Below are 104,022 nucleotides of genomic sequence, written 5' to 3'. Positions count from 1 at the left end.
TAAAATTTTCTACAAATATTCAAAATTTTCTAAAATTAACCGAAAGTTTTCTTCCTGGTGGGTTCACTGTTTTTTCAGTGTATATGTAGGTTTTTTTCTAATATTTAGAGTCTTGTAGGGACGTAGGGTCACAATGTAGGGACATTTTTACTCAACACAATTTGTAATATTTTTTACATTTTGGTGGCTCTAGAGGAGGAAATTAGAAGCCGGCTAGGCTTGATCTTTAACAATGTGTGGTAACAACAGTTACCACTAGTGCCAAAAAAAACAAACAAAATTTCAAGATTACCACAAATCTACCAAACAAATATTTCTATAGAAATTTTTGTCAAAACTTTATTCCTGTAGGAAATTTTGTCAACATTTTAATTCTATAGAAAATTTTGTCAAAATTGTATTTCTATAGAATTTTTTTTCAAAATATTTCTATAAAAAAATTTTCTCAAAACTTTATTTCTATGGAATTTTTTCTCAAAGTTTTATTTATATAGAATTTATTATCAAAATCTTATTTCTATAAAAAATTTCTCAAAAAAATTTGTTTATAGAAACTTTTTCAAAAATTGTATTTCTATAGAGATTTAACAAAAAAAAATACTATTTTTGGTAGAATTCTACCAACGTTATATATTTACGTTGCATTTTCAAGTTTTAAGATAATAATCCCAACATTTACCCTGACAGCACTGACCATGAGTTATAGTCAGATTGAGACAAAGCACCCATAAACATGTACCCCTTAATTTTCGTAAATATGCAACTGCGGTTTATCTCCCAGACCTATATCAATGTTACCCCACAAATGCTTACGATTACTAATTCAGTAAGGGTGGTTTAGGGTATGATATAGTCGGCCCCGCCCGACTTTCTACTTTACTTACTTGTTTTTTAGTTAATTTAACTAACGTACGCAAACAATTATTAGAGTAAAGGACACTTTCTCCAAACATAATAATTCCTCGAACTAAAATAAAGTAAAATGGGCTTTAGTGAACAAGAGTATTAACTTTTTTGAGTGCACAACCTTTAATCTAAAGCACATAGGTACACAATTTTTATACCCTCCACCATAGGATGGGGTATATTAACTTTGTTATTCCGTTTGTAACACATCGAAATATAGCTCTAAGACCCCATAAAGTATATATATTCTGGGTCGTGGTGAAATTCTCAGTCGATCTCAGCATGTCCGTCCGTCTGTTGAAATCACGCTAACTTCCGAACGAAACATGCTATCCACTTGAAACTTGGCATAAGTAGTTGTTATTGATATATAGCCCCCATATAAACCGACGTCCTGATTTGGTTTACGGACCCTCTTGGAGGAAATTTGGTACGTGGTGTTAGTATATGATCTCTAACAACTATGCAAAAATTGGTCCATATCGGTCCATAATTATATATAGCCCCCATATAAACCGATCACCAGATTTGACCTTCGGAGCCTCTTGACGTGGTGTAGTATATGGTCTCTAACGACCATGCAAAAATTGGTCTATATCGGTCTATAATTATATATAGCACCCGATCCCGAGATTTGAACTCCGAAGCCTCGTGGAGGAGCAAAATTCATCAAATCCGGTTGAAATTTTGTACGTGGTGTTAGTATGTGGTCTCTAACAACAATGTCAAAATTAGTCCATATCGGTCCATAAATATATATAGCCCCCATATAAACCGATCCTCAGATTTGGTTTTGGAGACTCTTGGAGAAGCAAACTTCATCCGATTCGGTTGAAATTTGGTACATTGTTTTAGTATTTGGCCACTAAGTACCATGCCTAACATAGTCATTATCGGTCTATAGTTATATATAGCCCTCCGATAAACCGATCCCCAATCACACAAAAATTGGTCCATATCAGTTCATAATTGCATATAGCCCCCATATAAAGCGACCTCCATATTTCAATTCTGTCTCTCTAATTACCGCGTTCATATCGGCTCGTAATTATTTGTAAACTTCCCTATAACATATATACCTTTTTTGTCTAATATATACCACGTATGGACTAACTTACAGTATGTCAAGAAAGTCTTTTGACATTGCCAAACATTTCAAATTCTAGAAATAATTGAAATATTAAATATTTTATTAAATTTTTAATTCTGTGTACGTATGTATACTTTGCAAAATACATAATAAAATATTTTTTTAAAAATATTTTTTTAAAATTTCATTATATTTAATTTTGGAACAAAACATAATTTTTATCCCATTGTCAAAACACTTTCTTGACAAACTGTACATTTTAAAAGACGGTGTTAAGAAGTTTAAGATACCTGGCTATCAGTATTACCACAATCTTTAGTAGAAGTTTCTACGCAATCTATGGTTGAACTTGTTTCTTCTAAAAGGCGTAGAATTTTGTAGGGAATATACAGTTAAGAAAAGAAAATAAGGATCCGTTTTCTAGGTTCAAAATTATGACTCCACTTTGTTAAAGTTTTGCAAAAAAAAACTTGAGGGGCCCATATCTCCCAAACTATAAAAGATATTCGTACACGCACGCAAACTATTTTGGAGCGTTTTACAAGTTCTATCCAGCAACAAATAATCGAAATCTGTTCACAATTGGGGATTTGACAGCTGAAACAAAATTACACACCTTCGAGGTGACCAACTTTCAACGGCTAGGTCAGCCCGTGGACCCACTAGCGACAAATTTGCAAACTTAGAGGGAAACACTCGGCTTTCACACAAAGAAAAAATTATGTTGATGTCTTTATCCGTTCAAAAGTTGCAGAATTATTTCTAAAAGAGCGATTTGGAACCACTGAGCAACGCCAGAGTTGCCAATATTTTTGTAACTCTTGTCCCTAAATTACAACGCTTTCGTCACCAAAAATCCCCAACAGATTGTTGCCAAGTTTTTATGAAAAAAAAAAAAGAATTAGGTTAAGCTGTAGAAAATCAGTAATAATTTAAAAATTGAAAAAATAAGATTTTTGTCATATTTCGAAACACAACACCAGAAGACCGGTGATCGTCTTCCAAATGATCGAGAAATGAAAATTGATATTCGGTCCCCATCAGCGTTGCCAATTTGGTTTTTGATCTGCCCATAAATACTCGTGTAGCCCTTGGTGTCCGTCCGTCCGTATGTCCATGTATTTGTTGTTCGCAGGATTCCGGTCGCAATTGTTAACCGATTTTGATGAAATTGGGAATAGAGTGTTTTTGAAACAAGGACGAATGCTATTGAATTTGGAAAAAATCGAATCAAATCATGCGTGTCATGATAATTTTGTGTCACGCGCATACATAGAATCGGGCAGTACTCATTGTTTAGAGAGAAGTTCATTACTATGCCGTTATACCTAACCTAACCTAACCTAACCATGGTAGGTGTTTTGTTTTGCAAGAGGGAATTTTTTTTCTAAAATTACATTAATTTCTACCTTTTATTCGTTTGCAGTCAATTTATTTTAGGAATGATGGCATCATTGTACACGACTCAAAAGATGCCTAAACAGCCAAAGAGGAATTTCTTCAAAGGTTTGTTTAGTGGCAGCACCAAAAATCTGGACAGAGAGGAACTATGTAAGTACCCTCGATCGTTTTAATTTGAGGACAATACTTTGAAGGTAATACACTTCCCATAATCTTGGGGTTCGTCTTTTTGTAACACAGTTGGAGAGCAAAGTGGGAAGGCATATCGTTATATTGCAAAGCATATTCCAGCTGCAACACATGATCAATTGAATCAGGGGGCCTCAACAGCCGCATCCGAAATCAACCGAGCCCATAAGTTGGCAATGGAACGAGGCGACAAACTAAATATGCTGGAAGAGAATGCCGAACGCATGTCAAATCAAGCTCGTGAATTCCGTGACACAGCAACAAAATTAAAGCGTAAATACAGGGATAAAAAGTGGTATCAGTTTTAAAATATTTAATAGTACCACAGTTATTAAAATAATCTTTTTAAAGGTTGAGTTACATTCTATGCGTTAATGCGTCCGTTGATTGAAGAGTTGAATTTTGTCTTTGACAGCAACAGTTTTGTTAGGGTGCGGATTAACGCATGATATGTAACTCAACCTTAACACTTTTATAAAAAAAAACGACAAACTTACACATGAACAAAAACTTTTTATACATATTTAATTTCTATTTTCAAATCGTCATGTTATTTATATATTCACAACAAAAGCAAAATAAATTATATTAAACTACACCAAACATTTTTAAAATAAAATATATACCAATAAAGCATGTTAAAGATTTACAATGCCTGACTTTTATTCCAAAAGCATATTTTTATACGGATTGTGAAGAAACCGTCAGGTAAACTATGTCCCTAAATTTAAATAATGGCTTTCTAAGGTCCCAGATTATTTATTTATTTATTACAATTCTAAAAACTATAATAAACATTAAATCACTAGCTACGAAGGCTATCGGCTTAGGCCCGAGATATTCAGTGCCCAGAGTGTTCGTGTGTAATAAAAATAAACCAGGCGTCCCCAATATTTCAGCAGTAAGAGTTTAGTTGCGCTTTTTGGTATACAATAAAGTAGGCAGTGCATCCACACTGCATGAATCGGTGGCAATAACGTAAACGAGTAATCACACTAGTTTATGATCATTCGTTTACATTATTGCAACCAATTCATGCAGTATAGATGCATGAAAGGTAGTGCTGGGGGCTAATCACGGCATTCGATATCGAATTCATAATCGTATCGAAAAAATTGTCGATACGATTAAAAGTTTGGATCACGACTCGATCGAAATTTGATGCAATTTCTCTAGCATTGCCAACAGCAAAAAACGAAGCAGAACAAAATGAAATGACAAAATTAAGTTAGCGGCATAAAATAGAATGTAGAAAAACACATGTTTTTGAAGATTTCAAAGTGAAAAGTAAATTGTATTGCATTATATCATACACCCAGAAAAAAGTGCCTTCGAACCTAAAGGAAAATTTTTTCATCAATATAGTTTATACATTTTATTTCCATTAAGGTAAATTTTTGTGAAAAATAATAAAATTTACTCGTTTCAGTAAAAAAATCCTAAACTGTAAGCAGTTAGGAATGGTTCATTAACTAGAATAAGGCATGGAATTTTACTCATACTATTTTCTTCGCTGGGTATAAGAATTTACTACTGAAAAAGAAAATTTTATTCACCGATAACAAAGCATTCGTAAAAATAAACAAAAACCGAACTAAAACCAAGTTTCCTCAAAATTAGTAAAATTTCTTATAAAATGACTTCCTTTATAATAGAAAGTTTTTCATACATACGAACAACACTTGGCATAGAAAAATATTTTAGTTCATTCGTACTAAGAAGTATGCAATCCTTTCAAAACTTAAGGAAACACACTTGTTAGAATATAGGAAATTTTCCTAAATTTCTATTGTCTACCTGTAATCGATACCTGTCATCGTAATCGATGTGTTTGCGCGTGGGTGTAATCGATATATTTGCGCGTCGGTTGTTTTTTTTAGTTGGAATCGCGTTGTTTTGGTATACGGAGAGATTGTTAAAAAATAATATGGTAAAATAATATAATAAATAACAAATAAAATATATAAAATATTTGTTATTTTAAATTAGTGAGAAAAATTTTAGTTTTTTTTAAATAAATCTATCAATGTTCGTGATAGTGTATAAAGAAAGAAAACACCAGCAGAATAACAACCCTTTCATTTGTCTTCATTTTGGAATCTTCAATTATCAGGTAATACTCAGTGACGCTGACTTTTTGCAACAAAAATGTTTTATGATTTTTTATATTTGTAGGTATTGAAATTGTAAAAGGAGGACAAAATCGTTAGGCAGCAACTTATTAAAAGTGAAAAGTACAAGACGAAAAAAAGTGCGTTTTACAGTTGATAATATCACACGGAAATTGAAAATAGTGGAATAATAAACTAATATTTCAAAGAGATTCGATGCTGTTGATTCTTAATAAATATATTCAATATATTAATAAAACATTTCTTTTATTGAAGATAAAATTGCTTATAGAAATAAATAAAATTGTATTTAAAAACGAAGGTAAGCAGTTCTAATTATGAAGTAAAAGTTTTACCACAAATGTGTAAGTTTGTCGAAATGAATGAAAAAATTTCAATAAAATCATTCCATATATGAATTCAAATTAGTTAAATTTTTTCATTCTGTAGTATAGTGGTATATAAATATAGGAAAATGTTAACTAATATATGGAATGCATTATTCCTAATTTCTACGAAAATCACATCGTTCAAACAAATAAAAATGTCTTTGGCGCTATACGAAGTTCAACTTTCTTCACAATGAGTTCATTTTAACTTAAAGAAGGGGTCACTTTTTTCTGGGTGTATGGACCCATATCTCTTTTCACATTCCTCCGGATTCCTTCCTAATTGGAGGATGAGATGAATATAAAATAATTCGGCGACAAATAAGGAATAAAAGTGCACATTGTTATTGGTGTAAGTACATGGGTTTGAAATGGTTTGCACTGTTAGAAAGTCTCCTTCGGAGGCTTAATGGTCGATTTCGGCTGACGAAGGAGGCGTTCAAATGGGAAATAATTTTTGGTGGCATCTCAACGTCAACTCTATCGCTCTTTAAACTTTTTGCCAGTGGATGCCTTCATCATTCACTATTCTTACAAGGTGGTTCAGAAGCGTTATGTTGTCATGGAATGGTACGGTAATTGGTTGATCACAATCTCTTGTATATCGATCTAGCATGTGTACTTTATATATGGTTCTTTGCCAAGCTAGGGTGACCAATTTTTGTTTAACTTTTATTGGAGTTGCATTAATCCTAAATATTCAAAATATGTTCATTATATGTAAATTTACTACAAATTAGCAACAATTCGAACTAAAACTAATATATTTACTATTCCTATATGGTGAAAACAATGTAAAAAACAAGTGAAAAATGTTTTACGATTGCAATTTACCAATCGAAAAAATTGTCGATCAAAAAAACTCGATATCGACTCTCGTGATCCGAAAAATGTAGATTTCGACCAAAAGTTCTCGATATCGAATGCCGTGATTAGCCCCCTGTTTTCCTTCATGCCAACAATGCTATACTCAAGATTATATATCACTTCTGAGCAATATTTCTATTAAAATGAGCAATTATATCAGCGCTATGTAGAAGCTGCCCTAAATCGGGACATCGCCCACAAAAATCAGCGCTGATTCGGTTGTTTTGTTAGCAGTTGGTACTGCATCTCTCCCTTACAATCCTCCTGAAATAGTGCTCCATTTTTTGCTGAGATGTATATCCCTTGTTTCACGTGTACCGATGAAGTGAAACCTTTTCACTCGGGTTTGTTGGTTATGCAACTTTTTCCCATCGATTTTATACGATGAAAGCAAAGGTTTCATTTTATTATTCACAAAATAGCAAGTATTTAAACCCAAAATAAATAGCATGTAGGCAACTAATCACAAAATTTGATAATACGTTATAACACAAATTTGTCACGATTTGCTTTTGATGCTGAGGGGGGGTTGTTTACTTTAGCTGATTTTATTTAGTACACAGAAAAACGTAAACAATTTTATAGGCAGAATGAACTAACTTGTGCGAAAATTGAACTAAACTGTACTCCAAATTTTGATATTTCTACAAAATGTTGTTAAAACCAGAAAAAATTAATTTCCTGGTGTACCTTTTAACTACAATCATTCAATTTCACTCGGGTCATCATTACTGGCGATGACGAGTGGATCCACTACAGCAATACCGAATCTTAAATACGCACCACCAAGAATCAATTATTATAGTTTCCTTTGAAATTTCAGGAGGGTTTGATGACAGATATTCTCTCAAGCAGAGCAGTTCAACTAGTACACTTCCCGAAGATAAATTTAAAGATTTTACCTATGAAGACTATATCAGATTTATAAGAACCAGTTTTGTTTGAGTTTTAGAGGAATCATTTACATCTCTTGTAAGTGTGCAAGAAAATGATGAAATAACGCCTGGATTTGAAATCTAAAATAGATAGAAAATAGTAGATTTTCACCCCCATTATTTAAATAATTACCAGAAGTAAAATCTGGAAATTTTACATTCAGTTTCAAGCAATTTTCATGATCAGTGCGCCTTCTACACCCTCAAGAAGTGAAATCGGTCTATATGGAGGCCTTACCAAAGGACCGATAAAGACTAAATCCGATACACGTTTTTGTGAGTCTAAAATACCAGTAAATTTACAATTTCATGCAAATCGGAACAAACTAAGGTTTCTAGAAACCCAAGGAGTTAAATCGGGAGATCGGTCTTATGGGGGATATGCCAAAAACATAGACGGATACACACGGAAACGTAGACGGATACACACGATCTCCCGATTTTACTTCTTGGGCTTAAAGAAACCATAGTTTCTATCCAATTTACTTGAAATTAGAAACCTAGAGGTATTTTAGGACTACAAAGAGGTGTGCCAAAAATGGTGAGTATCGGTCTTATGCGGGCTATACACACAATATTCAGCACATCTAACTGTAGTTCTAGAATTTAGACCCCAAATCGGAGGTCCGGTTTATAAGGGGGCTATATCAAAAACTGCACAGATACATAATATATTCGGCACACCGCTTTGTGGTCCTAAAATACCTCTGGATATCAAACTTCAAGTAAAATGGGGAGATCGGTCTATATGGGGGCTATGCCAAAACATGGACCGATACTCATCATTCTTGGCATACCTCTTTGTGGTCCTAAAATACCTCTAGATTTCAAAATTCAGGCAAATTGGATAATAACTACGGATTCTATAAGCCCAAGAAGTAGTCAAGAGATCGGTCTATATGTGGGCTATACCAAAACATGGACCGATACTCACCATTTTTGGCACACCTCTTTACGGTCCTAAAATACCTCCAGGTGTCCATATTCAGGCAAATTGGATAAAAACTACGTCTTCTATAATCCAAGGAAGTAAACTCGGGAGGTCGGTCTATATGGAGGCTATACCAAAACATGAACCGGTACTCACCATTTTTGACACACCTCTTAACGGTCCTAAAATACCTCTAGATTTCAAAATTCAGGTAACTACGGATTATATAAGCCCAAGAAGTAAATTCCGGAGATCGGTCTATATGGGGGCTATACCAAAACATGGACCGATACTCACCATTTTTGGCACACCTCTACGTCTTCTATAATCCAAGGAAGTAAAATCGGGAGATCGGTCTATATGGAGGCTATACCAAAACATGGACCGATACTCACCATTTTTGACACACCTCTTAACGGTCCTAACATACCTCTAAATTTCAAAATGCAAGCAAATTAGATAATAACTACGGTTTCTATAAGCCCAAGAAGTAAATTCGGGAGATCGGTCTATATGGCGGCTATACCAAAACATGAACCGATACTCACCATTTTTGGCACACCTCTTTGTAGTCCTAAAATAAAAGTAAAATCGGGAGATCGGTCTATATGGAGGCTATACCAAAACATGGACCGATACTCACCATTTTTGACACACCTCTTAACGGTCCTAACATACCTCTAAATTTCAAAATGCAAGCAAATTAGATAATAACTACGGTTTCTATAAGCCCAAGAAGTAAATTCGGGAGATCGGTCTATATGGCGGCTATACCAAAACATGAACCGATACTCACCATTTTTGGCACACCTCTTTGTAGTCCTAAAATACCTCAAGGTTTCTAATTTCAGGCAAATTGGATAGAAACTATGGTTTCTTTAAGTCCAAGAAGTAAACTCGGGAGATCGGTCTATATGGGGGCTATATCAAAACATGGACCGATACACACCATTTTTGGTACACCTCTTTATGGTCCTAAAATACCTCTAAATTTACGGTTTCTATAAGCCCATGACCCCAAATCGGGATGTCGGTTTATATGGGGACTATATCAAAACCTGGACCGATATAGCCCATCTTCGAACTTGACCTGCCTGCAGACAAAAGACGAGTTTGTACAAAATTTCAGCACGATTGCTTCTTTATTGAAATCTGTTGGTTGATTACAAAAGACAGACAGCCAGACAGACGGACATGGTTATATCGTCTAAGAATTTCTCCCTGATACAAGATATATATATATATATATATATATATATATATATATATATATATATATATATATATATATATATATATATATATATATATATATATATATATATATATATATATATATAATATATATATATATATATATATATATATATATATATATATATATATATATATATATATATATATATATATATATATATATATATATATATATATGTTTGGGACATATATGTTAATATGTTAGAACATATTATGTTTGGGACATATAATGTTTGTAAATATAATATGCTTGGATGCAAACATATATTAATTTAGAAATAGCCTATAAACATATATGTGTTTAGTAGCTTGGAGCGCTATTTAACAGGGAGCGATATTGAATTAAGTTGGTGGTTGTTGCTTGTTATTACAAAATTAACATTTTATTTTTCCTTGGGCAATTGATCAGCTACTTCTTTGATCCTTACAAACTGTGTGGTCCGCTGTTCGAATCCCCGTCGGGCAAAAGGTAAAATTAAAATAAAAAAATCATACAATTGAATAATTTCTTCTACAATGTTTGTATTACAGAAACACCCAGAAAAAAGTGACCGCTTCTTTAAGTTAAAATGAACTCATTGTGAAGAAAGTTGAACTTCGTATAGCGCCAAAGACATTTTTATTTGTTTGAACGATGTGATTTTCGTAGAAATTAGGTATAATGCATTCCATATATTAGTTAACATTTTCCTATATTTATATACCACTATACTACAGAATGAAAAAATTTAACTAATTTGAATTCATATATGGAATGATTTTATTGAAATTTTTTCATTCATTTCGACAAATCTTACACATTTGTGGTAAAAGTTTTACTTCATAATTAGAACTGCTTACCTTCGTTTTTAAATACAATTTTATTTATTTCTATAAGCAATTTTATCTTCAATAAAAGACATGTTTTATTAATATATTGAATATATTTATTAAGAATCAACAGCATCGAATCTGTTTGAAATATTAGTTTATTATTCCACTATTTGCAATTTCCGTGTGATATTATCAACTGTAAAACGCACTTTTTCTTCTTCTTGTACTTTTCACTTTTAATAAGTTGCTGCCTAACGATTTTATCCTCCTTTTACAATTTCAATACCTACAAATATAAAAAATCATAAAACATTTTTGTTGCAAAAGGTTAGCGTCACTGAATATTACCTGATAATTGAAGATTCCAAAATGAAGACAAATGAAAGGGTTGTTATTCTGCTGGTGTTTTCTTTCTTTATACACTATCACGAACATTGATAGATTTATTTAAAAAAACGAAAAATTTTCTCACTAATTTAAAATAACAAATATTTTATTTGTTATTTATTATATTATTTTACCATATTATTTTTTAACAATCTCTCCGTATACCAAAACAACGCGATTCCAACTAAAAAAACAACCGACGCGCAAATATATCGATTACACCCACGCGCAAACACATCGATTACGATGACAGGTATCGATTACAGGTAGACAATAGAAATTTAGGAAAATTTCCTATATTCTAACAAGTGTGTTTCCTTAAGTTTTGAAAGGATTGCATACTTCTTAGTACGAATGAACTAAAATATTTTTCTATGCCAAGTGTTGTTCGTATGTATGAAAAACTTTCTATTATAAAGGAAGTCGCAATTATCATTTTATACGAAATTTTACTAATTTTGAGGAAACTTGGTTTTAGTTCGGTTTTTGTTTATTTTTACGAATGCTTTGTTATCGGTGAATAAAATTTTCTTTCTCAGTAGTAAATTCTTATACCCAGCGAAGAAAATAGTATGAGTAAAATTCCATGCCTTATTCTAGTTAATGAACTATTCCTAACTGCTTACAGTTTAGGATTTTTTTACTGAAATGAGTAAATTTTATTATTTTTCACAAAAATTTACCTTAATGGAAATAAAATGGATAAACTATATTTATGAAAAATTTTTCCTTTAGTTTCGAAGGCACTTTTTTCTGGGTGAAAAGGTGCTAAGAACTAAAAAATCTCGTGGAAATGTGAAAGATGTGGGGGAATATACAATTGGGGCAGAAACAAAATTTTGAGCATTCAGGTCGAAAACCTATGTTGTTAGCACCTATATTACCTGTTTATTTTCATAATTCATTATGATTGTAAATATATAAATAAATAAATAAAATTTTGAGCACAATATTGTTTGGGAGAATTTTTTTAAAGCATATAATATTTTTGGGTGCAAAATGCTTCCAAACATATTATATGTTCACATAATAACATATTGTTTTTTGGAAGACAACATTATTGAATTTGGATGCAAAAATACGAAATGTTTGGAACTTAGAGTACCCAAACATATATTGTTTAGACTAATATGCTTTCAAACATATTATATGGATGAGATCAAACATATAAATGTTTGGGCAATACCCAAAAATGTATATGCTTGAAGCAAAATATGTTTGGGAGTATCGAAATATCGATTTCCGACTTTATAAAGTATATATATATATATATATATATATATATATATATATATATATATATATATATATATATATATATATATATATATATATATATATATATATATATATATATATTATATATATATATATATATATATATATATATATATATATATATATATATATATATATATATATATATATATATATATATATATATATACTTTATAAAGTCGGAAATCGATATTTCGATATATATATATATATATATATATATATATATATATATATATATATATATATATATATATATATATATATATATATATATATATATATATATATATATATATATATATATATATATATATATATATATATATATTATATATATATATATATATATATATATATATATATATATATATATATACTTTATAAAGTCGGAAATCGATATTTCGATGTGTTACAAACGGAATGACAAATTTATTATAACCCCGTCACCACGTCCCGTTCTATGGTGATGGGTATAAAAACATATGGTTTCCCCGGACATGATATAACATCGACGTCAAAGCCAAATATCCATGGAAAGAAGCTTATGGTGTGTATTTGGAGGAACCAGCTGGGTATAGTGCACAATTCAACGAAGGATCACAAGGGTTTTGTATCGAACTCAATTAATGCATTTAAGCCAAGAAGCAAACTAACAAAAACTTCTGTTTATTTGCTTCTTGGCCTGTCTGGTCTCTGTTCCATAATACTGACTTCGATTTTCTTTCGGACTAAAAACCACCGTCTTTCACACCCAACCGCCCTCTCATTAATAATTTCAAAACATGTTCATCATCTTCGACTCTAAAGAACACACAAACTAACATAAAATAAATTCAAGAATATTTTAAATAAATAATACAATTTTTACTTACCCTTACGATTGATGTTGGTTTGCACATTTTTTTCAGTCTCATTTGCAGAAAACGTGATGTTGAAATGTTGAAAATGTTCTTCTTGGTTCCGGAAGTGGTTCAAAATTGAATTTAATGGGGGCTTGTCATAGGACGGATGTCCACCATTTCTACAGCCGCACAGTTGTTGCAAATCGCTTTTTTGGAAATAATTCTGTAACTTTGGAACGGATAAAGATATCAACATATGTTAAAGAAAAAATTATGTACTTAAGTGTTTTAGATTAAAACTTGTAGACTCCGCAATTTGGAATTTTGGAATTTAAAAAAAATACAGAATTTTGACCAATTTTTTTCGAAAAAGGCAGCTACATTCTTTCTGTCGTAACATTTATTTGTCTGGACTTCTCCCAACGTTTTTTGCTTGTGCACTGTTAGAAAAATATGTTTTTCATATGTTCCGATATAAACAAAATGTGTTTCGGGCACGATTTTAAACCACAATATATTTAAGTGCGAACATATAATTTTCCTAAACTAACACAAAAATGTTTGGGACATCTATGTTAATATGTTAGAATATATTATGTTTGGGGCATGAATGTTTCATAAAAATCATATCTGTGAATACAAACATATATAAATTTACAAATTTCAACTAAACATACATATGTTGTGATATTTTATTCAAAGCGACAGAGAGAGTATAGAGAGAAATAGAGATGGAAACCGGGAGAGTTGACGAAAGATATCAATATAACACAGCAAAAGAGTCAAAAGAGAACAATTTCTGTGAAACCGCTTGTATGTTGTTTCGGAAAACTGTTTTATGATAAGGCCAAAAATTTGATATGTTTAAGTCTAAATATTATTTAATTTGAATAAAGAGAATATACATTCTGAACCAAGAGAATAGACATTTGAAAAACAAACAGCTTATATTTTCGCCTTGAGAGCAGCATTTTATGTATTTGTGGACATGTGTTTTGTTTATCATTTTGGCATTATTTTTTTCTTGGTTCGTTAAAAGAAATCAGGGGTCTTCATAAAAATAACGAAAGGGCACTATACTCTTTTTAGAGTTGGGACGGTAAAATGAAATAAGGAGGAAATAGTGAAAAATTACACAGTAAAATGTAAAAAAACAAAGTTTAGTTTCTCTTTATTAAAAAGTAGTCCACGAGGAGTTGACGGACACCATCAAATATAAAAGCGGGCATTAAGTTCGACTTTTACAGCTAAAACAATTTAAAAAGTTTATTTTCTTTAAAATGAATTATTAAAGAAAAATAAAAGGAATTTTAGAGCGATGGTGTTAAATGCTAGTAAAAAACTGTTCACTCCTAAATAAATTTATGTTTATATTATAAAATTATGTATGTATGTTTATACTCGACTCCACGTTCTTCTTTTGTTAGTTTTTGAATTCCTTCCAAATTTTAAAGTTTTGTACAAAAACAGTTTTTTATTACAAGATTGTTATTTTTGCAAAAAAATAATATTTTATCCAAAAATCAGTCAATTTCGTTTATATCAAGCACTGTTACTGACTATAAATCTTTAATAACGCACATTTCGAAGTTTCATTTAAAAAAAAAAAATAATATAGTATAAATATAAATGTTAAATTAAAAAAAAAACAAAAAAAAATGTTCGGTCGGAGCAGGGATTGAACCCACGACCCTTTGCATGCAAGGCAGACATGCTAACCACTGCTCCACGTGGCAAACAAATGTATGTTTCTGTTAAATAATGTTATGTTTGCATGGGCTCGTGGGCGCTGCAAACTATGCTATATAAATGTAACTTAAAACGATAATTATCTACTGGTGACTATAACAGCTACGTAGCCCAGTGGATAGTGTGTTGGCTTACAAACTGTATGGTCCTCGGTTCGATTCTCCGTGCAGGCGAAAGGTAAAATTTAAAAAATTTATAAAAGTGAATAATTTCTTCAACATTATTTGTATTACAGAGAAAGGTGCCAATAACTAAAAAATTTCGTGGAAGTGAAAATTACGAGTATGTTAGGGAATGAGCACAATCGTGTTTGGGAAAAATTCTTCCAAGCATATAATATTTTTGGCTCAAAATGCTTCCAAACATATAATATGTTCACATAAAACAAACATATTAATGTTTCGGCAGTATGCAATAATATATGTGCTTCCTGCAAAATATGTTTGGAACATATGTTAAAGAAGCGATTTTTTTTGAGGGTGTGTCTTATAGAAAACCAAATAGAGATACATCTTAAGCTTTTTCGGTAATTTTGGTCAAGTAGTATACGAGTTCTTCTCAACCCAAAATCAGCAATTTTTGGAAACGAAAAAAATTGTTTTAAAAAATTCTCATTTGCACTGTTAGAAAAATATGTTTTTCATATGTTCCGATATAAACAAAATGTGTTTCGGGCACGATTTTAAACCACAATATATTTAAGTGCGAACATGTAATTTTCCTAAACTAACACTAAATGTTTGGGACATCTATGTTAATATGTTAGAATATATTATGTTTGGGGCATGAATGTTTCATAAAAATCATATGTGTGAATACAAACATATATAAATTTACAAATTTCAACTAAACATACATATGTTGTGATATTTTATTCAAAGCGACAGAGAGAGTATAGAGAGAAATAGAGATGGAAACCGGGAGAGTTGACGAAAGATATCAATATAACACAGCAAAAGAGTCAAAAGAGAACAATTTCTGTGAAACCGCTTGTATGTTGTTTCGGAAAACTGTTTTATGATAAGGCCAAAAATTTGATATGTTTAAGTCTAAATATTATTTAATTTGAATAAAGAGAATATACATTCTGAACCAAGAGAATAGACATTTGAAAAACAAACAGATTATGTTTTCGCCTTGAGAGCAGCATTTTATGTATGTGTGGACATGTGTTTTGTTTATCATTTTGGCATTATTTTTTTCTTGGTTCGTTAAAAGAAATCAGGGGTCTTCATAAAAATAACGAAAGGGCACTATACTCTTTTTAGAGTTGGGACGGTAAAATGAAATAAGGAGGAAATAGTGAAAAATTACACAGTAAAATGTAAAAAAACAAAGTTTAGTTTCTCTTTATTAAAAAGTAGTCCACGAGGAGTTGACGGACACCATCAAATATAAAAGCGGGCACTAAGTTCGACTTTTACAGCTAAAACAATTTAAAAAGTTTATTTTCTTTAAAATGAATTATTAAAGAAAAATAAAAGGAATTTTAGAGCGATGGTGTTAAATGCTAGTAAAAAACTGTTCACTCCTAAATAAATTTATGTTTATATTATAAAATTATGTATGTATGTTTATACTCGACTCCACGTTCTTCTTTTGTTAGTTTTTGAATTCCTTCCAAATTTTAAAGTTTTGTACAAAAACAGTTTTTTGTTACAAAATTGTTATTTTTGCAATAAAAAAATAATATTTTATCCAAAAATCAGTCAATTTCGTTTATATCAAGCACTGTTACTGACTATAAATCTTTAATAACGCACATTTCGATGTTTCATTTAAAAAAATTAATATAGTATAAATATAAATGTGTAAATTAAAAAAAAAAAAAAAAACAAAAAAAAATGTTCGGTCGGAGCAGGGATTGAACCCACGACCCTTTGCATGCAAGGCAGACATGCTAACCACTGCTCCACGTGGCAAACAAATGTATGTTTCTGTTAAATAATGTTATGTTTGCATGGGCTCGTGGGCGCTGCAAACTATGCTATATAAATGTAACTTAAAACGATAATTATCTACTGGTGACTATAACAGCTACGTAGCCCAGTGGATAGTGTGTTGGCTTACAAACTGTATGGTCCTCGGTTCGATTCTCCGTGCAGGCGAAAGGTAAAATTTAAAAAATTTATAAAAGTGAATAATTTCTTCAACATTATTTGTATTACAGAGAAAGGTGCCAATAACTAAAAAATTTCGTGGAAGTGAAAATTACGAGTATGTTAGGGAATGAGCACAATCGTGTTTGGGAAAAATTCTTCCAAGCATATAATATTTTTGGCTCAAAATGCTTCCAAACATATAATATGTCCACATAAAACAAACATATTAATGTTTCGGCAGTATGCAATAATATATGTGCTTCCTGCAAAATATGTTTGGAACATATGTTAAAGAAGCGATTTTTTTTTGAGGGTGTGGCAAAAGCACCGTAAGACGATCTCTTTTCCAAAAAGCCTCATGTGTCCATTAACTAACTGTAAAAGATTTCAACATTCTACCGGTAAACACCTGAGAACAGCTGCAAATGACAAAAAATAACGTTTTTTAACATATGTCCCCACTTTGGGGATTTTTGATACGAATTTTGGGAATGGTGTATTCAGCAATAATGGTGTATTGGAACAATTTTTCCTGTAAATGTCTGAAACAATCATAATTAGTTCAAAAGTTATAAAGGTTTCAATTCATTTCTTAATTCTCAAAAAATTATATTTAAAAAAAAAAAGTTGGTCCTTACCCCAAAAGGTTTAAATTTTCGTATTTTTCCATTTTTTCCATTATATAAGAAGAAAGCTTTCTCAAATACCTTTCCAACAATATATAATATATTTACTCTGTTGCTTAGTAAAATGCTCCAAAAATTTTCACTCCTTGGGCAAAATTTGAAACAAATCAAAGCAAAATTCTGGCGTCTGGGGCCATATTAGTGCAAATCGGGCGTAAGATATATATGGGAGCTATAAATATCTAAATCTGAACCGATGTCCACCAAATTTTGCACACTTGACTATATTACTAATTGTACTATTACAGGTTGGCTGATAAGTCCCCGGTCTGACACATAGATAGCGTCGCTAGTATTAAATGAATATTATTTGTATATAGTACAAACCTTCAAATGATTCGTGCCAAAATTTGAGTCTGTAAGTCAATTAGTTTGTGAGATAGAGCGTCTTTTGTGAAGCAACTTTTGTTATTGTGAAAAAAATGGAAAAAAGGAATTTCGTGTTTTGATAAAATACTTTTTTCTGAAGGGGACAAATACGGTGGAAGCTTGATAATTGAGTTTCCGGACTCTGTCCCAGGGAAATCAACAATAATTGATTGGTATGCAAAATTCAAGCGTGGTGAAATGATCACAGAGGACGGTGAACGCAGTGGACGCCCGAAAGAGGTGGTTACCGACGAAAACATCAAAAAAATCCACAAAATGATTTTGAATGGCCGTAAAATGAAGTTTATCGAGATAGCAGAGGCCTTAAAGATATCAAAGGAACGTGTTGGTCATATCATTCATCAATATTTGGATATGCGGAAGCTCTGTGCAAAATGAGTGCCGCGTGAGCTCACATTTGTCCAAAAACAACAACGTGTTGATGATTCTGAGCGGTGTTTGCAGCTGTTAACTCGTAATACACCCGAGTTTTTCCGTCGATATGTGACAATGGATGAAACATGGCTCCACCACCACAATCCTGAGTCCAATCGACAGTCGGCTGATTGGACAGCGACCGGTGAACCGTCTCCGAAACGTGGAAAGACTTAAAAGTCCGCTGGCAAAGTAATGGCCTCTGTTTTTTGGGATGTGCATGGAATAATTTTTATCGATTATCTTGAGAAGGGAAAAACCATCGACAGTGACTATTATTTGGCGTTATTGGAGCTTTTGAAGGTCGAAATCGCGGCAAAACGGCCCCATATGAAGAAGAAAAAAGTGTTGTTCCACCAAGACAACGTACCGTGCCACAAGTCATTGAGAACGATGGCAAAAATTCATGAATTGGGCTTCGAATTGCTTCCCCACCCACCGTATTCTGCAGATCTGGCCCCCAGCGACTTTTTCTTGTTCTCAGACCTCAAAAGGATGCTCGCAGGGAAAAAATTTGGCTGCAATGAAGAGGTGATCGCCGAAACTGAGGCCTATTTCCTGTAAATGTCTGAAACAATCATAATTAGTTCAAAAGTTATAAAGGTTTCAATTCATTCCTAATTCTCAAAAAATTATATTTAAAAAAAAATTGGTCATTACCCCAAAAAGTTTAAATTTTCGTATTTTTCCATTTTTACCATTATATAAGAAGAAAGCTGTCTCAAATACCTTTCCAACAATATATAATATATTTACTCTGTTGCTTAGTAAAATGCTCCAAAAATTTGCACTTCTTGGGCAAATTTGAAACAAATCAGAACAAAATTCTGGCGTCTGGGGCCATATTAGTGCAAATCGGGCGTAAGATATATATGGGAGCAGCCTGATATTTCAGGCTCACTTAGACTATCCAGTCCATTGTGACACCACATTGGTGAACTTCTCTCTTATCACTGAGTACTGCCCGATTCATTGAGCTTAACATCTCAATGACAAGGGACCTCCTTTTTATAGCCGAGTCCGAACGGCGTTCCACATTGCAGTGAAACCACTTAGAGAAGCTTTGAAACTCACAGAAATGTCACCAGCATTACTGAGGTGGGATAATCCACCGCTGAAAAACTTTTTGGTGTTCGGTCGAAGCAGGAATCAAACCCACGACCTTGTGTATGCAAGGCGGGCATGCTAACCATTGCACCACGGTGGCTACCATATATGGGAGCTATAAATATCTAAATCTGAACCGATGTCCACCAAATTTTGCACACTTGACTATATTACTAATTGTACTATAACAGGTTGGCTGATAAGTCCCCGGTCTGACACATAGATGGCGTCGCTAGTATTAAATGCATATTATTTTTATATAGTACCAATCTTCAAATGATTCGTGTCAAAATTTGAATTTGACTAATTTGAAGTCAATTAGTTTGTGAGATAGAGCGTCTTTTGTGAAGCAACTTTTGTTATTGTGAAAAAATAGAAAAAAAGGAATTTCGTGTTTTGATAAAATACTGTTTTCTGAAGGGAACAAATACGGTGGAAGCAAAAACTTGGCTTGATAATGAGTTTCCGGACTCTGCCCCAGGGAAATCAACAATAATTGATTGTTATGCAAAATTCAAGCGTGGTGAAATGAGCACGGAGGACGGTGAACGCAGTGGACGTCCGAAAGAGGTGGTTACCGACGAAAACATCAAAAAAAATCCACAAAGTGATTTTGATGACCGTAAAATGAAGTTGATCGATAAGATATCAAAGGAACGTGTTGGTCATATCATTCATCAATATTTGGATATGCGGAAGCTCTGTGCAAAATGGGTGCCGCGCGAGCTCACATTTGACCAAAAACAACGTGTTGATGATTCTGAGCGGTGTTTGCAGCTGTTAACTCGTAATACACCCGTGTTTTTCCGTCGATATTTGACAATGGATGAGACATGGCTCCATCACTACACTCCTGAGTCCAATCGACACTCGGTTCAGTGGACAGCGACCGGTGAACCGTCTCCGAAGCGTGGAAAGACTCAAAAGTCCGCTGGCAAAGTAATGGCCTCTGTTTTTTGGGATGCGCATGGAATAATTTTTATCGATTATCTTGGGAAGGGAAAAACCATCAACAGTGACTATTATATGGCGTTATTGGAGCGTTTGAAGGTCAAAATCGCGGCAAAACGGCCCCATATGAAGAAGAAAAAAGTGTTGTTCCACCAAGACAACGCACCGTGCCACAAGTCATTGAGAACGATGAATTGGGCTTCGAATTGCTTCCCCACCCACCGTATTCTGCAGATCTGGCCCCCAGCGACTTTTTCTTGTTCTCAGACCTCAAAAGGATGCTCGCAGGGAAAAAATTTGGCTGCAATGAAGAGGTGATCGCCGAAACTGAGGCCTATTCTGAGGCAAAACCGAAGGAGTACTACCAAAATGGTAGCAAAAAATTGGAAGGTCGTTATAATCGTTGTATCGCTCTTGAAGGGAACTATGTTGAATAATAAAAACGAATTTTGACAAAAAATGTGTTTTTCTTTGTTAGACCGGGGACTTATCAGCCAACCTGTTAAGTGCAAAATTTTGAGCAAATCATAATTGCGGATTTCATACCACCGAGGTGCCCATACCATCGAGGTGACCAACTTTCAACGCCTACAGGTGAGGCCGTGGACTTACTAGGAACCAAAAACCTTGCAAACTTAAAAGAAAAGACCACTGCTTTCTCACAAATTATGTTGATATATTTATCCGTTCCAAAGATACACAATTATTTCCAAAAAAAAGCGATTTGGAACCACTGTGAGCCGTTGCACTAAATTTAAATCACTACTAAAGGTACTTAAATTTCGTTATATTTTGCCAAATATATAATTTCTATTAATTTTTATGATTTTTATGTATTCTAACGCTTGTCTGAAACTTTGACTTCAAAAATTTTTAAAAATTCGCAATTTTTCTAGAATGGGATTTTTTCGACCAAATTTGAATAATTTGTACCAATTTACTAATTCTTACTATGTTTTTAATCTATTTGGAACAAAAAAGTTAAAAAACCCATTAAAAATATGAAAAAACGAGTTATAAAAAATTGAATTAAAAGAAATGCTTGTGTAGTTAAAATGAAGAACATCTTTGGGAGAATATTTTTGGAAGTGCTTTTAAAGTTGTGCTTTTAGAAGAACTGGGCACATAAAAAGAAAAGATACTTTCCTCGGGAACGAATTTTTAGACAAACGAAATTCCTCTTTGTAATAAAGTATTTTCTAAAAGAGAAAATAAACCCGATTTTATGACAAACAATTCGAAGATTTTTTCGGTTAAAAACTTAGTTTCGTTCCTCTTTCAGCGCAGAAATTTGGGAAAGTGGCGATGAACAACATTTCAATTGATGAGTCTGTTAATTTTTTTTTAGAACAAATTCTCAAACATTTGAAAAAATCCCGCATTTCTAATTTGCGGGTATAATACGAGGGCGGTTCGGAAACGTCTTAGCCTATCAATGAAAGAGAATAGTTAGTTTTTCAAAAATATTTTTATTTTTCAATATAATCTCCTGAAATTTCAATACACTTAGTCGAACGCTTTTCTAGCAATTCTATCCTTTGATTAAAATAGTTTTCCTCAAGGTCTTCAAAATAGTGGTTTACAACTGTAATTGCATCTTCATTTGAGGTAAAACGCTTGCCAGCAAGGATTTTTTTTTTTAGATTTGGGAACAAGTAAAAGTCACTGGGAGCTAAATCAACAGAATAAGGTGGATGGTCAAGCAACTCGTACTTTAATTACGTTGATTTTAACCATTGTTAATACACTCTTGAGCGCTGGTGTGTTGTCTTGATGAAAAATTATTTTTTTGTGTTGTAAGCCAAGACGTTTTACTTGAATTTGTACATTTAATTGCTCCAAAAGGTTGCAATAGTACTCTGAATTTATTGTTTTACCCTTTTGCAGATAGTCAATCAATAAAATACCTTTGAAGTCCCAAAAAACCGTTGCCATAACCTTACCAGCCGATTGAATTGTGTTTGCCTTCTTTGGGGCACTTCCTCCAGCTTCAGTCCATTGCACTATGGGACAAATGACCGAATTCTGCGGCAAAAAGTCAATTTTCGGTAGTTTAAATTGGAAAAACTAATAACGTCATTCTGTTTCAGACATCCCACACGCTCACAAAAAATCGCTTCTGTAACATATACTCCCAAACATATTTTGCTTCAAGCATATACATTTTTGGGTATTGCCCAAACATTTATATGTTTGATCTCTTCCAATATATAATATGTTTGAAAGCATATTGGTCTAAACAATATATGTTTGGGTAGTCTAAGTTGCAAACATTTTGTATTTTTGCATCCAAATTCAATAATGTTGTCTTCCAAAAAACAATATGTTATTATGTGAACATATAATATGCATTTTGCACCCAAAAATACTATATGCTTAAAAAAAATTTCTCCCAAACAATATTGTGCTCAAAATTTTATTTATTTATTTATTTATTACAATCATAATGAATTATGAAAATAAACAGGTAATATAGGTGCTAACAACATAGGTTTTCGACCTGAATGCTCGAAATTTTGTTTCTGCCCAATTGTATATTCCCCCACATCTTTCTCACTTCCACGAGATTTTTTAGTTCTTAGCACCTTTTTCTGTAATACAAACATTGTAGAAGAAATTATTCAATTGTATGATTTTTTTTTTATTTTAATTTTACCTTTTGCCGGACGGGGATTCGAACAGCGGACCACACAGTTTGTAAGGATCAACGAAGTAGCTGATCAATTGCCCAAGGAAAAATAAAATGTTAATTTTGTAATAACAAGCAACAACCACCAACTTAATTCAATATCGCTCCCTGTTAAATAGCGCTCCAAGATACTAAACACATATATGTTTATAGGCTATTTCTAAATTAATATATGTTTGCATCCAAGCATATTATATTTACAAACATTTTATGTCCCAAACATAATATGTTTTAACATATTGACATATATGTCCCAAACATGTTATGCTAGTTTATGAACATTATATGCTTGCACTCAAAAATATTGTGTTTAAAAATTTGTGTTCCAAACATATAATGTTTATAGCGAAACATATGAAAAACAGTCTTTTTCATCCGTGCAGTAGCTCGAAATACAAAATATTAGAAACATATGGCAAGTCATTTCTTTTAAAACAAGCTGGCAAAATTGGCTGTTTTTAGATAGTTTACATTTTCAATCGCTAGTGAAAAAAAATACATTGTAGAAAATTGACTGTACAAAATAAACTACTAAGCGAATTTACATTGTGTAAAAAGGAATTTACATTGTGTAAATGGAAAGTATGCAAAATAATAAAAAAATATTAAAAATTCGTTTGTGTTTGTGCGAAAAGAAATGTGTTGTGTTAAAGTGGTAAGTTTTTGTTTTATAATTTTCATGTAATGTTTGTGTTTCGTGGAATGGTACTTTCTGTATTCACCGACATTTTGGTATGGGAAGGAAGGTTATTGTGTGAAAGTATCATGTGGTTTTAAGTTTAATTCCGGCTGTGTCCGTCTTATAATGAAAAAATTTTAAAAAAATCAAAAAATTCAGTGTTTCTAAAAATAAAAAAAATTGAACTTGTAACATTTTGACTGCAAAAACGTCGGAATTCCTTTGGTGCCGTATTCCAAATTTTCAAGGAATGCAAAGTAAGATTGCATGGTATCAAAAATTAAGAAAATATATATTTTCGGTCGAGCCAAACAAAAATTGAAGAAACTAAATTTCACGTAAATCGGAGTAAAACTTTGGTCTTTGTGGTCACATTTGTGTAAATCGGACGAAGCATATATATGGGAGCTATATCTAAATCTGAACCGATTTCAACCAAATTTAGCACACCTGCAAATACTATCAATTTTACCCTTTGTGCAAAATTTGAAGAACATTGGGATGAAACTATAGCTTCTTGAGCCTTATATGTGCGTACCGGGCGTAAGATATATATTGGAGCTATATCTAAATCTCAACCGATTTCTTCCAAAATCAATAGGGCTCTATCCTGTTCCAATACACATACGTGTGCAAAATTTAACGTCAATTGGTCTAAAATTGCGACCTAGACATTGAATACAAAACCACAGTCTATATGTATATATAAAAGGTTTCAGTGGGCGTGTCAGTGGGCGGATCGATCTGAAAATTTCTATGAGCTCTTCTGGCGTTATGCACAACATGTGTTCCAAATTTTAAACCGATAAGTGCATTTTTGTAGTTTTTGCCTCAAAATCTGGTCGTTGGCCCCATAGTGCATTGTAAAAAAGTGAAGGAGTTGCCAGATCGAAACAAAATTTAACATGTGTTCATAACAGAGATGGAAGTTTCCAAAGCACTTAACTTTTTTCTGTTTATACCGCGCTTTTTGTGCTAGGTTAAGAAGTTTCCGAACTGCCCTCGTACTATATTATATTTCTTCTACGAAACCTTAAATGATGCCACTGGCCTCTCTGATAATAAAATTTCTTCTCGTTAACAAAATTGAATAAAAAGATTTGAACATCACGAAGAAATCCAAAAACAACTAAAAAGAACTTACAATTTTTGCGATACTTGTTTGGCAAACGTTTTATTTGTTTGCATACAATGTTGGGTAAAAGGAAAACAACAAGTTTTGCACAGTTATTTCAAAATTATTTTATTTTTTATTTTTCTTGATTTTTTTTTTTCATCATAAACGACGGCCCTTTTTCACCTTAGTACATATGCACGCATAACACGCAGATATAAACGCTTTCGAATGCATACGGTATCAGAAATGACCGTTAATATCAATTTTGTTTTTTTTTGTTTTTTTCGTGTTCATTTTTTAAAAATATCAATACACCACATCACGTTAATCAGTAGTAAATATGTATATATATAGTATTAATTAATATTAGTTACTTAATAATTGGTTGTTTATGCAATAGACACATAGACACTGACATTTTACATACAAATTACACTAAATGGTTGGTTTTGTTTTTGTTTCATCATTTTTATAAAATATCTTATTATTTTTTGTAATACCTATTTACTTGCTATTAATATAATATTATAATTATTATATAAATCAGGAAGATTATGGTGCGTTTTAGACACATTACACATATATAGAGAAGTACACATACATATTATCGTCAATACATTTATGTATGTTACTTTATTTTGTTGTTGTGGTTGCTGTGAGAAATAACACATGTTGTATAATATGGATTTTTGTTTCACTTAATCGCATTTAGTTATTTATTACACACTTACAATTATCGAAATAGTTATAAAACATTTTTTATATCAGATTTTTCTTTTCTGTTATTATTTCAAAAAAAAGTACTAAGGATAATTTAGAATACACATATTGGCCATGTCCGCTGTCCTCTATCTTTATAAAACTCATAGAAAAAAATCTATGATAATATTAACTAGATATTCAGTAATTACGACTGTCTTTCTCTTAGAACACCAAACAATCAGTAAATTTAACACTTAACACATTGCTGAAAAATCAATGGTTTGCTGAAAGTCTTTGGAAAACTACAACTACAGAAAAAAATATATTTTTTTATTATTTTGAAGCATTAAATTAATTAATCCGATCAAATTTTAATTTAAATTGCTTCAATCATGGAAATTATGGTATTAATGGTCATCGTCAATTAAAAAAATAATTGATTCCATGTAGGTTAGGTTAGGGTAGGTGGCAGCCCGATGTATCAGGCTCACTTAGACTATTCAGTCCATTGTGATACCACATTGGTGGACTTCTCTCTTATCACTGAGTGCTGCCCGATTTCATGTTAAGCTTAATGACAAAGGACCTCCTTTTCATAGCCGAGTCCGAACGGCGTTCCACATTGCAGTGAACTTAGAGAAGCTTTGAAACCCTCAGAAATGTCAACTTGTGTATGCAAGGAGAGCATGCTAACCATTGCACCACGGTGGCTCCCTGATGCCATGTAAAATTTGATTGATTCACTAATTGAATTAAATTTCTAATTGAAAAAATATTGTTGTACTTTTTTGCTGTATATGCAAAAAAAATCAATTTCGTCTTCTTTGCTAAAACATCCAGCAGTAGTAATTTCATAACAGCCGACATTCAACTCAAATTGTGTCCCATTGATTAAAGTGAGGTTAATTAATTCAGTCACATTCACAAAATTCATAAAATTCAAGTGGTCAATAGGGTTTCCTACACTCAAAAAAAGTGAATTCTCTATTTCACTAAAGCCAATTTAACTTTATTTTAGTTAATGGAATTATGTTTGGAGGAAGTTTCCTTTACTCTAATAATTTTTTTTTACGTTAGTGAAATTAACTAAAACCGTGGAAAAAATACTCAAATGAACCATAAAGATTAACTAAATTCGTGTCTTCCACAAAATAATTCAGAATTTCTTTAAATTTGTAAATTTTACCAAAAATGCGTCCATAATGAACTTCGTATGACACTAAAGACATTCTTGCAATTTTGAACTCCAAGTCCTTCAATCTACAAAATTGTCTTTAACAAGTGAAAAAACTTAATTATGTCTAATAAATTTTCTTGCATTTGCCGAAAAATATTTACTTATTTTTATGACATCGGCGTGATGCCAACGTTTGTAATACTGTTTAGTTAAAATTTTCTACAAATATTCAAAATTGTCTAGAATTAACCGAAAGTTTTCTTCCTGGTGGGTTCACTGTTTTTTTTCAGTGTAATTTTGTGCATTGATAAAATTGAAGAAAAAATTATGTTAGCAAAAAACAAAGTGTTTTTACCTTGGGGCCGGAGACAGAAGATTTTGCTCGAGTCGTAGTCAAAAAGTTTTGATCGACTCCGACTTCTGCTAAACCAACATTTAAAACACACTTCATATTTTTGTAACCAAACATACACACACATTTTTTTTCTGATTCAATCACGAAATTAATTTGTCCAATTAATTTTTTAATTGAAATGTCTTTTATCACAAAAATGATAGCACCAATCACAGTTTTAGTTGGGCATAAAAAATACTTGATTAAAAAATGAATTGATTTCAATTAGGTCCCTAATTTTGAGCATAGATAAAATTGAAGAAAAATTTGTGTTAGCAGACGAATAAAGAAATATCCGCTGAAACAAGTGTTTTTACCAGGGCTGTGGAGTCGAAGTCTTGAGATCGGAGTCTGAAGATTTTGCTGGAGTCGGAGTCCAAAAATTTTGCTCGACTCCGACGCCTGGTAACATAATTAAATCTCATTTTCATAACATTCAATGGACCAATAGCTCTAATTACACTAATGATAAATTTTAGTATTAATATATTTTAGCAAAACTGATGATAATTTTTACTTATTTTTATTGCAAAAGAAAGTTAATTGTTTGTAGCCCAATGAATGTTTCTTTATCCCAAGTATGTCTCAAAAATTTTATGTACTCAACGTAGGTATAACGTTCAATGAGCGTACACATAAGTTCAAATTAAGTATTCGTTCTATATTCGGAGAAGGAAGGAATTTAGTGAAAAAAATTCTCTAAATATTTTAGAGTAAACACAAATAATCTAAACCAATTAGAATGACAAAAGGCATGTATTTTTAAAATAGAATAGGTTTTCTTGGAGGACTGATAAGAATGCACAAGAACGCATCCTTATTATGGTGATATAAGGCAAAAAGCTATGTGCAGTTGCGTATAATTTTTGAATATAGCAAAACATTTCCCCTATATAGATTTACGCAGCATCTGGAATCAGTCTTGCCAGGTTAGGGGGTTTCCCCCTAAATTTAGTTTTTTCACGTTTAGGGGGAACATTTATTTAGGGGGATTTTTGGGGGTAAAAAAATATCTTAGACCTTATAAAGTGGAGCAATTCTCAAGCAAATTCGGAACAATTCTGGCATGAATTATAAAAAAAAGATGAGGGAAGTCAACAAGAAGATCCTAAATACAAGCAAGTATGCAATAGCATTATTTTCGTTATCTTTTTTAAACGCTTCTGTTGAAAGGCCTTTTTTAATATTTGACACAATTAAAAACAATCATATTTTAACTTAGCAGCTGAAAGCATTTTAAGAGTAAGCCTGCTTTTTAAATTGGTATACATATTGTATTATTACATATAAAGAAAAAATAATTTCTTCAGGGACGAAATTTTAAACAAACGAAATTGTCTTTTGTTATAAAGTATTTTCTTAAATGCAAATAGTATTTTTTTTTACATCAAACGAAAACTTAGTTTGTCTAAAATTTCGTTTCTCAAAAAAGAAAACTCTTCTTTCAGTATAAATATTTGTGTTAAATTTAATTTTTAAAGTGTATCACTACAGGATTTTTTCACGAACCCCTTTTTGTACTTATTACATTCTTAATTTTTTTTTGGGGGTTTTTGAAAAAAAGCCTAGACCAATTTAGGGTTTTTTTTCTTAAGATTTGGGGGGAAGAATCAAAAATCGCCTGGCAACACTGTCTTGAATATCCATGAGATCTGAAGAATTCCAAACACAACGTCTCCTTACACGGGACTCTTGAAATTTGCGTTTCTTTCCAAAATAGGAAATAGCAGTTTTAAAAAATCTTCTTAGAATAAACAGCTGACTCGAAATTAAGAGTCAAAACCACTCTAATTTAAGAACAGAAATTTGTACCGAAAATAATTAGAGTGGATTTTATTATTTTGTCGGAATAGACTCGGAAATAAGAATATGGGTGATAGTCGATTTTCGAAGTTATGGAAAACTTAATTTTTCATGTTTCGTCCTTTTTTCAAATTTCAAAAGTGGATTTCTCGTTAAAGTTCGATAAGTTGATTTTGGTCTTTATCTTCTTTCAAAACCCAAAAATAAGCTTTAGATTAATGAAATCAGCTAATAGTTAATCTAGAGACACTAGTTTGTTGTTATTTCTCTTTTTTTGACAATTTTGTTAATGCCTCATTCACATTACACTTCCAAAATCCACTTAAACTAGATTTCTACTGTAATTTGTCTTAAAAAAGGGATTTCAAATCCATTTTTCAAGCCTAATGTGAATGGACTATTAAATTGGTTAAATTAAATGTTTGTATTTGAATTTTATATGTAAAAAAGTATTTTTAGTTTAGTTGAAAACCCTCTTGGGTAAATGTTTAAAGTACAACCACAGTTTAAAGTCTATACATTTTACGAATGTGACACAAAGACTGCTATTGATTGCATACTTTTTCCTAGGAGTGGAAAAATTACCCCAGCTTTATTACAGAAACAGATGCACGGTGACTTGTCAAATATGCATTTGGGTATCTACATTTCAAAAAACAACAAATACTAGTTTTCATTAACCTTTGCGTTACTATCGTGTAATGCAAGATTAATTTGTTATGACGTACTACACTCCTGAATACTGTCGAAATTTCAGTCAGATCTACACCTATTTTCACTTTTATCGGAAGCGGAATTTCCCACGGAAACTTATTTCCAAGTATGTTATAGGCAATGTACTTATGGTATCATCCCCTCGTACAATGTTCGTATCAGTTATATAAAACTCGAATTTAAGCGTATTAAATAAAAACTACATAAAAAACAATTTTATCTTGTAAATAAATGCAAATCGAGTTTCATATTGAAATGCAAGAAAAGTATAATCTAATTGAGCGATTTAGAGGCCGGCCATGTGTTCTAAATATCCTTATGTTACAGCTACGGTGAGTTAGACAAACAACATAGAATGTGAGAGATAGTGTGTGGGAGAGAAAATTCCGATTATTTTTTTTTTGTGTAAAAAGTCAAAACAAATATAATACACTGATGGCATAACGATTTTGCAAATCAAAAATTTCAATAATAATAGAACATCTTTTGGAGATGAACTATTTTACAGTTTGGTTTTGGTTTAAATATACATAAGATTATATTTTGTTCAAGAAGGATATGTAGTAATTTTACGCCTTGCTATGTAGTGATAACAACTGCTAAAATATTTATAGTGTGAATAAACATTTGATAAACTCTTTGAGAAATTTCTAGGTAATTTGGAAAAATTTTGATTTTTTTTCGTTTAAATGTAAAAATAGAAACAAATGCTATATGGGTATTTATGAAAGGAATACAAACTGACATAAGATATTTGTTGTTACTTTTTTTCGTTTTCGTTTTGCGATAAAAACTCATCTAATAAGCACACACTTATTTGGAGATTGTAAGTGAAGTTTTATAACCTTCATGGCTAAATAAAACTTAGGCGGCAGAGGCAAATCAATATACACACATATATAAGGTTTTATAAAAGTCGGTTGGCTTCTTAATAATATTGGCTTCGTTTCAAATGTTCGTTCTCTATCTATAGCTGTGTATTTATTATCATTATCGTTTCGTTATTATTATTATTATTATTATTTTTGTTTTTGTTATTAAATTTATGTTTTGCTATATTTTGGCTTTCCGACAAAGTTTTAAGCTTGTTTTTTTTAGTATATTGTTATTATTTATTTTTTATTTATTTACTTGCTTGGGTTTGTCTGTTTTTTTTGTTTTTCCTTTTGTTTTTTAATCTCACTTCTGTTTACTATAACTAAAATTTGCTTATGCATATACGCACGCACACACACACATGGAGACATCAATTTACATACAATTAACTAATCAAATATATTATAATAATTTAAAAATCAACTACCAACTAAAAACAATGGTTTACACGCCCATAAAAACGGAATACATGTTTTGTAGGTGAGCATAATTACTTTCTGTTCCTCTTCATAGCTTATACCAAAAATTATTTTTTTCTTAAATTTTTATACTATATAAAAAAAGTATTTTTGCTGTTTTCATTTTGTTGTTGTTGTACAACTTAATAACACATAAACACCCATACATTATATATTTATATATACCGACAAATTAAAAACGAAAATACTGGTGATTTATACCATGACAAAAGCGTCTTCGCCACAAAATAGATATGGGTATTGATCAATCATTGTTTGTACAATGTCTTCTAGGTAAGGACGCAATTGCTCAAAATGTCCCATATCAGTAAAATCGATAGGTATTAAAGTGGGCCACCAACATATGGCTAAATTTTTACTATCCATGCTGTTTAGTTTTGAGTTGTCAGAGACGCTGCAATGGAAATTGGTCGACATTTAATTAAACATTACACATTTCAGTCAATATTAATACGGGGAAAAATACAAAATCGTAAACGGAATCATGCGACATCAATGTATGAACTTTCTTTTAAATATTTTATAAAAAGTATAGTTCATAATTACACTAGTAGTTTACAAAAAAATCATGTACACTTGATGAGAGGCTACTTTTCTTATGTATTTTGATCTGCTGAATTCGAAAAAAATATTTTTTTTATGGAACAGTTTTTGAGATATCCCGTTATTGTTAGTTTTTCACCCTTTTTTTCACTAAACAAATTATATCTCTATTAAAAAAAAATTTAATAGTTTATACTTTTCTGGCGGAAAAGGTCCATTGTAAAATACGATTTTTTTGAAAATTTTGCTTTTTCGCATCGATATTTGAACCAATTAACTTATCACAGATCCAATTATACACGATTATTCGTCATCTTTATACCTTTCATTTAAATACCAACAACGATACAATCGGACATTTCTAAATCGAGATATAATTTGTTTAGTGAAAAAAGAGCGAAAAACTAAAAATAACGGAATATCTCAAAAACTGATCCATAAAAAAATTTTAAACATGTTTTTTCGAATTCAGCAGATCAAAATACATAAGTAAATAAAAGTCGACTCTCATCAAGTATACATTTTCAGTGTAAACTAGTGTTATTAGAAGAAGAATGCATAACTCCAGTAATGAATTTTGCACTCAGATAATCTCATGATGTGTTATACTATTCTATAATATGAAAAACTTATACTTACTGCACAAAATGTTGGAATATATATTTCAATATAGCAAAATTTACAGGTGGCAATTTCTCTAACAATGTCTTTAAAGCCATTAAGCGACAACTTCGATCGGTTTTTACTTCAACATTCACTTTGGAACCACATACAGTGCGAGAACCTGAAAATAAAAAAATAAAAAACATATTAATAAGTTTATTTATTTTTTTTAATACAAATTCATGTAATTCTGCCAATATTTTAAATAATTTGTAGACTAGAGACTGTTTAAATTTTAATGTAGCTTTTATGACAATAATTTACAGAGCTCTGCTAAACGGTGGTTTGTGCCTGTGCTAAAAAAATTCGGAATTTATTTTCACGCACATATTATAGATTATAAATTAGAAACACTGAAGAGTTTCCCTACAGGCTTTTTATTTTTTATACCCTTCACCACTACTGTGGTACAGGGTATAATAAGTTTGTGCATTTGTATGTAACGCCAAGAAGGAAAAGTCTGAGACCCATCGTTTAGTATACCGATCGTCTTAGAATTAAATTCTGAGTCGATTTAGCGATGTCCGTCTGTCTGTCTGTCCGTCTGTCTGTCTGTCTGTCCGTCTGTCTGTCTGTCTGTTGGTGTATTTTTGTGTGCAAAGTGCAGCTCGCAGTTTTAGTCCGATTGTCCTAAAATTCGGTATAGGGTTCTGTTTCGGCTCAAAGACGATCCCTATTGATTTTGGAAAAAATCGGTTCAGATTTAGATATAGCTGCCATATATATTTTTCACCGATCTGGTCATAATATGCGTGCATATCAACCGATCTTCATCAAATTCCGTACATCCGAATGTTTTATGAGTCTCGAAAAACTTGCAAAATATCAGCCAAATTGGTTCAGATTTAGATATAGCTCCCATATATAGCTTTCGCCCGATTTACACTCATTTGCCCACAGAGGCCAATTTTTTGCTCCGATTTAGTTGAAATTTTGCACAGGGAGTAGAATTAGCATTGTAGCAATGTGTGCCAAATTTGGTTGAAATCGGTTCAGATTTAGATATAGCTCCCATATATAGCTTTCGCGCGATTTACACTCAAATGACCACAGACGCCAATTTTTTGCTCCGATTTAGTTGAAATTTTGCACAGGGAGTAGAATTAGCATTGTAGCTATGTGTGCTAAATTTGGTTGAAATCGGTTCAGATTTAGATATAGCTCCCATATATAGCTTTCGCCCGATTTACACTCATATGACCACAGAGGCCAATTTTTTGCTACGATTTAATTGAAATTTTGCACAGGGAGTAGAATTAGCATTGTAGCTATGCGTGCCAAATTTGGTTGAATTCGGTTCAGATTTAGATATATCTCCCATATATAGCTTTCGCCCGATTTACACTCATATGACCACAGAGGCCAATTTTTAACTCCGATTTAGTTGAAATTTTGCACAGGGAGTAGAATTTGCATTGTAGCTATGCGTGCCAAATTTGGTTGACATCGGTTCAGATTTAGATTTTGTAAAAGTCTATGAAATTCTGCCCAGATCGAGTGATATTTAAATGTATGTATTTGGGACAAACCTTTATATATAGCCCCCAACACATTTGACGGATGTGATATGGTATCGAAAATTTAGATCTACAAAGTGGTGCAGGGTATAATATAGTCGGCCCCGCCCGACTTTAGACTTTCCTTACTTGTTTTTTTTTATAAAATCGATATATTATTTATTATTTATTTTACATTAATTACAATTTTAAATGCGAGTTAATTGGACATGAAGATTAAGGAATTGGTACACCCAAAGAAATTTGTTAGTAGGGACAGCAGAAAAGTCTGCTAAAATAGCAGAAAGTCTGCTGAAAAAGGGACAGCAGTCATTGTTTGCTGAAATAGCCAACATTTCCTGCAATTTTTTAAGCTCGATTACACTAAAACATGTTTTATTTTGGCTAAAACAAATAAAAATGTCAACTTAGGAGCTATCCTAACATAATTAACACAATATTTTATGCATACCTATAGTATTTCACCAAAAATCTGAATATTTATCGAATTAAGGCATAACAGCAAACAAAATGTTTGCTGATCGTATTTAGGAGCTTGTAAGTATATTACAGTGCAAAAATATACCAAAAACTACTCTTGATTCTTAAATATGCTTTGGGGAAAAATTTATAACCTAAAAATTATATAAATTGTTGTTCATTAGGCCCTGAATTACAAAAATATAACAGCAGTCATCGACTGCTGTTTTTAGCAGACTTTTTTCTATGAGTGTATTATTATGCTATTGAAAAGAAATTTCTTTCTTGATTTGGACGAAAAACCAGCCTGCGTTGATATCGGGATAACATAAAAATTTATTATTTATTTTATTAGTTTTATTTATTTATTTTTGTATTGTTTCTTATTTTTAATTAATAATTTGTTTTATATATATTTTTTTGTAATATTAATAATTTTTTATTAATTGCTCAAATTATTGTGTATTCGTTTGTTTCAAATTCTCTTAACCAGTTATTAATACTATATTAATAGTAGATAAATTATTGCTAATGTCTTTAATTGTACTGTTTTTGTTGAGAACATTTTCTCAACAATTTCTCAACTTGCATAATACCCTTATCCTTTGAAAAAATGTTTGAAATTTTGTTGAAATGTAGTATTTTTTAACGTTTGTGTTTATTGGGTACATGGTTGCTCAATTATATTCTAGGGTTGTCATCAAACAAAAAAAAAAAATCGCAACATAATACTATGGAATGTCATTACTTTTATTTGTAGTTTAGTTTTTTTCTCCATTTCTATTTGAAGAAAATATACCGTTTTTTATAGAAAATGAAGCGTTTGTACGGAGACTTTTTTGATTAAGTGTTATGTACTCTTTTGATTTGAGCGGATGTACTCTTTACGAAAAATAATTTTTGGAGGGGATATATTTTTTTCACAGAGAGAAACCGAGCTATCTATCATTTAAGGCCTGGTTACACACAAAAAATATCACCGAAATTTTTTCAATTAATCACTTAATTGAATTTGGAAACGGATTCAATTAATATGTTAATTGATTCAATTAATTATTTAATCAAATCCGAATAAAAACCAATTAAAAAATGATTGATATTTGTTACGTTTCCAATTAAAATATTAATTGATTCAATCAATTTGTTAATCAATTCGGAAATAATTTTCAATTACAAACGTGATTAAAATTTTTCCGTTTCCAATTACACATGTGATTGATCCAATCACCTTTGTGATTGAAATTGAATAATTTTGAGCAATGGAAAGAGCGAAAGGAGAACAAGAGAATGGGTATTTATTCAACAATGTATGATGGAGAGATCAGTCTGTGGAAGTAACTCGTAACGAACGGTTGGGTTTTTGTTTTTCGCGTAAATTGAAAAACATGGTTGGCGACATTCTGTCTGCTGCATTCAAAATGTGTGCATAAATATTTCGAACGCAATAACAAATCATAGCAAAGGGTGCAAATAAATAAAGTGTGCAACAACAAATGGCCACGTGGTAAACGTTTGAAAAAATATATGACAGAACGCATTTGAAATTTGTGTCTTGTGGTATTGTAAAAATGGAAAACAATCTACGTTTATTGAAGGTAAGCAATTGTGAAATGTGAATACCATTTTCTATTGAAGCCTGTTTACATTAACCTGACTAAAATAATATATTTTTTATTCATTTCTTTTAGTGACCAATTTTATTTCATGAAATTGACCAATCAATTCAGCTGAATTATGTAATGGTTTTGGATTTTAAAATATGAAAAATATCCGAAAATAATAAAAATATGTATTTTCCATTTATTTTTTTTTTCTATTTCCAGAATTTGCAAAGTATCATCAATATAATACCAAATACAACATTGTTTTGCCATTATTTTTGTCTTTGATTGGTTCAAATTTTAATAGACGATTTCAATGTGTGGAAATTTTGGAAAGGATTTGTTACTGAAATTAAATTACCTAGGTCCTTAATACACCTTTTTATGCTAAACGACTACAACTGCAAAAGAAGATTGTAAATATACAACCTGGAACTGGATATTCTATGCAGGTAATGTTTAACAAAATTTTAATTGAACAAAATTAAATTCGAATTATTCTGTTTACTTCCAGAAAAACTATTTTAGCTTACAGACTGCTGATTTATTAGAAATCTAGGCGCATCTAAATATTAGAAGGAACATGTTGACATCGTTAATATTATAAGGAAGATAATGATTTATATAGTTTTTTTTTTTAACCATTAGTTGTTATTGATCATAATTGTATGTCTAAGTTATGTTGGAATAAAACACACAAATAACAAAAACAAAATTCTTTAGTCTATAGCATAATACAGAAAAATAAAATAAATCTGTTATTTCAAATAAAACTAAATAAGATATTGGAGGCGCAATATATGCATTTTTTTGATTGAAATTTATTGCCCATATCAATTAATAATTTAAATGAATCAATCAAATAGTTGATTGTTTTTTGTCGCGAAATTAATTAAAATTTTAATTGATTCAATCACACAATTAATTGATTCCGTGATAAAAGTCAATTAAATTTTTAATTGAAAATCGTGTTGGTTTTCAATCAAAATGGGTGATTGATGATACTATCATTTTCGTGATTGAAGATATTTCAATTTAAAAAATGATTGAATCCACGATTTTCGTGATTGAAATCAAAAAAAAATTGTGTGTGTATGCATCTAAAAATGTAGCGTAGCCGTAACATAACGGCAACGTATGATTTTTGGGAGATTAGGTAACTTGAAAAAAAAAAAAACGTACCAACAAACTATCAAAAACTGGCAGAAAAAGATTGTTTTTTACATTTTAAATGAATTTCACGAAAAATATTAATTTCTCATCATCCATTTTAACCCAAAAAAAAAAAAAAAAAAAAACAACAACACAATACCACATTTTTAATGAAATATATTTTCAGGCTAATCGCATTTTCATCGATGACGCTGTTTTTTGATCAGCTGATACGACAACGACACGTACATTTTTTTATGAATCTTACGACACGCTTACGTTTTTTTTTTTTTTTTTTCGGATTTAGATTCCACGTTTGTGGGGTTGGTCGAATAGCTAGTATTCATACACCAGTACTGGTTATCGCATTTGCGCATATCTCCGACAAACTTTTCTATAAGTTGATGTTGTTTATATTAATAAAACTGATAAGTTCGTTTAAGTCGGCAGTCTTCGCATTTTTCAGTAATGTTGGTAAGTTGGAGAATTTTTTAAAGATGATGTAGTTCTTTCTGGTTTGTTCAAATTTGTTGCAGTGAAAGATGAGATGGTGTTCGTTTTCAAGAGCGTTACAAGTTTCGCATATGTTGCTATCAATTAGTCTCATATTAAAAAGGAATTGTTTAGAGTATGTATGACCGGAGAGTAATCTGTTTATCAGTTTAATGCTTGGAGGTGTTAATGAAGAGTCTTTATACCATGGATTTTTTGGTGGCTCGTTGAAAAATTGGTAAAAGTATGTTCCTTTGTGAAGAGATATACTTTGATATTCTTCTTTCCACTCTTTCCATAGACAATCTTTAATGGCATGTTGGGCATCTTTTATTGAAAAATTTGAGTTAATTATGGAGCCATTTGTTGCGGCGTGTTTGGCGTAGTAATCTGCCAGTTCATTAGGTTGGATTCCTACATGAGAAGGAGTCCAGACTATTACTAGTTGCGATAGTGAGGAGTTGTTGACTTTATTAATTATATCATTAATCATATAATTGTGGGCAGTATTGTTTCTCATGAGAATGCAAGCATTTTTGCTGTCAGTGAAAATTGCAGCTTTATCAATCCCGTCTTCAATAATGATGTCGATGGCTTTGTTGAGAGCATGTAGTTCGCCAGTGAGAGAAGACACTTTAGCTTGTATTTGAAAAAGAAAGTTTTCATTTGTAGAAATGTTACAGGCAGCACAGCCCGTTGAGTTTTCGTTGACAGAAGCATCAGTCGCCCATATGCAATATCCTTCTCCCTTAAGTTCATTCATTTGTTTCCTGTACAGAGCTAATAGACAGGTTGAATTGTAGGTGTTTTTATTGAATGGAAAAACATTTAACCGTATTTGTATTTTTGAGGATGCAGGTATGTAGTTGTTTACTTTAGTTTGGTCTAGAATATTTTTGAATTTTAGGTAGACCATACCCATACTAGTATTTTTTGAGACTTTGCCTGTTATGTGCTCATAAAGTTTTACATTGTATATCTTTAAATTTAACAGTTCTTTGGCCGCCAAGTACTGCGCTCTTTGCTTTGGTGGAGTTATACCAGCTAGTGCATAAACTATATGCGTCGGAGTATCTTTCGTTAGACCCATGTTCCTCTTGAGAATTTGGTTTTGGAAGCTTCTAATTTTTGTATCCAGATATTTTGGAGCATTTGCCATTGAAGATACCAGATATTCTGTTTTGGAAAAAATAATAAACTTTGTCACATTATTGGCAATGGTTGGATGCAGTCCATTGTTCAGTGACGTCAACATTTTGAGGGCGTTGAGAGATGACTTGCATGATGATGAAACATCATTAAAATGATCTCTGAGTGACAGGCTGTTATTTATTGTTCTTCCAAGGAATTTGATTGAATTTAGTGGACGTATTAGTCTACCCCCAAGGGAGATTAGCGGAACGTTCCTGGCTCCTTTGGCAACGTACATCACAGCAGTTTTTTCAATGTTTACTTGAAATTTTAGTTGTTTTAAAAGCGAGTTGAACTCTAAAGCTTTGTTTTGCAGTATGCTTGTTGCATTATTAAACTCCTTTGCGTGGCTTAAGATTATAAAATCGTCCGCGAATTGGTATATATCCGTATTCTCATCTGCAACTCCATGGAGACCCAGTGTGTATATGTTGAATAAAGTTGGGCTTAGACAGCTACCTTGTGGAATGCCATTGAATATGTCTATACTGTTTTTACCCATGATGAGAGTTCTCCTGCTGAGAAATGAATGAATCCAAGCTATGATGTGTTGGGGAAAATTCAGATTCAGCATTATGTTTGTAAGAATATTGATGTCAACACACTCATATGCCGTTGATACATCAAGTGTCATGATAATAGTTTTTTCGCCTTTTTCCTTGTATACTGATATTGAGTGTAGCAAGTCATTAAAACATGAAGCCGCAGACTTATGTTTTTGATATGCGTAGGATCTGTGTGGCAAAACATTATTTTTAATCAAAAAATCGTTTAGTCTATTTTTCATCATTAGATTTAGGATTTTTAACAAAACTGGTAATAGAGCAATAGGTCTAAAATTTGTTATATCTGTAAGATCTTTGCCTCTTTTCGGAATTGGGATTATTTTAATTTTCCTCCACTCTTCATTAATTTCACATTTTGCCCATGCTTTATTTAATGCAGTAAGTAAGTTGCGTTTTGCTTCATCAGAGAGATTTTTAACCATTTCGTAGGTGATTCCGTCGAGACCTGCCGCTGATGGTTTATTTTTCTCCTTCAGGATCTTGAAAAACTCCAATAAGGTGAAATCTTCAGTAACTTCAAAGTGATCTAGTCTTGTGTGAGAAGTAATATTGTTTGGAATTTTCTCCTTAAGGTTGTTTAAGAATTTATTATTGTTGTCTTCACTCCAGTTGGAGGATGTGTCAGTAAAGGAAGAGTTTTTGCATCCTCGTACAAACTTGAAAAGTGACTTGGAGTTTGGATTTGTATTTAGGTGATCAATCTTTGATGTAAATGATTTCCTCTTTGCAAATTTAATTGCATTTCTGAGATTCGCTATCGCTTGTTGAAGATCTTCTGCATTTGAGCTGCTTTTGCAAAAATCAAAACGTTTTTGCGCTGCCTGACGTAAACGATATAGTCTTTCTACCGAATCATTCCACCACGCCTTGGGTGTTCTTTTAGGGGTTATCTTAAAAGTAGCGTTTTCAATTTCGATTTTAAGTGACATGTGAATTTCGTCAACGTCGGTGGAGAAAACCAACTGATTTAGATTTTTTAGGAGTTTTGCTTTAGAGAGAAAATTTCTGTTTTTTATGGAGTTTTCTTGACATGTAATTTGAATTGGGAAATGATGGCTGCCCCCCAGTGTAGTGTTTATGACTTTCCATGTTAAAGATAGGTAAGTGTTTGTAAAGGATAGGTCTAAGACCGATCCTGACATTTCTGCCAAGTCTCTTTTGAACGTTATGTCACCATTGTTGAGGCATCTGAAAACAGAACCCTCAAAAATTTTCTGAACCAATTTACCGCGAACGGAATCCAAACTGTCGCCAAAAATTTTTGATCTGGCATTGAAATCGCCACATATGAAAACATTTGGTTTGTTTTCAAAAAGAAATATGAGTTTTTCAAGTTCATTTTTTAAAATTGCAGTTTGTATGGAATGAGGAAAGTATACCGACACAAGTGTAATATTAGTTGTAAGGTTGGTGGTTTCACATATCAAGATGTCCAAATTAGTATCAAATTTAATTTTCTTAAACTTTATTTCTTTTTTGAGGCATATCGCGACACCCCCGTAGTTATCATTCCTCTTCTTTGAAATAATGTTATAATTTGTTAATTTAGATTGAGTATCCTTTCCTTCATAGTTAAAAATTTCACTTAATAGACATATATAAATTTGTAATTTGTTGAGATAGAAATCTAGAAGATTCTTATTTTTATTAAGACTCTGTATATTGTATTGAAGTAGATTTACCATGTGTGTGATTAGATTGAGATGTATGTGCATTTGAATTTGCTGATGTGCTATTTATGGCTTTTTGAAAGAAATTTAAAGCAGAAAGTCCTTCTTGACAGTTTGCTGCTGTGAGAATTGCTGACATTTGTTGAGTGAAGGTTGAGACTAACTTTTCCAGTTCAGAGACTTTCGAAAAACTTTCATGTCGAAAAACTGATTTGGAGGGGAGTTTTATATCAGGTTCCGCAGAAGGCAAGAATCTTTTGGGAGAAGCTGCGGCTATTTTGCTGTATTTAATTCTTGTGATTTTTCTGTTTATTTCTTCTGTTATAGATTTGGTTGGAGTTTTGTTTTTCATAGATATTGATGGATATTCGTTTTCGTATTGCGGCTCATCAAGAATAGCGTAATAGTTTGAAGTTGTTTGTTTTTGAAGACATTCTTTTCTTGACAGATTGGAAAGAGCCATTAATTGTCTGATGTTTTTTTCATCTTTGTATTTGTAGCACTTATCAGAATCCATTGCATTATGGTCATTTTGATTGCAGAGAATGCATCTGGGAGTGAGACAAATAGTTTGGCATTTAATTGTGGACATGCAGAGAGAGCATTTGACGTCTAAGCAGCTGTTTGGGCAAATAATGTTTTGACCGCAAAGTAAACAACGTTTCCTTGAGCGACATCTGTTCGCAATGTGGCCTAACCTACCGCAGTTTTTGCATAGCCGTACTTGCGGAACGTATAACTCGGTGTTAAACATATAAATCTCCTTTACAAGAGTATCCGATATCAAGCCAATTTTAATAGTTTCTGATGGTACATACCTGCCATTCTCATTTTTGATTTTAAATCTCTCGATTGATACTGTATCGAATTTGTTTTCTGGATTGATCACAATTTCATTAACAATTTCTTCACCAGTGAATTGAGTTGGCACATATTTGATTATATAAAATTTCTGTAAAAAACGGTCAGGAATGAAAGCTTTTAGACCCAGGGATTCAAGGTTTTCATTTAGAACAAATTTGTTTGCCGAGTTTGAATCATTGAAAGATAGGCGGAAGGTATTATAAGCATTATTTTTTGATATGAATTTTTCATTTATATTAGCTCTTTTCAGTTTGGCATACAAATGTAATTCTGAGTTTTTCCTTCTTGTAGAAACTGGCACTTCTGAGGACACAAGCACATAAAAGGGGCCTGGATGGTTTTGTGGATAAAGTATTTGTTTGTTCTTATAGAAATTATAATAATGCACCTCTTCTTCATGAGTTTCACCCGAGTTTACACTGCTTGGTTTGTTTACTTTTGTTTGGTTTTCATTTGTTATAGAAGTTTTGTCTTCTTTTCTTAAAAAAGGCACATATTTTTCATTTACTAGAGGGTTTGGTTGAATGTTTTTGAATTTTTTATTTTCACGATTTATGGGGGGCTCATTTCTCTTTTTTGGATCAAGCCTTGGAGGCGGATCTTCGCCCTCCATTATGGCATTTAATAAAAAAAAACTCAAAAGGTAATTTTCACTCCAATTCTAGTTGTCTGTTTATCCAAAACAATAACAAAGACACTGCACTTATCTCCTTTATAACTTAGTTAGTTGTAACTGTTTTTACGTGTTTTTGTATTTTTTTATTGATCAAGCACAAAGCGAGTAGCGACCAGCGCCAAGTAGTCTACCGTCAACAGAAGTTGAGAAGCGACTTACGTTGTGCAAACGTTGGAAAATCATTTGTATGGGCTGTCGTAAAACAAACAGCTGACACGCCACGGTACGCTTACCACCTGTTTTTGGATGCATAACCAGCGGTGCAAACTCTGACGATTTTTCGTCATTTTGACTATTTTTGATGGTAAATTTTGCCTTTGACGATTTGACGACGATTTTAAACAACGGAGTTATGAGTTGACGATTTTTTAAAATGCTCGACACAAGTGTTTCTTTTTAACGTTTTTTATGACGATTTGACGATTTTTCAAAGTGATGTAGTTATAAGTTGACGAAGGTGTAATGTAAACAAGCTTTTTTAATCTCAAAATATGACAATTTATATGCAGTTTACTCCCAACCGTCTCCAATGTAGAAAGAAATTTCAAAGCAATCAATATAAATAAACCTAAAATGCGGAATTCCTTTGAAACTTAAACATTGCAAGGTATTCTTTTGTCTTGGTTTAGTTAAATTCACTTTATTCATTACCGATAATAGAAAATGAGTTAAATAAATAAAATAAATAAATAAAATAATAAAAATTATACACGAGCCAGTAATAAGGATTTAAATTCGCTTGAAGAATATGACATTTTTCTGTCAAGAAAATTTTGTTAAACAACGTAGTACATGTACTCACAATCAGAAATATTACTTTTAATTAATTAAAAATTTAATTCAATTAATCTTCGTTTAAAAACTGGAAAATAGATGACTTAATTAGAGGGTTAAACGGAATTATTAATGTTTTTTTAATAAAACTTTTAATCTGTTCCTTTTTCAGCTATTTTGTGGGTGACGATTTTTTGACGAATTTTTTGGGACAAATTGACGATTTTGACGAAAAATATTTTAAAAATTGACGATCTTCAGTTCAAAACAGTTGGCACCACTGTGCATAACCAGGTCTTTATGCTTCATATGAGTAGCACTCATGTCAGTACTCATCACGGTTACCATAGTTGGTAGAATTCTACCAAAAATGGTAGATTTTTTTACTTTTGATAGAATTCTTGATGTTTTTGTAGATTTTGCAACATATTCCTCCCCAAGTAAGTATTTATAGAAATAAACTTTCGGCACAAAAAGGAACATTTCTATTGAAATAAAATGTTAACAATATTTTTTAAAGTAACTCATGTTCAATATCTAACTTGAAAATTCTATAAAACATGTTTTAATTTTCTATTGAAATGACAAAATTTTCAATAGAAATAAAATTTTGATAAAATTTTCTATGGACATAAAATTTTGACAAATCTTTTTATAGAATTTAAATTTTGAAAGTTGTAATAATATGTTAAATAATATTTTGACAACAGATTCTATAGAAATTAAATTTTGAAAAATGTCATAATATGATAATAACATTTGACAAAATTTTCAATAGAAATAAAATTTTGACAAAATTTTCTGTAGAAATAAAATTTTGACAAATTTTTGTACTTCCTATAGAAATTTTGAGGAAATTTTTATAGATTTTTTAATTTGGTAGATTTTTGGTAAAATTTTCTATCTATCTCTATCAAACGACGGAGTAACGTATGGGTACGCATTATCTATAAGAAATTACTTATCAACACAAACTAATTCAAAGAGAAAAAGTCCCAAGTATACCGAAATCCAATCCAAACCGGAAGCACTGTTTTGCGACTTTAGTGTACATTTGGTGGCAAATTGTGCCATTTTAGTGTAAAGTTCACTCCTGATATCTGCTATAACGGGTCGCTGTCTGATAGGCGATTTTGCAAAAACTATTGGCGCGAAGTATTATGACTACTGTATGAGCTGTCATGATGCGGAGGAAAAGGAATCAATTAAACACCTCTTGTGTGAATGCCCTGCATTTTGTGTAAGGAGTAAGCGAATTTTAGGGGCATATAGCTTTAGATTGCTAGCAGATCTGGAAAACGTTAACTTAAGCAGTCTGCTAATGTTTTTGGAACAATCTGGTTGGTTCAACAGAAGAAAATAATCAAGAAGGTTCAGCGGTTAAAACTAGAAGTGCCCATATGTAATAGGTACTTTTAATTGATGTGGTAGCACAATGGACTGAATAGTCTAGTAAGCCTGAAACTTAATCGGGCTGCCACTTTAACCTAACCTAGTGTCAAGTTGTACCACCAAATGCCATACTGTTTACATTTTTGTACTACCCTATTTGTCACGTTGTGGCAGTTTTTTTTATTAGTTCCTTTTATACTGTAATGGCCAGTTTCTCATCCTCCGATTAATTTTATCCGGTGGATAGACCTCCGGTTAGTAAAATTTTTGTATGGGATCAGCTGTTTTATCGACACGATAATTAATAACAAGACATTGAGAAACTGGCCCTAATCCTGTTAACATTCCGGTAACATTCCATGTGATCGATAAAAAATTATTGTTCACTTTTTTTTATAAAAAAAAGGTGTCCTCATGTGGGGACATTGGGCAGAGATTAGGTATGAAATTCTCCAAAGCTTTTTTAAACTTTACAATAAACTTGATAGTTTAACATACACACAATGGAGATATCATATGCGAGGAATTATAGATTTTAAATCACTTGGTACACATAAAAAAGTTCAAAAGTCGTAAAGTCAATTTTGAAGTTAACCAAAAGTCCACTTTGAATTTTTGTAGTTTTTACCTAAAAAACGATTGTAATTTCAGTTTTTACTTATCGTTGTTATCGATACTGTTACGGAAATGTTGACAATGTGTTAAAACACTTGTACTAACCTGCTACTTCTTCCAGCTCCTTAATTATGTCCTTGCTAAATAGTGGGGGCAAACGTTTTGAGAAAAAGTCCTTCAGAGCCGTTGCCACAGCATTCACAGGTATATCCAAAAGCTCAATAACAGTATTAGAATCTGTGTAAGATGAAATCAAATGTATAAAAATGACATATAAAATAATCTATTTCACATACCTTCTTCGAATTTTTGAAATAAAAGGTCCACATGAGCCCGACTCCCAGGAACACGGTAAATTCCTTCTGAATCAAGACCCTCCTTTTCTATGTACTCAATACATTTTATCAAAAATATAGGAATTTCAACTTTATCGGAGATCATAAGCTTTTCAAATTGAGATTCGGTGTCGGGAAAACCCTTGGAATTTTGCTTTAGTTTACGTTTCAGCTTCTTTTCTTGTTCCTTCTCTTTTTCTTGTAGTTTACGTAATCTAGTATTCTCCTCTTTTATGCGGCGCTTTTCTGATTTTTCAAATTCCTTCAAACATTTAGCATTCATATTGTATTCATTAAGGGACTCTGGCGCACCGAACATCACTGGTCCATCTGGTACCATAGTATACTGTGAAAGCCATCAATCAATTTTATTAGTTAAATATCTCGAGGAATATCACACTATTCACACTTACCTCGGGTGATTTATCCGTCTTTATCATATCGTTAATAATTGTGGAATCGGCAATTTTTTCTATAAAATAAGAGTTTTTGTTAAAAAAAATATATCAAATCTATAAGATGCTGTTATTGATTGACTCACTTTTTTCAGTATTAACCATTCTTTGATAATGTAATGGTATTTCTGGTGGGCTGACGTATGAACCAAACATTGTAGGTACTCTTGGAGTTTGTACCGGAATGGCTACTTTCTTTTTCTTTGTTTTCTTATTTACGGGTGGTTTTTTATTTATTTGTTTATAGTATGCATTTTGTTGGCGATTTTTACGTTCTATTGAACTAGCACAACTATCAGATTCAGTACAGTCTGGAAAATAATATGCCGTTGTAAGGAAATACGCGAAAACTATAATGCAATAAAGTTACCTTCATTTTCATAAATTTGTTCATATTCAGCCAACTCCTCAGAGTCTTCTTCATCACCATCCAATTGAGAATGATCAAATTGTGTATAGCGCTTAGACTCCTTATCACCACTTTCACAAATCGGCAAATAAGAATCACCACCGAAATTCATTTTCGCTACTGCTTCGCTAACTAACTGAAAGTTTTTCATGTTTAATTTTCCTGGTTGCTAGAATGAATAAATGTAAATGGTAAATTTCATACATTTCTATTTGAAATGTGCTATTTATGCTTACCTTTAGGGTCTGACTTGGACCTTTTGGACGAATTTTATTCAAATTAGAATCTATGTGTCTACGACCGGTTGTGTAAGCATGGGTTGAGCCACCGAAATTGTTCCAAATAGAATTTTTATTGATATTGCGTCGCCCATCTGATTTATCATCCAACCATTCTAAAATATTAAATAAATTAAAAGAAAAATTCAAATAAGTTGTCATCTCAAAAGACAGTACGTATAAATGATTGTAGGCAATGCATTTTTTTTCTAACATCTACATCATTGCAATAATCTACCCTACATCCAGAACGAATATTGTACCATACACAACAAGGTTTCCATTTATTTATACAAAATTGATTACTTTCAAAACAAAATCCTGTTTTTTTTCTTCATACATACTACATGCACAATTATAGGCTAGCAATTTTATGCAAACGAATATTTATTTCGGGGAAAATGGACTCAATACAATCTGCAGTGATTTAGAAAAGAATTATATTGATATAGTAAAACAAATGACATAAATCAAACCTCCACTAGTGTAAAAATATATCAGTATTCTTCAAAGGAAAATTAATCTTATTGAGATCTGAGAAATTGGTGCGAATTGCTACTGATGGACCTATCGCAGAACTGGTACCGGAGCTCCAGTTAGTTGCTATAGTCGTATTTGTTGATTCTTGTACTCGCTTGATATTAAAATCTTATTGGATCTACACATTTAGTGAAATAAAATTATCGGTATAACCTATTGTTCGACATATTTCAAGTTTTTTTTTTTCATTTCGAATGCGATTCGCATGCCCAAAATGAAACAGATTTCTAAGAGTTTGTCCGAGAGTGGTTCCTGAGGACCTAAATTGTCCCAGCACATGTCCTTTGGAATTAGACAAAGACGTGTCCTAAAGTGTAAATTTACCCGGTCAATGACAAACCCATGTTAAAGTGACCGGCTCCCTCCATACGTTTTGAGCAGAACGTTTTGAGCCCTGCATTTTGTGTAAGGCGTAAGCGAATTTTAGGGGCATATAGCTTTAAATTGCTGGCAGATCTGGAAAACGTTAACTTAAGCAGTCTGCTAATGTTTTTGAAACAATCTGGTTGGTTCAACAGAAGAAAATAATCGAGAAGGTTCAGTGGTTTAAACTAGAAGTGTCCACATGTAATAGGTACTTTTAATTGATGTGGTATCACAATGGACTGAATAGTCTAGTAAGCCTGAAACTTAATCGGGCTGCCGCTTTAACCTAACCTAGTGCCAAGTTGTGCCACCAAATGCCACTGTTTACATTTTTGTGCCACCCTATTTGCCACAATTTGACAGTTTTTTTTATTAGTTCCTTTTATACTGTAATCCTGTTAACATTGCGGTAACATTCCATGTGATCGGTGCCACAAAAAATAATAATCGCGTGGTGACTATCGATGAAATCGATAAAAAATTATTGTTCACTTTTTTAGAAAAAAGGGTGTCCTCATGTGGGGACATTGGGCGGGCAGAGATTAGGTATGAAATTCTCCAAAGCAACTTTAAACTTTACAATAAACTTGATAGTTTAACATACACACAATGGAGATATCATATCGTCCATACACACCAGGGACTAGTCCTGTACAGGTCCTATGATTGTTCCATTTCCCGTAGGGTAGATTCACTGTTGTTTTGGTGTTCGATAGTAAATCATAAAGAAGAGGAGAAAGTTGGGGAAAACGACAAACAAAAATTGTGTTTTTTTATGTTCCGTTGTTGCCGAATATGAAATTAAACCCCCCAAAAGTGGACACCCACTTATGAGGGTTAATTTTAATGTGATAATATAGCAAGCGTCCCACGACAATTGTCCACATTTGAGAGGTTTCACTGTACTTATTTTGTTTCGCTAAACTTTTTGAGGTCCGTCATGAAAGTAGAGCAATATCTTTGTGTCGTCGCAAAATATTGCATCTCCCCAAAAAGCCTCCACTTGTATCGAAATGTGTTCTATTGCAAACTGTAGTAGTTTTTCAATATTTTGTTGAGGAAAAAGAGACTATTTTCTTGCTGATCGAGGGGAGTATTTGTGTTTTAATTGAACCTTTCGGACAGCCTAATGCGATATTTGTTTCCCGCAGTCATTTTTCAAGTCTCGTACATTTTTGTATTTTTTTCTTCAAAATCTGTCACTATTTACAAATGTAAATATTTTTGGTTTAAGCTACTTTTAGTTGGTTTGTTTTGAATTATTTCATATGTAAACAATACGAATAAAAGAAGAGGAAATAAAAACTTAAAATATACACAAAAAATTTGGGCAACTGTAGCATTTGGTTTGCACCCAGCTGTTCTCCAGACAGACTGGTTTTTTACCTTGCCCACATGTTTGCCTTGTAGGACGCTTCCTTTTTCCCATCATGGTAGCACATATAGCAAGCGATTTTTACTGTCACCTTCATCAGGCATAAAAGAAATAGCCAACGATTGTATAGTTTCATCGATAATGTGTCTACAATGCTCAATTTGTTTGTTGTATTTGGTTTAGAGCCGTTAAAACTTCATGTTTTCGATTCCATTAAGGATTTTTATCCCATTTAAATCCGTCTTTGCTAACCAAAATTTGCTACCTGTCTAATTCAGATAGTTCACCGTCGTATTCCATATGATATTCCCCCAATTCATTCTCATGTAAATCGGAGTAAAATTTGGCCTCTGTGATCATATGTGTATAAATCGGACTAAAGATATACAAGAGAGCTATATCTAAATCTGAAACGATTTAAACCTAATTTGACATGCATAGCAAGAATGTTAAGTCAACAACCTGTGCAAAATTTGACGTAAATCGCGGGTAAAACTTAAGCCTCTTTGGCCATATGTGTATAAATCGGGCGAAAGATATATATGGGAGCGATATCTAAATCTGAACCATTTCAACCCAATTTGGCATGCATAGTAAGATTATAAATTCTGCTCCCTGTGCAAAATTTCACGTATACGGAGCAAAACTTTGGCGTCTGTAGTAATATGGGTGTATATCGGACGAAGAATATATATGAGAGCTATATCTAACTCTGGACAGATTTCAATAATGTCGAACAGATAATGTTCAAAAAACAACAATATTTTTTCTGTAGCGAATATCAGAATGCAAAACAAACATAAAAAAGCGGTTACGAAAAAAACTTTGGTGCCTAAGCTAGGGTTAACTTAAAATTTACGAAATTACACCCTCTCATAGATGAAAAAATTAACTAAATGTAAAGAAAACAAATCATTTTAACCATACAGTAGTTTTTACTACTTTTGTAGTCGTGCTTTAGTTCACATTTAACTTAGAACTTAATACCCATGTTTAGTTCACAAATTTTAGTGAAATTTCGAAAAAAAAATGAAATTTAACTACAAACAAATAAGTCTTTTTGCAATAAAAATAAGTTAAACTTAGCACTAGTTTAACCACGCGAGCTTCTAAATAGTTCGATTCGATTTTGTGTTAAATGCACAGAAAAAATATCACCAAATTTTTTTCGGTTAAAAATTTAGTCGAAGTTGGAATTGAATCGAATAAAATATTCATTGGATTGCTTAAAACAAATAAAAAACAAATAACCAGTTAAACATGTGATTCAAAATGTTGACGTTATAATTAAAATTCAATTTAGTTAATTTAATTAACTTATTAATTAAAGCGAATAAATATTCAATTAAAATAATGGTTGAAATGATTTCAATTAAAACCCAATTGTTTTTAATACATTTTTGATCAAGTTTAGAAAAAACTCAACAAAAGAATTGATTTAATTAACTTTTCAATTAAAATTCCTATATAAATGCACATTTCAGCGTTCAAAAAAGACGAGAACGCGAACGTAATAATAGTATCCTTCAATTGATTTATTTAAATAAGTGGTTGATTTTTATCGCAAAAATAATTAAAATTATAATTGATTCAATTAAGTTTTTAATTTAATTATGCCTCAAACCCAATCAATTATATAATCAATTTATTGAAAACTGATTTTGTCTTCAACAAATTGGAGACATAATCATTCTTTTATCCAAAAGCGAAATTAATTGATCGAATTATTTTTTTTTAACTGAAATTGTTTCAATCACGAGAATGATAGCATCAATTACAAAACTAATTGAAAATATTCTAGATTAAAAAAAATAATTGATCTCTTAGGCACTTTTAATTAATTTTTTAATTGGTCCAATTGAAAATTAATTCATTTGACATTTAATTCATTTGCCAGTTCCGATCACTTTAACATGGGTTTCTCATTAGCGGGATAAATGTAAACTTTGTGAAATAACTGTGACCCATACCAAACTACAAGTCATGGAACAGTATAATAGGTTCCGTCTTTAGGAATATCATGAGTTAGTCTTGCACCTCTTTCGAACCTTTTTCAGATTTGCTTTAAAAAATTTGAGCCGATTTTCAAAAATGTCGAAAGTTAATTAATCGAATTGAATTAAAGAGTGGACATCGATTTTTTTTTTGACAAAAATCGATTAGTCATTAGGGAATTCGTTCCAAACCAACGAAGTGGAGCTTTTTTGATTTATTTATTCATTTAAAGCGCAATAGCTCTTATCTCTGCCTTCTGAAATTAAAAAATAAGGACGATTCTTCTTTATTGCATATTCGATACTAGAATATTTTGAATCCATGTCATCTCTTGTCTTCCGTTTTCCTTCTATATTGGTTTGTAAAATTGTCTGTAGGCTAAGGTATTTTGGGTTTCGCATTATATGACCAAGATATGAAGTTTTTCTTCTTTTTATGTGAGTGAATAAAGGGTGATACGGTCAAAATTTGGTCAATTTGACGTATTTCTTTCAAGTTTGCATTTAAAAAACCAGAACACCCCTCATTTTGAAGGTGTGTGTGTGTAGAATGTTGCTCCTATTTTGATTTTGGAATTCACTCTTCAGTTGTCAAAATGCCGTCCAAGCAAGAAGAGCAGCGTATCAAAATTTTACTCGCGCATCGCGAAAATCCGAGCTACTCGCACGCAAAGCTGGCAAAATCGCTAAAAGTTGCCAAATCAACCGTTACAAATGTAATTAAAGTGTTTGGGGAACGTTTGTCGACAGCCAGGAAGTCTGGATCGGGGGGAAATCGAAAACCGGAAGCCGCTGAGACGACAAAGAGAGTTGCCGGTAGTTTCAAGCGAAACCCTAACCTCTCTCTCCGAGATGCCGCAAATAAGCTGGGTGTATCGTCTACAACCGTGCATCGAGCCAAAAAACGCGCCGGACTATCGACTTACAAGAAGGTAGTGACTCCAAATCGCGATGATAAACAAAATACGATGGCCAAAGCGCGATCCCGGAGGCTGTACACGACGATGCTGACGAAGTTTGACTGCGTGGTAATGGACGACAAAACCTACGTCAAAGCCGACTACAAGCAGCTTCCGGGACAGGAGTTTTATACGGCAAAAGGAAGGGGAAAGGTAGCAGATATTTTCAAGCACATAAAACTGTCAAAGTTCGCAAAGAAATATCTGGTTTGGCAAGCCATCTGTACCTGTGGCTTGGAAAGCACCATTTTCATAGCTTCCGGGACTGTCAACCAAGAAATTTACGTGAAAGAGTGTTTGAATAAACGTCTGCTGCCTTTCCTGAAGAAACATGGTTGTTCCGTACTGTTTTGGCCGGATTTGGCATCTTGCAATTACGGTAAAAAGGCCATGGAGTGGTACGCCGCCAACAACGTGCAGGTGGTTCCCAAGGACAAGAACCCTCCCAACACGCCAGAGCTCCGCCCAATTGAGAAATACTGGGCTATTGTCAAGCGGAACCTAAAGAAGACCAAAAAACTGCTAAGGACGAGCAGCAGTTCAAGGCAAACTGGCTTTCTGCGGCGAAGAAGGTGGACAAGGTGGCTGTACAAAATCTGATGGCAGGTGTCAAGCGTGAGGCCCGGCAATTCGGATTTGGAAAAGCGAAAGCCTAACTGAATAATTTTCCTGAATTTTATACTAATAGAACTTGAAAAATAAATTTAATTTGATTTTTTAAATAAACGATTTCGCCGATTTACATGCGTTTTCCCTTGACCAACTTTTGACCGTATCACCCTTTAGTTCTCTAGTTCTGTTCAATCTCCGTAGAACTTCGTCATTTGACACATGAGCTATCCATGGGATTTTAAGAATCCTTCGATATATCCACATTTCGAATGCTTCCAATCGCTTGACATCTACTGCTTTTAGTGTCCATACTTCCACTGAGTTTAGCAATATTAGCCATATGTAGGCTTTTATGAACCTTGTCTTTGTTGTGATATTAATATCATGGCTGGTTAATACTTTCTTATATTTGTGGAAAGCTTCTCTTCCCATTTCTATCCGGCATTTCATTTCTTTGGAGTTACCCCATGATCATTTATTGAGAACCCGAGATATTTGAAGCTCGACACTCTCTCGAGTGGAGTGTTGTGAATTGTTAAATTCAAATTTTCATTGATGTTCCTTCTGCTGATTGTCATATATTTAGTTTTGTTGGTATTTAACAGGTTGGCTGATAAGTCCCCGGTCTGACACATAGATGGCGTCGCTAGTATTAAATGCATATTATTTTTATATAGTACCAATCTTCAAATGATTCGTGTCAAAATTTGAATTTGACTAATTTGAAGTCAATTAGTTTGTGAGATAGAGCGTCTTTTGTGAAGCAACTTTTGTTATTGTGAAAAAATAGAAAAAAAAGGAATTTCGTGTTTTGATAAAATACTGTTTTCTGAAGGGAACAAATACGGTGGAAGCAAAAACTTGGCTTGATAATGAGTTTCCGGACTCTGCCCCAGGGAAATCAACAATAATTGAATGTTATGCAAAATTCAAGCGTGGTGAAATGAGCACGGAGGACGGTGAACGCAGTGGACGTCCGAAAGAGGTGGTTACCGACGAAAACATCAAAAAAATCCACAAAATGATTTTGATGACCGTAAAATGAAGTTGATCGATAAGATATCAAAGGAACGTGTTGGTCATATCATTCATCAATATTTGGATATGCGGAAGCTCTGTGCAAAATGGGTGCCGCGCGAGCTCACATTTGACCAAAAACAACAACGTCTTGATGATTCTGAGCGGTGTTTGCAGCTGTTAACTAGTAATACTCCCGTGTTTTTCCCTCGATATGTGACAATGGATGAGACATGGCTCCATCACTACACTCCTGAGTCCAATCGACATTCGGTTCAGTGGACAGCGACCGGTGAACCGTCTCCGAAGCGTGGAAAGACTCAAAAGTTCGCTGGCAAAGTAATTGCCTCTGTTTTTTGGGATGCGCATGGAATAATTTTTATCGATTATCTTGAGAAGGGAAAAACCATCAACAGTGACTATTATATGGCGTTATTGGAGCGTTTGAAGGTCGAAATCGCGGCAAAACGGTCCCATATGAAGAAGAAAAAAGTGTTGTTCCAGCAAGACAACGCACCGTGCCACAAGTCATTGAGAACGATCTGGCCCGCAGCGACTTTTCTTGTTCTCAGACCTCAAAAGGATGCTCGCAGGGAAAAAATTTGGCTGCAATGAAGAGGTGATCGCCGAAACTGAGGCCTTTTTTGAAGCAAAACCGAAGGAGTACTACCAAAATGCTATCAAAAAATTGGAAGCTCGTTATAATCGTTGTATCGCTCTTGAAGGGAACTATGTTGAATAATAAAAACGAATTTTGACAAAAAAAATGTGTTTTTCTTTGTTAGACCGGGGACTTATCAGCCAACCTGCTAATCTTAACACATATGATTCACTACACGTAGTTACCGTTGTTACAAGATTTTGTAGGCCTGATAAGCTGTCCGCTATTAGTGTAGTATCGTCAGTGTATCTGATATTGTTTATTAGGATTCCTTCTTGTGCGTTATTTATGGATTCTTTGAATATTCTTTCGGAATAAATATTAAACAATAGTGGGGAAAGTGTACAGTCTTACTCCTTTGGATATATATATTTCCGTTGATATTCACGTGTGCAGTTTGGTGCCAGTATAGACTTTTAATACATATAATTTCTTAAGGACGATTACACCACAATTAAAAGTTTGTTTAGATTTGTTAGAGACAAATTTACCCAAGTAAAAAATCTTCATATCTGATAATAGTGTTTTTTTATATTAAGAAAAGATTGAACCCTTTCACTACTGATGTCCTCTACAGAGCACAGGCCAAACTTCTGCAGAGATTTCCATGTAATTTATATGATACGTATTATTAATTCGTGCCAGTATAGACTTTTAATACATATAATTTCTTAAGGACGATTACACCACAATTAAAAGTTTGTTTAGATTTGTTAGAGACAAATTTACCCAAGTAAAAAAATCTTCATATCTGATAATAGTGTTTTTTTTTTATATTAAGAAAAGATTGAACCCTTTCACTACTGATGTCCTCTACAGAGCACAGGCCAAACTTCTGCAGAGATTTCCATGTAATTTATATGATACGTATTATTAATTCGTTCATTAAATTTTGACTCAAATCCAAAGGAAAATTCAACTATAATTATAATTGGAAAACACATAAGAAATTACTAAATCATATACACTCTTATAAAATTACAAGAAAATTATTTCATCTAAAAGTGAAATAATAATTTTCCATTCAAAAAATTGAAAAAGTGAAGTTCAATAAATAATTGATTGCCCCAATTAAAAAAATGTTTTAAGTTTCCAATCAGTATCCATTAAAAATGAATTGAATGTGCCGAAGATATCAATTATTGTTTCAACCAAGTATATTTTCTATTTCTAATTAATTCTGTGATTGATACTTTCGTGATTAAAGAAATTTCAATAATAAAATTAATTGAATCAATTAATTTCATGATTGAATCAGAAAACAATCATTTGTTCATTGTATGATATCGTCCATTCTTAAAGTTAACATGAAAGTCGATTACTCGGTTTGAGTAAATTTTAAAAAATATCAAAACTCGATTTGTCGAATTTAAGGATTACAAAAAGTCGTTTTTGAATTTTATCTGACAAAAGTGGAAAAGAAAAAACTCTTGATATACACACACACTCAATTTCTGATATTGTATTTTACAAATATTTACAAATTTGTGAGACTGAAAAACATTTTACAAATATTTTATTAAATAGTACTATAAAGAATTCGTGAAATTAGATGTCCAATTTCTCCTAACAACGAGTGCTGTCCGTTTTCACTTCGAGAAGTTTTGAAACCCTCACAAATGTCATCATTATTCCTGGGAGGAAATGAAGCACATCTGAAAAACTTTAAACCCATGGCCTTTCGTATGCAAGGCGATCATGCTAACGATTGCACCATGGAAGCTTCCAATCAGTGTATGTAAAATAATGTGTGAAGTCAAAGTAGAATACAAACATGCTTGAATTTATCGAATTCTTGAGGGGATAAATTTGAAAGATTGCAGTCGTAGTTATCTTATTAAATTCTTTTTTTTTTTTTGGAAAGTAGGTTGAGAAATTGTAGGGGGTTTCACAATTCAGAGATTAAATATAGGGTAGTATACTGTATATTTAATGGTTCTACAGTAGAAAAATTTTAGTGAATTAATTAATTTTATTGAAGCTGATATTTTACTAAATTAAGAAATATATGACTGTCTCAGCTGCGCATATTATTTAATTGGGATTACATACTATTTTTGTTGAAGCATTGCAGTTTACTAAATTTAGAGTCTCTAGTGCTAAGTAAAAATGTGTGCATTACATAAAAAAAAATATTTTCTGCAAACTGAAAAATATTTTGGGGACGTTTAAACGTGCATTTGGGCAAAACTTAGAAATAAAAATGAACGCAAAACAAAAACATAACAAATGGCATGAACGTTTCTAAAGAAAATGACAATTAGTAACCTGCATCATGGGTAGCCAATGAATCCTTCGACCCGCTTACATCCGCTGCTTATGAAAATTATTTCAGTGAAAAAAGAAATGAATGAAAATATAAGCAAATTAAATAACTGGTAAATTTTGCTAAAAATTATTATTAAATTGAATGAGAACGGTTTATTACATGTTATTTCTTCCAAACTAGACTCGGAAGCTGAGACAAATTGGCTCTTATATGAGCATGTAATGAGCTGATGATCTGGAGGTGCTGGCTCTGGAGGAGTTGTTGGAGGTGGAAATATCTGGAATCCTTTATGATAATCACATATTAGTTTTCGTATAAGATATGTGTTATGTATACTGAAATATGTATGCCTGTATGCTATCTAGAATACTAGAGCTACGTGTAGTTTCTTTGTAACAATCATTGTTAAAATAAAAATTGATCAAACAAAAAAAAAAAAAATAAAACAAAAACTGGTAGGACTCATAAGCAAGGACCCAACATTCTGGATGAAGGGTTTAAGAAAATATGCATTTTTTATTTAATTCTTATATAAATATAGTATATAAAATATAATAATATTGACTAACCATTTCATAAGAAACCAGTATTATATATAAAATATTTATTATTTCTTGTGAGCAATATTTTCTCTATAATTTCTAGCTCTATTTTGCGCTTGAGATCAATATTTGTACAAAAGTCTACTAGAATTCAAATTCTACATACATACATATGTACATATATGGTATTAACAAATTTATTTATTAATTTATTTATTATTAATATCATTATGTAAAATAAAAATATTCAGCTATTTGTATTTTTAATGTTGGGCTTTTTGAAGTTCTACCTCCAGATTACGAGAATAGACGGCATTATAAAAATGTGTAGAAATTAAAAGCGGCCTATTGCTAAAAGACACAACTGATACAAATTTCTGAACGCGTTTGGTTACATTTTAAATTTTTAATGTCACTAAGTTTACAACAGATTTGGAAAGTTAATAAATAAAATCGTTTATCTCTTGAATGATGGTTTCGTACTTTCGCAGTCTTTCGTACAAATCATGATCTTACGTGTATACAACATTTTACATTACATGGTTTCATAAAAGTTTTGCAAACGAATTTTTCCGTTCGCAGTCTTTCGTACAAATCATGATCTTACGTGTATACAACATTTTACATTACAAAGTTTCATAAAAGTTTTGCAAACGAATTTTTCCGTTCGACACCATCAAACGTACAAATTGAGATATCGAAAAGAATTCCAAAAACAAAAAATGGAAAAATCACATGTGATTTTTGGTTTTGAAAGGTAAATTGTATAGCAAAATCCCGTAAACGAAACCAAAAACGTCTTTTACCAAATACGTGGTATCAAACAATTGCCTATACCTACTTGTGTACACTAAAAAAATAATCTCCATTCTATTGACAATAAAAAATTTGATTGAATTTGAAAAAAAAAAATATTCAATTAATGTATTTATTAATTTCTCAATCAAAATAAAAATAATATTAGTTAAATAAATTAATTTTTCAATTAAATCAGTTATTTTTTTAAATTTAAGTTTGTGATGGAAGTCAATGAAAAATTAATTGGATCAATTATATTTGTGGTTGAAGGTAAATATTTTTTAATATTGTGTAACATAACAGGTTTGAGCAATGATAGCCAAAAAGATCAACTCCAGCCATGAAAACTCATGACCAAACGCCCATTAAAGGTGCATGAAAAAGGTCTTACAGTAGGTATTACTACGGACAACAAACGCAAAGAAATATGATAACAGTCAAAAAAGGGGAGAGCATCCGGCAAACGTGCTCCAAAAAAGCAAAGACCGTCTCATCGGCTGGCAAACAAGGTGCGACACATAGCGAAAATCTGATGAAGAGAAAAGCGATCACAGGATTGGTAGAGCTGCAAAACTATCTATGGTTCGGCTAGGCCGACTCTTATGTACCCTCCACCATAGATTCTACTAAAGACTGTTATCCACAATCGAATTACTTGGGTTGTGGTAATACTTGCCGATGGCAAGGTATCTCAAAACTCCTTAACATCGTCTTCTAAATTGGAAGTTAGTCCATACGGGTTATATATTAGACAAAAAAAAGGCAGATTAAATACCTAAATAATGTTGTTCCTTACTAACCGATATGAACGCGGTAAAAGAGAGGCAGAAGTGAAATATGGGGGTCGATTTATACAATAATGGTATATAAAATTATGAACCTATATGGGGCAATTTTTGTGTGATTAGTACCAAATTTTAGCAAGATCAAATAAAATTTGTTTATCCAGGAGAAGTAAAATCCGGGGATCGGTTTAACTGCGGGTTATATATAACTATATGGGCCAATTTTGGCATGGTTGTTAGCGACTCTATACTAACACAACGTACCAAGTCTCAGCTGAAGCGGATGAAATTTGCTCTTCCAGGAGGCCCCAGAGGTCAAATCTGGGGATCGATTTATATGGGACCCACGTGGTGCAATAGTTAGCATGCACGCCCTGCATACACAAGGTCGTGGGTTCGATTCCTGCTTCGACCGAACACCAAAAAGTTTTTCAGTGGTGGATTATCCCAGTAATGCCGGTGACATTTCTGAGGGTTTCAAAGCTTATCTAAGTGGTTTTACTGCAATGTGGAACGCCGTTCGGACTCGGCTATAAAAAGGAGGTCCCTTGTCATTGAGCTTAACATGGAATAGGGCAGCACTCAGTGATAAAAGAGAAGTTCACCAATGTGGTATCACAATGGACTGAATAGTCTAAGTGAGCCTGATACATCGGACTGCCACCTAACCTAACATAACCTAACCTATATGGGGGCTACATATAATTAAGGACCTATATGGACCAATTTTAATATGAATATTAGAGACCCTATACTAACACCACACTCAAAAAAAGTTTACTTGGATCCAAAGATTTTGACATTTCCTTAAGGATTTTGGTATTGATTCCGAGCCAAAAATGCGGCTTCTTTAAAATAAAGACATTTTTAGCGACCTATCTGGCTTTAAATCTTGGACCAATAAAATTAAAATTAGGATACAGATCGAATTTATCAAATTTTTATTCGCTTTTCGCGGTTCATTAATAAAGGTACTCACGTACAAACAAATGCCAGCTTAAAAATCCAAATTATAACGGATACATCAAAGTAACAAAATGTTTTCTTAATTCCAAAAAAAAAAAAACTTTAAACCAAAGACGCTAAATCCTCCTAACCTATATTTGAAGCGTTTTTATCTTAAATCTAAAGTTTCAATATTTCAGCTAATTTAAGGACAATTTCTTTAAATCAAAAATGTGTTTCTTTACTTTAAGGAAAATTAGCCTTAGTTCAATTTGTGTCCTAAATTAAATGAAAAAAATTTTGAAGCAAAGATTATAAACTTTAGTTCAATTAAAATTTGTTTATTTTAAAATTTGTTCTTAATATTTTGTAAATTTCGCATCCTAAAATTTAGGATGCATCGCATCCTTAAAATTTTATCTTTAGTATCACGTAAATATTTTTTTGCAGTGCACGTACCAAATTTCAACCGGATAGGATCCAAGAGGATCCGCAAGTAAAATCTGGGGATCGGTTTATATGGGGACTAGACGTAAAAGTGGTCCGATATGGCCCATTTGCAATAACTACACCCATTGCAATACCTACACTGAAAAAAATATTGACCTAATATGGAAGATTATGCAACTTAAATTTTAGGATTCGAAATTTACGCAATGTTAAGAACAAAATTCTTTAAAATAATGAAATTTTAATTAAAAGAAAGTTTATAATCCTTGCTTCAAAATTTTTTTTCATTAAATTTAGGACACAAATCTTGAAATTTTGCGTCCCTCTGTTGAAGTTGTAGATCTTTGAAGTAAGGCAAATGTTCCTTAAAATAAAGAAAAACATTTTTAATTTAAAGAAATCGTCTTTGACCATATATTGAATTTTTAAATGTAAGATAAAAATGCTTCAAATATAGGCTAAGATTTATTTTAAAGATTTGCATCTTTGGTTTAAAGTTTTTTTAGCATTAAGAAAATAGTTTTTACTTTGAAGTACTTGGTATAATTTGGATTTTGAAACTGGAATTTGTTTGTACATTAATACCTTTATTAATATATCGCAAACAGAGAATAAAAATTCGCTGAATGAGATCTGTATCCAATTTTAATTTTATCGACCCTAGATTTAAAGCCAGGGAGGTCCCTAAAAAATGTCTTTATTTTAAAGAAGTCGCATCTTTGGCTCGGAATCAATACCAAAATCCTTAAAGGAAGGACAACATTTTTGGATCCAAGTAAACTTTTTTTTTGAGTGTATCTACCGACCTACATCAACAACAACTACTTGTGCCAAGTTTCAAGTCGATAGCTTGTTTCGTTCGAAAGTTAACATGATTTCAACAGACGGACGGACATCCGTCCAGGCGGACGGGCGGACATAGCTAAATCGACTCAGAATTTCACCACGACCCAGAATATATATACGTTATGGGGTCTTAGTCCAATAATTCGATGTGTTACAAACGGAATGACAAAGTTAATATACCCCAATCCTATGGTGGAGGGTATAAAAACAATCTATAGTATTGATACTGTCGGATTTTTTCCAATAACTATTTATTCCCGATTTAAAATAATAAAACCTGAGGAAGAGGAAAACGATCACGGGATTGGTAGAGCTGCAAAACTATCGATGGTCGTACCATTCGATATTTTCAAAAAAAAAAAAAACTATCTCGATACTATCGATTTTTTTAATAACGAATTATTCCCGGTTTTTTATGTTTTTCGTTAAATAAATGTTTGCACCTCTCTTTGCGGATTTGAAATTGACATTTTATTGAGTTTAATTTAAAACGAATAAACGAAAACAACAAAAAAGCTACTTCAAGTAAATGTGAGTACTAAGTTCGTGTTTAGCCGCTAAAGTGAAAACTAAATCAGTAAAAAAAGGCATAAAATTATACATATTTGTTGCAGATTTCACTATAACTTGATGGGGAATAGCCCAAAGCAAATTTTCACAAAGTTTGTGTTCCTTAAAATGGATTATTAAAGAAAAGTAATCGTGAAAAAATGACGGCTAAACTCGAACTTAAAATTTTTTGATAACATTATTTTATTTCAAACAATTTCTTCTTTTTGAACTTAGTATGGGTCCAGATTCGTTGAACATCCATTCTGACTCTTTAGGTGGTGGTATGGAAAATAACATAAGGATCAATGGATATCATTTCAATTAAAGCGCAATCAAAAATTAATTTTACGTTCTGAATTGATTCGTAACTTTTAGCCTTTTTAAAAAGCTGTGAAACGGAATTTCCTGATATCTGTTATATGGAAAGAATTATATGAAGAAGTGGAGGAAATCGTTATTGCCATTTAATTTTTGCAGATATTGCTCCATTTCTAGTAAAGTCGCTATATCGATAGTAGCTTAAAAATAAAACCATCGATATTATCGATAATTTTTGCCACACTAATGGTTGGACCGATTTGACGCAGATTTCAAATGAAAATGTTTGACTTATTGCTTAGTACTAAGCTCGTTTCTGGCAAAAATTATTATTAGTATTTATCAATCTGAATAAGGTTTAAAACACAGGATTAACTTATTTGGCGTATTTACCAACCTCAATAAGGTCCAAAACACAGAGTCAACTTATTGGTGCGAAATAATATGCATGCCTATGCTAAAATGCCAGAGTTGCATCAATATGTTCGAAAAAAATCAAAACAAAGATTTCGCGCAAAAGTATTTTATGTGGATTATTAGGCTTAACTGAGAAAAATTGTGTTTTTCACTATGCTAATGCATCGGCTCCTAAAGAAGTCACTAGCTGCTCATACATAGGGCGAATAAGCAGGCCTATTATATAGGCCTCAACGAATGTATTTTTTAGACGGCTAAAAAAAACAAACTTTGAGATAAAACTCCTGTTTTTTTCCTTTCCGTCGTTTGATTTTTTTAGTAAAAATTATTATTATTTGTACATTTTCCGGAGCAACCTAAATAAAGTGAACGACAATAAATTAATAAATAAATTTATCCAGGTGTCATCGCTGTTTTGCAAACTATTTTCCGAATTTTTCCAAAAGTTATTTATATTTTTTTCTTTGTCGCATTGCATTGGCGAAGTTGTTGTTAATGTATACAAAATACCCTTAGCACCAGAATTCAATATACACAGAAAAAAATATCACCAGAATATTTCCAATTAAAAAGTTAATTGAAGTTGAATGTTTTTTCAATTAATAAATTAATTGATACAATTAACTTTTTAATCAAGGTAGAAACATTAGGTTAATTAAGTCAATGATTGAAAATTTTAAAATTTTTAATTAAAAAATTAATTGATAGAATTAACTTTTTAATCAAATTCAGAAGACGAAGTCAGTTAAAAAAAGTGATGAACATTTCTTAATCAAAATAAAATTTCTATGCCAATTCAGAAAGTAGTTGAAAATAGTTACCTTTTTAAATAAGAAATTAATTGGGGTTTGCATTCAAAATCAATTAAATTTTTAATTGAATCAATTAAAAAATTAATTGAAAATTGCTAATGACATCAATTAATTTTTTAATCAAGGATTTTTTCTATGCCCAATTAAAACTGTGATTGATACTATCATTTTCGTGATTGAAGACATTTCAATTAAAAAATTAATTGGATCAATTATTTTCGTGATTGAATCAGAAAAATATTTTTTTGTGTGTATTAGCAACACCTTTTTATGCACCAAATATAAACTTATCAAATTATATATAATAAGTCACATACTGAAGGCCAGCTATTTGTTAAATAAATGTTGAGGATGGGATATACCTCAAATGTAGCGTTACATATGAAAAACGCCCATCCTTGTGTTTATTGGGCTTTATCTTCTCGCCACAAAGAGTAGATTAAAAATATGTCAAACCAACAAATATTGACTTTTATTATACATTGAAATAAAATTTGGTTTACTACACAGAGAATATATAGTTTGCTCTCAATCACGAAATTAATTGATCCAATTAATTTTAAATTGAAATGCCAATTCAATCACACAAATAATAGTACACAGAAAAAGATCACCAAAATATTTCCAATTAAAAAGTTGATTGCAGTTGCAAAATTTTTCAATTAATAAATTAATTGGTACAATTAACTTTTAATCAAGATAGAAACATTATGTTAATGATTGAAAATTTTTAAATTTTTAGTTAAGAAATTACCCAGCAAAACTTTTTGGAAGTACTTCTAAAGGCACAACTTTAAAAGCACTTCCAAAAATGTCGTTTCAGAGATGTTCTTTATTTTAACTACTAAGGAAGTTCTTTTAATTCAATTTTTTATAACTCACTTTTTTCATACTTTTAAAGGGCAATATTAACATTTTTTGTTTCAAATATGTTAAAAACAGGGTAAAAATTATTAAATTTTTTCGAAAAAATTTCTAAATTCATTCTAGAAAAATTGCGAAATTTTGAAAATATTTGAGGTCAAGGGTTTCAGACAAGCGTTAAATTGCATTAAAAATTATAAAAAATTAATTATTTGTTAAAATACCACAAAATTTTTTAATTCACATGCTAAACACTGAATTCGGATCACATCTAAAGAAGTGATGCATATTCAGCGTAACGGCCGTTGAAATGGTGGGCTTCCGTCCTATGACAAACCCATGTTAAATTCATCGCTTCTGCGCCAATTTTGCACCACTTCCGGATCCAAAAAGATCATTTTCACTACTTTTATGGCGACGCTTTTTTTGCTGTGTAATTAATACAATTAACTTTTTAATCAAACTCAGAAGACTAAATCAGTTAAAAAAAAATGATGGAATATTTTTTAATTTTTAATTAAAAATTTATTTCAAAAAATGAATTCTTTAGTCACACTAAAAACACAACGTTAGTTAAGAAAGTAATTGAAAAAAGTAACATTTTTTATTAAAAAAATAATTGAGTTTTACAATCACCTTCAATTAATTTTTTTATTGAATCAATTAAATCAATTAATTTTTTAATCTAGTATTTTTTATGCCCAATTAAAAATGTGATTGATACTATTATTTTTGTGATTGACGACATTTCAATTAAAAAATTAATTGAATCAATTAATTGCGTGTTTGAATCAGAATATTTTTTTTGGTGTATCAATCAGCATAGTCAATTAAAAAAATAATCGTTCCAATTAATTTTTCTGCGTAGAATATACAATGGAGAAGTTAACTGAATCGGGGCAAAAGGAAAAGGAGAGTTCATTTCTAATTAATGACCAGATAGAATGACGGATTTATTGAAATGTCTATATCTGTCGACAAATACACAATTTAACTTAAAATTTAATGGAAACGGAGTTTTACGTATTTCCTGTAAGTGTATTATCACAATGGAGTACTTGTCTAAGTGACCTCCCACTATAACCTAGCAAAAAAATGGAAGTTCTTCTAAAGGCAGAACTTTAAAAGGACTTCCAAAAATGTCCTCCCAAAAATGTTCTTTATTTTAACTACACAGGAAATTCTTTCTTTTTTCATATTTCAATAAGAAATTTTAAATTATTTTATTCCAAACAGGTTAAAAAAAGAGTAAGAATTAATAAAATGGTACAAATTATTTAAATTTTGTCGAAAAAAAATCTATATCCATTCTAGAAAAATTTAAAATTTTTGAAAATATTTGAGGTCAAACATTTTAGACAAGCGTTAGAATTATAAAAATTATTTATTTGGCAAAATATACTATGCCAAATAAAATATACTAGCCAAATATACTATGGTTAAGTAATTTTTTTTTGTAATTTAGGTAATCTAGATTTTAAGTTTTTGAATTTGATTATTTTCTATAATTCAGGTATTTTGTTTTGCTATGTAATACGTTTTTTTGGCCCTAGGGCTTTTGTATTACTTTGTGGATTAATAAATAAATAAATAAAAATATCACACAATTTTATAATCCACATCCAAAACATTGAATCCGGACCACACCTTATGAAGTGATGCAAATTCAGTGTAAAAGCTGTTGAAATGGTGGACATCCGTCCTATGACAAGCCCATGTTAAATTCATCGCTTCTGCGCCAATTTTGCACCACTTCCGTATCCAAAAAGTACATTTTCACTACTTTTTTGGCGACGCTTTTTTTGCTGGGAATCTAATATAAGTCGACTTTCTATGAAATGATATGAATCGTGTACGTTTATGTGCCATGATAGTAAAACGTGTATCAAATATGTTAAATATTGTAATTTTAGCATTACTTCATTTGTAAACATGTTTCTTAATATCACTTGACTTCTAACATAATAATTATTTAATTACTTCCTTAAATATCCGCTCAATTTTATATACATAATATTACCAAGCCAAATTAATTTTCCGACTTGAGTGATATCAAGAAATTCGCTTGCAAGCTTATTAAATAGAATTAACTACCAAAGATATACATCGCAATACAAGATTCTTATGAAATGGTTAGGAAATGGTAACTTACTTTGGTGGATCATTTTTGGTTTTTCGTTGCTTTCTTCATAGATTTCATCTAAAGATATGTCTCTTTCTTCTAAAAAAGAAGAGAAAATAAAAAAAGAACACATGAGTGTACAGGCATTAGGTTGTTATTCTAGTCCAATTACCATTTAATGAGTTCAGAGAACGTGTAGGAAGCATTTCATAGTTTTCACTGCCAGAGCCATCTGTACCTAAGGTACTTGATAGCATATAACTCTCATGGCGTGGTGGTGGCCTGGGTAATTTAACGGAATTCTCAAGTGTACCCTCTCCTGAATCCAATGTAATTGACTCTTCAACGTGTAAATTTTCCACATCATATTTGTTATCCCATGCGTTTTTCAAAAATGGGCTGTAGAAAGCAACTGAAATAATAAGAATTACATTATTAATACGTCATTTTATTTTGCTATTAACAATAAAAAAATATATTTTTACTTACATTTTACGTATTGATCCGCAGAGAATGTCATAAAACTTGCCTTATAACGATCTGCCAGAGAATTACCTTCGGTAATAAGAAATTGACACAGTTCACTGCTGAAAAAAGCATTAGCCCCTCCACTTTCAGTAATGGCTATAATCTGCAACGGTATATTTGCATTTTGCGAAACCAAAACACTGTAAAAAGACCATAAAAGAAAATGGTTATTGTGGCAAACTCATTGATAAATGTTTATATTCCAAATTTATAAAAAGTTATGCCAATATGGTTTTAGAAAAAAACATTAAAAATTGAGGTACATACACCCGGCAACAAAAGTAGTGAAAATGTTCTTTTTGGATTCGGATGTAGTGCAAAATTGAGGCAGAAGCGATGAACTTACAGCATAGGCTTGTCATAAGACGCATGTCTAACATTTTAACAGATATTGCACTGAATTTGCATCACTTCTTAATGTGTCATGCGAATTTAGTGTTTTGGATGTGAATTAAAAGAAATTCTGTAATATTTTACCAAAAACATTTAATATTTATTTATTTTTAATAAAATTCAAATACTCTCAAAAATTTGCATTTCTTTTAGAAGGCATTTAGCTCTTTTTCCGGCAAATTAGTAATAATTAATTCTTACTGTGTTTTTTCATTGACTTTCAATTATTTTTTAATGGATACTATCATTTCTGTGATTGAAGACATTTCAATTAAAAATTAATTGGATCAAAATAATTTAGATCGAAGACAAAAAAAAATGTTTGTGTGAAGTGATAGTATGGCCAGATGTGATTTGCTATGACTCTCCAAACGCTTTCATTGAGACTGGAGGCAAGTGTAACCAATTCTAACGACGCTATGTTTTGTTTATTGGAATAGCAGAAATGTGTGGAAATAATCTAAATTTCAGAACCCATTCATTTTTGTCTCGATAAATGACGTTAAAAAGACGGAATTCGATTCGAAAAAGCTTTTTTTCTGATTCAGTTTTGGTCGAACGTGTGTCGATTTTTTTTATTTATTATTTATTTATTCATTCACACACTACAAGATATGCAAAGATCTTTTAAATTACAGTATGTGATTAATGTTGGTAAGATGGTAAGTGTAATCTGCGAATTAATTTATTAATTATAATTAACATAGATAATTTTCAAAATTTTTTAAAAACAAACAACAAAATTCTAACAATAACGAAAGAAATTTTAATAACCAGTAATTTAGAAATAAAGAATGAATTGATAAGTGTGCGTATATATTAGTATTCAATAGGGGTGTCATTTGGGATCGACTTTTATAAATCCCGGGTTTCGGGATTTCAAAATTTAGAATCCAGGGATTCTACATTTTAAAATCCCGAATCCCGGGATTTTTTCGGGATCCCGGGGTTCTTTAAATATTTTAAGTAATAACAATCGGAGAATGAAGCCGCTGATTTCAGTCGTCGCCGACCATTTTTTGCCAGTCGACGCCGCCGCCGAATATGTCGACTCAAATTTAGCCGCCAATTAATCAAAAATATCGATTTAAATCAGAAAAATGTATTAATAATTGTCATAGTTTTTGCCGAAATGTCGAACCTTCTACCCACAATCAATCAATTTCAATCTGCTATAATAGTTTTGCAAAAATGTAGCCCAGAAAATTCCATTTTACATGAACTCATTGTTCAAAGGAGAATCTTATTGTTTACTTCGATTTTTGATGAAGTTGTACTTTTTATAAAATACCACATGTATAATAAATTCTTACTCAAGGTGTACCATAAATGTTTATTAAGTAAATTTGTTATGAAATCTAAGGGCCGTTTGCATCGAATGAAGACTCAAATTAATTAATAAATAATGTTAAAAGCCACAAATTTAACAAATTGGAATAATTATTTCGGCATCCCGAAAAATCCCGGGATTCGGGATTAATCCCGTTCCGAGAATCCGGGGATTTCGGGACGGGATTTATCCCGGGTGACAGCCCTTGTATTAAGCAGAAAAATGTTCATATAAATTTTTGAATTTAGTGATAAAGGATTATAGGAATTGAATACGTTTTTGCCAGCATTATGCGGATTATGGACCATTATGGACATTTGGGAATGTACGCTACATTTTACAATTCGATAAGAGCTAAAATGCAAGCAAGTTAAAGATGCAAAAAAATAATGGGCATTGTAGAGACCGACCGTCATGGCAGCACTGTTTCGATTGCTGCTTGATGTATGAATGCCACACGGGTTAACTCAAAAAACCATCATGGTTGCGAATCGCAACAAAATCGATCCACTTCTGAAATGAAGCGAAAATGGTCGCCGTGAAAAAAAACTGTAAATGATCAATTAAAACAAAAGAACAACTATATCAATCAACTAATAACTATATCAATCAACTAATAAATCAAAAAAGCAGTGGTAGTACATAATGTTGGACTTCTTCAACGCGATATACAGATAGATAAAGCCATAATTGGAAAAATGATACAATTTTGTTATAAAATGAAGCAAACTTTTCTATCAGTTTGGAGATTCTGATCTGATCCATTTAGAATTCATATCATTAATTTTGTATACTAGTGTATTTGAAATAAAACTTCACTTGAAATGTGGAAAATTATAATTATATAGACTTACCTAAGATTAGCCAGTGAAGATCGTCTCTTGGTGGAGTACACGAAAACAAATCCATGAATCAATTCATCTCGAAACTGGTTTATGCCGTGATATGATGAAAGTATAAATTCCACACGTTTCTTGGAATCACCAATAAACACGTCAACAACAATGGAATGTTCAAGTGCCTTGCAGAACGACGATTCATCAATTAGGGGATTTATAACATTTTCAATGTCGTATTGATCGCCACAAAACATGCAAAGTAGTATGCGCAAATCAGTTTGATTCGGTGGAAAAGTTTCTAATGTCTTCATTTCGGCAACTCTTAAAGAGTCAATGACAATATTCAATATTTCATAAACGTATTTTTGATGGCTTTGTTGGTGATCAATGAAATCACAATGTAGCATCTCAGCCAAACGCAAACCCTCATTTCTCAAATATTCAACTTCGTTCTCCTTTAGGTCTTGTGGTTGGTACACTAAAACAATTGGAAGATTTTCAAATTTATCCTCTAATTCCAAATTGCAAAGCAAAGTGCGTTCAAGATTGTCCTTAAGAGTTTCAAAAGATTGCAAATTCGAGTAGACGCAAATTAAACCTAAAATATAAAGTTGTGGAATAACTATAATTCTTTACAATAATTCATTAAATGAGTTTACCACTAGAATATACGTCAATAGCTTTAAATGCTTCCATATCACCATTTGCTATGCGATAATTTAGATAGTAGGTTTGATTTTCGTAAATGTATTCGCCCTTGGTGCCTGTGCACATTCGAATATCGTTGAGCAAATCACTGGCCAAATGCTCAGAGCCTACAATGAGCAAGTTGAGGGTTTTATCTGATCCTTGCGATTTCCAGCTACCACTACCACCACTGCCCAAGGTTTTATGACTACCTCCCGATTTATCGGACAGAATCTCCTCGATGAAATTATCAACACAATTGTGATAGAATGGACAATGGTCGCGTATGGGACAATGCATAAATCCTAAATGCTGGAATAATATAACACGTCTTTCTTGATCCAAGCGGTCCATTATTTTATATCTAAAAGCAAAAAAAGAACTCAATGAAAATACTTTGAGATATTTTTTGAATGCCCTTTATACCTGGAATCTTCTTGGAGTATATCAGTTATTTGTCGTACATCTTCTTGTGTTATAATGTCTACATTTTTGAACTGTTGAAAAAATTGAGCATGCTCTAAGAGTAATTCAATGAAGTTTTGTTTGCTTTTTTCGATTATTTCGTCCTGATGGATATCGTATATTTGCTGGCAGTCATGTTCAGATAATGCCTCGAAACATTCTCGCCCCATAAAAAGGACACGGACTTCAGATAATTGTTTGCCAGGTGTAACAAAGCCAGACTCTTCCAAGAGCATTTTAAATTGCTGTTTCCATCTACACCAAAATATCAAAAGACAATTGTAAAGAGAAAGCAAAAATAACGATAACGAATATATTAAAAACTCACCCTATTTTCTTTTTGTCCTGTTGGACAGAATTTAGAAAGTTTCTAAAAACAGTTTCAGCTTCTGACGTTTCTAAAACATCAAAAGGTATACGAGCCTCATCCTCTGTTTCATCCATATCAACCAATTCCTGCCACGATGCCTGGGGACACTCGAAAAAATATTGATCAAATTCTAGATGATTTCTAATATAACCTTTGGCACATTCCCAAATATCTTCATCGCTGGTCGATAGTGCATTGACATCCGGCAACATATACTCCAGAGTTCGAGCGAATTTATCCAAATACTGATGTAGCCTTTGATTCATGTAGTCGTCTCGTAGCTTTTTCATATGGCGACGAAATAATTTTTGGCCAGCGTCATGACCGAATATATTCAAAAATTCAGTCCATTCTCTAAACTGAGCAAGCATTTTTGAGCCGTGTGTCCATAAGACATGATAATCTGTAATTTGATTGCGTATTAACCGCGTTACTGCCTCCGAGCGGCTTTCAAGCAATTCCTTTCGCGACCGAGCAGCTTCTTGATATGGAATAATTTTGATGCGATTTTTAACTTTGTCTATCATTTGCGCCAATAACAGAAACGCTAAATCCGTATTTATGGATTCATGGGCTGAAGTCTCCACCAATTGTATCATGCCCTTGTAATCCTTGCGTTGGCATATTTTCTCTGCTTCTCTTATATACAAATCACAGGAATCGTCATTCTTGGTTGTCACCAGAACCAATGGCTTTTTGTTTTTGAGTATTAAAGTAATTGCATTTTGTACAAATTCCACCTGTTTTTCAATATTTCGATTTGGCACGGGACTCACATCAAAAACCACAATAAAGCCATCAATCGCCAATTTTCCATCGGGCAATATTTTCTGCTCGTATTCCTTTTCGATGCCCAATTGGTTTTTGCAAATGTACATGAGTTTCTCGGCCGAAAATACTTTTGTGGTAGTGCACCTCTTCAGATATGTCTCCATTTTGCCCACCTTAAAAGGTTGGAATGTGGAATCGTCCATAAATTCCGTTTGTTCGATAATATGAAACGTATATTCAGTGCCTTCATCAGTGGCCTTATGCACATCGCCCCAGTATAAAAAATGGTCATTGTTAACAACTCGACCACTAAAGTCACTCTGTAATTAAAGCATGGACCATATTAACACTCATAGGGTTGGAGGGAATTGTTTTGCTACAACTTACCTGGCTTAAAACTGATATGTGATCTATGAAATAGTCATCTGCCATGGGCCTTATAAATCTGTTACATAAGCATGATTTACCAACACCAACTTGTCCACGGTCCTTCTCAGTCCCCGAAAGACCGATGACCGATATATTGAACGTTTTCATCTTTTATCTGAATATGAAAGAAGGGAAAACGAGCACTTGTTTTAGTGATATTTTCCACATTCGAAGGACATTATGGGCAAATTTTATTTCGCCACTCCCGAATCAACACATAATGCAAAGTTTTATTAATTTATATCTTATGACCCTTAAACCCAATAGAATGTGGGCCGGTTTTTTGTGTATATGTACTAAACGAAATATTTGCATACATTTGGTCTTGGAATGCAAGGGAGCACAAATAAGTTGTAACTGAGAAAACATTTATATTCCAATTGTATCTAATTATTACTTCTATATCCCAGAAAAAAACATAAATAAAATATACACTGACTGGAAAATATAGAAATATTACAAATATTTCAAGTGATATGTGACAGTAGTAGACATCCAGACGATTGAGTTTGTATCCTTGATGCAAAAAAGGACAACACACACAAATTTTTTTTCAGTTTTCAACACACATCTATTCAATACACAACAATTAACTTACTTTTGATATTTGAACGTTTTGATTCTAATTAAAGTTTGTTTAAACATTCAACAGTTCCAGAGACTTTTTATTATTAACTTGAATGTAACATTTTTGATAAAAATTTTATACACATACAGAAAAAATACGTTTCCGTTCCGTTCTGAAACAGTTTATTGCAGCGAATGTGTCTTTGAGCATGACTGAGAGAAATAAGATGTGGTCAACGAGAGAGAGAGAGAGTGTGAAAATGAGAGAGTAAAAAATGAGAAAATTGCCCCTGCTATGTGTGTCCTAACATGAAGTATGAAAGACAAAAGGATAGGCAAGGTAGTTAACTGACAGCAAACAAATGGTTCGTAGTGGTAATTCCTCCTTCGGCGAGGGTGTTTGTTTGTATGTGTGCGTGCGTGAATTTCTTTCTCCCAGGCAGGGACAACACATTGCAAACATATTAGAGAGATATATATTCGTCTTGATACGTGATATTTGGTTTGCAACGGAAATTGTTAAGCAATATACAAGGCTTTGCATAAGCATACGCACAAGAGAACAAACATTCATGTATATCTCCGTACTTATTCTATTATCTCCTCCTTTTTGAAATATCCCGCCCCAAAGACGGCAAGTGTACGATGCAATGAGAGACCATTGACAATAGTGAAGGGGATATTTTTTTATGGAAGCCGGCCATATCAAGCATTTTACTCGCCGGAATCTTATTATTTGCCTTTGTTTCCACAATTTCCCTTGATATCAATTTGTTACCCAAACATTGATTTGATTTTTAACTTAATGGTAGTACTCATAGAAATAAACTCCATGTACACTACGATATGTATGAAACTGTGCGTGGTAGAGATATTAGTTCTAGGCCCTACAATATATATTTTGATAGGCTGAGGACAAAATACAGAGCCCTACTAGCCCCGTAAATCTACCCTTCTTCCATTTGTTTTTCGTAAAGTAGAGAAGTTCTTCATGATATTCATGAACTTTATAGAAGCTTCTGAATTTGGCAAACGTATCCCAAATATATATATCCTATAAGTTCCATATATACTAAATATTTATTTTAGAACTGACATTGATTCAGTATTACTTTCAAAAGGGCAACACGCTTACTTCACATACAGGTATAATAAGACCGTATGGCTTTGAACAAATAGACTTTGAAGTTTCACAGTGGTTCCAAATCGATTTTTTTTGGGAATTGCCCCGGCTTTGTGTGACCTAACATGAAGTGTGAAAGAGAGTAGAATAGGCAAGGTAGTTAATTCACAGCAAATAAATGGTTCGTAATGGTAAATCCTTCGGTGAGGGTGAGTGGGTATGTGTGTGTGTGTTCTCCCAGGCAGTGACATCCTGCAACTTTTGAATTGATAAAAATATCAACATAATTTTTTTTTGTGTGAAAGTTTGCAAGTTTCTTGAAAGTTGAAAGTTAATCACATCGGGTGTATGAAATCCGCAATTATGAACCGATTTCGCATCATTGCTAGATTGAACTTGCAAACCCCTACGTTTGCGAGATATGGCCCCACTATTATTATACCCACCACCATAGAATGGTGACGGGGGTATAATAAGTTTGTCATTCCGTTTGTAACACATCGAAATATCGATTTCCGACTATATAAAGTATATATATTCTTGATCAGGGAGAAATTCTAAGACGATATAACGATGTCCGTCTGTCCGTCTGTCTGTCTGTCTGTCTGTCTGTCTGTTGTAATCACGCTACAGTCTTCAATAATGAAGCAATCGTGCTGAAACTTTGCACAAACTCGTCTTTTGTCTGCAGGCAGGTCAAGTTCGAAGATGGGCTATATCGGTCCAGGTTTTGATATAGTCCCCATATAAACCGACCTCCCGATTTGGGGTCTTGGGCTTATAGAAATCGAAGTTTTTATCCAATTTTCCTGAAATTTGAAATCTAGAGGTATTTTATGACCATAAAGAGGTGTGCCAAAAATGGTGAGTATCGGTCCATGTTTTGGTATAGCCCCCATATAGACCTATCTCCCGATTTTACTTCTTGGGATTATAGAAACCGCAGTTTTTATTCAATTTACCTGAAATTGAAAATCTAGAGGTATTGTAGGACCACAAATACGTGTGCCAAAAATTGTGAGTATCGGTCCATATTTTGGTATAGCCCCTATATATACCGATCTACCGATTTTACTTCTTGGGCTTATAGAAACCGCAGTTTTTATTCAATTTACCTGAAATTGCAAATCTAGAGGTATTGTAGGACCACAAATACGTGTGCCAAAAATTGTGAGTATCGGTCCATGTTTTGGTATGGTCCCCATATAAAACGACCTCCCGATTTGGGGTCTTGGGCTTATAGAAACCGTAGTTTTTATCCAATTTGTCTGAAATTGGAAATCTAGAGGTATTTTATGACCGTAAAGAGGCGTGCCAAAAATGGTGAGTATCGGTCAATGTTTTGGTATAGCCCCCATATAGACCGATTTCCCGATTTTACTTCTTGGGCTTCTAGAATCCGAAGTTTTTATCCTATTTGCCTGAAATTGGAAATCTAGAGGTATTTTCGGGTCATAAAGAGGTGTGCCGAAAACGGTGAGTATCGGTCCATATTTTAGTATAGCCCCCATAAGAACGATCTCCCAATTTAACTCCTTGGGTTTCTAGAAACCGTAGTTTTTATCTGATTTGCCTGAAATTGTAAATATTCTAGTAATTTAGGCTCACAAAAACGTGTATCGGATTAAGTTTTTATCGGTCCATTTGGTAATGCCTCCATATAGACCGACTTCACTTCTTGAGGGTGTAGAAGGCGCACTGATCAAGAAAATTGCTTGAAACTCAATGTAAAATTTCCAGATTTTACTTCTACAGATTTAAGATTTCAAATCAAGACGTTATTTTATATTTTTCTTGCACACTTACAAGAGATGTTAATGATTCCTCTAAAACTCAAACAAAAATGGTTCTTATAAATCTAGAATCTGATATAGTCCTCATAGGTGAAATCTTTAAATTTATCTTTGGGAAGTGTCCTCAAGTCCTCAAGCCCTCCTGAAATGTGGGTATTTAAAGATGGGTATTTAAGATTCGGCCCGGCCGAACTTAGCGCTGTATATACTTGTTTTATTTTTTTTTTATTTAAAAATTTAACAAGTTAGGGTCAGAATTTTGGACCTCCGATTTTGAGCGAAGCCTAGTTTTCTTTTCTTATCTGCACTCTCTACAAAATTCTACGCATTTAGAAGATAAATGTATACCTATGTCCTTTAGATTAAAAGTTGTAGACTCCAAAATTTGGAATTTCCAAAAAAAAACAAAAAAAAAATCTATCGTAATATTTTTTCTAGACTTGTGGAGCCATAAAACATACTGAAGCTAGTTTTACTTTGATTAAAAAAATATGAAATATCTTGTGCGAATTTCAACTTTTTTATCACTTTTTAAACGTTTCAAATGAAAATACCATAGAGTACGAAGGGAAAAATACGTTATCACCTTAAAACAAATTTCAATAAGTATTCACCAATGAGGTGAATTCAACAATATCCACTAAAAATAGATTTGGATCTTTTGTTGCATATGCAGAGAACATCAAGGTTCTAGGACTGGGTTTGCGAAACTATTTCCAAGAACCATTTAGAGTTCTAACGCCAATTCGGCACAACGACTTCACAATAAAGGTGTGCACGTGATACGAAATTGTCGTAACTCACGAAAATTTTTATGACTGACGCTGATGGTAACGCCGTGATTGTGATTAACCAACCAATTGTCGTGCGCGTGCGTGAGTCACGAATTTCGGAAAAATAGGCTCACGATAATAATCCCGCTCAGGAACATAAAATGCTTACGAGCTGAATTCATTTACAATTTCAATTACAACAATAATGTTAAGATTGTATTAATCATGGTATTGTATTTAATCATGGTCAGTCAGGTTCCACAGGTAAATTACTCATAAAATCATTCGTGAGTCTCGGGATTTCACGTGAATCACTGCATTTTTCGTGAGTCACGACATTTCTAATCGTGAGTGTGAACACAAATATTCATTTCATTTATTTTATTGCAATATTAAAAGCCAGAGTGCGTGAGCGTGAGTTCTACCTAAACAATGTCGTGCCTGAGTGTAAGATTTTCCCGCCGTGATTAAAATATTACTCACACCTCTACTTTCTCCTGCCAAAATCAGCCCACCCTGTCTGAATTAGCCTTGTCAATATTTCAATGAGTAATATTCTACATTTTGCTGTGCCCCAATCACCGTACTTCCATTGCAAGTCCTGAACTGAACCCTATTACAGACCCGACCATCGGACTCCTTAAGCCAGATTAAGTATAGTGGAAGTCCGTTATTTCAGACTTAAATTCACTTCAGTCCATTGTGCTACCATACACGGTAAACTTCTCTCTTATCAATGAGTACTACTAAGGGAGCTATTTATACCCGAGTCCGAACGAAAAATATAATTTTAATTTTATCATGTTTCGAGGGTCTTGTGAAACATTTATCTCTGGTCCATTACATAAATAGGCAATACTAAAAAATGGGGAGATCAATGCTTTACTAACACATATACGACAAATTTTAAAAAATGCACGCAGACAGAAGAAGGGAACATAACCAATATCTATTCCATTTAGAGCCATTTTCTTTAACTGAAAAAATTTCGGCAGTTAAGTTCCTAACTGGCATATGGGTATAATGGCAGGATGACAGATATATATTCCTGAAACAATTTAAAAGTTGATAAGCTAACACTGCACCAAAGGAATTTCAGGAATATGAGAGTCAGTCAATTAATAGTACGGTAAATTTAAAATCCGGTTTCAGTGCCGCACATAAGTATTGGCACAGCACTTCATTATGCCTACCAGATATTATGATTTTAGGTCCCATAAAATATAGACCGATCGGCTTAGTATCACCTACTAAGTCGGCTTAACACTTAGAGTCCGCCCGTCTGTCCATGTATTTCTTGTTCGCAGTATTGCGGTCACTATTATTAACCGATTATGTTATCTGTGCCATATAGGCACATATAACATAAAAAATTAGTCCATTCAATGTCTAGACGGCTTGATGCTGTTATCAAACAAAAAGGAATACCCACCAAGTAAATTAATTTTGAACTACCTGTGCCAATAATTTTGTTCATCAAAAATTTTTACTTTTTTAATTTTTTATAACCTAAAAATTTAAAGAACAAAGAAATTCTAAAATAACTAATGATCTGGATGCTTAATGTAGTTACAATCCGAATTAAAATATTATTTTTATTTGAAATATGAAGCTATCACTTTTAACATGTGGTTATTACGTTTGTCACTGCATATACTCCACACAAGAATCTACTGTGATATATAATAATTTTGAATAAATAAATTATCCTTACTAACAAAAATTTTGCAAATAAAATGAATAGTTGTTTCCACATTTAAATACATATTATATTTGTATATTGAACAAAGTTTTTGTTCAACGCATTTCTTTTAACGGCATAGAGTTGTTTATTTACTTCCTACAACAACTATTGGAAAACATGTGGTGAAATTCATTCCATTTCATAATATACAAGGCTTCATATTCAAAATGAAAGGTAAAATTCCTACTCTCTGTATAGGGGAGTTCAAACAGAGTGAAACACCAGTTTTTCAATATTGGCAATTTCAAATTGTCAAAAATTTATTTTTTGTGAACATAGCACCACGCTAGCTCGATGTTGTTATTAATCATTAATTTTTTTACAATAAGCACTTACAAAATATGTTATTGAATTGATGACAAATGCAAGCACACTAACATTTACATATTTGCATTTTTAATTTCTAATTTCATTGTGAAACACAAAAATGTGCCCACATATATGAATTAACTGCACAATAGTAATATTTGCCACTATGCAAAACTTATGAATATCAACAAAATATAAAGCCTCATTCAATAGACGTTGCATATTTTATTGCAGTTGTCCAGATACAAATGTTAATAATTTGTTCTTTGGGAGCCACCGTGATGCAATGGTTAGCATGCCCGCCTTGAATACACAAGGTCGTGGGTTCGATTCCTGCTACGGCCGATCACCAAAAAGTTTTTCAGTGGTGGATTAATGCTGGAGACATTTCTGAGGGTTTCAAAGCTTCTCTGAGTGGTTTCACTGGAATGTGGAACGCCGTTCGGACTCGGCTATAAAAAGGAGGTCCCTTGTCATTGAGCTTAACATGGAATCGGGCAGCACTCAGTGATAAGAGAGAAGTTCACCACTGTGGTATCACAATGGACTGAATAGTCTAAGTGCCTGGTTTGCAACGGTAGAATCAGATTTCTCATATCAAATCATTAATTTTTTTACAATAAGCACTTACAAAATATGTTATTGAATTGATGACAAATGCAAGCACACTAACATTTACATATTTGCATTTTTAATTTCTAATTTCATTGTGAAACACAAAAATGTGCCCACATATATGAATTAACTGCACAATAGTAATATTTGCCACTATGCAAAACTTATGAATATCAACAAAATATAAAGCCTCATTCAATAGACGTTGCATATTTTATTGCAGTTGTCCAGATACAAATGTTAATAATTTGTTCTTTGGGAGCCACCGTGATGCAATGGTTAGCATGCCCGCCTTGAATACACAAGGTCGTGGGTTCGATTCCTGCTACGGCCGATCACCAAAAAGTTTTTCAGTGGTGGATTAATGCTGGAGACATTTCTGAGGGTTTCAAAGCTTCTCTGAGTGGTTTCACTGGAATGTGGAACGCCGTTCGGACTCGGCTATAAAAAGGAGGTCCCTTGTCATTGAGCTTAACATGGAATCGGGCAGCACTCAGTGATAAGAGAGAAGTTCACCACTGTGGTATCACAATGGACTGAATAGTCTAAGTGCCTGGTTTGCAACGGTAGAATCAGATTTCTCATATCAAAAAATTTATTGTCACAGGAGAGCTAAAACATATTCATTTCCATATATGGGACAATTTGTAAGAAACGAAAAATCTCGATCCCCAAAATATAAACAATCAAAAATTTGCTTAATAAAACTTTCATATACTAATACATACTCATCATAGATATAATATAGAACAAATCTACTTTAGCAAAAAAAATTGGAAGTAGGGAGGTTAAGTAAAAAATTTGTCGGAAAAGCCTAGTTTTCGACCTATGAAAATCATACCGATTTAATTTTGTTAATTCTAGCACCAATTTTTCATGAAATGAATGAAATTTGCGCTTTTCGTAAAAATAGTACATATTAAAGAGAAAATATTAAGTATATTTTTTCGGAAGAGCGCAGTTTTCGAGATATCGACCCTTGAAAATTGGCGTGAGACTTTCTCCTATGGACAGAGTGAAAAGTAAGTTAACGCTAACTCAGGACCTCTTCGGGTCCATCATTATATAGTTTTTTTATGTGTATTCTAAATATATTATTTTTACGATGATTATGTGCGATGAGTGCTAAATCCAATATACAAGATAAGGAAAAATTTAGCGGCCCGTAACTCCGAAAATAGATTTTTCCGACAAAAAGGAGTCTACATTTTGTGTTTAAAATCGAATTCTATACGCTGGCCAAAAATTGGGCCAATCGGACAACTTGTACCAAAGTAGATTTATGTCACGAATTCTATTTTTGAGGTATTGATTCGCCACTGGGTTGATGAAGTCCATCATATGGTCCGAAAAGAAAAAGTTAAAATCATAAGATCTCGGTGGTTAATTATGATTACTCGGTCCGCAAATGTTTTCTATACAAGTATGAAGTAGAAACGCTAATTCAAAAGTATTTGTTCGACATTTCAGCAGCAAATATATTTGATGTTTCCTTTTTTCAGACCAAAACTGCTGTCTTAGCAAACTTTTTTGCGTTACAAAATTAACAAAATATTTAAAATGTATTAAAGACGGCACAATCACAAAATATTTGTTTTCTTTTATTACTCATAGACCATTTTCTAATGTTTTGTGCACAGTTTTACGGGATTTTGACAATTTGAATTAGGTGGCAACACCAATTTATCTCCCGTGGAGATATATTCATTGTATTTCATTGTCTCGATATCACGAAAAAGATGATTAAAATGTTTTCACAGAAACTCGAATGGATTTCTTTTTTTCCTATATTATATTCGTTGCAAAAGTTAACTACCTTCACGCCCTTAACTAATATGGGAAATATATTCGTTTTACAAACTAAACAAAAGTGTATAAACAAATTTGCTTCGTATATCATTTTTTCACAATTTGGGCTTTCGATATTCATCAATTTTTCAGTAAGATATAACTTACAACTGCCTTATTAACTGCACAAACTGTTTGTCTTTAATTGTAACTACGATAATTAAACATAGAGTATTTGTCACATTTATAATTGAGCTCGCGACATTGTTACTACCGCCCAAATAGAAAACAAATACACAAACAACTTAATTACTTTTAGAAAGTTTGCGGTGCCCATCCAACCCAAAACAACGGCGCTATTTTTAGTGTACTCACGATTTTTAGGTATTGTCATATCAGTGTTGCCTAATCAATTCGAATGAAAAATCGATAAACAAAAATACAAAATCGATTAATGAATTATTTTATGGGCTGTTTAGATTGGAAAAATATTTGTACGATAAAATCGATATCCAATCAAAGAATGAAGCCAGATGATTATCCCCATCACTCAAAAGGGCATTGTGTATTTTCTGTTCCTTTACACCAATTTCGTGCAAACCTCCGACACTGCATAAGTGCCATTTTATAGGCTGTTTAGATTGGACAAATATTTGTACGATAAAATCGATATCCAATCAAAGAATGAAGCCAGATGATCATCCCCATCACTCAAAAGGGCATTGTGTACTTTCTGTTCCTTTACACCGAATTTCGTGCAAACCTCCGACACTGTATAAGTGTAGAAGACTTTAGACTCTTTCCCAATTGTCGAGGGGAAGAAAGCAAATCTTTTTTGAACCATTCATTTTTCTTAATCTCTTCAATGTTGGCTCTTTTCAAAAACGCCAACTGTTTGTATCATAAATTATGAAATGTACATGAAAGTATTTTACCGTGTATCATAAATTATGAAATGTACATGGAAGTATTTTACCGTTACTATTGTTACAAGAGTCCTTTTGATATTTTGTGAAACACCAATCGCAAATAGCTGCTTATAAACTATTTTAATAAAAAAAAAATCATGTTCTCGAATCATAATTATTACGCTTAAGGTTTAAGTCGCAGTCCGATTTGTTTCAGGCTCACTAAGACTATTCAGTCCATTGTGATACCACATTAACTAAAAGTACCTATTACATACAGGCACTTTTAGTTTTTACCGTTGAACAAACCCCATTATTTACTTCGGTTGAACCAATCTAGAAAAGCCGCAACTGTGTATTCATCAAGGCATATTAAAGAGGTAAAGTCATGCAATCAGGTGACTAATATCGACATTCATCTTGTCAAAGGCTTTGTTTACGTTTAGTAGGTTTGTTTACATTCTTTGTGTACATAAATATTACAATACAACAACACTACACATACACAAAATGTCAACTTAAGTGACCTGCCATTTTAGTTTGACTTTCTAAATATCATGGGGTGTACACACGTTTGCTCGTGACTTTACCTTTAATTAATATGCCTTGTGTATTCATTGACAGATAGTGAGCTTTCAATAAAGCTGACTAGTTCATGCAAAGCGGTCACAGTAGACCTGCCCTTCGAGTAAGAGTGTTGTCGATTCGAGACCAATCTTGAATCGATGCTAGTTCTAATACAAATATCTAACAGTCTCTCCAGACACTTAAGAAGGAATGAGGATAAAACTACGCTCACACTAGACACGAAATCTCGCTATTTAGAACCAAATCTCAAGTGTTCGGACTGGCAAAATAACGAGATTTCGTAGAGTTGAGGATTTAACAGCTGTTTGTAAATATATCAATATAAACACAAACCCGTATGTGGACACGCACACACACATTCATCTACAATGAAAATTGGGCAGTGTTGCAAAAAGCGCATTTTTAGTACTAAAACCACAGTTGTACAAGGCAGTATAGGGGATTTTGAAAGTGATTTTGTTGAAATCCTGTACGATCCAGCTGATATTTGACTATTGCAAATCTACTGCTATCTAGGAGGATTTCGACCAAAATCCTCGTTTACGAGGATTTCGTGTCTAGTGCGAACGTGGTATAAACATATTGGTCGGAAATACTTCGCTCCCGAGCGAAAGGAATTTCCCTATTTAAGATGAGTATTAAGTTCGACATTTTTCTGATTTAGTTTTCATTTTAAGCCAAGTACTAAGATCACGTTTTCGCACGAAAATAGTTTTAAAAAACAATTACCTTGAAGATTTTGTATTTTACTGTTTATTTGCTTAACCCTTCTGTGCGTGATGAGGTCCCGCTTGACCTTTTTGATTTTTATTCATACATAACTTTATCTTTTATATGAATTTCAGCTTGATGGTTTATGACTTCTTGTACTGAAGTGTTTTAAGTTGAAAACTTTAAATTTTTATGTGATTGAATCATTAAATCGGTTTTTATAGGTATTTGAAAAAGTTTAGTGCGATTCTGCGTGATGAGGTCCAATGGGACCTATTACTAATTACATTAGTGGTTTTAGCACAGTTTAAAAAGCAGTGTAAAGATATTGCGATTTTCGTCTTTGGAACAATTAATAACACTAACATCCCTTCAGAAAATACCGTTATTTGGAAGAATTTGTCATTTTTGAAGTTTCCATTGGTTTCGTTGCTTGGTAGTACATAATTTTATGTCTTCCGTTGATATATCCAATATAGTGAGAGTAAAAGTGCAAAAAAAGTCATTTGAACTTCATGGAAATCGTGGTCGAAATAAGTTTTTATATTTCTATACATTTTCCAGACCTATCGGCTCCTGGAATTTGGCAAGATGTGCCTCAATTTGGACCAAGTTTGAAACAACCACTGTGCACATAATACTGCGAGCAAAACGAACGCCACTAAAAAAAATCGTATTGTTTTTCCTTCAAAAATCCAGTTTGTTAAGAACATTCAACTACTAAAACAATATATTGTTGCTTGGTACGTATAAGGATACTTATAGGTACCACGCCTGCGTTAAACATCAGGGCCACTAGTATACTAATCAAAAATTTTAACATTATCTGTATCCTATTCAAAATTAAATAAAACTATATTTACCACCAAATGTTTATATATGCAATTTGTGCGTTATAGAAGAGTCCACCTACAGTAAATGATCGACAAATATCGTAGGGATAACCTCTCTACCATCATTTTTTTTATTGTAGGTCCCACGGGACCTCATCACGCTGGTATCGCTTCCAGTGTTATCACATACACAAGGGTTAAAATGTTCTTCAAAATATTTGCCACAATTTTGACATGGCTCCGCCTTTCTGTGAACTGTAATATAATTTTGAATACAAATATTTAACAAAGGAAACGAAAATGAGTGATTTTTTCATACTTATAGCTATGGGTTTTAAGCCAAGTGTTTTACGACTAATTTGTTCCTGAGACATCTATAAAATTTTCATTGTATAAAATTATTATTTAAATTTTTATTATTATTTTTTTAATTTTTATATAATTGAATGTGGTTGTTTGAAACTTTTATTACATGCAACCATGCAAAGTAGTAATAAATTCCTAATTATCAATTAAAGTTTTTTTGTTGCTTTTTTTATATACATATATAAAATTGTTTTTGTAACGTAGTCTACATATTGTAGTTCCCAACGCTGTTTAACCTAAGATATATACTTAGTATTAAGGTGTAAATATATGTCAAGTTTATGCAGTCCTAGTTAGTTTTTATTAAATATAAAACAAAAATTAGAAATCAAATATAAAATAACTCAAATATATAAGTTCGAGGATTAAAAATTGGTAACATAAAAACATATATTATTTAAAATATTAAATTTTTATATTTATATATCCAATTGTTTTTGTAACGTAGTCTACATATAGTAGTAAGATATCTACTTAGTATTAAGGTGTAATTATATGTCAAGTTTTTGCAGTCATTGATTGTAGTCAAAATTATTTTTATATTTTTTAAAGTAAATTTAATGTAATTCTTTATTTTGAGTATCCCTGTAACCGTATATGACCATTTCGGCTTGGTTGTAAAATGAGTTAAATAAAAAAAAGTGGTAATAGCAGGTACTTGTTCTCAAATGGAAATTTCAACTCAATGTCTTCAATGTTGAAAGTTTCTTCATCACCCAAATCATTTTCAGTTGAATTAAAAGGTTCCTAAAAATAGCTCTCAATATTTCGAAACCGCACGCTCACAAAAAATCGCTTCTGTAACATATACTCCCAAACATATTTTGCTTCAAGCATATACATTTTTGGGTATTGCCCAAACATTTATATGTTTGATCTCTTCCAATATATAATATGTTTGAAAACATATTGGTCTAAACAATATATGTTTGGGTAGTCTAAGTTCCAAACATTTTGTATTTTTTCATCCAAATTCAATAATGTTGTCTTCCAAAAAACAATATGTTATTATATGAACATATAATATGTTTCGAAGCATTTTGCACCCAAAATTATTATATGCTTAAAAAAAATTCTCCCAAACAATATTGTGCTCAAAATTTTATTTATTTATTTATATATTTACAATCATAATGACTTATGAAAATAAACAGGTAATATAGGTGCTAACAACATAGGTTTTCGACCTGAATGCTCAAAATTTTGTTTCTGCCCAATTGTATAATCCCTCACATCTTTCTCACTTCCACGAGATTTTTTAGTTCTTAGCACCTTTTTCTGTAATACAAACATTGTAGAAGAAATTATTCAATTCTATGATTTTTTTTATTTTAATTTTACCTTTTGCCGGACGGGGATTCGAACAGCGCACCACACAGTTTATAAGGATCAAAGAAGTAGCTGATCAATTGCCCAAGGAAAAATAAAATGTTAATTTTGTAATAACAAGCAACAACCACCAACTTAATTCAATATCGCTCCCTGTTAAATAGCGCTCCAAGCTACTAAACACATATATGTTTATAGGCTATTTCTAAATTAATATATGTTTGCATCCAAGCATATTATATTTACAAACATTTTATGTCCCAAACATAATATGTTCTAACATATTAACATATATGTCCCAAACATGTTATGCTAGTTTATGAACATTATATGCTTGCACTCAAAAATATTGTGTTTAAAAATTTGTGTTCCAAACACATAATGTTTATAGCCAAACATATGAAAAACAGTCTTTTTCATCCGTGCAGGTGGTTCCATCAACTATCAATGATATCTGTCAGCACAACTAACATTTGGCAATTGCAACTACATGGTAGTATGTTGGATCAACTTTGCATTGGATGTCGCAATTTCATATTAATTGTTTTGTTTGTTGGTGCAACCGCCCTCGATTTTATTTACTATTATCCTAACCAAATTCCAGTATCAAATGAAAGGGCAGATTATAGTGAGATTTTATTAATTTATTACAAGATTTACAATCATAATAAACTACGAAAATAAATACAAAAGGTGCTAACAACAAAGGCTTTTGATCTACATATATGTGAGATCAATTTACATTACAATTTACAATTTTTTATAGGTAATGTTTGTATACCAATGACAGATGGTTATTAGGTTGCAATTATGTGGTCAAACTACGCAACCTAATTCAATATATACTTGCTAGAAATTTCTTCCTTAAGCCTCTAGATATAAATACAGATCGACTTAGACTCGTCCTGTATTCTTAATACAATAAAAAAGCTCGCTTGCCGTAAAAAGTATTTGTGTTTGTTGGTGTATGAAGCCTGCAATTTTTATGGAAACTTTTGTAATATTCCTTTTTTATAAATCGGTGCGATACTTACCTGAAGGCAACTTATTTTCTATGGGATAAACTTTATTCAATGTATTGCGGACTATTATCAAGTAAATGCTGTTCCCCGTTTGGCAAATTTTGTAGCGTCATACCATTTACCATGTCGATGTTGATATAAATATTTATTTGCTGCAACAACTACCTTACGCCCGTCCTATAATTGCACTAAGATTCTATTAATATACTCAACTTTTGGTTGTACCAGCCATTTGTTGATGCCCATGATATAAGTTTCACTGGTGGTTAGCTCAACAATTTTATGCAGCATAAAACCAAATTTATCGGCATTGGTTGTTGTAACCAATTGAATGGTTATGGGAATTTCGTTTTGATCCTGTGAACTTTTTTATGGTCGTGTTGGATGTATAATGGGGAAAATAATCAAAACATTGTTCTTGTAACAAAAAATAAGTTACTGACATCATTTCCTCATTGTAATTATCGAATTGCAAACAACCATTTCTCTGGGTGTAAGTGCAAAATACTATGTGCATTGTAAGATAAACTGTCTTCTTTTAAAATCAGGGGGAAGTTCTCGACGAATAGTTCAAGTAGGATTTGAGCATTCTCCAAATTTTCTTCATATGTTCTCGGGCAACACAACATTCTGGTAGCACAATGAAGCTGAACGAATTCATAATAGAAGTATTCATTAAATCTGTCCTTCAAGACCACTATACCTGTATAAAATAAGAATTGGTGGCTTTCCAGTTACATAGATCCTCCAATTCTCTTGGGTATCTTGAAAATTAAGGCCTTTAAGTGATTGGAAATATCCTCCTTTAACTTCTTGCAGATTTTAAAGTTTGTTTTATATGTATATAGTCGCATTAACATTTTCTTCACAACACCAAGATCTTTTAAATGCATCGAGTCAAGGGGTACTTGGGTTATCATACCAAGCCCGAGCTCTTCAAACGGTGATTGAGTTGAACGAAATTTTATTTGGGGATGGTTAACGTATTTCCTTGATGTAAAATCGGAATCAGATATAAGTTCGCCAGAAACTGAAGAGTACGTGAGCACATTCCCGATTTTATAGCTGATTTTTGTACATTTCGAGCAACCGTGTGATGCCAACTATGCCACAAGCGAAAGCTTTAGCTGGAGTTTAACAAATCAGGCCCCTAATTTCTAATTTTACGATTTTATTATTAAAGGCCGGTATGCACCTCTAGCGAAAAATTTCATTCCCATAAGAAATGCAATGCTATCTATGCTAACGAAATTTTCGGTAGCGTTCAATTTCGTAAGCTGGTACGCACCTCTAATGAAAATAACAGGGTTGTCAAAAGCATATTTTGGCAGCAAACATTTAATTTATTACAATCATTGTGTGCGTAAAAGTTTTAAAAGGTCTGTAAATAATAAACAATTTATTTGAGGAATATTTGGAACATATATTAACAATTTTTAAAAGCGATTAGCTGGATTAAAATTTGTGTAGACAGCCCTGTTTTTTTTGTTGTAGACTTAAATAAATTTTTCCTACCGAAAATTTCGATAGAGGTGCATACCGGCCTTAATTCTAAACCAATTATCAAGTAGATTTCTTGATCCCGTAACAAAATCGCTAAGATAGCTAGTTATGTCGTGCGGTTTACTCTGGCCGACATAAATCCCAGCAGGAAATACTGAAATATCGGGAAAATTTACGATTTTCACCAAAATTGGCCATAACTGAATTCTCGAACTTTTAAACAAGGGCAGTCCATCAATATTAACATCCAAAACTATTTTTTTGCAGTCATTTATTATGTTTGAGACTCTTAATAACTGGTTTTGAATACCAAAATGATAGCAAAAACTTGGAGGCTCAGTTCTTAAACATAGTTTTTCACGATTTTTAATAAAAGCAATAGCACTTAAGGGCAAATCCATATTTTCTTCAACTAAAATCTTCAACAAGTCTTGAAAACAATCTCGGGATACCCTGTGTTTAAGATACCATTCACCAAGTTTGTTTCTCAATGTCTTTTTTTTTCAAAAAATTGACACATTCTTCACCAACAATTTCATCATCATCAATCTGACCAATCTGAGGTTGACTTATACTTGCTAAGTCAGGATGTGATGGTCTTTTTTTCATAAAGCCTTTTCAAGTATCTTTTACTAATACCCTTCATTTCTACAATCGGACGGAATCGGTAACCGTTAGCGAAAGTGTATACTACACACACTTTTATTAATGTAAAGTTTGCATTGCATAGAAGTTAGCTTAAAGTTAGTCTATACAAGCGAAATGAAAGTTAGTATTTTTTGTAGTCAGCTACTCATTTGCAAACTTTGTTGAGTTGAGAATATAGCAAACAATGTTTGCTTTTTCAGCAAACAATCGCTGCTCCTCTTCTCAGCAAACATTCTGCTGTTTTACCAGATTTTTCTCCTGTACCTACTAACAAATTCCTTTGGGTGTACCAATAAAAATTCCAATTGAACTCCCACCATCGATGGATTTTTTTATCAAATATTTTGTTAAAACTTTGTATTATGTTATACTTTTTATCTTTTTTCTTGTTATTTTCGGTATTTTATTTTTCAATTTTCCATTTACATTCAAGAAAAAATTCATATTCCTCCTAATTTGGAAAACCTTTTGTTGCGGGGCCCTCATACTAAACGTCGCACTCTCAATGATAACCACTGGGTTATGCTAATGGTAACAAAGCATCGATATGAAGGGAGCCTGGGAAAAATTTTTGGGGCGCTTTGAAGAGTGTACACGTCTTTTCAGAGAACTTTTGATAATTTAGAAAAATCTAAAAGTTACAACGGATAAACATGGTCTGGCCTGAGGCTGAAACGATGAAAAGGACGGGAGATCCTGGTGGGGCTGAAATTATCCTCCCGAGGATCAGGGCGTATTTTCATCCTGAGACCGAGTACCTTGTATTCATTCAACCTTTATTAGGCGACTTACCGATAAGACTTGCTCGTTTTAGCAAGAAATTATACGGTGAGTACGCTGATATCGAGATTTATTTCATATCAAAGAGGAAACTCAAGATAGTCACCAAGAGCAGAATCACGGCTAACAAGATCGCTGCGGATCCATTTTTGAGATCAAACTATAGAGTTTACATACCAACTGAACTATGCGAGGCTAGAGGTGTAATAGCTATACCGGATCAGGACGATTTTACTGATCAATTTATATTCGAGCCTCTCTCAGATATTGCTGCAGTAACAGAGGTTAGACGCTTCACGAAAAAGTGGGAGAGCGGCATCGAAAGATTGGACCAAGTCAGCGTGACGTTCTCAGGGAGGGTGCTTCCATCGCACATAGTTCTTTGCGGGGTTATCTTTCCAGTCAAGCCTTACGTGGAAGCTGTAGTACAGTGTAAGAAAAGCTGGAGATTCAATCATAGCGAGAAGGTTTGCAGCCGGCAAAAGAAGGCATATCACAACTGTGGCAAAATCCACAATGACGAATGCAAGGAAATACCTAAATGTGTTAATTGCAAACAGTTTCATGAGGCCACTTCGGACTCTTGCGAGAAAAGAATTGAGATTAGGAATAAAAATATCGAAAGGGCTAAACTTATAGCCCCTCGAAAACCTGTGATACAAAATATAGTCTCATCTGATTTCTCGTTCAACTCCAAATAGTTCCCTCCTATTCCAAACAAGAAACGTAGAGTTGGAGACGCACAATGTGCCCTGGTACCTGTGGTGCTGCCCAGTAATGGGAAAACCATTGATATCTCTCAGAGCGCAGCTTCGGTGCACAATTCTACAACAACAGAAACTAACACTCCGATCAGTATTCAAGAGGAAGAGGAGAATACTATTTCCGATAACTGGGAAAAGGCAGTCGAGCCAAAAACCCCAAATATAGTAGCAGAAGTACCAGTATGTGAAAACGCACCCATTTTGGATAAGGACGAGGACCTCAGCCTCGGATCTGATATATCTTTTGACACTGAACTTTCGTCCCGTGAGAAAATACTCATCTCTAAGAACATCGATTTCGAAACATTCCATTCTTCTTTACTTACACAAAATTCTTCCTTAACAGATACTAATACTTCTATAGATAATGGACATAAAGATACTACAACTTAATTCAACCAGCATTAGACAAAAACAGCAACAAATCTCGGAATTTCTCAATAATAATAATTTTTCCATAGCCTGTATCTCCGAAACTTTTTTGAAACCTACCGATAACTGCAAGATTGCGAACTTCAACTTTTTAAGAAAAGACCGCCCATCTTCTACTAGAGGTGGAGGGGTCGCTATACTAATAAGCTCCACTATCAAGTTCAAATTGCTTCCTTCTGATTATATCCGTACGGAAATTGAATACATCGCTTGCGAGATATACACTAATATTGGCCTGTTACTAATTTTGTCTTTTTATACTCCACCCTCTATTTCATACAACGCTTCTGACCAGAAGAATATTTTGGACAAGTACTCACACTCAGACAAAATTATAATCTGCAGAGACTTCAATGCACATCATATCCAATGGGGTAACTCTTTTAACGACTTGAAAGGCCGTGAGGTATTTCAATTTGCTCAGGACTATGACTTGGCGATTCTAAACGATGGTTCTAGAACCTTTTTGGGTGCCAGAGGTCACTCAGCTGTAGACCTTACTATGGTCTCTTCAAATATAGCGAACATCATAACATGGAAGACTTTGAAAGAGACAATGGGTAGTACTCATTGCTGCATTCAAATTGACATTTTGGCTACACAGGCGGAAACACTGTCTCCACCGACTTATATACCTAAAACTATCAACAAATCTGTGATAAATAAGACTGTTTTTGACATATTTAGAAATAAGCACTTTCTAGAGCGTCCGGAACACAAGAAATGTGATACCTTTGCTAATCTGTTTTACGAGTCACTTAAGAAAACAGTAAGTCGGTGTAAGAAACATAAACACTCATCTTGGTGGAACGCTGAATGCAATAGAGTTGCTGCGATCCAACGTCTTGCGGTCAAAAGATTTAATAGGCTTCCCTCTCGCCAAAACCTGAAACTTCTGGACGAAGCACGAAAAAATTATTTCTACACCCTACGGTCTCAAAGAAGAATTGAATGGAAAACTTATTGCGAACAGCTGAGCTGTGACATTTCTGCAAGCGAATTATGGAAAAAAAGTTAAACAATTCAAAGGCTGCAACACTACAAAACAACTCATGAATGAGCAAACCTTAACAAGTTTCATGGACGCAATTACTGGCCCTCACGGCCCTACCGCTGAACCTCAAGCGGTAAATTTGGAGCAAAACACAACCACGTTAGATCCGCCATTTGCCGCTCGAGGCTGCGGTCGAAAGTTCCAGGGATACGTCCCCAGGCGTGGATGGCATTCGGTTCGGACATATCAAGTTACTTAGTTCAAGAAACAAGGCTGAATTGCTAAACATCTTCAACAATATTTGGCGCTCTGGAGTTATCCCCGAGGGATGGAGATCTTTTAAAATCGTTCCCATTTTGAAGAAGAATAGGCCACCTCAGGAGGTCACTTCCTATCGTTCAATCGCATTGATATCATGCCTAAGAAAAACGTTTGAGAAAATGATCAAGGTAAGGGTTGACCATTTCCTTGAGCAAAACCACAAAATGCATCATCATCAAAACGGTTTCCGTACAGGCAGACAGCCGATAATATTTCCATTTTATGGGCTAATATTAAATCGAATATTGAAAACAATAAATTCACAGTTGCTGTCTTTGTTGACATCAAAAACGCTTTTGAAGGAGTAAACTTAGAAATTCTTTGCGAGAAGCTTTTAAATATTGGTATTAGTGCTCATTGTCTCAAAGTCCTACGAAATCTATTGATATATAAAGAATACGTCATACAAACGGAAAATGGTAATCTTCATAGAAGATCTTTTACTGGGACTCCTCAGGGTTCCATCCTGAGCCCATTACTTTTTAATATATACATCAACGGTATTCTGGACGGTTTGGATATTGATGCGTTGGCATATGCTGATGACGTGATGATATACACCTCTAATACGGATTTGTCTATTGCCCTCCGGGATATTCAAAGAAACCTGGACATTCTGATTGAGAACCTTCATAACATACAATTAACTTTAGCTCCGTCTAAGTCTAAGGCGGTCATATTTCACAGGAAAAGAGATTTATTATCCCTAGCCAAATCAACATTTATGGCACCCCAATCGAATATGAAGATTCTTTCAACTTTCTTGGCTTCATTTTCCACCATAATCTTGAATTACATCAACAAATAAAGGCCATAAAAAGCAACTGTTCAAGTTTTATTAACATCATAAGGTCCCTGTGCGGTGTATCATGGGGTTCTGACCCACAGAATCTACTAAGGATACGGCTGTTATTCGTCCCAAGATTGATTACATGGGGTTCTTGCTATTGGAATGCTCCCAGGACGCTTTACTTACTTTACAAAGGATACAATACAAATGCCTTGGAGCTATGTGATCTACGCATGTTCTCAGTTTGGAACAAACTGCGAATATAATGCCATTACCAGAGAGATTCAAGTACCTCGGCCGCTGTTTCGCAAATAGAATCTCCGCTTGGCAAGACCACCCGGTGATAGAGATCACTCGAAATTATATCTCTCACGTCGAAGCCGACAAAATATCTCAATGGATGAAAATGGTACAAGAAACGATAGCATTTGAAGATGTCTTTCCATGTAACCCACATCCGAAATATACAATTCCTCTAGAAGCAATATTCCACAAAACTGCTATAGAGTTCCTGGATGTAAAGAAAAATGAGGCTACAAGTTTCGAAATACAAGACAAATTCAACGGTCTTGTCGCCAATCGTTGGGCACTATTTGAAAGAATTTACACTGATGGATCTAAAACACCTGATCGGGTATCAGCTGCTTTCTGGTATGCGAATTTAGAAATAGAAGGCTCTTTCCGTATTTCATCCACCAGCTCTATTTATACAGCAGAAGCTTTTGCCATTCTGGAGGCACTTAAATTCATTGACGATTCAGATAAGGAGAAATTTTTATTGATAACGTATAGCCGCTCAGTTCTAATGTCTCTAAAATCTCACTGCAAGAATAAACATCATCCTCTAATCTATCAGATCAGACATATTTTGTTTGATCTTCATCAAAGTGGCAAGTCCGTACATTTCCTTTGGGTCCCGAGTCATTCGGGCATTGAAGGAAACGAAATCGTCGATCAAATAGCAAACAAAAACATTCCGGACCCAATATCTGGACTTACATACCATAAGGACTTCTACCCAACGCACAAAGGGGAGGCTATTGAAGTATGGCAGAGGAAGTGGCGAGAGAGCCCTTTTGGGAGATTCCTCTTTCGGTTGGAGCCTAACGTTAATCCCCCTCCATGGTTTAAAGATAGCTCGCTGCAAAGAAATACTATATGCCTGATTAACAGGCTGAGATTTGGGCACAATCAGCTTAAGGCCCACTTGTTCGTCATTAATCTTGCACCAACACACCTATGTGGCTGTGGGTTCTCTCAAACTATCGACCAATTTTTGTTTAGATGCAGATTGGTTGATGGCAGACTGAGAATTAATTTCTTTAAGGATCTTTATAGAATTGGCATTACTGTCCGCAACATAGAGGAAAACATCCGCACCTAGAACATCGAGGCATTTAAGATCTTACAGAGATTCCTCTCTAAAGCTCATATTTGTATATGACATTTTCTATCGGGGTGAAACTCTTGGTTTCACCCCTCGCATCAGATCAGCTGGAACAAGACAAGTTCGAATGATATGAAAGCAGAAGACAACGCTCGCATTGAACAAGACAAGGGTGGCGACATAGACTCAGTGTCTCATGCCACCCTTTGAAACATCTGGCGTTCTACCTCGAACGTCAGACGAGAAGAAGGGAGCCTGTCCAAGGGGCAACAACTGATTGGAGAGACTTCTTGATTCAAGATGCTTTCAAACAACGAAAAAAGCTTGAAGCCAGGAGGATCTCGAATAAGTGAAGGATGGCATACGCAAAACAAAAATTTTGCGTGGGAAGGCACTAGACCGTGGCCTTAACGCCTGAGTGTCGGCCACTGAGCCACATTTCATTCCACAGCCCCTGTTCTCTTGTGGTTGCTGGAGGAGCCATGGAGAGCTATCGAGCGTTCGTATGGAGGCTCTAGTACAAGGTGGATTTGTAAGGATTGTAGAATTTAGAATAGTTAGTGATATAACACTTATTTTTGAATCAATAAAATTAAATTTTTGAATCAATAAAATTAAATTTTGTTTGTTGTAATGATAAAAATACAACCGAAATAATGTGTCTTAACTAATTTGAAAGATGAGGAAGGGTGTAAGGTCGAGGTAAGTGATGTGATGTGGCGGGTTTGTGGAGTCACTTTGGAAGAACTCAGGTGATTATGGTAGGGCGGGCGGGTGAAGGTCTGAGGAATCTCCCACTAAATGGAATGTGTCTGTGATAATGATATTGTGCAGTCTATTTTTTGATGCGTCGCTAAGGCTAGGGGATTTGGAATATGACCACTCCTGGAAGGTGACACTAATCAATAGGCCAATAGAATAATGGAAATAGCACTACATTTGGAATATTTGTTGAATGTGGAAAAAGGGGAAAATATTCGCCACCTTTCTGGCATGGGTCTAGAAGAAGTTGTGCGAATAATTTCATTCCGCAGAAACGGGATATAAGAATTTCGAATGACAAATTCAATTACGCGCGAGATTATTCGCGCGTAATTTCCTTGATTGGGTAAAATAGATTCAGCCTGAGATTCATGGGTGAAACGGATTCATAACGGAAAGATATCCGCTCTAGAATAGGTTTAGAGGTCAGTTGGGTCGGGAAGATGGAATCTGGAAACTGATTGGCAGTAGTTAGAGTCCATATGAGGTCACGAGTGAAACTACACCTGTAGTTTTATTTCTGTTTTGCACATTCCAAAAAGTGAGTTTATAGCCGAATGAAAATAACCGTTCACTTCACGTCTCGACTTACAAACCCCTCGTATTAATATATGATTGTCTCGTCCTTGGATATAATTTCGTTGAATTTATGTGTGTTGATATTTGGTGTCAATTGTGGTTTCCGAGTGGTAATGAATGTTCAAACTCGATCCAAAACTAGGAAGGAAAGAAATAGGCCCGAGTTATTTGATTTAAATCGATCAATTTATATAGAAGTGAAGAAAAGGAGGGATCTTACCTATAGCGAAATGGATGAAGAAATTAGTGGAGTAGATGCCCATATTAGGGATTTGTCGGATACGATAAATATAAGGACACCGGTGACAAATAGCTTAGGTCAAGTATTTTTGCAAGGTGTGCAGGAACAGGCAACCGACGCATCTCAACCAACGAATAGCGGACCAGCACGGCATCAGTTAGGTTTAGAGGACAGAGTGGAAACATCCCAGAAGTGCCATCGCAACACTTTAGGGGAACTGTCAAAGGCGGTGAAGGTATTGTCGAATCTGGCAGCGAATCAGGTTTAAAAGATGTCGGGTTCGTCGAATTATGTTCCAACTACTGCTAATACTGCTCCAAATGATGAGGCGACATCCCGAAGACCCACGGGAGGGGATAGTGACGCACCAAGCACAGTGGGGACGTCAGCTACACCTGGAAATCAAAGAAAGGAAAATACGATAAGAATCAATAAATTGGATTTACAATTCGATGATTCGAACCTGCCAGAATTTAGAAGTTCCATTTCATCCTCATCGCTACCACAGACTCTTAAATGACACTACAACAATCGCCAACTGTGATGGGGGAAGCATATCAAAAAGTACAAAATGTACATGAAAGTATTTTGCCATCAGTATTTTTAGAAGAGCCATTTTATATTTTGTGAAACGCCAAGCGCAACTAGATTATTATAATTTATTTAAATAAAAAGAGAAATGAAGTGCTGAAAACATTGTTACTCTGCTTAAAATTGTGAAAGGTATATTGGTGAACAATTTTATTCCAAATGGAATAAAGTGATTGTTTTTCAGATATTTTTCCTGACACGCTGCCTCCATCGAGAATAAACATACTGGCTGATAGACGCTACAACATGTAACTCAACATCATTCTATTATTATTGCAAAAAATTATGTTAAATATGTTGTAATAGTGATATAACTGTTATACTTAGAACTGTTTAATCAAATTAAAAACATCTAAACAACGCAACAAGACGCATAAATTTCAATTAGATGGTTTGAGTAATGGATTAGGGGTAGAGGAGTTCGTCTATCGGTTGGAATACTTCCAATGACAATATCACAATCTTTGGACGGAGATAATATGGTATTGACGCATAAATTTCATGACTGGAAGGAATTGAAGTATATTCTACTAAGCCAATACCAATCCTCACGGTCGAATTTCGAAATCCTCACGGATATGGCGCAGAGGAGACTGGAGCCGAATGAGTCTATAGACGCCTTTTTTCATGCTATGGGTCAAATTATCATGAAGAAGAATGTGTGGGATAATATCGGGAGGATAGTTTATCCCATATCCGTATCGTCGGTTGAGTAACTTAGGGTCGAGTGTAATGAGGCGGAGAGGCATTTCCCAAGGCGCGAAGTTAGGAATATGCCGTCTCATCAACGTCCGATCTAGCAGGTGAAAGAAATATACACCAATATGGTTGACGATCTGTCTGAGGATGCAGTTAGCCATCAATTGGACGAAGTGTCCACAATCCGAAGGGACAGATAGGCAAATGGTAAATTTTTGTGTTGAAATTGCAGGAGATCTGGCCATTCATTTCGTGATTGTGATTCCGCTGTTAGGACATTGTTTTGCTATAAGTGTGGTAACACGGGGACAACTACCCCGAAGTGTTAAGTTTGTCAACAGGGGCGTGGACCACGTCCAATGGAGAACCCATTGTGGCTGGAAGAAATATAGCTCAATGGCTGGAAGAAATATAAGTAAGAGTTTAGTAGAGTGTAATAAACTTATTTATGAGGCGAATCTTCGACACGATTTACCACTAGAAGTTAGGAAAAGGAATTATGATATTGTAAGAGCAAAGATATTTGGGGCGGATGGGTTGTCATTACGAGCAGGTGAGGTAGGCAAGGAACCCCAACCGATAGCAAGTAGATTTCAAGGGGTCAGACGGAATTTCGCTGAAAAATCTTGTGGAATCGATTGGAAAAGTAGAGTTATCATCATTCTTATATCCCCAATGTGCATGTAGACATTGGGGATATAAGAATGAAGGGCGTTTTAGATTCAGGCGCCTCAGTTAGTCTACTGGGAAAAGGATGCAGGGGTTGGTAGAGGACCTTAAATGCCCTATATTTAGGATTTTTTCAAACGTGAAGACTGCAGGGGGTCCAGTCATCGTATATGGGAAAGATAGAATTGAATATTACTTATCATGGGGTAAAATACAGTATGATTTTTTATTTATGTCCAGATTTGGAGCAAGAAATATATCTTGACATAGATTTTTGCAGGTTGTTTAATTTGACTCCGGATGCAATAACGATTGGAGAATTGGAACATGAAAGGATACAAAAGGACTTGTCTGAGGAGAAGGAGGATAACAAATGATGCCCCCATATTTTGACACCGGCACAAAATAAGAGATTACAAAAGGTTATTCAAGGTTTTGATACATTTGAAGAGAAGGGCTTGGGCAAGATGAGTCTGGAGAAGCATACCATAAAATTAGTGAAGGACGCTGTGCCGGTAAAGGATCGCCATTATCCGATTTCTCCAGCCGTCCAGGCCATTGTATATGAGGAAATTCATAACATTCTCCGTCTTAATGTGGTTGAGGAAAGTGAAAGTCCGTGGAGCAATCGCACTACAGTCGTTAGCAAACCTGGCAAGAACCGATTTTGCTTAGATGCTCGTAAGCTGAACAGATTGACTATTAAGGATGCATACCCACTCCAAAATATAGACGGTATCGTGAGCAGAATCGATGAGACGTATTTTATAAGCAGCTTACGAGTAGCTACAATTTCAGCTCCCTTAACTGACGTATTAAAGAAGTCTAGGAAATTTAATATAGGCCCGTAGGCCATAAAGGCATGTGAGGACCTCAAGAAAGCTTTGGCTGCGGCGTCGGTACTACGACACGCAGATTTCTCCAAGAGGTTCTATATTCAATGTGATGCTTCCGAGTATGGGATAGGAGCAGTTCTCTTTCAGCTAAATAGTAGAAATGAAGAACACTCTATAGCATTCTATTCGAAAAAATGGAATTCTTGTCAACGAAATTATAGGTTAGGTTAGGTGGCAGCCCAATGTATCAGGCTCACTTAGACTATTGTGATACCACATTGGTGAACTTCTCATTTATCACTGAGTGCTGCCCGATTCCATGTTAAGCTCAATGACAAGGGACCTCCTTTTTATAGCCGAGTCCGAACGGCGTTCCACATTGCAGTGAAACCACTTAGAGAAGCTTTGAAACCCTCAGAAATGTCACCAGCATTACTGAGGTGGGATAATCCACCGCTGAAAAATTTTTTGGTGTTCGGTCGAAGCAGGAATCGAACCCACGACCTTGTGTATGCAAGGCGGGCATGCTAACCATTGCACCACGGTGGCACCACGAAATTATAGCGTGACAGAGAAGGAGTGTCTCGCGGCTGTAATGGCAGTGAAAAGATTTCGGTCTTACGTCGAAATGATGCCGAGATCGGCCAAGAAGTCATAACCGAAAGACCATTTCAGAAACTGTATATAGATTTCTTGGGCAAGTACCCTCGCTCAAAAAAGGGCAACGCATATATATTTATCGTTGTGGGTCATTTCTCAAAATTTAACTTTCTCAAGACTATGAGAGAAGCAACTGCAGGAAATGTTATAAAATTTCTCACAGAAGAAATTTTTGTTAAGTTTGGAGTGCCTGAGGTGATCCACAAGGATAATGGGGCACAATTTATTTTAAAGAGTTTCCCAGACATTATAAGTCATACAGAATTACACATCTAAGAACGGCCGTTTATTCTACGCAGTCAAATGCATCGGAACGTGTCAACCAGTCTGTGATTACTGCGATGATTACTCCAAGATGACCACAGAGACTGGAACATGTATCTTTCGGATATCAAATGTGCATTACGGACATCAATTCACTCAGCCACTGGAGAAACACCCTTTTAGCCTTATTTGGCTTTCATATGTTTTCCAGTGGAGCCGATTATAAGTTGGGTAGAAAGTTGCTGTCCTTGACAGAACACATTGAAATAAAGAATCTAAATGGACCGGAGAGGATGGAAAGAATACGGGCAAGAATTAAGGAGAATCTGCACAAAGCATATGAGAAGAGCTCTGAAAGGTATAATAAGGGGGCTAGAAAGGTCAAATTTAAACCCGGACATGAAGTTTACAGGCGGAATATTGTGCTTTCTGACTTAGCTAAGAATCGGAATTCGAAATTTTGTAAGAAATTTGTGAAATGTCGTATAGTAAGGCATGTGGGGAAAACATGTATGAATTGGAGACTCCTCAGGGCAAATCTTGTGGGATTTATCACGTAAAGGATATTCGTAGTTAGTGAAATATAGATAGATATAGGAACTGTGATGGAACCAGTGCAATATTAGGATAAGCTTTTGTTATGTGCTTGTCCTAATATTGGAAAATTTATCTATACTGAAATCTATCTTTATACTGTGATAACGGCAAATTTACGTATGACGAATATTTATGACTCGATTATGGATTTATATCAATTAGGGAATGTTTAAGTCATATACGGATTTTACGAAATGTACTTGAGCTTCTTTGATGATATGTTGGTATGTTCGAAAGTAGTCATCGGTAGGCATAATAGCTGGGACTGGGTAGAAGTGTATATATATTGGGCAGTTGCCCAATAGGATTTGCAGAACGGACATTCACGTATTTTTCTATTGCAAACGGGGAAATGTCTTTTGTCTTCAGTCAGGAAATTAAATGATCCAATTAATATTAGAACGGAATATCTTCAATCACGGAAATGATAATATCAATCACCAACGTCAATAAAAAAAATAATTGATACAATTGAATTTTGTTAGTAAGTTTTGTTTCAATATAAAAAAGAAAGAAATTGTAAATTAAATGTTTAATTGCAAAAAGTTATTTTTATCCAATCCAAAATTTGTGACGCCGAAAGTCACCACATTCGTTTTCGGCTCCACATTTATCTTTTTTCTTTCTTTTATTTTATCTGAATTTGATTTATATTGATTTTTATATGATAATTTGAATTTAAATTGTTCTGTTCTATTATATAATTAATGAATTGAGGTTATTTTATTTTTAATTGAATATGAATTATTAGATTTTAAGCTAATATCCTAGCGTAAGTAATTGAAATAAACAAGTTGCCGTTAGAAACCAACAACATAACCGTTGTAGCCTAATTCGTAGAGTAAAGGTAGTAATAATTCAGCTAGAGGTGTGCGACCACTCTAGTCACATGTTCCTACTTCTCCCTCCTCCTTTCCTATCCCACAGCTAGAGGTGTGCGACCACTCTAGCCACGTGTTCCTCCGTCTCATCCTTCCCGTCGTTACAGTGGCGCCCGAGCAGGGACCTGAGGAAAGAAGTTGATATTACCAACAAAGAGACATTAGTTTCAGTGAAGGGGCTACAACATAGTGTGTGTTTAGAACACAGGATGCCTGGAACTCTACGAGCAACCTGGGCATATAGCCTTCGCAAGGAGTTATGGATCTACGAGTGGTGGCTAATCAAGTTCGAAGGTGGGGAGTAAAGTTCAGTGAAGATCGGGATCCTCTGGAATTCATCGAACGGATGGAGGAGTTGTCCCAAATGTATGAGGTAGATGTAGATATGTTGCCGAAGATGATGTCCGAGGTGTAGGAAGGAAAGACTTCGGTGTGGTATCGGAATAACTTCACTTCCGGAACCTCGTGGACAGGGTTCAAGGACGAATTTCTGCGGTTTTCCCTCCTGCACGCTACTTTGAACAATTGGAGGATGAGATACGAAGAAGAAACCCAAATCCTCGGGAAACGTTTAAACATTATACTTTGCATATGCAAAACCTGATGCGTCGTAGCAACTACTCAGAAGAACTAAAGGTGGAGAGAATCTTCCGCAACGCTCTCCCGGGTACCTGTGGTACATCCGCAGGCGGGATTTTCTTAGTCTAAGATATTTGCTAGTGATGACGGTAGACCTAGAGAGTTTACCACCCATCATGGCACCACCGTGGGAACAGCACAGAATGATAGACGAAGACGTACAGCCGATCGGTCCTCCAGAACCAATAGACCCTCGCAACGCTTGCTCAAGATGCGGACAAAGCGGCCACCAGGTGTCTCGCTGCCCGAATGCTCCAATCCTCTTCTGCTGGGACTGCGGTCGTTGAGATGCGAAGGCAATACAATGCTGTCGACAAAGGCCGGGAAACGCCAGACGGGCCAGCATCAGGCGAGGGGAAGCGGGTCCTTCAATCACAACCAACCCCCTCAATTAGAAACCTCCATCCGTGTGGAGCCATCAAACTCGTGGCAACTGTTAAGATTGGGGGACGTCTGTTGGACACCACCATCGATACGTGGGCGACGGCCTGCATTATCAGTGAGACGTTGGCCGAGGACATGAGAAGAGAGACCCCTATTGTACCGTATCGCGCCAGTGTGACGTTGGCAAACGGCTCTCATTACCACGTGCATCACGCAGTTGAGACTGGCGTTGAGCTCGGGAATCGCCTTATCCCCATCAGACTCTTGGTGATACCTGAGGCGACGGAGGATCTCTGTTTGGGATTGGACTTCTTGGTAGTTGGTGTACCATCCCTACGGAATATCATCGATATGCCATCGCTCACTACCAACGGACTTTTGCCATTTCCGAGACAGGTCGCCGTGCTACACCCCATCGGAAGTTGGAACAGCGCCACGTCCGGGCGATGAATGTGCTATCTCACCGGCCACACAGGAAGACCTTCCTGGGCATCGGGCTGTAAGTGAACACACCTCGGAGGAGCAGGATCGCATCCGTGCGATATGAAAGACGACCGGCCCTTTAAATTGCGATATGCGGCACGGAACCCGGCGATGCAGGCCATCATCTATGAAAAGATCAACGAGTTATTGACGGCGGGATACATCGAGTCGTCACGCAGCGCGTACAGGTCGCCCATAACACTGGCGCAGAAGAAAAATGGGACCGGGAGTCTGTGAACGGACTTCCGATACCAGAACGGAAGCTCCGAACCCGATGCATATCCGCCGCTGCGTATTAATTTCATCTTGGACCGACTACGGGAACCCAAATATGTCAGTAGGTTGGACCTGAAGGACGGATATTGGCAAATACCCTTGGACGAAGACAGGCGGAAATACACCGCGTTTACCGCCGCGGGAAGAGAGCTGTACTAATGTCGTTCGGGTTGCACTCGGCACCGGCAACGGGCAGCGTAATCGGGCCGCAGCTTGAATCGTATGCCTTCGCTTACCTGGATGACATAATAGTCATCGGGACAACACGGGAACATCATCTGGAAAATTTGCGGGAGGTCTTCCGTAGGCTTCGGGAAGCAAACCTACTTGGGCCATGCCGATCCCGACAAGGTGGTAGCGATCCAAGGCATGGAAGCGCCATCAACCATAAAGGAACTGCGTCGATTCTTGGGAATCACCTCATGGTATCGGCGATTCGTGCCAGATTTCGCTACCTTGGCGCATCATATATATATATATATATATATATATATATATATATATATTATATATATATATATATATATATATATATATATATATATATATATATATATATATATATATATATATATATATATATATATATATATATATATATATATATATATAATATATATATATATATATATATATATATATATATATATATATATATATATATATATATATATATATATATATATATATATATATATATATATATATATATATATATATATATATATAATAGTATATATATATATATATATATATATATATATATATATATATATATATATATATATATATATATATATATATATATATATATATATTATATATATATATATATATATATATATATATATATATATATATATATATATATATATATATATATATATATATATATATATATATATATATATATATATATATATATATATATATATATATATATATATATATATATATATTATATATATATATATATATATATATATATATATATATATATATATATATATATATATATATATATATATATATATATATATATATATATATATATATATATATATATATATATATATATATATGTATATATATATATATATATATATATAATATATATATATATATATATATATATATATATATATATATATATATATATATATATATATATATATATATATATATATATATATATATATATATATATATATATATATATATATATATATATATATAT

The 104,022-nt window shown here is 33.4% G+C and overlaps 1 protein-coding gene and 2 long non-coding RNA genes across 7 annotated transcripts; 1 reads left to right on the top strand and 2 right to left on the bottom strand.

Moving 5' to 3' along the window:
- Window positions 1-25,383: 25,383 nt before the first annotated feature.
- On the bottom strand, window positions 25,384-81,200 carry RhoGAPp190 (Rho GTPase-activating protein 190). 4 transcript variants are annotated; one of them, XM_075302770.1, is made up of 19 exons: window positions 81,017-81,144; window positions 72,095-72,251; window positions 70,895-72,027; window positions 70,528-70,821; window positions 70,074-70,465; window positions 69,430-70,012; window positions 66,814-66,992; window positions 66,497-66,736; window positions 66,355-66,423; window positions 57,033-57,158; window positions 56,873-56,920; window positions 47,039-47,196; window positions 46,764-46,971; window positions 46,480-46,704; window positions 46,352-46,410; window positions 45,900-46,284; window positions 45,709-45,840; window positions 32,611-32,755; window positions 25,384-31,822 (listed from the first exon to the last, which is right to left on the bottom strand). In XM_075302770.1, exons 2-19 carry the CDS (start codon window positions 72,242-72,244, stop codon window positions 31,624-31,626), a joined length of 4,725 nt encoding a protein of 1,574 aa, XP_075158885.1. In that variant the 5' UTR covers window positions 72,245-72,251; window positions 81,017-81,144; the 3' UTR covers window positions 25,384-31,623. The 4 variants fall into 4 exon arrangements, with proteins under 4 accessions (XP_075158885.1, XP_075158883.1, XP_075158882.1 ...); XM_075302768.1 differs by lacking the exons at window positions 56,873-56,920; window positions 57,033-57,158; window positions 81,017-81,144 and adding an exon at window positions 81,162-81,200; XM_075302767.1 differs by lacking the exons at window positions 56,873-56,920; window positions 57,033-57,158.
- LOC142232065 (uncharacterized) lies at window positions 41,803-42,547 on the top strand. 2 transcript variants are annotated; one of them, XR_012721003.1, is made up of 2 exons: window positions 41,803-42,340; window positions 42,438-42,547. It is a non-coding gene; the product is annotated as an uncharacterized LOC142232065 (long non-coding RNA). The 2 variants fall into 2 exon arrangements; XR_012721002.1 differs by having other exon boundaries at window positions 42,397-42,547.
- A 5,006-nt stretch (window positions 81,201-86,206) lies between the features above and the next one.
- On the bottom strand, window positions 86,207-86,828 carry LOC142231809 (uncharacterized). The gene is made up of 2 exons (XR_012720926.1): window positions 86,618-86,828; window positions 86,207-86,557 (listed from the first exon to the last, which is right to left on the bottom strand). It is a non-coding gene; the product is annotated as an uncharacterized LOC142231809 (long non-coding RNA).
- Window positions 86,829-104,022: the final 17,194 nt, after the last annotated feature.

This window comes from Haematobia irritans, chromosome 3, assembly GCF_050003625.1.
Source record: "Haematobia irritans isolate KBUSLIRL chromosome 3, ASM5000362v1, whole genome shotgun sequence".
In the NCBI taxonomy this organism is placed as follows: Eukaryota; Metazoa; Arthropoda; class Insecta; order Diptera; family Muscidae; genus Haematobia; species Haematobia irritans.
This window is presented reverse-complemented; position numbering and strand designations above follow the sequence as displayed.

Bases quoted from the DNA above. Each gene is read 5' to 3' on its own strand.
- RhoGAPp190 (XM_075302770.1), bottom strand. From the start codon at position 72,244: ATGAAAACGTTCAATATATCGGTCATCGGTCTTTCGGGGACTGAGAAG. The intron at 70,466-70,527 runs GTATAAAGGGCA...TTTTGCTTTTAG, and splicing joins ATACTCCAAGAAGATTCCAG to ATATAAAATAATGGACCGCT. The intron at 66,993-69,429 runs GTAAGTCTATAT...GTCTTTTTACAG, and splicing joins TCTTCACTGGCTAATCTTAG to TGTTTTGGTTTCGCAAAATG.